Genomic DNA, 110,420 nt, shown 5'->3' with positions numbered 1-110,420 from the left:
CGGCCAGTAACCATAGAGCTGAGGGAGAGTAGAGCGTCTCCCCGGAGGTCCGCAGCGCCTCCTGTCTGTGGCGAAGTGCCGGCCAGTAACCATAGAGCTGAGGGAGTGTAGAGCGTCTCCCCGGAGGTCCGCAGCGCCTCCTGTCTGTGGCGAAGTGCCGGCCAGGAACCATAGAGCTGAGCGGGTGTAGAGCGTTTCTCCTGTTGTTCGCAGCGCCCCCTTTCTGTGGCGGAGTGCCGGCTACTAACCATAGAGCTGTGCGGGTGTAGAGCGTCTCCCCGGAGGTCCGCAGCGCCCCCTGTCTCCGGAGGACGCCGCTCCGTGTTGTGAGCGCAGTGTCAGGCCGGAGGGGGCTCCGTGTTCCCGGGGAGAGATGCGCTGAGTCCCCGAGGCCTCTATGGGCTCCCCGGCACAGTAATCCCCGCACAGCCCGGAGCAGCAGGCGCCATGGAGACCGGTGAGTACCGGGCGCGCCGGGAGGGGGCGGGGATCCGGTCTCCGGTGTGACTAACCCCCGGTGTCTCCCCGCAGAGCTCTACTTCCTGATCGCCCGCTTCCTGCAGTCAGGACCGTGCCGGAGATCCGCACAGGTGAGACCGGAGAACGCCCGAAACGGGTCACCTCGCCCGATCCCCCGGTAACAATCCACCCCCCCCTCCCCTCACATGTCGCCCGAAACGGGTCACCAGTGATCACCCGCAGCCCCCGGATCCGGTCACCTCACCCGCCCTAACTCCCCGACTAGTGAACGCCCGATCCGGGTCACCGAGCAGCCTCTCCCGGCCCCTCCCCCGTCCTCCCGCATCACCCGGCTCCGGTCACACCGGTATCGCCCGCTCCGGGTCATCTCCTGTAACGCCCGGATTTATAGGAAAACCGCTCCAGGTCCCGTATGAAGCCCGGAAAAGCGCCAGTGCCGCTCCCCGGAGCCCGCTCTCCCCGGGTCACCTCTCGTCTCTCCCGGTTCCCGCGGGTCACTTCTAGTCACCCGCCCGTTACTGCCCCGTACATGACGCCCGGTTCCGGGTCACTGCACTTCCGGTAACGGGCGTGTTTTGTGTTGCAGGCGCTGGCGGAGGAGCTGGAGGAGCACCAGGTAACGCCCGGTGTCCGCGGTGTTGGGAGCGGGTTCCGGTACCGGGGTCCCCCTGTTCTCACCGTCTCCCTCTTTCTCTCCGCAGCTGATCCCGGAGCGCCTGGACTGGCAGGGGAGCCGGCACCGCAGGACGTACCCGGACCTGGTGAGCCCGGGGGGCGCGGGGGATTGGGGTCACTCCTCATATTGTCCAGTGTGGAAACCGGGGGTCATGTGAGGGCAGCGCCGCGTGACGTCACCGCCGCCTGGGCCAATAGCGGAGCCGCTTACATGTGGGCGGTATAAGTCGAGGCTCCTGATTGGTCCGCGCCTCCACGTGTCCCGGACCGAGTACTCACGGCCACAGCCCGGGAATAACGGGTGGCCCCGTGTATAGCGCGCACTGCGGAGACAACAGCGGCCACTGTGTGCGCGGGAGCAGACGGCAGAGCTGTCAGGGCTGATCTCCTACACAGCAGGCTCCGGGGACCGGAGAGGGCGGCAGAGCCAGCTACCCCGGTATAACGGCGGAGCCCTCCCGTGACCGCTCAGTACTGACCCTGCAATCAGACGGCTGGCGTTAACACAGAGTAATAGCTTGTAGGCACACAAGCAGATGATGGTATTGATCGGGGTGATGGGTATGAAACAGCGGAGCAGCTCCGTGCAGCCATCACTGCATCACAACACAAACACAGACGCTGCGCAGATGGCGGCCATAATGGTAGACCTGAAGAATAACACTGCTGACCACTGAGCCACCACACTGCTGACCACTGAGCCACCGCGCTGTCCTATATACACCACAGTGCTGACCACTGAGCCATCGCACTGTCCTATATACACCACAGTGCTGACCACTGAGCGACCGCTTTGTCCTATGTACACCACAGTGCTGACCACTGAGCCACCACACTGTCCTATGTACACCACAGTGCTGACCACTGAGCCACCGCGCTGTCCTATATACACCACAGTGCTGACCACTGAGCCACCGAGCTGTCCTATATACACCAGTGCTGACCACTGAGCCACCGAGCTGTCCTATATACACCACAGTGCTGACCACTGAGCCACCGCGCTGTCCTATATACACCACAGTGCTGACCACTGAGCCACCGAGCTGTCCTATATACACCAGTGCTGACCACTGAGCCACCGCGCTGTCCTATATACACCACAGTGCTGACCACTGAGCCACCGCGCTGTCCTATATACACCACAGTGCTGACCACTGAGCCACCGCGCTGTCCTATGTACACCACAGTGCTGACCACTGAGCCACCGCGCTGTCCTATGTACACCACAGTGCTGACCACTGAGCCACCACGCTGTCCTATGTACACCACAGTGCTGACCACTGAGCCACCGCGCTGTCCTATGTACACCACAGTGCTGACCACTGAGCCACCGCGCTGTCCTATGTAAACCACAGTGCTGACCACTGAGCCACCGCTCTGTCCTATGTACACCACAGTGCTGACCACTGAGCCACCGCGCTGTCCTATGTACACCACAGTGCTGACCACTGAGCCACCGTGCCGCCCTATGTACACCACTGAGCCACTGCGCCGTCCTATGTACACCACAGTGCTGACCACTGAGCCACCGTGCCGCCCTATGTACACCACTGGGCTGACCACTGAGTTGCCCTGTATATACCAAAGTGCTGCTTTATATACCCCAGTGCTGACCACTGAGCCACCGCGCCGCTCTATGTACACCACAGTGCTGACCACTGAGCCACCGCACTGCTCTAGCTACACCACAGTGCTGACCACTGAGCCACCGCGCCGCTCTAGCTGCACCACAGTGCCGGCCACCGCGCCGCTCTAGCTGCACCACAGTGCCGGCCACCGCGCCGCTCTAGCTGCACCACAGTGCCGGCCACCGCGCCGCTCTAGCTGCACCACAGTGCCGGCCACCGCGCCGCTCTAGCTGCACCACAGTGCCGGCCACCGCGCCGCTCTAGCTGCACCACAGTGCCGGCCACCGCGCCGCTCTAGCTGCACCACAGTGCCGGCCACCGCGCCGCTCTAGCTGCACCACAGTGCCGGCCACCGCGCCGCTCTAGCTGCACCACAGTGCCGGCCACCGCGCCGCTCTAGCTGCACCACAGTGCCGGCCACCGCGCCGCTCTAGCTGCACCACAGTGCCGGCCACCGCGCCGCTCTAGCTGCACCACAGTGCCGGCCACCGCGCCGCTCTAGCTGCACCACAGTGCCGGCCACCGCGCCGCTCTAGCTGCACCACAGTGCCGGCCACCGCGCCGCTCTAGCTGCACCACAGTGCCGGCCACCGCGCCGCTCTAGCTGCACCACAGTGCCGGCCACCGCGCCGCTCTAGCTGCACCACAGTGCCGGCCACCGCGCCGCTCTAGCTGCACCACAGTGCCGGCCACCGCGCCGCTCTAGCTGCACCACAGTGCCGGCCACCGCGCCGCTCTAGCTGCACCACAGTGCCGGCCACCGCGCCGCTCTAGCTGCACCACAGTGCCGGCCACCGCGCCGCTCTAGCTGCACCACAGTGCCGGCCACCGCGCCGCTCTAGCTGCACCACAGTGCCGGCCACCGCGCCGCTCTAGCTGCACCACAGTGCCGGCCACCGCGCCGCTCTAGCTGCACCACAGTGCCGGCCACCGCGCCGCTCTAGCTGCACCACAGTGCCGGCCACCGCGCCGCTCTAGCTGCACCACAGTGCCGGCCACCGCGCCGCTCTAGCTGCACCACAGTGCCGGCCACCGCGCCGCTCTAGCTGCACCACAGTGCCGGCCACCGCGCCGCTCTAGCTGCACCACAGTGCCGGCCACCGCGCCGCTCTAGCTGCACCACAGTGCCGGCCACCGCGCCGCTCTAGCTGCACCACAGTGCCGGCCACCGCGCCGCTCTAGCTGCACCACAGTGCCGGCCACCGCGCCGCTCTAGCTGCACCACAGTGCCGGCCACCGCGCCGCTCTAGCTGCACCACAGTGCCGGCCACCGCGCCGCTCTAGCTGCACCACAGTGCCGGCCACCGCGCCGCTCTAGCTGCACCACAGTGCCGGCCACCGCGCCGCTCTAGCTGCACCACAGTGCCGGCCACCGCGCCGCTCTAGCTGCACCACAGTGCCGGCCACCGCGCCGCTCTAGCTGCACCACAGTGCCGGCCACCGCGCCGCTCTAGCTGCACCACAGTGCCGGCCACCGCGCCGCTCTAGCTGCACCACAGTGCCGGCCACCGCGCCGCTCTAGCTGCACCACAGTGCCTCCCTTTGATGTTCTGCAGTCACATGACCCGGCCTCCGTTTGCTTTATGAGAGTGATAGTGATACTTTTTCTCCATGATCTGTGCTTGTCTCCACCCTGGGGTCTCACGTTACGTCACTGCTGTAATGATCTGCCACTCGGCATAGATTCCCGCCGGTTCCATTATTCTGACTCCGCTCTCGTTACTTCCAGGTGGCCTCCAACTCTCATATTCCTCCGAACTACCTGCTGCAGATCTGTGAGCGCATAGGACCGATCCTCGACCAGGAAATCCCCCAGAGTGTACCCGGGGTGTGCAGCCTCCTGGGGGTGGGGAAGCAATCGCTCCTACGAAGGGCCAAAGGTAAAGCAGGGTCAGTGACGGGGGTCAGTGACGGAGGCCCGGGGTGTCAGGGACAGGGGTCAGTGACGGAGTTCCGGGGTGTCGGTGACGGGGGTCAGTGACGGGGGTCAGTGACGGAGTTCCGGGGGGTCAGTGACGGGGGTCAGTGACGGAGTTCCGGGGTGTCGGGACGGGGGTCAGTGACGGAGGCCCGGGTTGTCGCTGACGGGGGTCAGTGACGGAGGCCCAGGGTGTCAGGGACGGGGGTCAGTGACGGAGGCCCAGGGTGTCAGGGACGGGGGTCAGTGACGGAGGCCCGGGGTGCCGGTGACGGGGGTCAGTGACGGAGTTCCGGGGTGTCGGTGACGGGGGTCAGTGACGGAGGCCCGGGGTGTCAGGGACGGGGGTCAGTGACGGAGGCCCGGGGTGCCAGTGACAGGGGTCAGTGACGGAGGCCTGGGGTGTCAGGGACCGGGGTCAATGACAGAGGCCCGGGGTGTCAGAGACGGGAGTCAATGACAGAGGCCCGGGGTGTCAGGGACGGGGGTCAATGACAGTGGCCCGGGGTGTCAGGGACGGGGGGCAGGGACGGGGGTCAGTGACGGAGGCCCGGGGTGTCGCTGACGGGGGTCAGTGACGGAGGCCCAGGGTGTCAGGGACGGGGGTCAGTGATGGAGGCCCGGGGTGCCGGTGACGGGGGTCAGTGACGGAGTTCCGGGGTGTCGGTGACGGGGGTCAGTGACGGAGGCCCGGGGTGTCAGGGACGGGGGTCAGTGACGGAGGCCCGGGGTGCCAGTGACAGGGGTCAGTGACGGAGGCCTGGGGTGTCAGGGACCGGGGTCAATGACGGAGGCCTGGGGTGTCAGGGACCGGGGTCAATGACAGAGGCCCGGGGTGTCAGAGACGGGAGTCAATGACAGAGGCCCGGGGTGTCAGGGACGGGTGTCAATGACAGTGGCCCGGGGTGTCAGGGACAGGGGTCAATGACAGAGGCCCGGGGTGTCAGGGACGGGGGGCAGGGACGGGGGTCAATGAGGGAGGCCCGGGGTGTCAGGGACAGGGGTCAATGACAGAGGCCCGGGGTGTCAGGGACAGGGGGCAGCGACGGAGGCCCGGGGTGTCAGGGACGGGGGTCAATGACGGAGGCCCGGGGTGTCAGGGACGGGGGTCAATGACGGAGGCCCGGGGTGTCAGGGACGGGGGCTGATGATTACTGAGGTCACTCTGTTACTTTCCCTCAGAATTTAGGAATTCCTCATGGAAACCCTCAGGCTACGCGGCTCTGCACCGGGGGCGGCCTCCAGAACTCCCCGTCAGCTGCAGCCGGCCGCTCAGTGTCGGTAAGTCCCGGGTCCAGTAATGAATGTGAATGCGGCTCAGTGCAATCTTCTTATTTAGGCTGTGTACCCACTATGCATTTTTCAAGCATTTTTGCTTCTTGGTAATCCGTGCCCCATGATCCCCAATGAAAATCGGCATGTTTGTGCCCATGCTGCGGAATTTCCTTGTGGAAAAATCCGCAGCATGTCCATTATTTGTGCGTTTCTGCATGCGTATTTGAGGTCCCAATGCATTTGAAAAACGCAAGTCAAATCCGCATGTAAGAACGCTGCAAAAACGCGTGGAAAATCCGCAAGCGTTTTTGACTGCCAAGAACATGCAGAAACGCTGCGGAAATTTTCTGCTTCATTTCTGCATCGTGGGCACATAGCCTAAGTGAAGAGGAATCTAGGACTTCTTGCTGTCTGTGACTGTGACAAGTATTAGGGCAGGAGGGATATACGCAGCAGTGGACCTGATGTGCCCGTCCTGTTTACTCTGGACACACTGGCTGCACGCTGTTCTGCAGATTCCTGGCTCATTCTTAATAGTAAATCTGCCTGGCGGTTCCTATTCACTGACAGCAAGCGTCACATTACACACAATAAGAGCAGTGATCTGATTGGTTGATGGGTTTCTGAGGTTTTTCACGTTTTTCCTCTTTAATGTGCAGTAAGAGTGGCGTCTTCGCGGGCGCTGATCGGCTGCAGCCGCTTCCAGTCCGTCTTCCCATGCGCCTCCTACCAGCACATGAAGATGCACAAGAGGATCCTAGGTCACCTGTCGTCCGTGTACTGCGTGGCGTTCGATCGCAGTGGGAGGCGGATTTTTACCGTGAGTTTTCCGCTGTGCACTGCGCCGCCTCTCTGCTCCTCCTCCTCTCTGTGCTCCGCCTCCTCCTCCTCTCTGTGCGCCTCCTCCTCCTCCTCCTCTCTGTGCGCCTCCTCCTCCTCCTCCTCTCTGTGCGCCTCCTCCTCCTCCTCTCTGTGCGCCTCTTCCTCCTCCTCTCTGTTTAGCCTCCTCCTCCTCTCTGTGCGCCTCCTCCTCCTCCTCCTCTCTGTTTAGCCTCCTCCTCCTCTCTGTGCGCCTCCTCCTCCTCCTCCTCTCTGTGCGCCTCCTCCTCCTCTCTGTGCGCCTCCTCCTCCTCCTCCTCTCTGTGCTCCTCTCTGTGCGCCGCCTCTTCCTCCTCCTCTCTGTGCGCCGCCTCTTCCTCCTCCTCTCTGTGCGCCGCCTCTTCCTCCTCCTCCTCTCTGTGCGCCGCCTCCTCCTCCTCCTCCTTTCTGTGCGCCGCCTCTTCCTCCTCCTCCTCTCTGTGCGCCGCCTCTTCCTCCTCCTCCTCTCTGTGCGCCGCCTCTTCCTCCTCCTCCTCTCTGTGCGCCGCCTCTTCCTCCTCCTCCTCTCTGTGCGCCTCCTGCTCCTCCTCCTGCTCCTCCTCCTCTCTGTGCGCCTCCTGCTCCTCCTCCTCTCTGTGCGCCTCCTGCTCCTCCTCCTCTCTGTGCGCCTCCTGCTCCTCCTCCTCTCTGTGCGCCTCCTGCTCCTCCTCCACTCTGTGCGCCTCCTGCTCCTCCTCCACTCTGTGCGCCTCCTGCTCCTCCTCCACTCTGTGCGCCTCCTGCTCCTCCTCCACTCTGTGCGCCTCCTGCTCCTCCTCCACTCTGTGCGCCTCCTGCTCCTCCTCCACTCTGTGCGCCTCCTGCTCCTCCTCCACTCTGTGCGCCTCCTGCTCCTCCTCCACTCTGTGCGCCTCCTGCTCCTCCTCCACTCTGTGCGCCTCCTGCTCCTCCACTCTGTGCGCCTCTTCCTCCTCCTCTCTGTTTAGCCTCCTCCTCCTCTCTGTGCGCCTCCTCCTCCTCCTCCTCTCTGTGCGCCTCCTCCTCCTCTCTGTGCGCCTCCTCCTCCTCTCTGTGCTCCTCTCTGTGCGCCGCCTCTTCCTCCTCCTCTCTGTGCGCCGCCTCTTCCTCCTCCTCTCTGTGCGCCGCCTCTTCCTCCTCCTCCTCTCTGTGCGCCGCCTCCTCCTCCTCCTCCTCTCTGTGCGCCGCCTCTTCCTCCTCCTCCTCTCTGTGCGCCGCCTCTTCCTCCTCCTCCTCTCTGTGCGCCGCCTCTTCCTCCTCCTCCTCTCTGTGCGCCTCCTGCTCCTCCTCCTGCTCCTCCTCCTCTCTGTGCGCCTCCTGCTCCTCCTCCTCTCTGTGCGCCTCCTGCTCCTCCTCCTCTCTGTGCGCCTCCTGCTCCTCCTCCTCTCTGTGCGCCTCCTGCTCCTCCTCCACTCTGTGCGCCTCCTGCTCCTCCTCCACTCTGTGCGCCTCCTGCTCCTCCTCCACTCTGTGCGCCTCCTGCTCCTCCTCCACTCTGTGCGCCTCCTGCTCCTCCTCCACTCTGTGCGCCTCCTGCTCCTCCTCCACTCTGTGCGCCTCCTGCTCCTCCTCCACTCTGTGCGCCTCCTGCTCCTCCTCCACTCTGTGCGCCTCCTGCTCCTCCTCCACTCTGTGCGCCTCCTGCTCCTCCTCCACTCTGTGCGCCTCCTGCTCCTCCTCCACTCTGTGCGCCTCCTGCTCCTCCTCCACTCTGTGCGCCTCCTGCTCCTCCTCCACTCTGTGCGCCTCCTGCTCCTCCTCCACTCTGTGCGCCTCCTGCTCCTCCTCCACTCTGTGTGCCTCCTGCTCCTCCTCCTCTCTGTGCGCCTTCTCCTCATCTTTGTTCCTCCTCCTCCTCCTCCTCTCTTTGTTCCTCCTCCTCTCTTTGTTCCTCCTCCTCTCTTTGTTCCTCCTCCTCTCTTTGTTCCTCCTCCTCTCTTTGTTCCTCCTCCTCTCTTTGTTCCTCCTCCTCTCTTTGTTCCTCCTCCTCTCTTTGTTCCTCCTCCTCTCTTTGTTCCTCCTCCTCTCTTTGTTCCTCCTCCTCTCTTTGTTCCTCCTCCTCTCTTTGTTCCTCCTCCTCTCTTTGTTCCTCCTCCTCTCTTTGTTCCTCCTCCTCTCTTTGTTCCTCCTCCTCTCTTTGTTCCTCCTCCTCTCTTTGTTCCTCCTCCTCTCTTTGTTCCTCCTCCTCTTCCTACTCTCTGCGCCTCCTCCTCTTCCTACTCTCTGCGCTTCCTCCTCTCTCTGCGCCTCCTCCTCTTCCTCCTCTCTGTGCGCCTCCTCCTCTTCCTCCTCTCTGTGCCCCTCCTCCTCTTCCCCGTGCGCCTCCTCCTCTTCCTCCTCTCTGTGCGCCTCCTCCTCTTCCTCCTCTCTGTGCGCCTCCTCTTCCTCCTCCTCTCTGTGCGCCTCCTCTTCCTCCTCCTCTTCCTCCTCCTCTCTGTGCGCCTCTTCCTCCTCCTCTCTGTGCGCCTCTTCCTCCTCCTCCTCCTCCTCTCTGTGCGCCTCTTCCTCCTCCTCCTCCTCCTCCTCCTCCTCCTCCTCTCTGTGCGCCTCTTCCTCCTCCTCCTCCTCCTCCTCCTCTCTGTGCGCCTCTTCCTCCTCCTCCTCCTCCTCTCTGTGCGCCGCCTCTTCCTCCTCTTCCTCCTCCTCCTCCTCTCTGTGCGCCGCCTCTTCCTCCTCCTCCTGTCTGTGCGCCGCCTCTTCCTCCTCCTCCTCTCTGTGCGCCGCCTCTTCCTCCTCCTCTTCCTCCTCTCTGTGCGCCTCCTCCTCTTCCTCCTCTCTGTGCGCCTCCTCCTCTTCCTCCTCTCTGTGCGCCTCCTCCTCTTCCTCCTCTCTGTGCGCCTCCTCCTCTTCCTCCTCTCTGTGCGCCTCCTCCTCTTCCTCCTCTCTGTGCGCCTCCTCCTCTTCCTCCTCTCTGTGCGCCGCCTCCTCCTCTGTGTGCCTCCTCCTCCTCCTCTCTGTGCACCTCCTCCTCCTCTTCCTCCTCTCTGTGCGCCTCCTCCTCTTCCTCCTCTCTGTGCGCCTCCTCCTCCTCCTCTTCCTCCTCTGTGCGCCTCCTCCTCTTCCTCCTCTCTGTGCGCCTCCTGCTCCTCTTCCTCCTCTCTGTGCGCCTCCTCCTCCTCTTCCTCCTCTCTGTGCGCCTCCTCCTCCTCTTCCTCCTCTCTGTGCGCCTCCTCCTCCTCTTCCTCCTCTCTGTGCGCCTCCTCCTCCTCTTCCTCCTCTCTGTGCGCCTCCTCCTCCTCTTCCTCCTCTCTGTGCGCCTCCTCCTCCTCTTCCTCCTCTCTGTGCGCCTCCTCCTCCTCTTCCTCCTCTCTGTGCACCTCCTCCTCCTCTCTGTGCGCCGCCTCCTCCTCTCTGTGCGCCGCCTCCTCCTCTCTGTGCGCCGCCTCCTCCTCTCTGTGCGCCGCCTCCTCCTCTCTGTGCGCCGCCTCCTCCTCTCTGTGCGCCGCCTCCTCCTCTCTGTGCGCCGCCTCCTCCTCTTCCTCCTCTCTGTGCGCCTCCTCCTCTTCCTCCTCTCTGTGCGCCGCCTCCTCCTCCTCCTCTCTGTGCGCCGCCGCCTCCTCCTCCTCTCTGTGCGCCGCCGCCTCCTCCTCCTCTCTGTGCGCCGCCGCCTCCTCCTCCTCTCTGTGCGCCGCCGCCTCCTCCTCCTCTCTGTGCGCCGCCGCCTCCTCCTCCTCTCTGTGCGCCGCCGCCTCCTCCTCCTCTCTGTGCGCCGCCTCCTCCTCCTCCTCTCTGTGCGCCTCCTCCTCCTCCTCTCTGTGCGCCTCCTCCTCCTCCTCTGTGCTCCTCCTCCTCTCTGTGCGCCGCCGCCGCCTCCTCCTCCTCTCTGTGCGCCGCCGCCTCCTCCTCCTCCCCTCTGTGCGCCGCCACCGCCTCCTCCTCCTCTCTGTGCGCCGCCTCCTCCTCCTCTCTGTGCGCCGCCTCCTCCTCCTCTCTGTGCGCCGCCTCCTCCTCCTCTCTGTGCGCCGCCTCCTCCTCCTCTCTGTGCGCCGCCGCCTCCTCTCTGTGCGCCTCCTCCTCCTCTCTGTGCGCCTCCTCCTCCTCTCTGTGCGCCTCCTCCTCCTCTCTGTGCGCCTCCTCCTCCTCTCTGTGCGCCTCCTCCTCTCTGTGCGCCTCCTCCTCCTCTGTGCTCCTCCGCCTCCTGCTCCTCCTCCTCTCTGTGCGCCGCCTCCTCCTCCTCTCTGTGCGCCTCCTCCTCCTCCTCCCCTCTGTGCTCCTCCTCCTCCCCTCTGGGCGCCGCCTCCTCCTCCTCCCCTCTGGGCGCCTCCTCCTCCTCTCTGTGCGCCTCCTCCTCCTCCTCTCTGTGCGCCGCCGCCTCCTCCTCCTCTCTGTGCACCTCGTCCCCTCTGTGCGCCTCCTCCTCCTCCTCTCTGTGCGCCTCCTCTCTTGTGCCGCCGCCCTCTCCTCTCTCTGTGCCTCCTCTCTTGTGCCGCCGCCCTCTCCTCTCTGTGCTCCTCCGCCTCCTGCTCCTCCTCCTCCACTCTGTGCTCCGCCTCCTCCTCCTCCACTCTGTGCTCCGCCTCCTCCTCCACTCTGTGCTCCGCCTCCTCCTCCTCCACTCTGTGCTCCGCCTCCTCCTCCTCCACTCTGTGCTCCGCCTCCTCCTCCTCCACTCTGTGCTCCGCCTCCTCCTCCTCCACTCTGTGCTCCGCCTCCTCCTCTCTGTGCTCCGCCTCCTCCTCCTCCACTCTGTGCTCCGCCTCCTCCTCCTCCTCTCTGTGCTCCTCCTCCTCCTCTCTGTGCTCCTCCTCCGCCTCCTCCTCTCTGTGCTCCTCCTCCGCCTCCTCCACTCTGTGCTCCGCCTCCTCCTCCTCCACTCTGTGCTCCGTCTCCTCCTCCTCCACTCTGTGCTCCGCCTCCTCCTCCTCCACTCTGTGCTCCGCCTCCTCCTCCTCCACTCTGTGCTCCGCCTCCTCCTCCTCCACTCTGTGCTCCGCCTCCTCCTCCTCCACTCTGTGCTCCGCCTCCTCCTCCTCCACTCTGTGCTCCTCCTCCTCCTCTCTGTGCTCCTCCTCCGCCTCCTCCTCTCTGTGCTCCGCCTCCTCCTCCACTCTGTGCTCCGCCTCCTCCTCCTCCACTCTGTGCTCCGCCTCCTCCTCCTCTCTGTGCTCCGCCTCCTCCTCCTCTCTGTGCTCCGCCTCCTCCTCCTCTCTGTGCTCCGCCTCCTCCTCCTCCACTCTGTGCTCCGCCTCCTCCTCCTCCTCTCTGTGCTCCGCCTCCTCCTCCTCTCTGTGCTCCGCCTCCTCCTCCTCCGCCTCCTCCTCTCTGTGCTCCTCCTCCGCCTCCTCCTCTCTGTGCTCCTCCTCCGCCTCCTCCTCTCTGTGCTCCTCCTCCTCCTCTCTGTGCTCCGCCGCCTCCTCCTCCTCCTCTCTGTGCTCCGCCGCCTCCTCCTCCTCCTCTCTGTGCTCCGCCTCCTCCTCCTCCTCTCTGTGCTCCGCCGCCTCCTCCTCTCTGTGCTCCGCCTCCTCCTCCTCCTCTCTGTGCTCCGCCTCCTCCTCCTCCTCTCTGTGCTCCGCCTCCTCCTCCTCCTCCTCTCTGTCCTCCTCCTCCTCCTCCTCTCTGTGCTCCTCCTCCTCTCTGTGCGCCGCCCCTTCTCTGCTCCGTGGCTTCTGGACAGTTTCTTTTGGTTTTTCAGGGTTCTGACGACTGTTTAGTGAAGATCTGGGCCACGGATGACGGGCGACTCCTGGCCACGCTGCGCGGACACTCCGCCGAGATATCAGACATGGCCGTCAACTACGAAAACACTCTGATCGCGGCCGGCAGCTGTGACAAGGTGGTGCGAGTCTGGTGTCTGCGCACCTGCGCCCCGGTGGCCGTGCTGCAGGGTCACACGGCGTTCATCACCTCCATACAGGTAAGAGGGCGATGCCATGACTGCCGTCACAGGAGACATCACCCAGACCCCACCACCGTCCCCAGCCTCCGCACGCCCGGGCTGAGCACGTATAGGGGCGCCCTGATTACAGGCGGCTGCAGCGCCCCCCTCTGACACATCTTCATATTTTTTATGCAGTTTTGTCCGTCAACGAAAGGTAAAACCCGATACCTGACATCCACCGGTGCGGACGGGGCCATCTGCTTCTGGCAGTGGAACGTGGACTCCATGACGTTCGGGTAAGATGGCGGCTCATTCTTACCGTCTGTTATACATGTGCGATGCTCTGCAGCAGCGCGGTGCAATGCACAGAATAAAGGGCCGGTGTCCTGCTTCTGTGACTAAAGCTTCATCATTGTGTAAGGTGTTGGGGGCACATTAAAGGGGCTGTCTCGTGATTAGGAGCTCCCCGACCTCCCGCAGGGGCTGAGCCGCTGACCCCGGCTGGGAGAGTATAATGAAGGAAAAATATTCCTGTTGATTGATCACGGGCAAGGAATGGAAACACAGTCTGTCCGCGCTCGCGTCCATCCAGTGACCTGTGCTAGGAATGTAATGTATTGTTCTGTCTCCGCAGCGATCGGCCCCTGAAGTTTGCAGAACGCTCCAGACCGGGCGTCCAGATCTCCTGCTCCTCCTTCAGCTCAGGTACTCGCCATCTCGCATGACTGTGTCACAGTGAGTGTGTAATACGCTCGCTCGCCAGCCCCTGAGTATGTGTGCCGCCCAGCCGCCCTCTCCTCTGTTGTGCCGCCCGCTCGCCGCCCTCTCCTCTCTTGTGCCGCCCGCTCGCCGCCCTCTCCTCTCTTGTGCCGCCCGCTCGCCGCCCTCTCCTCTCTTGTGCCGCCCGCTCGCCGCCCTCTCCTCTCTTGTGCCGCCCGCTCGCCGCCCTCTCCTCTCTTGTGCCGCCCGCTCGCCGCCCTCTCCTCTCTTGTGCCGCCTGCTCGCCGCCCTCTCCTCTCTTGTGCCGCCTGCTCGCCGCCCTCTCCTCTCTTGTGCCGCCCTCTCCTCTCTTGTGCCGCCGCCCTCTCCTCTCTTGTGCCGCCGCCTTCTCCTCTCTTGTGCCGTCTTCCCGCCACCCTCTCCTCTCTTGTGCCACCCTCTCCTCTCTTGTGCCGTCTTCCCGCCGCCCTCTCCTCTCTTGTGCCGCCGCCCTCTCCTCTCTTGTGCCGCCGCCCTCTCCTCTCTTGTGCCGTCGTGCCGCCGCCCTCTCCTCTCTTGTGCCGTTGCCCTCTCCTCTTGTGCCTTCGTGCCGCCGCCCTCTCCTCTCTTGTGCCGTCGTGCCGCCGCCCTCTCCTCTCTTGTGCCGCCCGCCCGCCGCCCTCTCCTCTCTTGTGCCGCCCTCTCTTGTGCCGCCCGCCCGCCGCCCTCTCTTGTGCCGCCCGCCCGCCGCCCTCTCTTGTGCCGCCCGCCCGCCGCCCTCTCTTGTGCCGCCGCCCTCTCTTGTGCCGCCGCCCTCTCTTGTGCCGCCGCCCTCTCTTGTGCCGCCCTCTCTTGTGCCGCCCACCCGCCGCCCTCTCTTGTGCCGCCCACCCGCCGCCCTCTCTTGTGCCGCCCACCCGCCGCCCTCTCTTGTGCCGCCCACCCGCCGCCCTCTCTTGTGCCGCCCACCCGCCGCCCTCTCTTGTGCCGCCCACCCGCCGCCCTCTCTTGTGCCGCCCACCCGCCGCCCTCTCTTGTCTGTCGCTCGCTCAGCGTCTCTTCTCCCTCTCTAGGTGGGATGTTCATTGTCACCGGCAGCTCGGATCACGTTATCAGAGTCTATTACTTGGGCTCCGATGAGCCGGAGAAGATCGCGGAGCTGGAGGCCCATCTGGTAAGATCGGTGTTTCCTCAACTCCTTCCCTCATTCGCTGCTTGGAACGTTCCTGTTGCTCTTTCTTCCTGGAGTTTTCTGTACTTGTAGTTTATTATCTTCAGTCCTTCCTGTAATCATCTCTTCACGTACTCCCTAGTGATGAGGCAGAAGTGCAGTGTAAAGCATGGCGGAGCTGCCTTTTCCATTTTTTTTAAGAGTAATAAACTAAGTGAAATGAGACCATAGTTATTTCTTGTCTTACTTTATAGCATAATTTTCCCTTTTGGTGTTTTCCTGACCCCGGCGTCCTCATCATGACTCTGCTCTTCTTTACATTTCAGGATAAGGTGATCGCTGTTCAGTTCTGTAATAATGGAGACCGGTAAGTGACATCCGAGATCCCAAATGTATAAAGTGCCTGCCTTTCTTCTTAACCAATGCACAATTTCCTCCAGAGCTGCGCTCACTAGTCCTGTCTATACAGCGACTCCACAGTGTACGGAGATTAGAGGGGTTGTCCGGCAGCTTGGTTATTGTATTGTCAGCTCTTCGCCGGCCTGATAGACTTTGTTTTCCTTCCTCGCTGATCCTTGTACCTCTGCTTGCTGTTGGTGTAGTGGATGCTTTCATGGTGTGAGCAGACCAGACCCACCCTCTCCCCGTCGGGCTCGCTCAGCATTATTGCTCTGAAACTGCATGAAGCAATGAAGCTGTGGGAGCAGGATGGGGGTCATGGGGGGGATTCATTCTGTGCACATAAGAAATGGCTCATCCCATTTACTGGCAGCAAGCAGAGTTCTTGAAGATGGTGAGGTTGTAACACATCGTCTATTAGAAGCTTCTCTGCGATGTTTGATACAGTGATCAGGTCTCTCCACACAGGGACCCTCCTGTATTATCGGGTAGGGTGGATCAGGTGCTGCCGTCATACAATGGATGTCTGTGTGGTGACCGTGCAGCCGCGACCCTGGGGTGATGCTCCGCTCTCTCTGGGAGGAGGGTCCCTGACTTTGTGCTAGCTGCGCAGCACCTCCTCTCTGCAGCGCCCGGTGTCCTGCGCACCGCCTCCTCTCTGCAGCGCTCCGCTGTGATGAGGGGGACAGCGTCCCTCCCAGTTGCAGGTTTTGAGCATTTTCCGTTCTCTTGTAGTTTGAGCTTCGTCAGCGGCAGCAGAGATGGCACCGCCCGGATCTGGCAATATCAGCAGCAGGAATGGAGGATGATTGTGCTGGACATGAACACCAGGATGGCCGGGTAAGAGGTGCACAGCTCACGAGCGGCTATCGCGGACGGCGCAGGGGCCGCAGCTCACGAGCGGCTATCGCGGACGGCGCAGGGGCCGCAGCTCACGAGCGGCTATCGCGGACGGCGCAGGGGCCGCAGCTCACGAGCGGCTATCGCGGACGGCGCAGGGGCCGCAGCTCACGAGCGGCTATCGCGGACGGCGCAGGGGCCGCAGCTCACGAGCGGCTATCGCGGACGGCGCAGGGGCCGCAGCTCACGAGCGGCTATCGCGTAGGGCGCAGGGGCCGCAGCTCACGAGCGGCTATCGCAGGGGCCGCAGCTCACGAGCGGCTATCGCGGACGGCGCAGGGGCCGCAGCTCACGAGCGGCTATCGCGGACGGCGCAGGGGCCGCAGCTCACGAGCGGCTATCGCGTAGGGCGCAGGGGCCGCAGCTCACGAGCGGCTATCGCAGGGGCCGCAGCTCACGAGCGGCTATCGCGGATGGCGCAGGGGCCTCAGCTCACGAGCGGCTATCGCGGACGGCGCAGGGGCCGCAGCTCACGAGCGGCTATCGCGGACGGCGCAGGGGCCGCAGCTCACGAGCGGCTATCGCGGACGGCGCAGGGGCCGCAGCTCATCAGTCTGCACATTGCATTTACAGGAGCAGCGTGTCCAACCCGGAGGATAAAGGGACCAAGCTGAAGGTGACCATGGTGGCCTGGGACCGCTCCGATACCACCGTCATCACCGCCGTCAACAACTTCCTATTAAAAGTGTGGCATTCGCACAGCGGCCAGCTGCTCCACATCTTATGTGTGAGTAGCAGCTTCAGTCATACATCAGTCAGGGGTCCCTAGAGCCGCGGATCATGGAGGGCCCCAGAGGGCAGACTCCCATAGATCACAATGTGCTTCCAGATCCCAGCGATGAGTTGGAAATAGATCTTAATCCTATGATGAAAACTTCTGGAATTTTCCAGTTATCCGTTCTTCACTCTGTTCAGGACCTCTGCTTGCGGTCAGTGAATTGCACCTTTTCTGCTTACGCTCAGTGTCTCACAGCTGATTCCCGTAGACTTTCCTCTGTGAGTTGTCTGGGATCCCCAGGTTCTGATTTACGCTGGTACACTGTAACGCCCTCTCAGCTGTGTGAGAAGGATCCGGTCGGGAGCAGTTATCGGTTCTTCTAATGTAAACGATTCATTTTTCTTTTTTTTTTGCTGACAGCAAGCAGGGGTCTTAATGTTGTTGCGCTGTATCCTGATGTCACTGCCTCGTTTCTGCAGGGTCACGACGATGAGGTCTTCGTTCTGGAAGCTCACCCCTTCGACTCCAGGATCCTCATCTCCGCTGGTCACGATGGGAATATTTTTGTCTGGGATCTGGAGAAAGGAACGAAGATCCGGAATTATTTTAACATGGTGAGAAGTGGCTGCGGGGGACGGAGAGTCGTGTGTACAGGGTCACCCCGCTCGCTCACCTGCCCCTGATGATTGATAGTTTGGGCCGGTGGGACGCAGTGCGCTCTCCGATGCGGAGGGCAGAGACGGCTTTGCCTCTGCAGCATCAGAGGAGCACAGAGCGGCTGGAGGTACATGCATCCAGCCGGCTTCAGAGCAGCGCTCTCAAGAGCTTTCCTAGGAGTCCAGCCACCTCTGATACACTGCAGAAGTGGCCGGTAATCTAGGCAAATCTTTCTGAGGTTTTTTTTAATGAAAGTAAATTGCAAAGTTTTTTTTTTTTTTTTTTTTTGTTAAAATTGCAAAATGTTTATAATCTAGGAAAATTAAATGAAATGTTCAACTATCCCATAGACCAGGGGTGGGGAACCTATTTTTTCTTCCATGGGCCATTTGGATATGTATACCATCCTTCAGGGGCCGTACAAAATTATGAACTTGAAAATTACGTTGCTGTATCTGGTCAAACATTTAATTAACTCCCCCCTAATGTGACGGCTGGAGCTGATCCTCTCTGGTGAGGAGTGATGTTGGGTGGGATGGATGATGTTGCTACTTTTAAATGCATCTCCAGATTTGCGTCGGTCTGGAGCGCAGGCGACTGTTTGTAAAAGTCTCTCAGCAGTAAGTTGTACCGGAAACAGATGTATATTACACTGCACGTCTCCTCACGGCTCACCTTACATTTATAGATCTCAAGCAGTGGGAGATCTGCAGTCTACATCACATAGGAGACGCCGAGACTGCTGTGTATACATCACGTAGGAGACGTCGAGACTGCTGTGTATACATCACGTAGGAGACGCCGAGACTGCTGTGTATACATCACGTAGGAGACGCCGAGACTGCTGTGTATACATCACGTAGGAGACGCCGAGACTGCTGTGTATACATCACGTAGGAGACGCCGAGACTGCTGTGTATACATCACGTAGGAGACGCCGAGACTGCTGTGTATACATCACGTAGGAGACGCCGAGACTGCTGTGTATACATCACGTAGGAGACGCCGAGACTGCTGTGTATACATCACGTAGGAGACGCCGAGACTGCTGTGTATACATCACGTAGGAGACGCCGAGACTGCTGTGTATACATCACGTAGGAGACGCCGAGACTGCTGTGTATACATCACGTAGGAGACGCCGAGACTGCTGTGTATACATCACGTAGGAGACGCCGAGACTGCTGTGTATACATCACGTAGGAGACGCCGAGACTGCTGTGTATACATCACAATCACAAGAGACGCTGGGGCTGCTGCTGTCTTTTTTTTGTGGAACGGGAGAGCATAGCGCACTAACTCCGCCCGCAAAGTAGATCCTATCATGACATAATCTTTCATTGCACGCGGCGTAGTGGACTCTACCCAGTGGCCGGAGAAAAGGTCATCATGGGCCATAAACGGCCCCAGGGATTGAGGTTCCCCACCCCTGCCATAGACTGTCTGTATTAGTCACCATGTGTCAGATCACTGCTTGCTGTCAGTGAATACGTGCACCGTGCAGTCCTCGCACTGCTCTTGGATCGCTGCCGGGTGTTGTAATGCTCTCCTGTGTTTCAGATCGAGGGTCAGGGACACGGGGCCGTGTTTGACTGCAAGTTCTCTCCTGACGGGCAGCACTTCGCCTGCACCGACTCCCATGGTCACCTCTTATTGTTCGGGTTTGGGTGCAGTAAAACTTATGAGAAGGTGAGTGACGCTCAGATGCATCTATGGGGGAGAGCGCAAAAACCCACCACTGTCTGTTTAACTCTTTCCCGTGTCCGTATGTCTGCTGACTGCCGTTTTCCCTGCAGATCCCTGAACAGATGTTCTTCCACACCGACTTCCGCCCCCTGATACGAGACGCCAATAACTACGTCCTGGATGAGCAGACCCAGCAGGCGCCGCACCTCATGCCCCCGCCATTTCTGGTGGATGTAGATGGAAATCCGCATCCTACCCGCTACCAGCGCCTTGTACCTGGAAGGGAGAACTGCAAAGATGAGCAGCTGATCCCACAGCTCGGATACATATCGAATGGTAAGGACCCTTGTGCTCGGCCTTGGTGAGGCGTGAATACTGGGGTTCACATACTTATTAATGTCACATATGCAGTGACCTCTGTGCTACAGACGCTGTGAAGATGCCTCATGTTATAGGGTTAATGACCCTCTCGGCCGCCCTCCTGCCGGACACCGCTCCTGTCTCACCCTGCTGTACATGTACGGAGAGCACTCAGGAGCTGTGGCCGCCCCACATGGCAGATGCCGGGTGATTACATAGCCGGCCGCCATCGCTGCTGTGGAACTAGTTAAATTCCATTGTCAATCTCTGACTGCTGCATTTTAATAGCACTGGCGCTCGCTGGTGCCCCCTGACCCCTTGCTGAATATCCCCGTGTTAGTGCTCCGCTATAGGCCGAGACCACGATTTGCACCATACGCTGCAATACTCTGGCATTACATGATACAAGCGATCAAATCCTAAGGGGACTAAGAAGTAAAGTAAAAAAAAAAAAAAGTTTTAAAAGAATATTAAAAAGTTTACATTTCTCCCCTTTCCCCAATTTTAAATGAAAACTAAAAACACAAAAATTTTATCACCAAATCTATAAAAGTTCAGTCTGTAAAATTATTTGAACTGCAGATTTGCTCGGCACAACAAACGCGAACCAACCTCCTGAAGACTTCTCCAACCCGGTCAGTGATTCTCGGCGTTTACTGTGCTATTCCCCAATCTCCCCCATCTCCTGCCCCCCGACGCGCTCCTCTCCCCCCTCCTCTACTCCCCCCCCCCTCGATCTCCTGCCCCCCGCCGCGCTCCTCTCCCCTCCCCCAGCCGGGCTCCTGTCCCCCGATGCGCTCCTCTCCCCTCCCCCAGACGGGCTCCTGTCCCCCGACGGGCTCCTCTCCCCTCCCCCAGACGGGCTCCTGTCCCCCGACGCGCTCCTCTCCCCTCCCCCAGACGGGCTCCTGTCCCCTAGTGTCTGCGCAGATCAGCCGTAGTCAGTGTTTCTCCAGTGTCCCCTCCATCCCGGGGGCCATATCGGGGCTTTCACAGCCCACGCGCACTTGTTGCAGGGGAGATCCTGACCGCCGCACACATGGCCGGTTGTCACAATCATCCGAGCGCTCCGATGCTGCTGGATAAGACCCTCCTCTACCTCTGCAGCGTTGCAGCGCACGCAGTTCTGGCCGGCAATGCCACGATCCTGCTGGCCTGAACTGTCAATCAAAGAGGAACCTCCGCCCCCCCCCCTCCCCCAATAATCAGAACGCGTTGGGGCAGTGCGCTCCTGACATCACGAGAAAATCCTTCCATTTACTAATCTGTCCCCCGATCAGGTAATGGAGACGTGGTGGAGCAGGTGATCGGGCAGCAGACGGCCAGTCACGAGGAAAGCATCCTGGACGGTCTCATCCGAGAGCTGCAGAGGAACCAGGACCGGAGGCTGACGGAGGACGAGCGGCCCGGGGACAATCCCCCGTACGTCAGAGCCGACTCCAGCAGCGGATGTGAGTGACGACTGTATCTGATCACATACAATGTCTGCAGGGGGCTCTGGTGATCGGTGGGGGCCAAGTGTTGGACCCCCTCCCATCTGATACTGATGACCCATGCTACTTCACACCGCTGTTCTCATCCTCCGTATTCAGTGAAGTCCATGCATTCCACGACCAGTACCTTACTGGTCACTCGTATCGCCATTGTTACTGGCAATTGTATTAACTTACTGACTTCACCTTCTTCTTTATTCCAGTTGTGAGGAGTCAAAGTCTGGATCTGTCATCAGCACCTAATGTCGGCCTCCTGCGCAGTGGACAGATCGAAGGAGTCCGCCAAATGCACGACAACGCCCCGAGGAGCCAGATGGCGACCGAGCGAGATCTGATCGCATGGAGGAGGAGGGTGGTGGTGAACGAGCTACATCCGGGCGTCAGCAGGTGATAGAAGGGGGTAGTACTAATGTGGGCTCACCAGCGACAAAAAGTGAAACTCGTATATTATATAGAGTCATTACACACAGAGGGATCTATTATATAGAGTCATTACACACAGAGGGATCTATTATATAGAGTCATTACACACAGAGGGATCTATTATATAGAGTCATTACACACAGGGATCTATTATATAGACTCATTACACACAGAGTGATCTATTATATAGAGTCATTACACACAGAGGGATCTATTATATAGAGTCATTACACACAGAGGGATCTATTATATAGAGTCATTACACACAGAGTGATCTATTATATAGAGTCATTACACACAGAGCGATCTATTATATAGTCATTACACACAGAGGGATCTATTATATAGAGTCATTACACACAGAGGGATCTATTATATAGAGTCATTACACACAGAGGGATCTATTATATAGAGTCATTAGACACAGGGATCTATTATATAGACTCATTACACACAGAGTGATCTATTATATAGAGTCATTACACACAGAGGGATCTATTATATAGAGTCATTACACACAGAGGGATCTATTATATAGAGTCATTACACACAGAGTGATCTATTATATAGAGTCATTACACACAGAGCGATCTATTATATAGTCATTACACACAGAGGGATCTATTATATAGTCATTACACACAGAGGGATCTATTATATAGAGTCATTACACACAGAGGGATCTATTATATAGAGTCATTACACACAGAGGGATCTATTATATAGAGTCATTACACACAGAGGGATCTATTATATAGAGTCATTACACACAGAGGGATCTATTATATAGAGTCATTACACACAGAGGGATCTATTATATAGAGTCATTACACACAGAGGGATCTATTAAATAGAGTCATTACACAGAGGGATCTATTATATAGAGTCATTACACGCAGAGCGATCTATTATAGAGTCATTACCCGCAGAGGGATCTATTATAGAGTCATTACACGCAGAGGGATCTATTATATAGAGTCATTACACGCAGAGGGATCTATTGTATAGAGTCATTACACGCAGAGGGATCTATTATATAGAGTCATTACACGCAGAGGGATCTATTATATAGAGTCATTACACGCAGAGGGATCTATTATATAGAATCATTACACACATAGGGATCTATTATATAGTCATTACATACAAAGTGATCTATTGTATAGAGTCATTACACACAGAGTGATCTATTATATAGAGTCATTACACACAGAGGGATCTATTATATAGAGTCATTACACACAGAGGGATCTATTATATAGAGTCATTACACATAGGGATCTATTATATAGAGTCATTACACACAGGGATCTATTATATAGAGTCATTACACACATAGGGATCTATTATATAGTCATTACCCACAGAGGGATCTATTATATAGAGTCATTACCCACAGAGGGATCTATTATATAGAGTCATTACCCACAGAGGAATCTATTATATAGAGTCATTACCCACAGAGGGATCTATTATATAGAGTCATTACCCACAGAGGGATCTATTATATAGAGTCATTACCCACAGAGGGATCTATTATATAGAGTCATTACCCACAGAGGGATCTATTATATAGAGAGATCTATTATATACAGTTATTACACACTGAGGGATCTATTATATAGAGTCATTACACGCAGAGGGATCTATTATATAGAGTCATTACACGCAGAGGGATCTATTATATAGTCATTACACACTGAGGGATCTATTATATAGAGTCCTTACACGCAGAGGGATCTATTATATAGAGTCATTACACACAGAGGGATCTATTATATAGAGTCATTACACGCAGAGGGATCTATTATATAGAGTCATTACACGCAGAGGGATCTATTATATAGTCATTACACACAGGGATCTATTATATAGAGTCATTACACACAGAGGGATCTATTATATAGAGTCATTACCCACAGAGGGATCTATTATATAGAGTCATTACCCACAGAGGGATCTATTATATAGAGTCATTACCCACAGAGGGATCTATTATATAGAGTCATTACCCACAGAGGGATCTATTATATAGAGTCATTACCCACAGAGGGATCTATTATATAGAGTCATTACCCACAGAGGGATCTATTATATAGTCATTACACACAGAGGGATCTATTATATAGAGTCATTACACACAGAGGGATCTATTATATAGAGTCATTACACACAGAGGGATCTATTATATAGAGTCATTACACACAGAGGGATCTATTATATAGAGTCATTACACACAGGGATCTATTATATAGAGTCATTACCCACAGAGGGATCTATTATATAGAGAGATCTATTATATACAGTCATTACACACTGAGGGATCTATTATATAGAGTCATTACACGCAGAGGGATCTATTATATAGTCATTACACGCAGAGGGATCTATTATATAGTCATTACACACTGAGGGATCTATTATATAGAGTCCTTACACGCAGAGGGATCTATTATATAGAGTCATTACACACAGGGACCTATTATATAGAGTCATTACACAGAGGGATCTATTATATAGTCATTACACACAGAGCGATCTATTATATAGAGTCATTACACGCAGAGGGATCTATTATATAGAGTCATTACACGCAGAGGGATCTATTATATAGAGTCATTACACACAGGGATCTATTATATAGAGTCATTACACACAGAGGGATCTATTATATAGAGTCATTACACACAGAGGGATCTATTATATAGAGTCATTACACACAGAGGGATCTATTATATAGAGTCATTACACACAGAGGGATCTATTATATAGAGTCATTACACACAGAGGGATCTATTATATAGAGTCATTACACACAGAGGGATCTATTATATAGAGTCATTACCCACAGAGGGATCTATTATATAGAGTCATTACCCACAGAGGGATCTATTATATAGAGTCATTACCCACAGAGGGATCTATTATATAGAGTCATTACCCACAGAGGGATCTATTATATAGAGTCATTACACACAGAGGGATCTATTATATAGAGTCATTACACACAGAGGGATCTATTATATAGACTCATTACCCACAGAGGGATCTGTTATATAGAGAGATCTATTATATACAGACATTACACACTGAGGGATCTATTATATTGAGTCATTACACACAGAGGGATCTATTATATAGAGTCATTACACAGAGGGATCTATTATATAGAGTCATTACACACAGAGGGATCTATTATATAGAGTCATTACACACAGAGGGATCTATTATATAGTCATTACACACAGAGGGATCTATTATATAGTCATTACACACAGAGGGATCTATTATATAGTCATTACACACAGAGGGATCTATTATATAGAGTCATTACACACAGAGGGATCTATTATATAGAGTCATTACACACAGAGGGATCTATTATATAGAGTCATTACCCACAGAGGGATCTATTATATAGAGTCATTACCCACAGAGGGATCTATTATATAGAGTCATTACCCACAGAGGGATCTATTATGTAGAGTCATTACCCACAGAGGGATCTATTATGTAGAGTCATTACCCACAGAGGGATCTATTATATAGAGTCATTACCCACAGAGGGATCTATTATATAGAGAGATCTATTATATAGAGTCATTACACACTGAGGGATCTATTATATAGAGTCATTACACACTGAAGGATCTATTATATAGAGTCATTACACGCAGAGGGATCTATTATATAGAGTCATTACACGCAGAGGGATCTATTATATAGTCATTACACGCAGAGGGATCTATTATATAGTCATTACACGCAGAGGGATCTATTATATAGTCATTACACACTGAGGGATCTATTATATAGAGTCATTACACGCAGAGGGATCTATTATATAGAGTCATTACACGCAGAGGGATCTATTATATAGAGTCATTACACGCTGAGGGATCTATTATATAGAGTCATTACACGCTGAGGGATCTATTATATAGAGTCATTACACGCTGAGGGATCTATTATATAGAGTCATTACACGCTGAGGGATCTATTATATAGAGTCATTACACGCAGAGGGATCTATTATATAGAGTCATTACACGCAGAGGGATCTATTATATAGAGTCATTACACGCTGAGGGATCTATTATATAGAGTCATTACACGCAGAGGGATCTATTATATAGAGTCATTACACGCAGAGGGATCTATTATATAGAGTCATTACACGCAGAGGGATCTATTATATAGAGTCATTACACGCAGAGGGATCTATTATATAGAGTCATTACACGCAGAGGGATCTATTATATAGAGTCATTACACGCAGAGGGATCTATTATATAGAGTCATTACACGCAGAGGGATCTATATTATAGAGTCATTACACGCAGAGAGATCTATATTATAGAGTCATTACACGCAGAGGGATCTATATTATAGAGTTATTACACGCAGAGGGATCTATTATATAGAGTCATTACACGCAGAGGGATCTATTATATAGAGTCATTACACGCAGAGGGATCTATTATATAGAGTCATTACACGCAGAGGGATCTATTATATAGAGTCATTACACGCAGAGGGATCTATTATATAGAGTCATTACACGCAGAGGGATCTATTATATAGTCATTACACGCAGAGGGATCTATTATATAGTCATTACACGCAGAGGGATCTATTATATAGAGTCATTACACGCAGAGGGATCTATTATATAGAGTCATTACACACAGGGATCTATTATATAGAGTCATTACACACAGGGATCTATTATATAGAGTCATTACACACATAGGGATCTATTATATAGTCATTACCCACAGAGGGATCTATTATATAGAGTCATTACCCACAGAGGGATCTATTATATAGTCATTACCCACAGAGGGATCTATTATATAGAGTCATTACCCACAGAGGGATCTATTATATAGAGTCATTACCCACAGAGGGATCTATTATATAGAGTCATTACCCACAGAGGGATCTATTATATAGAGAGATCTATTATATACAGTTATTACACACTGAGGGATCTATTATATAGAGTCATTACACGCAGAGGGATCTATTATATAGAGTCATTACACGCAGAGGGATCTATTATATAGAGTCATTACACGCAGAGGGATCTATTATATAGAGTCCTTACACGCAGAGGGATCTATTATATAGAGTCATTACACGCAGAGGGATCTATTATATAGAGTCATTACACGCAGAGGGATCTATTATATAGAGTCATTACACGCAGAGGGATCTATTATATAGAGTCATTACACGCAGAGGGATCTATTATATAGAGTCATTACACGCAGAGGGATCTATTATATAGAGTCATTACACACAGAGGGATCTATTATATAGAGTCATTACACACAGAGGGATCTATTATATAGAGTCATTACACACAGAGGGATCTATTATATAGAGTCATTACCCACAGAGGGATCTATTATATAGAGTCATTACCCACAGAGGGATCTATTATATAGTCATTACCCACAGAGGGATCTATTATATAGTCATTACCCACAGAGGGATCTATTATATAGAGTCATTACACACAGAGGGATCTATTATATAGAGTCATTACACACAGAGGGATCTATTATATAGAGTCATTACACACAGAGGGATCTATTATATAGAGTCATTACACACAGAGGGATCTATTATATAGAGTCATTACACACAGAGGGATCTATTATATAGAGTCATTACACACAGAGGGATCTATTATATAGAGTCATTACCCACAGAGGGATCTATTATATAGAGAGATCTATTATATACAGTCATTACACACTGAGGGATCTATTATATAGAGTCATTACACGCAGAGGGATCTATTATATAGTCATTACACGCAGAGGGATCTATTATATAGTCATTACACACTGAGGGATCTATTATATAGAGTCCTTACACGCAGAGGGATCTATTATATAGAGTCATTACACACAGAGCGATCTATTATATAGAGTCATTACACGCAGAGCGATCTATTATATAGTCATTACACGCAGAGGGATCTATTATATAGAGTCATTACACACAGAGGGATCTATTATATAGAGTCATTACACACAGAGGGATCTATTATATAGAGTCATTACACACAGAGTGATCTATTATATAGAGTCATTACACACAGAGGGATCTATTATATAGTCATTACACACAGAGGGATCTATTATATAGAGTCATTACACGCAGAGGGATCTATTATATAGAGTCATTACACGCAGAGGGATCTATTATATAGAGTCATTACACGCTGAGGGATCTATTATATAGAGTCATTACACGCTGAGGGATCTATTATATAGAGTCATTACACGCTGAGGGATCTATTATATAGAGTCATTACACGCAGAGGGATTTATTATATAGAGTCATTACACGCTGAGGGATCTATTATATAGAGTCATTACACGCAGAGGGATCTATTATATAGAGTCATTACACGCAGAGGGATCTATTATATAGAGTCATTACACGCAGAGGGATCTATTATATAGAGTCATTACACGCAGAGGGATCTATTATATAGAGTCATTACACGCAGAGGGATCTATTATATAGAGTCATTACACGCAGAGGGATCTATTATATAGAGTCATTACACGCAGAGGGATCTATTATATAGAGTCATTACACGCAGAGGGATCTATTATATAGTCATTACACGCAGAGGGATCTATTATATAGAGTCATTACACGCAGAGGGATCTATTATATAGAGTCATTACACGCAGAGGGATCTATATTATAGAGTCATTACACGCAGAGGGATCTATATTATAGAGTTATTACACGCAGAGGGATCTATTATATAGAGTCATTACACGCAGAGGGATCTATTATATAGAGTCATTACACGCAGAGGGATCTATTATATAGAGTCATTACACGCAGAGGGATCTATTATATAGAGTCATTACACTCAGAGGGATCTATGATATAGAGTCATTACACGCAGAGGGATCTATTATATAGAGTCATTACACGCAGAGGGATCTATTATATAGAGTCATTACACGCAGAGGGATCTATTATATAGTCATTACACGCAGAGGGATCTATTATATAGTCATTACACGCAGAGGGATCTATTATATAGTCATTACACGCAGAGGGATCTATTATATAGAGTCATTACACGCAGAGGGATCTATTATATAGAGTCATTACACGCAGAGGGATCTATTATATAGTCATTACACGCAGAGGGATCTATTATATAGTCATTACACGCAGAGGGATCTATTATATAGTCATTACACGCAGAGAGATCTATTTCACGTGTTTATTTCTGTTAATGTTGATGATTATGGCTTACAGCCAATGAAAACACACTTTTTGATGATATTCTAATAGTGAGATGCACCTGTATATACATTACTGATCCTGAGTTACATCCTGTATTATACTCCAGAGCTGCACTCACTATTCTGCTGGTGCAGTCACTGTGTACATACATTACATTACTGATCCTGAGTTACATCCTGTATTATACTCCAGAGCTGCACTCACTATTCTGCTGGTGCAGTCACTGTGTACATACATTACTGATCCTGAGTTACATCCTGTATTATACTCCAGAGCTGCACTCACTATTCTGCTGGTGCAGTCACTGTGTACATACATTACTGATCCTGAGTTACATCCTGTATTATACTCCAGAGCTGCACTCACTATTCTGCTGGTGCAGTCACTGTGTACATACATTACTGATCCTGAGTTACATCCTGTATTATACTCCAGAGCTGCACTCACTATTCTGCTGGTGCAGTCACTGTGTACATACATTACATTACTGATCCTGAGTTACATCCTGTATTATACTCCAGAGCTGCACTTACTATTCTGCTGGTGCAGTCACTGTGTACATACATTACATTACTGATCCTGAGTTACATCCTGTATTATACTCCAGAGCTGCACTCACTATTCTGCTGGTGCAGTCACTGTGTACATACATTACATTACTGATCCTGAGTTACATCCTGTATTATACTCCAGAGCAGCACTCACTATTCTGCTGTTGCAGTCACTGTGTACATACATTACATTACTGATCCTGAGTTACATCCTGTATTATACTCCAGAGCTGCACTCACTATTCTGCTGGTGCAGTCACTGTGTACATACATTACATTACTGATCCTGAGTTACCTCCTGTATTATACTCCAGAGCTGCACTCACTATTCTGCTGGTGCAGTCACTGTGTACATACATTACATTACTGATCCTGAGTTACATCCTGTATTATACTCCAGAGCTGCACTCACTATTCTGCTGGTGCAGTCACTGTGTACATACATTACATTACTGATCCTGAGTTACATCCTGTATTATACTCCCGAGCTGCACTCACTATTCTGCTGGTGCAGTCACTGTGTACATACATTACATTACTGATCCTGAGTTACCTCCTGTATTATACTCCAGAGTTGCACTCACTATTCTGCTGGTGCAGTCACTGTGTACATACATTACATTACTGATCCTGAGTTACATCCTGTATTATACTCCAGAGCTGCACTCACTATTCTGCTGGTGCAGTCACTGTGTACATACATTACATTACTGATCCTGAGTTACATCCTGTATTATACTCCAGAGTTGCACTCACTATTCTGCTGGTGCAGTCACTGTGTACATACATTACATTACTGATCCTGAGTTACATCCTGTATTATACTCCAGAGCTGCACTCACTATTCTGCTGGTGCAGTCACTGTGTACATACATTACATTACTGATCCTGAGTTACATCCTGTATTATACTCCAGAGCTGCACTCACTATTCTGCTGGTGCAGTCACTGTGTACATTCATTACATTACTGATCCTGAGTTACATCCTGTATTATACTCCAGAGCAGCACTCACTATTCTGCTGGTGCAGTCACTGTGTACATACATTACTGATCCTGAGTTACCTCCTGTATTATACTCCAGAGCTGCACTCACTATTCTGCTGGTGCAGTCACTGTGTACATACATTACATTACTGATCCTGAGTTACATCCTGTATTATACCCCAGAGCTGCGCTCACTATTCTGCTGGTGCAGTCACTGTGTACATACATTACATTACTGATCCTGAGTTACATCCTGTATTATACTCCAGAGCTGCACTCATTATTCTGCTGGTGCAGTCACTGTGTACATACATTACATTACTGATCCTGAGTTACATCCTGTATTATACCCCAGAGCTGCGCTCACTATTCTGCTGGTGCAGTCACTGTGTACATACATTACATTACTGATCCTGAGTTACATCCTGTATTATACTCCAGAGCTGCACTCACTATTCTGCTGGTGCAGTCACTGTGTACATACATTACATTACTGATCCTGAGTTACATCCTGTATTATACTCCAGAGCTGCACTCACTATTCTGCTGGTGCAGTCACTGTGTACATACATTACATTACTGATCCTGAGTTACATCCTGTATTATACTCCAGAGTTGCACTCACTATTCTGCTGGTGCAGTCACTGTGTACATACATTACATTACTGATCCTGAGTTACATCCTGTATTATACTCCAGAGCTGCACTCACTATTCTGCTGGTGCAGTCACTGTGTACATACATTACATTACTGATCCTGAGTTACATCCTGTATTATACTCCAGAGCTGCACTCACTATTCTGCTGGTGCAGTCACTGTGTACATACATTACATTACTGATCCTGAGTTACATCCTGTATTATACTCCAGAGCTGCACTCACTATTCTGCTGGTGCAGTCACTGTGTACATACATTACATTACTGATCCTGAGTTACATCCTGTATTATACTCCAGAGCTGCACTCACTATTCTGCTGGTGCAGTCACTGTGTACATACATTACATTACTGATCCTGAGTTACATCCTGTATTATACTCCAGAGCTGCACTCACTATTCTGCTGGTGCAGTCACTGTGTACATACATTACATTACTGATCCTGAGTTACATCCTGTATTATACTCCAGAGCTGCACTCACTATTCTGCTGGTGCAGTCACTGTGTACATTCATTACATTACTGATCCTGAGTTACATCCTGTATTATACTCCAGAGCAGCACTCACTATTCTGCTGGTGCAGTCACTGTGTACATACATTACTGATCCTGAGTTACCTCCTGTATTATACTCCAGAGCTGCACTCACTATTCTGCTGGTGCAGTCACTGTGTACATACATTACATTACTGATCCTGAGTTACATCCTGTATTATACCCCAGAGCTGCGCTCACTATTCTGCTGGTGCAGTCACTGTGTACATACATTACATTACTGATCCTGAGTTACATCCTGTATTATACTCCAGAGCTGCACTCATTATTCTGCTGGTGCAGTCACTGTGTACATACATTACATTACTGATCCTGAGTTACATCCTGTATTATACCCCAGAGCTGCGCTCACTATTCTGCTGGTGCAGTCACTGTGTACATACATTACATTACTGATCCTGAGTTACCTCCTGTATTATACTCCAGAGCTGCACTCACTATTCTGCTGGTGCAGTCACTGTGTACATACATTACATTACTGATCCTGAGTTACATCCTGGTTTATACTCCAGAGCTGCACTCACTATTCTGCTGGTGCAGTCACTGTGTACATACATTACATTACTGATCCTGAGTTACATCCTGTATTATACTCCAGAGCTGCACTCACTATTCTGCTGGTGCAGTCACTGTGTACATACATTACATTACTGATCCTGAGTTACATCCTGTATTATACTCCAGAGCTGCACTCACTATTCTGCTGGTGCAGTCACTGTGTACATACATTACATTACTGATCCTGAGTTACATCCTGTATTATACTCCAGAGCTGCACTCACTATTCTGCTGGTGCAGTCACTGTGTACATTCATTACATTACTGATCCTGAGTTACATCCTGTATTATACTCCAGAGCAGCACTCACTATTCTGCTGGTGCAGTCACTGTGTACATTATTATTATTATTATTTATTATTATAGCGCCATTTATTCCATGGCGCTTTACATGTGATAGGGATATACATAACAAAAGCATTTACATAATCTTAAAACGAGTCAGCGACTGGTACAGGAGTAGCGAGGACCCTGCCCGCGAGGGCTCACAGTCTACGAGGGATGGGTGAGGATACAGTAGGTGAGGGTAGAGCTGGTCGTGCAGTGGTGTTTACTGCAGGTTGTAGGCTTGTCGGAAGAGGTGGGTCTTCAGGTTCCTTTTGAAGGTTTCCACGGTAGGCGAGAGTCTGATATGTTGGGGTAGAGCGTTCCAGAGTAGGGGGGAAGCACGGGAGAAATCTTGTATACGAGTGTGGGAGGAGGAGATAAGAGGGGAGTAGAGCAGGAGATCTTGTGAGGATCGGAGGTTGCGTGCAGGTAAGTACCGGGAGACTAGGTCACAGATGTATGGGGGAGACAGGTTGTGAATGGCTTTGTATGCCATGGTTAGAGTTTTGAACTGAATTCTCTGGGCAATGGGGAGCCAGTGAAGGGATTGACAGAGAGGAGAGGCCGGGGAATAGCGGGGGGACAGGTGGATTAGTCGAGCAGCAGAGTTTAGGATAGATTGGAGAGGTGCAAGAGTGTTGGAAGGGATGCCACGGAGCAGGAGGTTGCAGTAGTCGAGGCGGGATATGATGAGGGCATGCACTAGTGTTTTTGCAGAGTCTTTGCTGAGGAATGCACGGATCCGGGAGATATTTTTGAGTTGGAGTCGGCAGGAGGTGGAAAGGGCTTGAATATGTGGCTTGAAGGAGAGATCAGAGTCCAGGGTTACCCCAAGGCAGCGAGCTTGTGGGACTGGGGAGAGTGAACAGCCATTGACGTTGATGGATAGGTCGGATGGGGGATGTGAATGAGAGGGTGGAAAGATGATGAACTCTGTTTTATCCATGTTGAGTTTTAGAAACCTGTCGGAGAAGAAGGATGAGATGGCGGACAGACATTGTGGGATTCTGGTTAGTAGGGAGGAGATATCGGGTCCAGAGAGGTAGATCTGTGTGTCGTCAGCATAGAGGTGATACTGAAAGCCGTGAGACTCTATGAGCTGTCCCAGGCCGAAGGTGTAGATGGAGAAGAGCAGGGGTCCTAGAACTGAACCTTGGGGGACACCGACAGATAGGGGGCGAGATGAGGAGGTGGTGCGTGAGTGGGAGACACTGAATGTCCTGTCTGTTAAGTATGAGGAGATCCAAGATAGAGCCAAGTCCGTGATGCCAAGAGATGAGAGAATCTGGAGTAAGAGGGAATGGTCCACTGTGTCAAAGGCAGATGACAGGTCCAGAAGGAGGAGGATGGAGTAGTGTCGCTTGGATTTGGCGTTTAGTAGGTCGTTTGTGACTTTGGTCAGGGCAGTTTCAGTCGAGTGATGCGGTCGGAAGCCAGATTGTAGACGGTCGAAGAGGGAGCAGGAGGAGAGGTGGGAGGACAGTTCAAGGTGGACATGTTGTTCTAGAAGTTTTGAGGCAAAGGGGAGAAGTGATATGGGGCGGTAGCTGGTCAGAGAGGAAGGGTCAAGGGAGGGCTTTTTGAGGATGGGTGTGATTGCGGCATGTTTGAAACATGAGGGGAAGACTCCGGTTGTTAGTGATAGATTGAAGAGGTGGGTTAGGGTTGGGATGAAGACTGAGGTGAGGTTAGTGATGAGGTGGGACGGGATTGGGTCAAGTTCGCAGGTGGTGAGGTGTGATTTGGAGAGTAAAGAGGAGACTTGACCTTCTGTAATGGTGGAGAAGTGGGGTTTGGAGGAGGATGGTTGAGTAGATATGAGGAGGGGTTGTGTGGACTTTAGGCCAAAGTTTTGTCTGATGGTGTCAATCTTCTGTTTGAAGAATGAGGTAAAGTCGTCGGCTGAGATGAGAGAAGAGGGAGGAGGTGCTGGGGGACGAAGGAGAGAGTTGAAAGTGTTAAATAGCTGTTTAGGGTTGTGAGATAGGGAGGATATGAGAGATGAGAAGTAGGTTTGTTTTGCTGTAGTGAGCGCGGACTTGAAATTAGTGAGGGATTGCTTGAATGCGATGAAGTGCTCGATGGAGTGAGACCTTTTCCATCTCCGCTCCGCAATCCTGGAGGCCCGGCGCAGTTCTTTGGTAAGTTTAGTGTGCCAGGGTTGCCTGTTGAATGTGCGAGGTGTGGTGTGTGTGAGAGGGGCGATTGAGTCTAGAGCTGCAGCTATTGTGGTGTTATATGACGCAGCAGCAACGTCTGCATCGTGCAAGGAATTTATGTCTGTGAGAGGAAGGAGGGATTCAGAGAGAGAGTGTAGGTCAAGGTGTTTGAGATTTCTGCGAGGGTGTGTGAGTTTGTGGAGTGGGGATTGTGCACCCGGAGAGGAGAGGGTAGAGAATGTGAGGAGGTTATGGTCAGAGAGAGGGAGTGGTGAGTTAGAGAGGTTAGATAGGGAACAGAGGCGGGTGAAGATGAGGTCCAGTGTGTGGCCATCTTTTGTGGGTGGGTGTGGAAGACCATTGAGTGAGTCCGAAGGAGGAGGTGAGGGATAGGAGCTTAGAGACAGACGAGTGGGGAGTGTCAATGGGGATGTTGAAGTCACCCATTATGATAGTGGGGATGTCAGTGGAAAGGAAGTGAAGCAGCCAGGTAGTGAAATGGTCTAAGAAGGTGGTGGCTTGCCCTGGGGGTCGGTAAACGACGGCCAGTTGGAGGTTGGAGGGGGAATAGATGCGCACACAGTGCACCTCAAAAGAGGGGAGTGTAACGGAGGGTGGCAGTGGGATTTTGGTGAAAGCGCAGAGTTCCGATAGGAGGAAACCTACGCCTCCACCATGTTTGCCATTGGGGCGGGGGGTGTGGGAAAGGTGGAATCCGCCATATGAAAGGGCAGCTGGGGAGGCTGTGTCAGAGGGGGTGAGCCAGGTTTCAGTGATGGCGAGGAAGGAGAGTTTGTTTGTAATGAAAAGATCGTGGATGAAGGAAAGTTTGTTGCAGACAGAGCGAGCGTTCCATAGAGCTCCTGTTAGTATAGCTGAGGAGGTGGGTATTAGTTGGATGGGTATGAGGTTAGAAGGGTTGCAACAGTTTGAGGAAGGTCGTGGATAGGAGGTAGAAGTGACTGTGGGGATATGGCGAGGAGGACCAGGATTTGGAGAGATATCTCCAGCAGTGAGGAGGAGCAGAGAAAGTGTTAGCAGGTGGGAGCAAGAGAGAGCATGAGGTGGCTGTCTGTGTTTGGAGATCCAGGATTGAATGCTGAGGAATAATTTGGAGGAGGAGGTGAGATGAATGGGGAGGATAGAGGGAGAGATGAAGAGTTTCTTACTTGGTGTAGGGATTTGAGGGGTTATTAGAAAGTGGAGGACTCTAGAGGAAAAAGTGAGAGCTAACAGAAACATAGTTAAAAGAGACTAAGTGGTCAAAGTGTGGGTTACCTGACTCCTGCCCTGACTAACTGCCTCTGAAATAACTGCCACTTATCTCTGAAGCCACTTTGCACAAGAAGACGCGTGCACACCCCAGCACGCGTGCACCCCTTAAAGAGAGTCTACATTACATTACTGATCCTGAGTTACATCCTGTATTATACTCCAGAGCTGCACTCACTATTCTGCTGGTGCAGTCACTGTGTACATACATTACATTACTGATCCTGAGTTACATCCTGTATTATACTCCAGAGCTGCACTCATTATTCTGCTGGTGCAGTCACTGTGTACATACATTACATTACTGATCCTGAGTTACATCCTGTATTATACCCCAGAGCTGCACTCACTATTCTGCTGGTGCAGTCACTGTGTACATACATTACATTACTGATCCTGAGTTACATCCTGTATTATACCCCAGAGCTGCACTCACTATTCTGCTGGTGCAGTCACTGTGTACATACATTACATTACTGATCCTGAGTTACATCCTGTATTATACTCCAGAGCTGCACTCACTATTCTGCTGGTGCAGTCACTGTGTACATACATTACATTACTGATCCTGAGTTACATCCTGTATTATACTCCAGAGCTGCACTCACTATTCTGCTGGTGCAGTCACTGTATACATACATTACATTACTGATCCTGTACTGATCCTGAGTTACATCCTGTATTATACTCCAGAGCTGCACTCACTATTCTGCTGGTGCAGTCACTGTGTACATACATTACATTACTGATCCTGAGTTACATCCTGTATTATACTCCCGAGCTGCACTCACTATTCTGCTGGTGCAGTCACTGTGTACATACATTACATTACTGATCCTGAGTTACATCCTGTATTATACTCCAGAGCTGCACTCACTATTCTGCTGGTGCAGTCACTGTGTACATACATTACATTACTGATCCTGAGTTACATCCTGTATTATACCCCAGAGCTGCACTCACTATTCTGCTGGTGCAGTCACTGTGTACATACATTACATTACTGATCCTGAGTTACATCCTGTATTATACTCCAGAGCTGCACTCACTATTCTGCTGGTGCAGTCACTGTGTACATACATTACATTACTGATCCTGTATTCTCCAGAGCTGTGCTCCCTATTCTTCTGGGTCACTGTGCACATATTGTGTCCTGTGTTGCAGAGTGCAGGAGGAGTGTCGCTCTGCTAAGGGTGACATGGAGGTTCATCTTTACACTACAGAGAAGAGAAGGAAGCCGCCTCACCCAGTGCAGCGGGTACGCGGGTGGTGTGGCGGGGGTGGGATCGCCTCGTACCTGCAGAGCTGCTCATCGTCTCCTGTGCTCTTCCTTCCAGAGTGAGTATCAGGTGTGCAGCGGCCGCTCCCTGCGGAGGGTCCAGAAGAAGCGCCCGCACGCCTACCAGACTCGATCCAACATGGAGCAGGATTCCCAGGCCAGCACTGCTACAACCAACGGGGAGGATTCCCAGAGCTCTGCGGAGGTATCTGGAGGGGTGAGCAGGACCGGGGCAGGGCGGTGTCCGCACATAAATGAGCAAAGCTTCACCATTGTGGAATGAAAGCTGCAGATTAGGTTTTATGATGCAATTCCTTGTTGTTTTCTGCTTACGCCGCTGAGGTTTGTTACAGTGTGTCAGCCGGCTGCTTCCCTCCTTATGGTCTCTCTGACATTTTTGCTTTCTTTCCTCTTGTAGGATGAGGAGTCGCGTCCGTCCAGTGATGGCTCCGACGGGGAAGTGGCCGCACCGTGGCAAACGGAGAGCTCCTCCAGGTACTCTCATTAGTCCCTGCTATAGCGGGATGATAGTGGTGGTAGTGGGCAGCAGAAATATAGTTAGGAGGGGGAGAATGTCGCCCCTCGTCATGTATGTTGCCCACTGTGATGTATCTCGGCCGTTGTGGGGAGGGGCGGACGTCACTCGCTGTGATGTATCTCCTTTCGCCCATTGTGGGGAGGGGCGGACGTCGCCCACCATGATGTTTCTCGTCTGTTGTGGGGAGGGGCGGACGTCACCCACCATGATGTATCTTGCCCGTTGTGGGGAGGGGCGGACGTCGCCCACCATGATGTATCTTGCCCGTTGTGGGGAGGGGCGGACGTCGCCCACCATGATGTATCTTGCCCATTGTGGGGAGGGGTGGACGTCGCCCACACTGATGTATCTTGCCCGTTGTGGGGAGGGGTGGACGTCGCCCACCATGATGTTTCTCGCACATTGTGGGGAGGGGCAGACGTCACTCGCTGTCATGTATCTCGCCTGTTGTGGGGAGGAGCGGATGTCACCCACCATGATGCATCTTGCCCGTTGTGGGGCGAGGTGGACGTCGCCCACCATGAAGTATCTCGCCTGTTGTGGGGAGGGGCGGATGTCACTCGCTGTCATGCATCTTGCCTGTTGTGGGGAGGGGTGGACGTCGCCCACCATGATGTTTCTCGTCTGTTGTGGGGAGGGTCGGACGTCGCTCACCATGATGTATCTTGCCCATTGTGGGGAGGGGTGGACATCGCCCACCATGATGTATCTTGCCCGTTGTGGGGTGGGGCGGACGTCACCCACCATGATGTTTCTCACCCATTGTGGGGAGGGGAGGACGTCGCCCGCTGTGATGTTACTCGCCCGCTGTGATACTCGTCTCACCACCGTCCTCTCCTGCAGCGACACCTCCAGCGAGTACTCGGACTGGACGGCGGACGCCGGGATTAATCTTCAGCCTCCGAAGAGACAGACGCGGCAGACGACGCGGAGACTGTGCAGCAGCTCTGAGGACGAGAACAAGGAGGAGGATCGGCAGCGGAAGCGCAAGCAAACCCGGAGAAGAGTGCTCACAGTGGGTGTTCATTAGACCGAGTATATCCTGCCGGGGGACCGCACGGCCATCACTGAGGCGCCTGTAGCGGTCACCCATCTTTCCCAGGCTCCTGAGCGGCAGATCAGTGGGGGTCTTCTTGCTGATGACTAGTAGTATGGGGGTCTCTCCAATGACTTTTCTTCTCTGAATCTCCTCAGAAGCAGAGCGAGTTCCTGGCTATGGAGGGGGAGCCGAGTGAGGAGTGGATCCCGCCCCAGTGGATCCTGGATACCATCCCGCGGCGATCTCCTTTTGTCCCTCAGATGGGAGACGAGGTCTGTGGGATTTCTGTCACTTCTCAGAGGCTGATTATGATTCTGCAGTGTTTTTAGCAGTGGTGGAACTATAAGCCCCAGCATTCCCCAATAGTGTACAGCTCTCCTGGCCTGCTGGGAGTTGTAGTTTAGAGGTATGTGGTCCCGCAGGACAGGAGAGGATATAGTGGCGCATATAGTCTGATCCTCCGATACCTGCTGAGACTCGCACACGGTCCGCAGAGCTTCACACTGCCTTTCCCCCATGCTTTACACTGCAAATCTGTCTTATTCATTAGGAAATAATCCTTTAAACCCCAGCTGAGCGGATGTTGCTGATTATTTGCTGTGATTTCTGGTTGTATTGGCCGCCCTTCTAGCGGCAGCGTCTCTGGACGTTATATGGGGGTTTGGGGTTTTTCAGTTTTGTGATTTCTCCACTTTGTTGCCGGTTTTCTTCTTTCATCTTTGTCTTTTCTCTTGTGCTTCTCCCGTGCAGGTCATCTATTTCAGGCAGGGACATGAAGCGTACGTGCGCGCCGTGAAGAAGGCGAAAATCTACAGCGTCAACATGCAGAAGCAGCCGTGGAACAAGACGGAGCTGCGGGTAACTGTATTAGAGCGCTGTGCCAACACCGGAGCCTTGTGACCAGCAGGGGGCGCTGCTGCCTCAGATGAGGACAAGGTTCTCTGCAGCCCCCTGGTGGACCGCCGCCGCTCCCCTGGTGGATCCCCATCCATCTCACCCCACCAACCCCGCCGCTCCCCTGGTGCATCCTCCCGCCGCCGCTCCCCTGGTGCATCCTCCCGCCGCCGCTCCCCTGGTGCATCCTCCCGCCGCCGCTCCCCTGGTGCATCCTCCCGCCGCCGCTCCCCTGGTGCATCCTCCCGCCGCCGCTCCCCTGGTGCATCCTCCCGCCGCCGCTCCCCTGGTGCATCCTCCCGCCGCCGCTCCCCTGGTGCATCCTCCCGCCGCCGCTCCCCTGGTGCATCCTCCCGCCGCCGCTCCCCTGGTGCATCCTCCCGCCGCCGCTCCCCTGGTGCATCCTCCCGCCGCCGCTCCCCTGGTGCATCCTCCCGCCGCCGCTCCCCTGGTGCATCCTCCCGCCGCCGCCGCTCCCCTGGTGCATCCTCCCGCCGCTCCCCTGGTGCATCCTCCCGCTGCCGCTCCCCCTGATGGATCCCACCCGCATTCTCCTGGTGGATCCCCCTCCATGTTCCCCCAGTGGATCCTGGTTTCCTCTTTTGCCCTTTGTGTGCGGCTCCTGAGACATTACTTCGTGGCCGGAGTGAGGTGCAGGGACCGTTCTGGTAATGTGTTAGGGAATTGCACTGCAAGCGATTCCCAAATATATTGAGGATCCAGCCAAGGTGATCATTGATGATCCAGACGACCCTAATGTCCGATAAACCCAGCACAGTCAGCCGCCATCTCCCTGATTCTTCTCACTTCCTTCCCCAGGAACAGGAAATCTTGAAAGTTGTGGGGATCAAATACGAGGTGGGGCCCCCCACACTGTGCTGCCTGAAGCTAGCCTTCCTGGACCCCACGTCCGGCCAGATGAGCGGAGAGTCGTTTTCACTCAAGTAAGTGACACGATTCCCGATACTCGGTGGCGGACCCCAGAGTAGAGATTGTTGGGGTCATTTGTGGTGGCGATAAACTGGTAAAGCACATGCCTTGCACTGCATCTATGCTCCCTTAGGACACCCATGTTGTCAGTGCCGGCAGGGGCCATCTGTGTATCGCCGCCCTACACTGATGATGGGGTAGGGGGATTATGATGATTGTTCGGGGGGGGATTTATGACTCGGTGGTTTATCTGCGGTGCCTCCTCCTAGATATCACGATATGCCCGATGTCATTGACTTCCTCATCCTCCATCAGTTCTACAAGGAAGCGAAGGAACGAAACTGGCAGATCGGTGGGTGACGCGCTTTGTGTGTTGTGGGTTCTGGTGTCTGTGGTCCCCACTGCTGTTAGGATTCATCCGCTAACCTCCTTTGTTCTGCAGACGATCGCTTCCGCAGCATCATCGACGACGCCTGGTGGTTTGGAACGGTGGAGAGTCAACAGCCCTTCCAGATGGAATACCCCGACAGTCTGTTCCAGTGCTACAGCGTGCAGTAAGTCTGTCCGGGACTGTGCGGCCGGGAGGGTGCCGCCGAGGAGGCAGGCGCTGCCGGGAGGGTGAAGCCTAAGGAGGGAAGCGCTGCCAGGAGTGTGCCGCCCGAGGAGGCAGGCGCCGCCGGGAATGTGCCGCCTGAGGGGGCAGGCGCTGCCGCTTGTCCACATGTATTTCAATGTGGCATTTTTTCTTTTTTTTTTCAGTTGGGACAACAACGAAAAGGAGAACATGAGCCCATGGGACATGGAGCCGATCCCTGAAGACAGTACGTTCGCTGTATACGATAAGTGAATGGCAGTACATGAGTGAGTGTGTGAGTGCACGGTGACCTGGTGAGTGCGTGTACGGTGGAGGCCGGGGGTCTGTAGGACATTTGCTATGTAGCCATCTGGTGATCTCCGCTCCGCAGTATCTCTTCCAGACGAGGTTGGCGCCGGTGTCCCTGTCACCGCGGACGAGCTGAACGCTCTGCAGTATAAACCGCAGGAAGGAGAGTGGGGAGTGAAGTCCCGAGACGAAGTGTGTGAGCGGGTGATCCGGGGTATCGACCAGCTGCTCGCCCTCGGTGCGTGTCCTCTATACCTCCCTGTATGTAGAATGGTGCACCGGAAGGACACTAACCATTATTTACTCCACGGCAGAGTTCAGCAGCCCGTTCAGCGCTCCCGTAGACCTCCGCGCCTATCCGCTCTACTGCACCGTGGTCGCCTGCCCAACCGACCTGAGCACCGTGAGGAAGAGGCTGGAGAGTCGCTTCTACAGGTGAGGGATTACAGCCCACGTGCCTGCGCTCTCCGGGATGGGGGTCCGCATGTTTGCTCTCTCTGGGAGGGGGGTCCGCATGCCTGCGCTCTCTGGGATGGGGGTCCGCATGCCTGCGCTCTCCGGGAGGGGGGTCCGCATGCCTGCGCTCTCCGGGAGGGGGGTCAGCATGCCTGCGCTCTCCAGGAGGGGGGGGGTCAGCATGCCTGCGCTCTCCAGGAGGGGGGGGCTCAGCATGCCTGCGCTCTCCAGGAGGGGGGGGGGTCAGCATGCCTGCGCTCTCCAGGAGGGGGGGGGTCAGCATGCCTGCGCTCTCCAGGAGGGGGGGGGTCAGCATGCCTGCGCTCTCCAGGAGGGGGGGTCAGCATGCCTGCGCTCTCCAGGAGGGGGGGGGGGTCAGCATGCCTGCGCTCTCCAGGAGGGGGGGGTCAGCATGCCTGCGCTCTCCAGGAGGGGGGGGGGTCAGCATGCCTGCGCTCTCCAGGAGGGGGGGGGTCAGCATGCCTGCGCTCTCCAGGAGGGGGGGGGTCAGCATGCCTGCGCTCTCCAGGAGGGGGGGGGTCAGCATGCCTGCGCTCTCCAGGAGGGGGGGGTCAGCATGCCTGCGCTCTCCAGGAGGGGGGGGGGTCAGCATGCCTGCGCTCTCCAGGAGGGGGGGGGGGTCAGCATGCCTGCGCTCTGGGGGGGCTGGTTGTAGCCTGATGGGAATAAAGCCTCATGGTCTGTTTGCATTAAACCTTTCTCAGTACCGCACCATCTGTTTGCTGACGGTGATAAACTTGTTGTCTTGTCCTATTTCTTGCTATGTAATTTCTACATTTAATCTTGTAAAGCTCTGATACTTCTCACTGCTGAGGGTTTGATCCAGTGACGTCCTCTGTTTCCTTGTCTTCAGGCTCATTGCTCTTATCTGCACTGATTCTCTGTGACAAACCTTCAGCTGTGAATAGTTCTTTGCTTATACACAGGAAACTGACTGCTAGCAGAGGCCTCCAAAGTGATGGTGAAGTCTGAGGCCTCCTTTACATGCAGGGAGGGGGATGGCGGCAGGTTCTCTGCTGTGCACAGATATGGAGGTCACTGGCCGTCCCCGGTGCTGCTAATCAGGGAACGTCACAGATTTTCTCACCTTCCGTTTCTTTGCGTCCATCTCACAGGAGAATCTCTGCTCTGATGTGGGAAGTGCGATACATCGAGCACAACGCCCGGACCTTCAACGAGCCGAACTCCCCCATTGTAAAAGCCGCCAAGATAGTGACGGACGTCCTGCTGCGATACATCAGGTGCGTGCGCTACAATACGTCGGGTGCGCGCGATGCCGTGGGTCGGGTGCGCGCGCTGCACCTCCGCTTGGTGCCGTGTCGCCCCTGTGATGACCCTTCATCGCTTCCCTTCCATTCACAGAGATGACGACTGTGCAGACATCTTGGAGATTTACAAGGAGGTGAAGTGTGAGGTTGTCAGTGAGGCGGAGGAGGAGGCGGAGGTGAGCACTGTCTGTTAGTGTCCCTGTGTGTCTGCTGCTCGCACACGTGAGCTCACATTTTATTTCCTGTCCAGCAAAGTGCAGCGGCCGATGTGGAGTCAGACGGCCCCGGGACGTCCACAGGGCGAGCAGTGAGTACAACACAGCTCAGTATATCGCTCACCATAGAAGACCCTTTATACTAACCCCGGTGTACTCCACCAGATCACACGCCGAACTAAGAGGGATCTGCTGAGATCTAATCCGGATTCATGGAAGGATAAGTGCAAGGAGCTGCTGCACCTGATCTACGAGCGGGAGGACTCCGAGCCCTTCAGACAGCCGGTCAATAGTGTTTCCTATCCTGTACGTGTCGACAGCATGATGGTGGGGGATGTGTCAGGGGGTCTGTGTCCTGGACCAACAATAGAGCCATAAATCATATACTGAACCCAATATGGCCAGGCTGTACTGGACCCAGTATACCGCCATAAACCAGGCTGTACCGCACCCAGTATGCAGCCATAGACCAGGCTGTGCCGTACCCAGTATACCGCCATAGACCAGGCTGTGCCGTACCCAGTATACCGCCATAGACCAGGCTGTGCCGTACCCAGTATATGGCCATAGACCAGGCTGTACCGTACCCAGTATACCGCCATAGACCAGGCTGTACTGTACCCAGTATATTGCCATAGACCAGGCTGTACCGCACCCAGTATATGGCTATAGACCAGGCTGTACCGTACCCAGTATACCGCCATAGACCAGGCTGTACCGCACCCAGTATATGGCCATAGACCAGGCTGTACCGTACCCAGTATACCGCCATAGACCAGGCTGTACCGCACCCAGTATATGGCCATAGACCAGGCTGTACCGTACCCAGTATGCGGCCATAGACCAGGCTGTACCGCACCCAGTATATTGCCATAGACCAGGCTGTACCGCACCCAGTATATGGCTATAGACCAGGCTGTACTGCACCCAGTATGCGGCCATAGACCAGGCTGTACCGCACCCAGTATATTGCCATAGACCAGGCTGTACCGCACCCAGTATATTGCCATAGACCAGGCTGTACTGAACCCAGTATATGGCCATAGACCAGGCTGTACCGCACCCAGTATATGGCCATGGACCAGGCTGTACCGCACCCAGTATATGGCCATGGACCAGGCTGTACCGCACCCAGTATATGGCCATGGACCAGGCTGTACAGCACCAAGTATATGGCCATAGACCAGGTTGTACCAGACCCAGTATACGGCCATAGCCCAGGCTGTACCGGACCCAGTATACCGCAATAGCCCAGGCTATGCCGGACCCAGTATATGGCCATAGATGGGGGGGGGGGGGGAGAGTACTGGACCCAGTATACGGCCATAGACCAGGCTGTACCGCACCAAGTATATGGCCATAGCCCAGGCTGTACTGGACCCAGTATACCGCAATAGCCCAGGCTATGCCGGACCCAGTATATGGCCATAGATTGGTGGGGGGGGGGAGGGTACTGGACCCAGTATACGGCCATAGGGGGGGAGGGTACTGGACCCAGTATATGGCCATAGGGGGGGAGGGTACTGGACCCAGTATACGGCCATAGACCGGGTTGTACCAGACTTCATCTGCTGCAATATGTTATGTTTCGCCGAGCTTCCTCCCGTGGTCGCTCGTGTTCTGGTCGTTTGTTTCCTTCATTTTTCTGTATCTTACAATTTCCTCGTCATTTCAGGATTACCAGGACATCATTGATAGTCCTATGGATTTCAGCACCATCAAAGCCAAACTGGAGGCGGCAGATTACAGCGATCCCCTGGAGCTTGGACAGGACGTCCGACTCGTTTTTAGTAACTCCAAAGCTTACACCCCAAACAAGAAATCCCGGGTGAGATACATAATATGGTGATGTTACCCGCGGTCTGAGGTGGGCATCTGGGGTGAGGGTGGGCATGTGCAATATGGGGTAGGGTGTGGAGGATGTTTGGAGCGGCCGTCGAGTGGCTGCAGGTCCTGGTAACACCAGCAAGTTATCCACTATGGACACTGAGTAACTTATGGTCTTGGGATTAACCCTTTCCGTGGAGGGTGTACTTATGACCTGCCATGTCTGTGGCACAGGATGACGTGGATTTCGGACCCTTAGGGGTCATCTTTCCTCACTCTGGGCCATTCTCTCTCGCCTGTAGATTTACAGTATGACTCTCCGGTTATCTGCTCTGTGTGAATCCTACATCAAGGACATAATCTCCGACTACAAGCTCGCCATGCAGCTGCAGCAGCGGAAGAGGCAGCGCTACAGAAAGAGGATCCGCAGCAGCAGCTCGTCCGCCTCCAGCAGCGTCGCCAGGTACCAGCGACTTTCATCACATGGCGTCGGATACGTCAGACGCTGAATTTCTACAATAAGCTTTTCTTTTCTAGTCCAAAAGTGAAACCCCGGAGGATGCCACAGAGGGTCCTGCAGGGCGTGGTGCCTCTCCGACATCTGCGGAGCAGCTCGTCATCGTCTTCTTCCTCCTCCTCATCTTCCTCTTCCTCATCCTCCTCTGAAAGTAAGGCTCAATCATTGAGAATGGTGATTCATGTGTACAAATTCTGTGTTTTGTATATGGACACATGGCTGCGATAACCCGTGAGGTGCTGTCTGGTCCGTCACGTGTCTGTGTGCCGCACATCACTGAGCGGCTGCTGTAACGCCAAGCTGTGAGCACACAGTCATACGCTGCACATAAATACACCCGTAATAATACTGCTATGGTACAGATAGTAAAATACACAGGACTATACACACTCATACTTTACCTTCTTCTGGACCGTCCATAGGCCCCGGGCGGTCCGCGTTATACTAATAGGTTACTACAAGGAAGAGCAGCAGCTCGGATGTCAGACACAGCCAGGCTCCCCATAACGAAGGCAGAGACGGTTTATTACCACCTCTGCTTTCACGATCATTATATACACAGCACTAAACAAGCGCTACGTATACAGGATGGAAAGCAGTAATGGCGCTTCCTTCTCCGGACTCAGCAGTCATGTGATCACAAGGGGGCTGCGGTGTCCTGGGACGCACCATCAGCTCTGCTATGCAGCCAGGAGGCTGAACTATCACCGTACGGCCATGTGCACACCACGTCTTTATGCTAAAGGCGAAGGCACTGCAGGGAAAAGCCGGCGTTTTTTGCCGTTGGTTTTGTGGCGGCGCCTGCGTCTTCTCCTCATGCTTTCACTTTACAAAGCAGACGGCTTCAAAGCGAAGCCGCCTGGAAAATGAACATGCTGCTTCTCGTAACCTCTTTATGGTTTCCAAATCCTGAAGTGGTTAAAAACGGCAACAAAGGACCGAAAACTTGCACAGCAATGCCATTTTTACATCGCGGTGCATTATATTCACTTTTGGAGTTTTTTTTACTGGTGGATTCCAGATGGTATATTCGTTCCTTTAACTGGGGCTTAAAAAAAAAAAAAACCAGACCCAGTTACAGGGGAAATCGGATTTAGAAAAAAAAAAGTATTTAAATACTGAAATGCCCCCAAATGTCTTTTATGACCTTATAAGGGGGCTAATCTGTGAAATAAATGAAAAGTAAATAAATCAGGAAAAAATGTAAAAAAAAGCCAAAGCCAATACAAATCACTGTTACTATCCCCACCCCCATGTCAGAAAAAAAAGCAAGAAAATAATGAATGAAAAATGAATTGATTGTTTAAATGAAAAAATGTTTACATCTTTCAAACTCCGGGAGCCGAGTGCGCAGAACGGCGGGCTCGGGAGCCGAGTGCGCAGAGCGGCGGGCTCGGGAGCCGAGTGCGCAGAGCGGCGGGCTCGGGAGCCGAGTGCGCAGAGCGGCGGGCTCGGGAGCCGAGTGCGCAGAGCGGCGGTCACGGGAGCCGAGTGCTCAGAGCGGCGGGCTCGGGAGCCGAGTGCTCAGAGCGGCGGGCTCGGGAGCCGAGTGCTCAGAGCGGCGGGCTCGGGAGCCGAGTGCTCAGAGCGGCGGGCTCGGGAGCCGAGTGCGCAGAGCGGCGGGCTCGGGAGCCGAGTGCGCAGAGCGGCGGGCTCGGGAGCCGAGTGCGCAGAGCGGCGGGCTCGGGAGCCGAGTGCGCAGAGCGGCGGGCTCGGGAGCCGAGTGCTCAGAGCGGCGGTCACGGGAGCCGAGTGCTCAGAGCGGCGGGCTCGGGAGCCGAGTGCTCAGAGCGGCGGGCTCGGGAGCCGAGTGCTCAGAGCGGCGGGCTCGGGAGCCGAGTGCTCAGAGCGGCGGGCTCGGGAGCCGAGTGCGCAGAGCGGCGGTCACGGGAGCGAGTGCGCAGAGCGGCAGTCACGGGAGCCGAGTGCGCAGAGCGGTGGGCTCGGGAGCGAGTGCGCAGAGCGGCGGTCACGGGAGCGAGTGCACAGAGCGGCGGGCTCGGGAGTGGCGGTCACGGGAGCGAGTGCACAGAGCGGTGGGCTCGGGAGCGAGTGCGCAGAGCGGCAGTCACGGGAGCCGAGTGCGCAGAGCGGTGGGCTCGGGAGCGAGTGCGCAGAGCGGCAGTCACGGGAGCCGAGTGCGCAGAGCGGCGGGCTCGGGAGTGGCGGTCACGGGAGCGAGTGCACAGAGCGGGTGCAGGAGCTGAGCCTTCACAATCTTAGAGAATCCTGATTCCAGGTGACTTTTACTGCACAATTAACACCATGAAATCAAAACCCCAATAAACGGCAGAATTGCAGGTTTTTATTTTTTGCAATTTCACCTCGTTTGGAATTTTCTTTCCAATACATTATAGAGTAAAATCAAAGGCGTCAATCAGAAGTACAATCATCCCACAAAAAAAAGGGATTAAACCGCATGTATAAGAAAAATGAAAATGTTACTTGTTAATGGCGGCACACGATACATCCCGCACATCCACGTACATAATCCACCGACCGTATATGGCCTCATTCAGATTGTTTTGTTCTAGTGTCAGATTCTCCGCTGGATCCGGGACATGTCTCTGCTGCGGAGGAGCAGGAGGAGGAGATGGATGAACTACCGTCGTCCTTGCGACCAGATTCCCCGAACAAGAGTGACACTGAAGAGGAAACTGCCAGCAGCTCCAAGGCCAAATCCTCCCTGCTGACAGGTGAGTCCCGGACAGGCTGCCGCTATGTAGGGGTCACCTGAGGGCCCTTGTCTTTTTGCCGAGTCCCAGCAGTCGGGCCCCTCTGATGTTTTGGAGATTCACAATGTTCATGTTCCTTTCCAGCCGAGCACACCAACGGACCACTGACAAACGGCGATGGGAACGACTTGCCAAAACCGCGGAGAAAACTGCTGAGCTCCTCTGAAGACGAAAGCCAAGGAGAAGACGAGGATAAAGCGGAGAAAGCGGAGGAGGTGGATAAAGCACCGCCATCACCCTCTGCCAGCTGCCACTCCAAACTGAGCCGAAGTACAAAGAGCGGGACTGAGTCGGAGGGCAGCTCAGATGCCGACTCCTCCGACAGATCCGACCAGGACTATGTGGACGGAGACCACGATTACACCAAAGTATGCCGGACAAAGCTGAAGAGGAAGCGAGGCGGCACGGTCAGCGACCACAAGCCCAAAGGGAAGGGACGGGGCCGGGGAAGAGGCAGAGGACGGGGCCGACCCAAAAGCTATCCCCTAAGAGGTGTAGACAATAAAAAGGGGAGAGGTCGGGGTAGAGGAAGGGGAACGCCAAAAAAGGACCCTCCCCATAGCCCGACCTTAAAAAACGCCCACTCGTCAGACGAGGACATCGAAGACAATGACGAGGATGATGACGATGAAGAGAGCGACTACATGGAGCAAGAGAGGAAAAAGCCGCGGATCAACACCCGGAACCAGGGCCGGAGAACGGTCCTATACAACGATGACGACTCCGACAACGAGCCCGACGGCCTGGTGCAGATCGACGACCCGCTGAACCTCGGGACTTCCCGGTCCGGAAGAGTGAGGAAGATGACGGAGAAGGCCCGGGTCAGCCACTTGATGGGCTGGAACGGCTGACGGCGGCTGCCTCGTCGTGGACCCCGTTCCCACATAGCCTTTCTGGGCGAACTCTTCTACTTGGTGCTCTTTTTGATGCTGTTGTCAAAGTATCTACGCCCCGTCCCATTTAAAGGGCCAGCCTTATTCATGAGGTCTTGAGACTATTTACAGACACCTAAAATCCAACACTACAGATTTGGGGGGTGCGGCGCACTGTGCCTCGCGGACTCAACCTTTTATTTTCCTCCGATCGCGGCGGCGACTTTTGTGTGTATTATAGAACTCAGCACCTTTTTATAGAGATTTTATAGGGTTTTGTGACTTTACTCTTAAAGTACAGAAGCTCCTATTTTTTTGCACAAGACTCCAACCCTGACGGCAGCTCCTAAATGTTTACAGGTTCTCATTCTTTGTCTCCCCGGTGGGGGCGGGGGCGTCACCATTCACAAAACTTCCAATGCCAAATGTATTAGCGCCCGTGCTGTGTCCGGCTCTCGTAGTTCTGTGCCTTTGTACATATGATTTTTGCCATCGCAGTGTTGCACCCGGTGGATACAGGAAGCTCCGTCACCGTTTATTTTTTATTTTTTTGCTTTTGTAACTTTTGCGTTGGAAGTTTGAAACTACCTCCGACGTGTCGGGTGCCGGTGTGAAAAGACGGGGACGGAGAATGAAGTCGCGCCAGCAGCGAGGGATCTCACAGGAGGCAACACCCGGCTGTATAGGGAGGTCTCTGCCTTTTTTGCACTCCGGAGCGGCTTGTCCAGGAGATTTGTGATTTGTTGCATTAAGTGGATATTTATTTTTGGGGGGTTTTAGGGCGGCTGAGCCTGGTGCTCCTTCCTGTGGCTCCTAGTCGTCTCTTTCGGTGCTGCCCGGGGTCATGAGGATCTGTTCCTCCCAGTGACTCCATTCGGGTTGGATCAGCACCAGTATCACATTGGGGAAACGGAGCTGCGCCATTATCATTTCGCCACGCAGCCTGATCCGTATGTTACCATAGCCACAATGAACCCCCTCAGGTGGATGTTTAGGGTCCAATAGTTACCGGTTGCACCTGTAATCCGCTCCCAGATTACTCTGTTCCCCTTCTACACTGGGTCCACGTCTTTGAGATCGCCACCGCCATCTTGAACATTTTCTCCTGGTGCTTAATAAGAGTTTTTGTTCTTTGCTGGGCGTGTAAGGGGTCCCAATCCTTCCTCCACCTGGAGAGCGACTCGCTGTGTGTCAGGCACTCTGTGTCACCCACCAGAATCTCCTCCGATTCCAGCAGCTTTGGATGTGACCGGAGTAGAATGAGGTTCCCGCTGTTAGAGCGACGATGGAATCTTCTTGGCAGAGAAGTAGTTAAAACCACTGGTGACCTACAAGTGCCCACCTTGTGCCGGCGCGGTGCACGTACCGGGGTCATGGGCTCTTGGGGTCGACACAACTGCGAGGTGTCAGGTTTTATGTTGATGACACCCAATGATTGTGTGATGATTCTCATTAGCCGGGTATTCGTCCTGGATGTCGGGTGGTCCGTAGTGTTGTGTGATATGGGCCAGACACCGGCAAGGGAGACGGACTGGAGCGACTCTTCTGTTGTGGTCACAGGTCGCACCCGGCGTTCCCTGCGTCGTGTAATGTTACTTTTATTTGTGCCAATGGGTTCAATGCCCGAAGCCCCATATCTCATACATTGGTGGGGACCCCCTGGGACAGTGTCTGATATCAGGGTGCTAGTTTCTCTTACATTGGTGGGGACCCCCTGGGGCAGTGTCTGATATCAGGGTGCTAGTTTCTCTTGCATTAGTGGGGACCCCCTGGGGCAGTGTCTATCAGGGTACTAGTTTCTCTTGCATTAGTGGGGACCCCCTGGGGCAGTGTCTGATATTAGGATGCTAGTTTCTCTTGCATTAGTGGGGACCCCCTGGGGCAGTGTCTGATATTAGGATGCTAGTTTCTCTTACATTGTTGGGGACCCCCTGGGGCAGTGTCTGATATCAGGGTGCTAGTTTCTCTTACACTGGTGGAGACCCCCTGGGGCAGTGTCTGATATCAGGGTGCTAGTTTCTCTTACACTGGTGGAGACCCCCTGGGGCAGTGTCTGATATCAGGGTGCTAGTTTCTCTTACACTGGTGGAGACCCCCTGGGGCAGTGTCTGATATTAGGATGCTAGTTTCTCTTACACTGGTGGAGACCCCCTGGGGCAGTGTCTGATATTAGGATGCTAGTTTCTCTTACACTGGTGGAGACCCCCTGGGGCAGTGTCTGATATTAGGATGCTAGTTTCTCTTACACTGGTGGAGACCCCCTGGGGCAGTGTCTGATATTAGGATGCTAGTTTCTCTTACACTGGTGGAGACCCCCTGGGGCAGTGTCTGATATCAGGGTGCTAGTTTCTCTTACACTGGTGGAGACCCCCTGGGGCAGTGTCTGATATTAGGATGCTAGTTTCTCTTACACTGGTGGAGACCCCCTGGGGCAGTGTCTGATATCAGGGTGCTAGTTTCTCTTACACTGGTGGAGACCCCCTGGGGCAGTGTCTGATATCAGGGTGCTAGTTTCTCTTACACTGGTGGAGACCCCCTGGGGCAGTGTCTGATATCAGGGTGCTAGTTTCTCTTGCATTGGTGGGGACCCCCTGGGGCAGTGTCTGTCGGGGGCTAGTTAACCTTTTTCCACCCCCATCATTTAGCTGTTCCTCATAACAAAGCAATAATGGTCAGTGCCCCCGCGCTGCGGAGCCCCGCGCTGTGACGGTGGACACATGTTTTCCTTGCTCCTCTAACAAAATGATAAAGATCAAAACTATAAACCCCCGAAACACACAATGGGGGCGCCACGTAAGAATGTGACTGTATATACAGAAATAATCACAGGAAGTTCAGTCCTCTGTATAGTAGATTGTTTCGCCATGTTGCACTAATGGCTAGCCTCTGCTGTACAGGCAACTGCCTCTCCATCCTGCACTGATGTGTATTTTCTGTTGTACAGGGGACTGCCTCTCTGTGCTGCACTGATGTGTATTCTCTACTGTACAGGAGAATGTCTTTCCATGCTGCATTGATGTGTATTCTCTGTTGTACAGTAGACTGCCTTTCCGTGCTACGCTGATGTGTATTCTCTGCTGTACAGTATACTGCCTCTCCATGCTGCACTGATGTGTATTCTCTGCTGTACAGTATACTGCCTCTCCATGCTGCACTGATGTGTATTCTCTGCTGTGCAGGAGACTGCCTTTCTGTGCTGCTATAATCTGTATTTTCTGCTGTACAGGAGACTTTTTTTTCTGTGCTGCAAAGATGTGTTTCCTCTGCAGTACAGGAGACTGTCTTGGACCACAGACATGGAAAAGCAAACAAATGGGATAAAGGCACAGGAAGGCTGGAGATGGTGGTATGTACTGAGTGCGGTGGGGGCATTGCTCGCCCCATTCTCTGCTGCACCCCCTCCAGCAGCGTCTGCGCCCCAGAGAGCGGATGATCTGCTGTTAGATGATTTTGTGGCTGCGACGTACAGAGGTTCACGGTTAGATCCGACGAGGCGTCGGTGAAGATCGACGGCTTGTGGCGACTTCACTATAGAGCGAAGTCATGGGATTCGTTTGGGGACGTTATAATGGGGCTGGCGCTGTTAGGTTTGGGGAGGGGGGGTCTCCTTTTTGTGACCACAGTTTTGTGCACTCGCACTGCCCCCCACGCTCCACGCTCACCTCTGACCCCTGTCTAGTACAGGCGTTGCCATCCTTTTGGACCTTTTGCTTCGTCCCTACTTCGGGGGGGTGGGGGGCAGTTTTTGGGGAGGGTGGGGTCTCTTCTGTACGTCTCGCTGTCTCAGGTTCTTACCAATAATTCAGGGATTTTTTTTTTATGGCCGCGTCGGCCGCACCAAATGTTCTATTTATATGCAACGAGCGCTAGTTGTTTTGTATTGTAAAGAACATTGTACATTTGTAAAGTCTCGTTTTTTTTTGTTTTTTTTTTCTGAGAAATGTAGGAATTTACTAGAAAAGGAGGAAAAACTCATCCAAAAAGTACAAAAACTTCACAACTGTGACCTGTAATATTCCGGTTCTGTTCTCATCGGTCGTCCGATCTGTAGATCCGATGCTGGGAGAGAAGAATCCTGAAAATACAGAGGGAAAAATACAACTTTTTCTTATTTTTGTTGGTCATGTTCACACTTCCCCTCCGCACCAGTCAGTTTCTCGTGTAACGTACACTCCTCGTGGTTTTAGTAGATGGGGAGTCGCTCCCGGAAAGAATTTGCCAGTTTTCGGCTGAATTGGTGACCTCTCGTCTTATTTCCTAGATTTCCTCTATTTTTTTAATGTTTCTGTTCGTGATTTATTTATTTGTCTTTTTTAAATTAAAGTTTTCCATAAAAAAAAATAAAAAAAAAACACAGTGTGATAAATAAGGGGGCATTCTGCTGACAGACGGGGGGACCACGGAGAGGACGACAGACGGACCTCAATCATGGGGTTTACAGATGACCTTGGGGGGCGCGGAGTCTTGTATTAGTGGTTCGGGCTGAACGCCAATTCTTAAATCGGGCAACAAAATGAATCTATGGGAGGTTGACATTTTGGGGGGGGGCAGTTTCCTAATCTTACATAGGACCGTTTGTCTGTAACCAGTCCTTACATTCCTGCTGGATGGGGGGGTGCTCTGTGAAACCCGGAAGTCTCCCCTGCTCGTCTCCTCTCGCAGCACACGGATGGAGAGACTCGGCGTCTGTATCTTTTTACCCCTTATATCACACCTGCTCTTATAGGAGGAAAAAAAAAAAAATTGCAGCTGCATCTCCCTCCTGTCCCCCTTTCCTGTCCTCTCTTCCCCCATGATATTTTTGGAATCCATTATTAGGTATGGATAATGACGCCTCATTTCACATTCCTGCCCTATTAGAGAAAATAGATGGTCGTTTTTGGGGCGGCATTTGAAAAAAAAAAACAGTTCTTAGTATTATGACCCTTAGTAATCACCTCACACTGATCAGAGATCTAATAGGTGAATCTGTATATAAAACAGGAAATGTGTCCGGCCTCAGACTGTTCTCGTTGTCCCTAGCAGCCTATCAGAGCTCAGCTTTCACTTTACCTCAGCAGCTTTGATGCTGGGAGCAGCACTCCTGGGTGCTGTAGGGCGATCTGTGTTGGACGTCGAGGTGAACGGATGATGATGAATATGGTGCGTCCATATCGTTATAAAAAAAAAAAACTGATATTTCAAGGCGACCAACACACAGATGAACAGAATTCACCGTTTCCGAGCACGTTGGCAAAAAAAAAACCTAAGAACTTCAAAAAATCCCGAGTTGCCCGTTTTCAAGAGAATTTGGTTACCGCATTCTGAATTTTTTTCAGTGTTTTCGACCATTGCGTCAGTCGTAAAAAGCAAAACCTGCAAAAAAGAATGTAAAATTCTCTCAGACGCCACATCGGGGTGTAGGGTTTAAAATGAACGTAAAGTGCTGCCGTAACTGACGTCGATTCCTCCACAATTATGGACAAAGCGTTTGAAATCAACCGTCGCATGGTGTTTTTCGACTTTTAGGTATTGGAACAAGCAAGCCTAAATTTATTTTACGGCTTGATGGACATTTGCCATGGCATGGCTATAAAGACTTAGAACGCTTACTGTGAGGGAAAAAAAATACATATACATGTATATACAGTATATACGTTTCCAAAAAAATGGAGACAGCACTCTTTTAGGCAAAAATAGAAAATTTAATAGCCCAATTGGGGCAAATGGTGACCTTTCGGCTCAGAGCTTGCATCTCACTATCTCACTAAATTAGAATATCATCAAAAAGTTAATTTATTTCAGTTCTTCATTACGAAAAGTAAAACTCCTATATTATATAGAGTCATTACAAACAGAGGGATCTATTATATAGAGTCATTACACACAGAGGGATCTATTATATAGAGTCATTACACACAGAGGGATCTATTATATAGAGTCATTACACACAGAGGGATCTATTATATAGAGTCATTACACACAGAGGGATCTATTATATAGAGTCATTACACACAGAGGGATCTATTATATAGAGTCATTACACACAGAGCGATCTATTATATAGAGTCATTACACACAGAGGGATCTATTATATAGAGTCATTACACACAGAGCGATCTATTATATAGAGTCATTACACACAGAGGGATCTATTATATAGAGTCATTACACACAGAGGGATCTATTATATAGTCATTACACACAGAGGGATCTATTATATAGAGTCATTACACACAGAGTGATCTATTTCACGTGTTTATTTCTGTTAATGTTGATGATTACGGCTTACAGCCAATGAAAAACACAAAAGTCATTAACTCAGTAAATTAGAAATAACAAAAAAAACACCTGCAAAGGCTTCCTTAGCGTTTAAAAAGGTCCCTTAGTCTGTTTCAGTAGGCTCCACAATCATGGGGAAGACTGCTGACTTGACAGATGTCCATAAGGCAGTCATTGACACACTCCACAAGGTCCCAGAGATCCAATTTCCAGTACGTCCCCATGACAGCACCATAGGAGGAGTAATCCCATATCCTCTGTAGGGACAGGAAGCACACGATGTTAAAAGCCCTCCCACCCCCAACCTCCTCAGTGATTTTCCTGTCCCTACACAGGACAGGGAGTACAGAAGGAGTGCTGGTGCAGGAGAGCACTGGTGTGACATTAGGTTGTACCTCACACGGGGATCGGGGGGGGGGGGGGCGCGGCACTCTCCTCGCCGCCAAGCGGGTCCTGGGCCGACATTCCCTGTCGGGAGTCCCTCAGCCCTCCGGTGTGCTGGCACCTCCGGGTGCCGCTTCCCCATCGCTGGGGCTCTCAGCGTCCTGCTCTGGGCGGTGTCCGGCTTCAGGACCACCTGGCGTCGAAACCGGAAGTTTGGAGATGACGACTTGCGGTCACGCGGGAAATTCAAAACGCGGTTCGACCAGGGAGCAGGAGAAAATGACAGGACGACCAGGTAAGGTATAAGAAGGGGGGCTGGGGAGCATCAAAGGCAGGCTTACAGCTTTGGCACCCCTGGCAGTACAATGGCAGATAGGTCACACCCTGATACCCTCCCTGGATCGCCCCACAGTCATGTAAGTCTATCATTACCTTTCATATGGTTAATGGAACTTGCTCTTACCAGGCCCTCCATATTTTTCATAGGATATCTCTGGGCAGTTACCACCTCCTTCTGAGAAAAAGAAGGATGCAGGGAAAAAGGCCACAGTAAAATCCAAGAGGTGCCTGGATTGTAACATCAGACTTCCCGACTCGTACAAAACGTCTGTGCTGAATGTAGACCCTCCATGCTAAAGGAGGAGCACGGGGCTTTATTAAATGAGATGTGTAGCATAATCAAGAAGTTCAGGCTTCTATTACGTCTCTGCAGCCCCCAGGTTCAGGAGTCCAGGATGTCCAGGGACCCAAAAGACCCAGAGAAGATATAGCACCATCTTCTGAGGGTGAAATCGACCCATCTGGCGACTGACAACAGTGAGACCATTTGTCCACCTCTGGGCGGGGAACGAAAAAAATATATGTTCCGCTCAGATGGTATGGATATTCTTCTACGAGCTGTCCGAAACACGATGCAGGTAGAAGAGACTGAGAAGAGCAGTAACATTCAGGATAAGATGTTTGGTGGTCTTAGAATCCAGAGATCCATGATTTTCCCTGTTAATGCTCATGTGAAGGATAGGATACTGGAGGAATAGGAAGATGCAGAGAAGAGACTCTATACCACGAGACTTCCACGCCCGACTATCTTTTGACCCAGAGGACACCAATGTGTCGGACGCTATTCCTAAGATTGACGTCCCAGTGGCCAAGGTGGTCAAGAAAACCTCTATCCCCTTTGAAGATTCATCAGGACTTAAAGATCCTACGGATCGGAAGGCGGATGGACTTTTGATAAAAGCCTGGGAAGCTTCGGTGGCAATTATTAAGTCTAATGTCGCTGCTACATCTATTTCCAGATCCATGAGAGTCTGGCTAGAAGAGCTAGAGGGTCACCTACGGGATGGCACCCCGAGGGAATCTCTCCTTCAATCATTGCCCCTATTAAAATTGGCAACGAATTTTATCAGTCAGATTTGCGGCCAGAAATAAGACGCTTTCCAACTCAGCCCGTAGAGCTGTTTGGTTAAAGACATGGTCCGGGGATACAGCTTCTAAGAACAAACTGTGCTCCATCCATTTTCATGGCTCAGAGTATTCGGACCAGTGTTAGACGACATTCTAGAAAAAGCGTCCGATAAAAAGAAGGGCTTCCCTGAGGAGAAAAAGGAGCAGCCCTTTCGCAAACCTTTCCCCTCCCGTAAATATAGCACTCAGAAAAAAATGGGGGTCCACGAGCTGGAGTTTTAATAAGGGGAACAAAGATGAGAAATACCAGCCCAGTACTAGCTCCCTTCCAAACTGCAATGATTATGTCAGAGTAGGGGGGCGATTAAAGTTTTTCAAAAACAGTTGGCATTGGGTCACTCAAAATCCCTGGATGGTAGCAACTATAGTGCAGGGTTACAGGATAGAGTTTTCTCAAAATCCCCCTCAAAAATTCCACCTCTCTTTCCCATCTACAGGCAGGCATAGAGAAGCTTCTACAACAGATGGTTATTGTTCCAGTTCCAGAACACGACCAACATCGGGGCCATTACTCCTCTCTGTTTTCAGTAAAGAAACAATCAGGGGCGTTCCGTACAATTATCAATCTGGAACTCCTAAACCGATGGGTCCGCTACAAAAAATTCCGCATGGAATCAGTAAGATCAACCATCCCTCTAATAGACGCAGATGCGGTAATGTGCACCCTGGACCTCAGGGATGCATACTACCACCTGCCGATACATTCCTCAAGGCGGCAATATCTGAGGTTTGCACTACCATCAGGCAGTCAGGTTCTACACTACCAGTTCCGATGTCTTCCCTTCGGCCTGTCATCTGCTCCCGAATCTTTACGAAGATCATGGCAGAGGTGGTAGCCTATATCCGACCAGGAATATTACCATCATTCTGTACTTGGACGACTTCCTGGTGGTGGCAGGATCTCCTCTAGGTATGACGCAACATCTGGAATTTGTCCTACGGACATTAACCAGCCTGGGTTGGATTGTGAACAAAGAAAAATCCAATCTTGTCTCAAGTACTTCACGCATCTTCCTGGGAGTCTATCTCGACTCCCGAATGCGAACGTCTTATCTCCCGGAAGACAAGATGCTCTCAATTCCACAAAGGTTTTGTTCTTTTTCAAGAGAGAAGAAACCTTTGATCCGAAAGGCAATGAGTATTTTGGGAATCATGATGTCACCTGCGTCAGATGGAGCCAGTTCCATTCCAGGCCTCTACAGAAATGCATCCTGGAAGTGACAGACGGACATCAGAATTACCTAGACAGGAAGATGTCTTTGTCCAGAGGCACCCAGGACTCTCTACACTGGTGGATGGACCATAGTAATCTACGGAAGGGAGTGCAGTGAATTCTGGAACTTCGTCTTTTAGTGACCACAGACGCAAGTCTCTCAGGATGGGGAGCTCGAGTGGGAGATTCTTATCTTCAAGGAATATGGTCCACAGAGATTCAGACTCGATCATCGAATTTTCGGGAACTACAGGCGATTTGGGAAGCCCTACAGAGAAGCCAGGCGGTCTTGAGAGACAGACATGTGAATATCTTGTTAGACAACATCACGGCAGTCTCTTTCATCAGACATCAGGGCGGACCAAGACATCCACTTCTCCAGTCCCTGGCCACAAGGATATTCTTAGGTATAGAGAAGATAGTGAGCTCCATTTCAGCAGTTCACCTTCGGGGATCCGACAATCAGGAGGCAGATTACCTCAGCAGGCGTCAGATTAAGGCTTCAGAATGGGAACTGAACGAAGAGGTGTTCCAACAACTGACTCACAGATGGGGTCAGCCGCACCTAGACCTTTTTGCATTCAGAACGAATGCAAAGATTACATCTTTCTTCTCTCTCGACCCAGGAGATCATCCTCTGGCAGTGGATGCTCTCTCACAATATTGGGGAGAGGGCATAACATATGCCTTCCCACCTGCTCCTCTAATTCCGAGAATGCTGCGGAAAATTCAGGAAGATCGGGCTACAGTCATAGCAATTGTCCCATTCTGGCCAAGGAGGAGTTGGTTATCCCTTCTACATCATCTAGGGCTGGAAGACCCAATCATTTTACCATTACAGGAAGATCTTCTGACACAAGGTCCACTGTTGCATCGGAATCTTCAACAACTCCAGCTCTCAGCCTGGCTTCTGAAGGGGAGATCCTGAAAAACAAAGGCTTATCCGCCAGAGTGATCCAGACTATGCAGGCTAGTAGAAAACCTGTAACCCAGGCCATATATAAAAAAGTCTGGAGGACCTTTTGTCAGTTCCACAGGATGGTAGACACCTCTCAACCAGACATCCCTGCAATCCTTGATTTCTTGCAGGCGGGATTTGATGCAGGTCTAAAGACCCCGTCACACTTAGCGACGCTGCAACGATCCCGACAATGATACGACCTGTCAGGGATCGTTGCTGCGTCGCTATGTGGTCGCTGGTGAGCTGTCAAACAGGCAGGCTCACCAACGATCAGGGGAGCAGCGACATCGTGGAAAGAATCTTTCCACGATGTCCTGCTCTTGGTTACCAGCCTGCTGAAGCAGGAGCAGGCTGGTAACCATGATAAACATCGGGTTACTAGGGGCACACGCGCACCTAGTAACCCGTTGTTTATCATGGTTACCACTCTGCTACGGTGAGCGGGAGGTTACCGCTCACTTTAGCAGGCTCGTAACCATGATAAACGGGTTACTAGGTGCGCGTGTGCCCCTAGTAACCCGATGTTTATCATGGTTACCAGCCTGATCGCTGTTCCCGCTGGTCACACACAGCGATGTGTGCTGACCAGCGGGAGGGCAACGACCAAAAAATGTTCCAGGACACTTTGCAGCGATCAGCGACCTCACAGCAGGGGCCTGATCGCTGCAAAGAGTCACACAGCGACATCGCTGGTGAGGTCGCTGTTGCGTCACCAAAACCGTGACACAGCAGCGATCTTGCTATGTGAGACGGGGGCTTTAGACCGAGTACCTTGAAGGTGCAGATTGCGGCACTAGGTGCTTTCTTTGACACATCATTGTCCTCGCATCCCTAGATAATCAGATTTGTCAAGGCAATCCAGAGATTTAGGCCTACCCAGAGAATTTCTTTCCCTCCGTGGGATCTGAATCTTGTTCTGAGAGTCCTTTGCAAACCTGCCTTTGGCCCAGTTAATGAATTAGAAATAAAGAACTTGACTCTGAACACAGTCTTCTTTGTGGCAATCACCACGGCTAAACGGTTGGGTGAAATCCAGGCTCTATCTGTTGTCGAGCCTTGTATGCAGATTCGGGATGATTGCATCATTCTCAAGCTGGATCCAAGTTTCTCCCCGAAGGTGGTGTCGTCGATGACCTTAAACCAAGAAGTAGTTCTGCCATCATTCTGTGAATCCGAGGGAGGAAGAGTTCCACCATCTCGATGTCCGCAGAGCAGTGTTGGCCTATTTGGAAGCCACTCGGAACTGGAGATTAGACTCTAATCTTTTTATATAGTTTGGGGGGAAAAATAGAGGCCGGAAGGCTTCAAAACCATCCTTAGCTAGATGGGTCACATTCATGATTAATCTAGTGTATCTTTCAGAAGGACAGCCTCCCCCTGAAATTATCAAAGGCCATTCTACCAGAGCATTTTCCACCGCAGGGGCTATCATTGAACAGATATGTACCGCCGCCACATGGTCAGGACATACTACTTTCTGCAAACACTACAAGCTAGACGTTCTCTCACAGCAGAGATCTGCGTTTGGTAGGAAGGTACTTCATGCAGTTATCCCACCCTAAGCTATGAGTTCTTGGGTATACTCCTATGGTGCTGTCATGGGGATGTACTGGAAAAAAGGAATTAATCTTACTGGTAATGATGCTTCCAGGAGTCCACATGACAGCACCCTTATTTCCCTCCCTATATTGCTACTGTATGTGACTTTAACATATGTCTAAGCAGTCTAAAATGAAATTTTGTTATACCCAGCCAAGGTGGTTCATGGAAAATCACTGAGGAGGTTGGGGGTGGGAGGGCTTTTAACTTCTTGTGCTTCCTGTCCCTACAGAGGATATGGGATTACTCCTCCTATGGTGCTGTCATGTGGACTTCTGGAAACATCATTACCGGTAAGACTAATTCCGGTTTTTCATTTGGAAATCAAGGTCCCAGAGTCTGGAGGAAGAGTGGAGAGGCCACAATCCAAGCTGCTGGAGGTCTAGTGTGAAGTCTCCACCATCAGTGATGGTTTGGGGGCCATGTCATCTGCTGGTGGAGGTCCACTGTGTTTTATCAAGACCAAAGTCAGCGCAGCCGTCTACCAGGACATTTTACAGCCCTTCATGCTTCCCTCTGCCGACAAGCTTTATGGAGATGGAAATGTCATTCTCCAGCAGGACTTGGCCCCTGTCCACACGGCCAAAAGTACCAATACCTGGTTTACACAACAGTATCACTGTGCTTGATTGGCAGCAAACTCGCCTGACCTTAACCCCATAGAGAATCTATTATAGAGAATCTATGGGGTATTGTCAGGAGGAAGATGAGACCCCAGACCCAACAATGCAGACGAGCTGAAGGCGGCTATCAAAGCCACCTGGGCTTCCATAACCCCTCAGCAGAGCCACAGGCTGATCCCTCCATGCCACATTGCCGCATTGATGCAGTAATTGATGCAAAAGGAGCCGCGACCAAGTATTGAGGCATTTACTGAACAGACATTTTGGATTTTAAAAACATTTTTCAAGCTGTTGTTATAAAGTATTCTAATTTACTGAGATAATGACTCTTGTGTTTTCATTGTCTGTAATCCATAATCATCAACATTAACAGAAATAAACCCGTGAAATAGATCCCTCTGTGTGTAATGACTCCATATAATAGATCCCTCTGTGTGTAATGACTCTATATAATAGATCCCCCTGTGTGTAATGACTCTGTATAATAGATCCCTCTGTGTGTAATGACTCTATATAATGACTCTATATAATAGATCCCTCTGTGTGTAATGACTCTATATAATAGATCCCTCTGTGTGTAATGACTCTATATAATAGATCCTTCTGTGTGTAATGACTCTATATAATGACTCTATATAATAGATCCCTCTGTGTGTAATGACTCTATATAATAGATCCCTGTGTGTAATGACTCTAAATAATAGATCCCTCTGTGTGTAATGACTCTATATAATAGATCCCTGTGTGTAATGACTCTAAATAATAGATCACTCTGTGTGTAATGACTCTATATAATGACTCTATATAATAGATCCCTCTGTGTGTAATGACTCTATATAATAGATCCCTCTGTGTGTAATGACTCTATATAATGACTCTATATAATAGATCCCTCTGTGTGTAATGACTCTATATAATAGATCCCTCTGTGTGTAATGACTCTATATAATAGATCCTTCTGTGTGTAATGACTCTATATAATGACTCTATATAATAGATCCCTCTGTGTGTAATGACTCTATATAATAGATCCCTGTGTGTAATGACTCTATATAATAGATCCCTCTGTGTGTAATGACTCTATATAATAGATCCCTGTGTGTAATGACTCTAAATAATAGATCACTCTGTGTGTAATGACTCTATATAATAGATCCCTCTCTGTGTAATGACTCTATATAATAGATCCCTCTGTGTGTAATGACTCTATATAATAGATCCCTCTGCGTGTAATGACTCTATATAATAGATCCCTCTGTGTGTAACGACTCTATATAATAGATCCCTCTGTGTGTAATAACTATATAATAGATCCCTCTGTGTGTAATGACTCTATATAATAGATCCCTCTGTGTGTAATGACTCTATATAATAGATCCCTCTGTGTGTAATGACTCTATATAATAGATCCCTGTGTGTGTAATGACTCTATATAATAGATCCCTCTGTGTGTAATGACTCTATATAATAGATCCCTCTGTGTGTAATGACTCTATATAATCCCTCTGTGTGTAATGACTCTATATAATAGATCCCTCTGTGTGTAATGACTCTATATAATAGATCCCTCTGTGTGTAATGACTCTATATAATAGATCCCTCTGTGTGTAATGACTCTATATAATAGATCCCTCTGTGTGTAATGACTCTATATAATAGATCCCTCTGCGTGTAATGACTCTATATAATAGATCCCTCTGCGTGTAATGACTCTATATAATAGATCCCTCTGCGTGTAATGACTCTATATAATAGATCCCTCTGTGTAATCACTCTATATAATGGATCACTCTGTGTGTAATGACTCTATATAATAGATCCCTCTGCGTGTAATGACTCTATATAATAGATCCCTCTGTGTGTAATGACTCTATATAATAGATCCTTCTGTGTGTAATGACTCTATATAATGACTCTATATAATAGATCCCTCTGTGTGTAATGACTCTATATAATAGATCCCTCTGTGTGTAATGACTCTATATAATAGATCCCTGTGTGTAATGACTCTAAATAATAGATCACTCTGTGTGTAATGACTCTATATAATAGATCCCTCTCTGTGTAATGACTCTATATAATAGATCCCTCTGTGTGTAATGACTCTATATAATAGATCCCTCTGCGTGTAATGACTCTATATAATAGATCCCTCTGTGTGTAACGACTCTATATAATAGATCCCTCTGTGTGTAATAACTATATAATAGATCCCTCTGTGTGTAATGACTCTATATAATAGATCCCTCTGTGTGTAATGACTCTATATAATAGATCCCTCTGTGTGTAATGACTCTATATAATAGATCCCTGTGTGTGTAATGACTCTATATAATAGATCCCTCTGTGTGTAATGACTCTATATAATAGATCCCTCTGTGTGTAATGACTCTATATAATCCCTCTGTGTGTAATGACTCTATATAATAGATCCCTCTGTGTGTAATGACTCTATATAATAGATCCCTCTGTGTGTAATTACTCTATATAATAGATCCCTCTGTGTGTAATGACTCTATATAATAGATCCCTCTGTGTAATGACTCTATATAATAGATCCCTCTGCGTGTAATGACTCTATATAATAGATCCCTCTGCGTGTAATGACTCTATATAATAGATCCCTCTGCGTGTAATGACTCTATATAATAGATCCCTCTGTGTAATCACTCTATATAATGGATCACTCTGTGTGTAATGACTCTATATAATAGATCCCTCTGCGTGTAATGACTCTATATAATAGATCCCTCTGTGTAATCACTCTATATAATGGATCACTCTGTGTGTAATGACTCTATATAATAGATCCCTCTGCGTGTAATGACTCTATATAATAGATCCCTCTGTGTGTAATGACTCTATATAATGGATCACTCTGTGTGTAATGACTCTATATAATAGATCCCTCTGTGTGTAATGACTCTATATAATAGATCCCTCTGTGTGTAATGACTCTATATAATAGATCCCTCTGTGTGTAATGACTCTATATAATGGATCACTCTGTGTGTAATGACTCTATATAATAGATCCCTCTGTGTGTAATGACTCTATATAATAGATCCCTCTGTGTGTAATGACTCTATATAATGGATCACTCTGTGTGTAATGACTCTATATAATAGATCCCTCTGTGTGTAATGACTCTATATAATGGATCACTCTGTGTGTAATGACTCTATATAATGGATCACTCTGTGTGTAATGACTCTATATAATATGAGTTTCACTTTTTGTATTGAAGAACTGAAATTAATTATCCTTTTGATGATATTCTAATTTAGTGAGATGCACCTGTATATATAGCACCATCTGCAGTGTACAATTGCATTTTAACGCAAGCAGTTAACAGTTTCCGCCAACGGAACATGGGGGAAAAAAAAGAGGATTCTCTTTTTTTATATATATATATTTGGGTGTGTTTATTCTACTTGGAAAGCATTCTATAAAAGTTGTCGATGCTGTGTTAAAACTAGGTTGTGTCAAGCGTGTAGTGCGAGGAATAAAAAAAAAAAGGATGACCATGTTGAGGAATACAATGAATGGTATGAAACCCAGGAAGAACTGCGCTCCATAAATCACAAAGGCAGCTCAGATAAAATGGAGATCAACGCCATCACTGAAATGCTTTTTGAGATCGCAGAAGCCCAGCGTTCTTTACGAAAAGTGTATTGGAGATAGGGACAAGCAAAACGTTTCGTGGAATTTTAAAGCGAATCCGTATGAAGAAGATGAAGCTGCTGTCATGAAAAAAGAATGGGAATGAGACTTCATAATGCGAAAAAAAAAAATAACAAAGGTATGGGCAAAGGTGCTGGAAGTAAACCGTTTTTGGTGAACTCACTGAGAGTTATGGCTATTAGCAGACATACAGACTATGTTGAGGAAATGAGAAAAGAAATATGGGCCACGTACTATCATAAAAGTTCCACCGATGATAAACCACAACATGACAACTGCCCACCGGGTGAAGCGGCGTAAAGCCGAAGGTACACTAGCAACCTTCCATCACAATATAATAGCATCACAATGCAAAAATAGCCTATAAATCAGGCGTCAAGACTAGTAGACCCCCCTTAAAGGGTTAATCCCGTCCTGAATGTAGCAGGGCTGCAGCATCCGCTCCATTCATTGTCTATTCATTCTACTCTGTTGTCACCTGTCATTTTCAGACAGCGCGGAGCTCCGCACTCGGCAGCCCCATGTCCAATGAAACACACCGGGGACGAGCATGTGCACCCGGGGACGAGCATGTGCACCCGGGGACGAGCATGTGCACCTCATCTTCAGTGACGACGGGAATAATTTTGGGATTTCTGTGATTGGACTCAAAGCTTTCCCCCTATGGAAAATTGTTTAAATTGTTTCTTTTTTTGATAACCCTTTAAGGGATTGCTTTCTTAGCGATTTCCTCTGACTATGCAGCCTCCCATTCACCCACTGCTGTGCCAGATAAGACATCGAGGTTCTGATTTATCTCGCAGTTTTTGCCATAAAACTGCTTGAAATTATGCTAAACTTTTGAAACTTTGGACATTTTTACACCAATCCGCGCCATCTTCGCCAAGCCCAAAGAGTGGGCAGAGCATAGCCTAGAGGGGCGCAGTGGCTGAATGCAGATGTCAGATTTATAATTTACTTTACAAAAGTAGCATCAATCGTGAGAGTAATGTCAGATCGCCAACCAGCGCACGTGTCTCGCGATGGCGTGCGGCAGCTGAAAGATGCAACAAATTCTTTAAGCGGTGCGCACCTATAGCAACTCAGGAAATAGGTAACACACACTAAAAAATGCAACTGACCCTGTAGGTTCCTGTACAGACTAATGATCCTGACCCTGCAGTCCCTAATGGTCCCTGCGAGAGCAGAGATGGCGCTAACCACACACTAGAGGATGGCAACTCGGACTTAAGCTGCCTAAAAGGCCGTTGAGCGCTTCACGTACTGTCCCTCCTGAAGGACTGGAGAGCAGAGTGTAAATTACCTACAGAAGGGAAAGTGTGCTGAATTAGAAAGAGATCCCAGAGTGAGTAAAACAAACCACAAACTAAAGGATTAAGTATGTACTGTTGGAAAATATGCCTAGTCCCTAATAGGAGAAGATAGGTGCAGGGTAAAGAACATAAACAGCAGAGAGATAAACCCTAGCTGGTCTTTCACTGCCTGGCTTGAACTACAGCAGTATGGCTGGATATCCATATGAGACTATCACCAACAGGAAATACCAGCAGGGGTAAAGTATATAAAGCTGCACCCGAAAGGTGATTGAACAGGCAAATGAAAACACCAGTTAGCCTAAAAAGACAGAAGCAAGCATAACAGAAACTAAACACCTGGAGAAAAGATGTATCTGCTGTGGCTCAGCGAACAGAGAATCCGACCACAAAGCGCAGGCTCAAAGGTTGAAACGAAGACGCATGACAGGCGCATCTCACATCATCGCTCCCTCCAGCAGGACTGACCTAAGGATGGCGAATTGGGGTCTGAATTCTTTCTAAGGGGCCGCAGTTTTTTTACCAGCTCATCTCTGAGCAGCTGCGTCGCGGCCGCCGCGCAGAGCGGCTGATTTCCTTGCAACAATTTCCTCACCAGAAGCTGCGAACAGAAGGTGAACAGTAATGACCATGGGTGTAAACGTTGTAATTGGAGCCGTTATTTAAGAGGCGATGATAAGCGGCTGTTAACGACGCCTCCAGCCCTGCAATTAGCTGGATCCTTCTAATTACACCTTCCCTGAATCGTAAATGAGCAGGAAACTGCAGCGAGGAAGCAAAGTCGTCTGCGCGCGTCCATCATCATGTGATAGAGCCGGAGGAGCTGAGCAGACTGATATATAGCTTTGTGGAAAAAGATCTTCTAGAATTAGTCATTTATGGATGTAAAAATCATTTCGTGGCTGGAGTCCAGTGGGCGGAGTGTTGTCAATAAATCATTGATTAGGACCGCCCACTGGACTCCTAAGGCAAACATCGCCAACGTTTAAGATCACTGAATGGCAAGTTATAAAGAATCTATTCCTACAAGTCTATATATCGATCTCCTCCGGCTCGATCACATAATGTCCACAGATCGGAAGGCACTAGCGTTGAGCGAGTATGTTCTATTAACCCTTTCGCCAAGTATGCTCGGGCCGAGCTCCGAGTATTTACAGCTGCTCGGTGATATGGTTGAATCGCTCCCGTGTGCATGATTTGCAACTGTTTGACAGCTTTATTACATGGGAGGATTGTCTATTCCTCACATGTAATAAAGCTGTCAAACAGTTGCCAATCATGCACAGGGAGCGATTCAACCATATCACCGAGCAGCTGTAAATACTCGGAGCTCGGCCCGAGCATACTCGGACAGAACATGCTCGCTCAGCCCTAGAAGGCACTGTTAACGTGATGCGGTCCCTTTAAACATCAGGATCTTTCCTGCAGCGCCTGATGTGGACGTTATTCCTCCTCCCAGCCTTCTCCGGGCTGAGGTTCTTGCGTCTCGGTGTTTGCTCAGCAGTGACGCACGGCCGGTGATGACTCACGCTTCGTCCTGCCAGGGACCTTGTAGATGATCCGCTCCTTACAGGCGCACAGATATCAGAAAGATGAGATTCATCTGTGCCAGCGTCCGCCCTCTACCTCCAGTCTTATTTCAGGAGTATGTCACCTAAAATCCGCAGTCACCCCCCGAGTCTCACAATTTGTACAGTTTGGCTATGTGCCCACGATGCAGAAATGCTCAGGATTTTTTCCTGTTATTCTTGTAGAATCTGTTCGTGGTAAATCTGGGTGACAATCGATGTGGCGCCATTACAGTCTGGCTAGGCTTTTCTTAGCCCAGACCTCCATGCAGCCACTGTCTGCAGAATCTCTCTCCCCTTTTCATCCAGCGTTCTGTTCTCCACATGTGTCAGTCTCTACTGCAACTCCAGCATTCTATTCATGCAGCGGGTGACTCAGGATGAACAGACATTCATGCGCTTTCCAAATAGCGCAGAGCAAGAAATTGTAGAACGGCGCAATAAATCCTATAAGATTCCATAATCTAGAATCACCCAGTGATTATCCACATGTGAGATCTGATCGGTGTCGCGCCTTCACTTCTGCCCCTTCCGGTCGTCCGCCGCAGTTCGCTTCCATATGTGACGGCAAGTGGAGAACCGCAGGCGAAGGATCATCCAGAACCAACCCCGGCTCTGACGCCGCACGAGATAAGAATAAATGATTAGTGATCGCCGAGCGTAAAAATCCAAAATAATGGAGACATTAGAAATATAATCATCAGAGACACCGCTGCATCTAATCCTGTCTGCTGAGCCTCTGTATCTAATCATCAATATGTGATACTGTCTGCTGAGCCTCAGTATCTAAGCTTATGTGTGATACTGTCTGCTGAGCCTCTGTATCTAATCTTATGTTATACTGTCTGCTGAGCCTCAGTATCTAATCTTGTGTGATACTGTCTGCTGAGCCTCAGTATCTAAGCTTATGTGTGATACCGTCTGCTGAGCCCCTGTATCTAATCTTGTGTGATACTGTCTGCTGAGCCTCAGTATCTAAGCTTATGTGTGATACCGTCTGCTGAGCCTCTGTATCTAATCATCAATATGTGATACTGTCTGCTGTGCCTCAGTATCTAAGCTTGTGTGATACTGTCTGCTGAGCCTCAGTATCTAAGCTTATGTGTGATACCGTCTGCTGAGCCTCAGTATCTAATCTTGTGTTATACTGTCTGCTGAGCCTCAGTATCTAATCATCAATATGTGATACTGTCTGCTGAGCCTCTGTATCTAAGCTTATGTATGATACTGTCTGCTGAGCCCCTGTATCTAATCTTGTGTGATACTGTCTGCTGAGCCTCAGTATCTAAGCTCATGTGTGATACTGTCTACTGAGCCTCAGTATCTAAGCTTATGTGTGATACCGTCTGCTGAGCCTCAGTATCTAATCTTGTGTTATACTGTCTGCTGTGCCTCAGTATCTAAGCTTATGTGTGATACCGTCTGCTGAGCCTCAGTATCTAATCTTGTGTTATACTGTCTGCTGAGCCTCAGTATCTAAGCTCATGTGTGATACCGTCTGCTGAGCCTCTGTATCTAATCTTGTGTGATACTGTCTGCTGAGCCCCTGTATCTAATCATCAATATGTGATACTGTCTGCTGAGCTGTGTATCTAATCATCAATATGTAATATTGTCTGCTGAGCCTCTGTATCTAATTTTGTGTTATACTGTCTGCTGAGCCTCAGTATCTAATCTTGTGTTATACTGTCTGCTGAGCCCCTGTATCTAATCATCAATATGTAATATTGTCTGCTGAGCCTCTGTATCTAATCCTTTTATGTGTGATACTGTCTGCTGAGCCTCTGTATCTAAGCTTATGTGTGATACTGTCTGCTGAGCCCCTGTATCTAATCTTGTGTGATACTGTCTACTGAGCCTCAGTATCTAAGCTTATGTGTGATACCGTCTGCTGAGCCTCAGTATCTAATTTTGTGTTATACTGTCTGCTGAGCCTCAGTATCTAATCTTGTGTTATACTGTCTGCTGAGCCTCAGTATCTAAGCTTATGTGTGATACTGTCTGCTGAGCCCCTGTATCTAATCTTGTGTGATACTGTCTGCTGAGCCTCAGTATCTAAGCTTATGTGTGATACCGTCTGCTGAGCCTCAGTATCTAATCTTGTGTTATACTGTCTGCTGAGCCTCAGTATCTAATCATCAATATGTGATACTGTCTGCTGAGCCTCTGTATCTAAGCTTATGTGTGATACCGTCTGCTGAGCCTCAGTATCTAATTTTGTGTGATACTGTCTGCTGAGCCTCAGTATCTAATCTTGTGTGATACTGTCTGCTGAGCCCCTGTATCTAATCATCAATATGTGATACTGTCTGCTGAGCCTCTGTATCTAATCATCAATATGTAATATTGTCTGCTGAGCCCCTGTATCTAATCTTGTGTGATACTGTCTGCTGAGCCTCAGTATCTAAGCTCATGTGTGATACTGTCTACTGAGCCTCAGTATCTAAGCTTATGTGTGATACCGTCTGCTGAGCCCCTGTATCTAATCTTGTGTGATACTGTCTGCTGAGCCTCAGTATCTAAGCTTATGTGTGATACTGTCTGCTGAGCCTCAGTATCTAATCTTGTGTGGTACTGTCTGCTGAGCCTCTGTATCTAATCTTGTGTGATACTGTCCGCTGAGCCTCTGTATCTAATCTTGTGTGATACTGTCTGCTGAGCCTCTGTATCTAATCTTGTGTAATACTGTCTGCAAAGCTTCTGTATCTAATCTTGTGTGATACTGTCTGCTGAGCCTCTGGATCTAATCTTGTGTGGTACTGTCTGCTGAGCCTCAGTATCTAAGCTTATGTGTGATACTGTCTGCTGAGTCTCTATCTAATCTTGTGTGATACTGTCTGCAAAGCTTCTGTATCTAATCTTGTGTTATACTGTCTGCTGAGCCCCTGGATCTAATCTTGTGTGATACTGTCTGCTGAGCCTCAGTATCTAAGCTTATGTGTGATACTGTCTGCTGAGTCTCTATCTAATCTTGTGTGATACTGTCTGCTGAGCCTCAGTATCTAATCTTGTGTTATACTGTCTGCTGAGCCTCAGTATCTAATCTTGTGTTATACTGTCTGCTGAGCCTCAGTATCTAAGCTTGTGTTATACTGTCTGCTGAGCCTCAGTATCTAAGCTTGTGTGATACTGTCTGCTGAGCCTCAGTATCTAAGCTTATGTGTGATACCGTCTGCTAAGCCCCTGTATCTAATCTTGTGTGATACTGTCTGCTGAGCCTCAGTATCTAAGCTTATGTGTGGAACTGTCTGCTGAGCCTCAGTATCTAAGCTTATGTGTGATACCGTCTGCTGAGCCTCAGTATCTAATCTTGTGTGGTACTGTCTGCTTAGCCTCTGTATCTAATCTTGTGTGATACTGTCTGCTGAGCCTCTGTATCTAATCTTGTGTGATACTGTCTGCTGAGCCTCAGTATCTAATCTTGTGTTATACTGTCTGCTGAGCCTCAGTATCTAAGCTTGTGTGATACTGTCTGCTGAGCCTCAGTATCTAAGCTTATGTGTGATACCGTCTGCTGAGCCCCTGTATCTAATCTTGTGTGATACTGTCTGCTGAGCCTCAGTATCTAAGCTTATGTGTGATACCGTCTGCTGAGCCTCAGTATCTAATCTTGTGTGGTACTGTCTGCTGAGCCTCTGTATCTAATCTTGTGTGGTACTGTCCGCTGAGCCTCTGTATCTAATCTTGTGTAATACTGTCTGCTGAGCCTCTGTATCTAATCTTGTGTGATACTGTCTGCTGAGCCTCTGTATCTAATCTTGTGTAATACTGTCTGCAAAGCTTCTGTATCTAATCTTGTGTGATACTGTCTGCTGAGCCTCTGGATCTAATCTTGTGTGGTACTGTCTGCTGAGCCCCTGTATCTAATCTTGTGTGATACTGTCTGCTGAGCCTCAGTATCTAAGCTTATGTGTGATACTGTCTGCTGAGCCTCAGTATCTAAGCTTATGTGTGATACTGTCTGCTGAGCCTCAGTATCTAAGCTTATGTGCGGTACTGTCTGCTGAGCCTCAGTATCTAAGCTTATGTGCGGTACTGTCTGCTGAGCCTCAGTATCTAAGCTTATGTGTGATACTGTCTGCTGAGCCTCAGTATCTAAGCTTATGTGTGATACTGTCTGCTGAGCCTCAGTATCTAAGCTTATGTGCGATACTGTCTGCTGAGCCTCAGTATCTAAGCTTATGTGCGGTACTGTCTGCTGAGCCTCAGTATCTAAGCTTATGTGCGGTACTGTCTGCTGAGCCTCTGTATCTAAGCTTGTGTTATACTGTCTGCTGAGCCTCTGTATCTAAGCTTGTGTGGTACTGTCTGAGTCCCTTCAGGGCGGGCGATTATTAAATTTTTGCTTCTCACCTCTCCTTTCCTCCTCTCCTTTCCTCTTCTCCTTTCCTCCTCTCCTTTCCTCCTCTCCTTTCCTCCTCTCCTTTCCTCCTCTCCTTTCCTCCTCTTCTTCCTCTTTTTCACTTTCCGTCCCCGCAGCCGTTCTGTTTCTTGCAGACGAGCTGTACTTTTGATTGACACGTCTCCTTTTTTCACGTGACCCGATGCCGTGATTTTCTGGATCAGCGCAATGACAGCGACACTAAGCCAACAACTTTATTTTATATTTTAGAAGGTAAAAAAAATTGTTTTCTGTCATTTATTTTCCGGAGCCCACCATATAATTTGTTCCCTGTGAGTGGAGCCGCATCAGTCATTTTTTTGCGTTGCAGGCCCATATTTTTATTTACACTATTTTGGCTACATACAGTAATGTTCAAAATAATAGCAGTGTGTGCAAAAACATGAGTTCAGCACAAAATCTTTCCACTAGTTTTTATTTCCAGCATTGGGAACATTGCTCACTGTTTTCTAATTCAAAACATGAAGAGAGATGTCTGTAATTTTTAACTACTTTACAGAAAATAACAAAAAATGAACATTGGGCCATTCTAAAAAATAGTGTCTACATTTGTCTTTACAAACTCATAATATGTATCTTTTTTGAGGATTTATCATTCCTATGAATCACTAACCTAATATTTAGTTGTTACCCACAGTTTTTTAGAACTGCGTCACATCTATGTTGCATAGAGTCAACCAACTTCTGGCACCTGTCACCTGTTATTCCAGCCCAGGAGGCTTTGACTACATCCCACAATTTTTTGGCATTTGTTGGCTTTACCTCAGAAAGGGCATTTTTGATGTCACCCCCACAAGTGTTCTATCGGATTAAGGTCCGCGGATTGAGCCTCAGTATCTAAGCTTATGTGTGATACTGTCTGCTGAGCCCCTGTATCTAATCTTGTGTGATACTGTCTGCTGAGCCTCAGTATCTAAGCTCATGTGTGATACCGTCTGCTGAGCCTCTGTATCTAATCTTGTGTGATACTGTCTGCTGAGCCTCAGTATCTAAGCTCATGTGTGATACCGTCTGCTGAGCCTCTGTATCTAATCTTGTGTGATACTGTCTGCTGAGCCTCAGTATCTAATCTTATGTTATACTGTCTGCTGAGCCTCAGTATCTAAGCTTGTGTGATACTGTCTGCTGAGCCTCAGTATCTAAGCTTATGTGTGATACCGTCTGCTGAGCCTCAGTATCTAATCTTGTGTTATACTGTCTGCTGAGCCTCAGTATCTAATCATCAATATGTGATACTGTCTGCTGAGCCTCTGTATCTAATCATCAATATGTAATATTGTCTGCTGAGCCTCTGTATCTAAGCTTATGTGTGATACTGTCTGCTGAGCCCCTGTATCTAATCTTGTGTGATACTGTCTGCTGAGCCTCAGTATCTAAGCTCATGTGTGATACTGTCTACTGAGCCTCAGTATCTAAGCTTATGTGTGATACCGTCTGCTGAGCCTCAGTATCTAATCTTGTGTTATACTGTCTGCTGAGCCTCAGTATCTAAGCTTATGTGTGATACCGTCTGCTGAGCCCCTGTATCTAATCTTGTGTGATACTGTCTGCTGAGCCTCAGTATCTAAGCTTATGTGTGATACCGTCTGCTGAGCCTCAGTATCTAATCTTGTGTGGTACTGTCTGCTGAGCCTCTGTATCTAATCTTGTGTGATACTGTCCGCTGAGCCTCTGTATCTAATCTTGTGTGATACTGTCTGCTGAGCCTCTGGATCTAATCTTGTGTAATACTGTCTGCAAAGCTTCTGTATCTAATCTTGTGTGATACTGTCTGCTGAGCCTCTGGATCTAATCTTGTGTGGTACTGTCTGCTGAGCCTCTGTATCTAATCTTGTGTTATACTGTCTGCTGAGCCTCAGTATCTAAGCTTGTGTGATACTGTCTGCTGAGCCTCAGTATCTAATCTTGTGTTATACTGTCTGCTGAGCCTCAGTATCTAAGCTTGTGTGATACTGTCTGCTGAGCCTCAGTATCTAAGCTTATGTGTGATACCGTCTGCTGAGCCCCTGTATCTAATCTTGTGTGATACTGTCTGCTGAGCCTCAGAATCTAAGCTTATGTGTGGAACTGTCTGCTGAGCCTCAGTATCTAAGCTTATGTGTGATACCGTCTGCTGAGCCTCAGTATCTAATCTTGTGTGGTACTGTCTGCTTAGCCTCTGTATCTAATCTTGTGTGATACTGTCTGCTGAGCCTCTGTATCTAATCTTGTGTGATACTGTCTGCTGAGCCTCAGTATCTAATCTTGTGTTATACTGTCTGCTGAGCCTCAGTATCTAAGCTTGTGTGATACTGTCTGCTGAGCCTCAGTATCTAAGCTTATGTGTGATACCGTCTGCTGAGCCCCTGTATCTAATCTTGTGTGATACTGTCTGCTGAGCCTCAGTATCTAAGCTTATGTGTGATACCGTCTGCTGAGCCTCAGTATCTAATCTTGTGTGGTACTGTCTGCTGAGCCTCTGTATCTAATCTTGTGTGATACTGTCCGCTGAGCCTCTGTATCTAATCTTGTGTGATACTGTCTGCTGAGCCTCTGGATCTAATCTTGTGTGGTACTGTCTGCTGAGCCTCAGTATCTAAGCTTATGTGTGATACTGTCTGCTGAGTCTCTATCTAATCTTGTGTGATACTGTCTGCTGAGCTTCTGTATCTAATCTTGTGTGATACCGTCTGCTGAGCCTCTGTATCTAATCTTGTGTGATACTGTCTGCTGAGCCTCTGTATCTAATCTTGTGTGATACTGTCTGCTGAGCCTCAGTATCTAAGCTTATGTGTGATACTGTCTGCTGAGCCTCAGTATCTAAGCTTATGTGTGATACTGTCTGCTGAGCCTCGGTATCTAAGCTTATGTGCGGTACTGTCTGCTGAGCCTCAGTATCTAAGCTTATGTGTGATACTGTCTGCTGAGCCTCTGTATCTAAGCTTATGTGTGATACTGTCTGCTGAGCCTCTGTATCTAAGCTTATGTGTGATACTGTCTGCTGAGCCTCAGTATCTAAGCTCATGTGTGATACTGTCTACTGAGCCTCAGTATCTAAGCTTATGTGTGATACCGTCTGCTGAGCCTCAGTATCTAATCTTGTGTTATACTGTCTGCTGAGCCTCAGTATCTAAGCTTATGTGTGATACCGTCTGCTGAGCCCCTGTATCTAATCTTGTGTGATACTGTCTGCTGAGCCTCAGTATCTAAGCTTATGTGTGATACCGTCTGCTGAGCCTCAGTATCTAATCTTGTGTGGTACTGTCTGCTGAGCCTCTGTATCTAATCTTGTGTGATACTGTCCGCTGAGCCTCTGTATCTAATCTTGTGTGATACTGTCTGCTGAGCCTCTGGATCTAATCTTGTGTAATACTGTCTGCAAAGCTTCTGTATCTAATCTTGTGTGATACTGTCTGCTGAGCCTCTGGATCTAATCTTGTGTGATACCGTCTGCTGAGCCTCTGTATCTAATCTTGTGTGATACTGTCTGCTGAGCCCCTGTATCTAATCTTGTGTTATACTGTCTGCTGAGCCTCAGTATCTAAGCTTGTGTGATACTGTCTGCTGAGCCTCAGTATCTAATCTTGTGTTATACTGTCTGCTGAGCCTCAGTATCTAAGCTTATGTGTGATACCGTCTGCTGAGCCCCTGTATCTAATCTTGTGTGATACTGTCTGCTGAGCCTCAGTATCTAAGCTTATGTGTGGAACTGTCTGCTGAGCCTCAGTATCTAAGCTTATGTGTGATACCGTCTGCTGAGCCTCAGTATCTAATCTTGTGTGGTACTGTCTGCTTAGCCTCTGTATCTAATCTTGTGTGATACTGTCTGCTGAGCCTCTGTATCTAATCTTGTGTGATACTGTCTGCTGAGCCTCAGTATCTAATCTTGTGTTATACTGTCTGCTGAGCCTCAGTATCTAAGCTTGTGTGATACTGTCTGCTGAGCCTCAGTATCTAAGCTTATGTGTGATACCGTCTGCTGAGCCCCTGTATCTAATCTTGTGTGACACTGTCTGCTGAGCCTCAGTATCTAAGCTTATGTGTGATACCGTCTGCTGAGCCTCAGTATCTAATCTTGTGTGGTACCGTCTGCTGAGCCTCAGTATCTAATCTTGTGTGGTACTGTCTGCTGAGCCTCTGTATCTAATCTTGTGTGATACTGTCCGCTGAGCCTCTGTATCTAATCTTGTGTGATACTGTCTGCTAAGCCTCTGTATCTAATCTTGTGTAATACTGTCTGCAAAGCTTCTGTATCTAATCTTGTGTGATACTGTCTGCTGAGCCTCTGGATCTAATCTTGTGTGGTACTGTCTGCTGAGCCCCTGTATCTAATCTTGTGTGATACTGTCTGCTGAGCCTCAGTATCTAAGCTTATGTGTGATACTGTCTGCTGAGTCTCTATCTAATCTTGTGTGATACTGTCTGCTGAGCTTCTGTATCTAATCTTGTGTGATACCGTCTGCTGAGCCTCTGTATCTAATCTTGTGTGATACTGTCTGCTGAGCCTCTGTATCTAATCTTGTGTGATACTGTCTGCTGAGCCTCAGTATCTAAGCTTATGTGTGATACTGTCTGCTGAGCCTCAGTATCTAAGCTTATGTGTGATACTGTCTGCTGAGCCTCGGTATCTAAGCTTATGTGCGGTACTGTCTGCTGAGCCTCAGTATCTAAGCTTATGTGTGATACTGTCTGCTGAGCCTCTGTATCTAAGCTTATGTGTGATACTGTCTGCTGAGCCTCTGTATCTAAGCTTATGTGTGATACTGTCTGCTGAGCCTCAGTATCTAAGCTTATGTGCGGTACTGTCTGCTGAGCCTCAGTATCTAAGCTTATGTGTGATACTGTCTGCTGAGCCTCTGTATCTAAGCTTGTGTTATACTGTCTGCTGAGCCTCTGTATCTAAGCTTGTGTGGTACTGTCTGAGTCCCTTCAGGGCGGGCGATTATTAAATTTTTGCTTCTCACCTCTCCTTTCCTCCTCTCCTTTCCTCTTCTCCTTTCCTCCTCTCCTCTCCTTTCCTCCTCTCCTTTCCTCCTCTCCTTTCCTCCTCTCCTTTCCTCCTCTTCTTCCTCTTTTTCACTTTCCGTCCCCGCAGCCGTTCTGTTTCTTGCAGACGAGCTGTACTTTTGATTGACACGTCTCCTTTTTTCACGTGACCCGATGCCGTGATTTTCTGGATCAGCGCAATGACAGCGACACTAAGCCAACAACTTTATTTTATATTTTAGAAGGTAAAAAAAATTGTTTTCTGTCATTTATTTTCCGGAGCCCACCATATAATTTGTTCCCTGTGAGTGGAGCCGCATCAGTCATTTTTTTGCGTTGCAGGCCCATATTTTTATTTACACTATTTTGGCTACATACAGTAATGTTCAAAATAATAGCAGTGTGTGCAAAAACATGAGTTCAGCACAAAATCTTTCCACTAGTTTTTATTTCCAGCATTGGGAACATTGCTCACTGTTTTCTAATTCAAAACATGAAGAGAGATGTCTGTAATTTTTAACTACTTTACAGAAAATAACAAAAAATTAACATTGGGCCATTCTAAAAAATAGTGTCTACATTTGTCTTTACAAACTCATAATATGTATCTTTTTTGAGGATTTATCATTCCTATGAATCACTAACCTAATATTTAGTTGTTACCCACAGTTTTTTAGAACTGCGTCACATCTATGTTGCATAGAGTCAACCAACTTCTGGCACCTGTCACCTGTTATTCCAGCCCAGGAGGCTTTGACTACATCCCACAATTTTTTGGCATTTGTTGGCTTTACCTCAGAAAGGGCATTTTTGATGTCACCCCCACAAGTGTTCTATCGGATTAAGGTCCGCGGATTGGGCGGCCACTCCATAATCTCAATTTTGTTGGACTGGAACCAAGATTTTGCTCGTTTACTGGTGTGTTTAGGATCGTTGTCTTTGTGAAACACCCATTTCAAGGGCATCTCCTCTTCAGCGTAAGGCAACATGACCTCTTCAAGTATTTTAATATCTGCAAACTGGTCCATGATCCCTGGTATGCGGTAAATAGGTCCAGCACCACAGTAAGAGAAACATGCCCATATCATGATGCTTCCACCATGCTTCACTGTCTCCAGAGTGTACTGAGGCTGAATGCTGAGTTTGGGGGTCATCTGACGAACGGTCTGTGGTCCTTGGACCCAAAAAGAACAATTTTACTTTCATCCATCCACAAAATGTTTCTCCATTTCTCTTAAGGCCAGTTGATGTGTTCTTTGGCAAATTGTATCCGCTTCAGTACATGTCTTTTTTTTAACAGTTGGACTTTGCAGGAACTTCTTAAGAGATTAGCTTCACACAGGCGTCTTCTAACTGTCACAGTTCTCACAGGTAACTGAAGACTGTCTGTGATCATCCTGGAGCCAATCATTGGCTGAGCCTTTGCCATTCTGGCTATTCTTCCATCCATTTGAATGGTAGTCTTCCGTTTTCTTCCACATCTCTCTGGTTTTGTTTTCCATTTTAAAGCATTGGAGATCATTTTAGCTGAACAGCCGATCATTGTCTGCACTGCTTTATAAGTTTTACCCTCTCCAATCAACTTTTTAATCAAAGTACGAGGTTCTTCTGAACAATGTCTCGAACAACCCATATTTCTCAGGCTTTCAAGGAGAAATGCACGTACAACATGTGCTGGCTTCACCCTTAAATAAGGGCCACCTGATTCCCACCTGTTTCCTCACATAATGATTGACCTCACTAATTGAACTCCACACTGCTATTATTTTGAACTCACCCCGTACAATTAATTATTCAGATACACAAAAACCTGAAGATCATGAATGCGGAGTCTGGGGGTTTTCTTACAATCTACTGCACCAACTGGTAACTTGTTTGACATGTGGTGATATAATCTATATCAATAACAGTGATTAATCTGGTTAGTCATATTGGACTGCTACTACTGTGTTTTGAACACTGCTATACGATGTTTTTATCACTTTATATTTTAGTTTTTGGTGGAAGTGCAGAGAGAAAAAACAGCAAAGCTCGGGAGGCGGGTGGACGCCACCACACACGCGCTTCACTAACTGGTCCTTTTAAATGCTGCTGGCATCTAAGTGGTTAAACAGCAGCATTCAGATCTAGCTCCCGTCCTTGATGTCAGTGGCATCTGCCAGGTGTGGGGCGGGCACCGCTCCATGCTAATGCACAGGGCATGGGAGATACTGTTATAAAGTCCTCCATCAGGAAAGGATTAAACCTCCCGACTCACAATGCAAAATCTGCAGCCCTTTGCCTTATAGGGTGGCTGAGACACTCTCGGGCCCCCAATCACCAGGACCCGGATGTGCCTGATTCCTCTGCACCCTCTCTAGTTTCCCCTCTGAATATCCGGATCTTCTACTCATTGCTCGGGTCGGTGCACCATGTTGGTGCTGAACCTGCAGATCCAGTTCTGTAGCAGCCTTGTCTGATGCATCTGGAAGAATGGAGCGACCTCTGTGCCACAGGGACCACCGGGCAGAACTGGCTGTAGCCTCAAGGCTCGGCTCCCCCAGTATATTCCTTATGTATATTGGACCCGTGGTCTGTACACGTGGTACCGAGACATCATGTACCAGAGGAACATTCAAGGAGCCACTTCTGCAGAGCAGCTCTCCATTATAGGCCACTTTACACGACAACACCGCGAGGACCTGCTGCCAGTTCTGCGCCCCAGGCTCCTGGTGACATTTGATCCCGGACAGGGAGGATGACTGTAAATTACGTGCAGGATTACGTCGTCTCGGCTCCACGTTCACAGGTTAATTTCTTCTGCTTTATCCCTAATCACCTGTTCCAAAAACAAAACATCTCGCCCACAGCGATGAGAGTACCACCCACTTCTGGCATCCACCGCCACCCAGCAAGACACGTGACCAGCAGAGCAAATCATCCCAGAGCCAAGACACCTCAGTCAATATTTGTCAGAAACTTCTCCGCAGCTTCGTTTGACGCAACAGAGGTGGAAGCCCGGAGAAGAATGAGCTCATGGAAAAGCTGAGCGAGCGGCTCCCGCTGTGACACATGTCCGCACCATGAAGGACCGGCTTGAGGAGCTCAAGAACAGAACCAACCCGGATGACCTGCTGGACATCGATGACCACCTGGCCTTTGATAACCCCGTCTTCCAAGATGCTGACACTAATGGGATGGACGTTTTCTTCCAGGAGATCTCCAGCTTGTGTGACGCCCTGAAGAAGCTCAAAGCCTTGGCGGAGACCATTGAGAGCAAGCAAGAAGAGGTTCTGTGCAGCACGACCGAAGCCAAGATCTGTGAGGGCAAGAAGGAGTTAAGCGTCATGAAGAATCTGTTCACCTCTGATGCCAAGACCCTGCAGTCCCAGCTCAGCCTCATGAAGACCAGCCTGGCCCAACATGATAAGACCTGGATGGCGGAGCACCGGATCCGGCAAAGTCAATTCACCGTTATATCCAACCGATTCCGGGAGGTCATGTCCCAACATTACATCAATGAGACCCGCTACGTGGGGAAACTGAAGGAGCAGATCATGCGGCAGGCGGACCTGGCCGGTCTGGACCTCCAGGAGGAGGAGGTCAATGAGCTGATTGGGAGTGCGATGGCTCCGCAGATCGTCGGCAATGACTTGGAGATTCTTAAGGTGAAGCAGCACTTGGCGGTGGCCCAGGAGAGGCACAAGCAGCTGCTGGACCTGGAGGCCCAGATAACGGAGCTGCACTCCCTCTTCATCCAGCTGGACCTGCTGGTGTCAGAGCAGGAGGGCGTCATTAATAACATTGAGTATAACGTCCTGAACACCATGGACTACATCTCACAGTCCAACGAGCAAGTGAAGAAGGCGCTAAAGTACCAGAGACAGTCCCGGATCGCGGCGGCCATATCTGCGGTGCTCGGACTCTGCGCATGCTGTACCTGCCTCTCCTGTATGTTTGGAGCCGTGCGGTAATGTCCTGGGGACGGCGCCATTCTCGTTTCGGAGGATTATAAATTTTACTTAAAGGGATTGTATGGAGCTTATAATAGTGCCGGAGCGTTATAAGAGGAGCGGCTGAAACCAGTCACACGGAGAAGCATCTCTGCATTGGAGACTTGTGATCGTGGGGGGGCAGAGAGGTCTCCACACTTCATGTCACTCATCCTATTGATGAAGATTACAGTCACCCCTCCCCAGTAATGGCTGATAACAGGGAGTAATAGAGTGTAGTCTCCTGTCCTACAGTCACCTCCCCCAGTGATGGCTGATAACAGGGAGTAATAGATTGTAGTCTCCTGTCCTACAGTCACCTCCCCCAGTAATGGCTGATAACAGGGAGTAATAGATTGTAGTCTCCTGTCCTACAGTCGTCTCCCCCAGTAATGGCTGATAACAGGGAGTAATAGACTGCATTGACTTGTACTGCCCAGACTGCCAGGTGTCAGGAGTGGATGGATAATTAGGAAGTAGTCCTGTGTTATTGCTGCTAAAATGATGTTTATGTTCTGTGATATTCTGTGATATTAATCTGTGATATTAAATTCTTGTGATATATTGTGATAATCCATGGTGTTATTTCTCCATCACGTGTGGAGCGGGTGAGGGGCGCACATTGTGGGGGATGCATACCGAGCATAGTGTACACAGGTCACGTGCTGGGCAGCAGGACCATCCTCAAATCTCTTACTGCTGATCTGCTGGGAAGGAAAGCGGAGGCCACATCAACCCTGGGTCTATGATGTGGCCCCTGGGTCTATGATGTGGCCCCTGGGTCTATGATGTAGCCCTTGGAGCTTTGATGTGGCCCCTGGGTCTATGATGTGGCCCTTGGAGCTTTGATGTGGCCCCTGGGTCTATGATGTGGCCCTTGGAGCTTTGATGTGGCCCTTGAAGCTGTGATGTGGCCCCTGGCTCCTCCTTTCCATCAGTGTTCTGTGTAATCGTTCCCTGCTGTCCCCCCTGCACAGATTCTGTGACCCCCAATTCACACACAGATCGGGGGTCTCGGTGTCTCATGTCCCCCATTTGCAGTGATGAATGTACGCGCCATAGTGCTGAGAGTGTCTGTGTCTCCCATAGATAATCATGGAGAATGATGGTGGTGGATTGTTGCAGTGACAGCACTGTGGGGTTGGTAGAGGCTATGGTGGTGACGAGGTGGTAGTAGCGGTGGGGTTGGTAATATCTGTGGCGATGGGTGTAGTAGTGACTGATGGTTAAAATGGCTTGGTAGTGTTAGTGGCTTTGGCGGTGGGGACAGTAGTGGCAGTGAGGGTGGTAGTAGCAATGCTGGGGGTGGTAGTGGTGGTGTCGGTGATGGTGGTGGGGGTGGTAGTGATGGTGGAAGTGACGATTTAGACGGCAGCTGCTGTCATTCTGGATGTATTTTCATTATAATTTATTACATTGTTTCCATCTTTTCTCTATTTTCCGATCTTCGGATATTGATTGTCTCCGATTGTGGGTTGTGATAAAATCGGCACGTTATTACGTGGACAGTGAAGCCGGGAGCGGAGCGTGATGTATACAGGAGGCTGCGTATACTGTGCTGTATATACTGTGTGCTGCCATGTGCAGGTCTAGGTGCTGGATAAACGTCACTACTGTACACACTGTACTATATTGTATATATTATACACCCTATGGAATGCATGTGCTGTATACACTGTATGCGTTATATACAATGTATGATGGATGTTATTACACTCTGGAGGTGTCTGGTTGCGCTGATCTCTCACCGTGGACTTTGCTGCAAATATTTAGAGAGTTAATAAATCAACATAGCAGGTGGGTCCTGGCAGGTGCCGGATTATCAGGATTGTGGGTCCTGGCAAATGCCGGATTATCAGTATCAGATTTATAGGTCCTGGCAGGTGCCAGATTATCAGGATTGTGGGTCCTGACAGGTGCCGGATTATCAGTATCAGATTTATAGGTCCTGGCAGGTGCCAGATTATCAGGATTGTGGGTCCTGACAGGTGCCAGATTATCAGGATTGTGGTCCTGGCAGGTGGCGAGTTATCAGATTTATGGGTCCTGGCAGTTTCCAGATTATCAGATTTATGGGTCCTGGCAGGTGGCGAGTTATCAGATTTATGGGTCCTGGCAGTTTCCAGATTATCAGATTTATGGGTCCTGGCAGGTGGCGAGTTATCAGATTTATGGGTCCTGGCAGGTGCCAGATTATCAGGATTGTGGGTCCTGGCAGGTGGCGAGTTATCAGATTTATGGGTCCTGGCAGGTGCCAGATTATCAGGATTGTGGGTCCTGGCAGGTGGCGAGTTATCAGATTTATGGGTCCTGGCAGGTGCCAGATTATCAGGATTGTGGGTCCTGGCAGGTGGTGGGTTATCAGATTTATGGGTCCTGGCAGGTGCCAGATTATCAGGATTATGGGTCCTGGCAGGTGGTGGGTTATCAGATTTATGGGTCCTGGCAGGTGCCAGATTATCAGGATTATGGGTCCTGGCAGGTGGCGAGTTATCAGATTTATGGGTCCTGGCAGGTGCCAGATTATCAGGATTATGGGTCCTGGCAGGTGGCGAGTTATCAGATTTATGGGTCCTGGCAGGTGCCAGATTATCAGGATTGTGGGTCCTGGCAGGTGGCGAGTTATCAGATTTATGGGTCCTGGCAGGTGCCAGATTATCAGGATTGTGGGTCCTGGCAGGTGGTGGGTTATCAGATTTATGGGTCCTGGCAGGTGCCAGATTATCAGGATTATGGGTCCTGGCAGGTGGTGGGTTATCAGATTTATGGGTCCTGGCAGGTGCCAGATTATCAGGATTATGGGTCCTGGCAGGTGGTGGGTTATCAGATTTATGGGTCCTGGTAGGTGACAGGTTATCAGATTTATGGGTCCTGGCAGGTGCCAGATTATCAGGATTGTGGCTCCTGTTATGTGCTGGATTATCAGGTCTTCTGGATTATTGGATGGCCATTGTTACTCTGTAGAAATCTATTGTTTCATCGCTAGCAAATAAAATGATTTCAGGTGATCAAATAACGACTGGGAGAACCGTCCGTCTCCAGGCAACAGGGTAAATATTTACCTTAGGAGTCGCTTTATGGGATAACGGCGATGACGGAGAATTACATGAAATATAGGTGATAAACCTCCACTGCAGAGCATCACATAGGGGCCCTCAGATCGGCCCCGGGGCCCGGCTCCATACATCATATAGGATATTATGTGATTTGTTCTGGTCTCCGGCAGAAATACCCGGTGTAAGGAGCTGACACATATGTTGCGATATTGTAACCATCTAACCACAATCCTGGACCTGGCCACCAAGATGGTAGAAGAGTGAGATCCCGGCAGATCTCACCAGCGGCCGTGGGAATCTCCCCAGCGTCATGAGAAATCCCCATCTGCACATCCACCAGTTTTCAACCCTTATTACTTTTCCCACGGGGGTCCGTTAGATGTATGACCACATGTTGGTCACTCTCGACTGCATTTGACCAGTACAGAACTGTGCAAAAGTTTTAGGCAGGTGTGGAAACAATGCTGCAAAGTAAAAAAAAAAACGCTTTAAAAAATTGACATTGTTATAGATACATTTTATCAATTTACAGAATGCAAAGTGAATGAACTTCCTAGCGGTCCCGAATCCTGCAAGAGCAGCCCAAATTGTGGGGGATAACCCCTCTGTCCCCGGCGGTCAGGGTTATGTCCCGCATTCAACTCTGTGTACTCAGGACATAGGACTGCAGAAAAACTTTAGAAGTGTGTAAAAAAAAAAAATAAATAATAATAATAATTTTTTTTGCTTCGTGTCACTATTTTCCAAGACCCGTAATGTTTTTATTTTTCCATCAACGGAGCTGTGTGAGGGCTTGTTCTTTGGTGACTGCTTTTATTGATATTGATATGTGGGCTACAAAAAAAGTTTTGATTACTTTTTAGGTCGATGTGGCAGCTGAAAAACCATAATTATGCAGTTTTTATTCTTTTTATCTTTACAATGTTTACCATATGGGTTAATTAAGTTTATATTTTGTTAGATCGGGCTTTTACAGACGCAGCGATATAAAAAATAAAATATATATTTGGTATTTCTTTATTTTTAATGAAGTAAGTGGGGGAGAGAATAACATTTTTTATGTTAATCTGTGCTTCATGTGCCTGGTTACAAATGTGGCCCTGGTGACATTATTTTTGTGCCACATGTGACCACTGCAGCAAATCATTGAGCTCAGCACAGCTGTTGAGCTCCGGGATTGGCGTCAGCGGTCACATGTACTAAAGACATGATGTCACCGCTGCAGCCTGTAGACAAAGACTGGAGCATCAGCAGAGAGCCAGCACTGGAGCAGAGGAAGGGAAGTGATGCTGATTATATTGTTTGAAACACGAGTACGTTGGTGATATGCAGAACGTTGAAAGGAGAAATTGCTTAAAAGAGTTAACTATGAAGACAACTCCTTTTAAGATGCTTCTCTGAACTTTTCCACAACACATTGTGATATTCAAAGTTGTGACATGCGATGGCAGAGAGGAGCGCCGAGGAGACGGCCCGAGGGCAGAGAGGAGCGCCGAGGAGACGGCTCTAGGGCAGAGAGGAGCGCCGAGGAGACGGCCCGAGGGCAGAGAGGAGCGCCGAGGAGACGGCCCGAGGGCAGAGATGAGCGCCGAGGAGACGGCCCGAGGGCAGAGAGGAGCGCCGAGGAGACGGCTCTAGGGCAGAGAGGAGCGCCGAGGAGACGGCCCGAGGGCAGAGAGGAGCGCCGAGGAGACGGCTCTAGGGCAGAGAGGAGCGCCGAGGAGACGGCCCGAGGGCAGAGAGGAGCGCCGAGGAGACGGCTCTAGGGCAGAGAGGAGCGCCGAGGAGACGGCCCGAGGGCAGAGATGAGCGCCGAGGAGACGGCCCGAGGGCAGAGAGGAGCGCCGAGGAGACGGCCCGAGGGCAGAGAGGAGCGCCGAGGAGACGGCCCGAGGGCAGAGAGGAGCGCCGAGGAGACGGCCCGAGGGCAGAGAGGAGCGCCGAGGAGACGGCCCGAGGGCAGAGAGGAGCGCCGAGGAGACGGCCCGAGGGCAGAGAGGAGCGCCGAGGAGACGGCCCGAGGGCAGAGAGGAGCGCCGAGGAGACGGCCCGAGGGCAGAGAGGAGCGCCGAGGAGACGGCCCGAGGGCAGAGAGGAGCGCCGAGGAGACGGCCCGAGGGCAGAGAGGAGCGCCGAGGAGACGGCCCGAGGGCAGAGAGGAGCGCCGAGGAGACGGCCCGAGGGCAGAGAGGAGCGCCGAGGAGACGGCCCGAGGGCAGAGAGGAGCGCCGAGGAGACGGCCCGAGGGCAGAGAGGAGCGCCGAGGAGACGGCCCGAGGGCAGAGAGGAGCGCCGAGGAGACGGCCCGAGGGCAGAGGGGAGCGCCGAGGAGACGACCCGAGGGCAAAGAGGAGCGCCGAGGAGACTGCTCGAGGGCAGAGAGGAGCGCCGAGGAGACGGCCCGAGGGCAGAGAGGAGCGCCGAGGAGACGGCCCGAGGGCAGAGAGGAGCGCCGAGGAGACGGCCCGAGGGCAGAGAGGAGCGCCGAGGAGACGGCCCGAGGGCAGAGAGGAGCGCCGAGGAGACGGCCCGAGGGCAGAGAGGAGCGCCGAGGAGACGGCCCGAGGGCAGAGAGGAGCGCCGAGGAGACGGCCCGAGGGCAGAGAGGAGCGCCGAGGAGACGGCCCGAGGGCAGAGAGGAGCGCCGAGGAGACGGCCCGAGGGCAGAGAGGAGCGCCGAGGAGACGGCCCGAGGGCAGAGATGAGCGCCGAGGAGACGGCCCGAGGGCAGAGATGAGCGCCGAGGAGACGGCCCGAGGGCAAAGATGAGCGCCGAGGAGACGGCCCGGGGGCAGAGAGGAGCGCCGAGGAGACGGCCCGGGGGCAGAGAGGAGCGCCGAGGAGACGGCCCGAGGGCAGAGAGGAGCGCCGAGGAGACGGCCCGAGAGCAGAGAAGAGCGCTGAGAAGACAGCTCTTCCTGGCATTCCCGCCACTTTTTTTGATTAGCCGGAATGGCACGATGTCATCGTTGTTGTATGACACAAACATGACATTGCGCCAGGTTGACTAAGCAGAAGAGCCAGGAGGTAAGGAGATCCGCAGAGCTCCCGGCCAGCAGTAATTGCTGACCTGCTGATGGACCCGGAGTCCTGTGAATTCATTTTCACATCTCTAGACCTCAGCTTATTTCTGTTACTCTCTTCCTGCAATAGAACAGAAAAATAGAAGGGTTTAGCAGTAGTGTGAACATAGCCTTAACCCCTTTAAAGCCCAAGACGTACTAATACGTACAGTACAGACCAAAAGTTTGGACACCCCTTCTCATTTAAAGATTTTTCTGTATTTTCTTGACTATGAAAATTGTACATTCACACTGAAGGCATCAAAACTATGAATTAACACATGTGGAATTATATACTTAGCAAAAAAGTGTGAAACAACTGAAAATATGTCTTATATTCTAGGTTCTTCAAAGTAGCCACCTTTTGCTTTGATGACTGCTTTGCACACTCTTGGCATTCTCTTGATGAGCTTCAAGAGGTAGTCACCGGAAATGGTCTTCCAACAATCTTGAAGGAGTTCCCAGAGATGCTTAGCACTTGTTGGCCCCTTTGCCTTCACTCTGCGGTCCAGCTCACCCCAAACCATCTCGATTGGGTTCAGGTCTGGTGACTGTGGAGGCCAGGTCATCTGGCGTAGCACCCCATCACTCTCCCTCTTGGTCAAATAGCCCTTACACAGCCTGGAGGTGTGTTTGGGGTCATTGTCCTGTTGAAGAATAAATGATAGTCCAACTAAACGCAAACCGGATGGAATAGCATGCCGCTGCAAGATGCTGTGGTAGCCATGCTGGTTCAGCATGCCTTCAATTTTGAATAAATCCCCAACAGTGTCACCAGCAAAGCCCCCCCACACCATCACACCTCCTCCTCCATGCTTCACGGTGGGAACCAGGCATGTAGAGTCCATCCGTTCACCTTTTCTGCGTCGCACAAAGACACGGTGGTTGGAACCAAAGATCTCAAATTTGGACTCATCAGACCAAAGCACAGATTTCCACTGGTCTAATGTCCATTCCTTGTGTTCTTTAGCCCAAGCAAGTCTCTTCTGCTTGCTGCCTGTCCTTAGCAGTGGTTTCCTAGCAGCTATTTTACCATGAAGGCCGGCTGCACAAAGTCTCCTCTTAACAGTTGTTGAAGAGATGTGTCTGCTGCTAGAACTCCGTGTGGCATTGACCTGGTCTCTAATCTGAGCTGCTGTTAACCTGCGATTTCTGAGGCTGGTGACTCGGATAAACTTATACTCAGAAGCAGAGGTGACTCTTGGTCTTCCTTTCCTGGGGCGGTCCTCATGTGAGCTAGTTTGTTTGTAGCGCTTGATGGTTTTTGCAACTGCACTTGGGGACACTTTCAAAGGTTGCCCAATTTTTCGGACTGACTGACCTTCATTTCTTAAAGTAATGATGGCCACTCATTTTTCTTTACTTAGCTGCTTTTTTCTTGCCATAATACAAATTCTAACAGTCTATTCAGTTGGACTATCAGCTGTGTATCCACCAGACTTCTGCACAACACAACTGATGGTCCCAACCCCATTTATAAGGCAAGAAATCCCACTTATTAAACCTGACAGGGCACACCTGTGAAGTGAAAACCATTTCCGGTGACTACCTCTTGAAGCTCATCAAGAGAATGCCAAGAGTGTGCAAAGCAATCATCAAAGCAATAGGTGGCTACTTTGAAGAACCTAGAATATAAGACATATTTTCAGTTGTTTCACACTTTTTTGTTAAGTATATAATTCCACATGTGGTAATTCATAGTTTTGATGCCTTCAGTGTGAATGTACAATTTTCATAGTTATGAAAATACAGAAAATCTTTAAATGAGAAGGTGTGTCCAAACTTTTGGTCTGAACTGTACCTGCACCCTGGGCTTTAAGAGCCTGATATGCATTAGTACGTCTTTGTGATCACGCCCGCACACAGGCTGTGCGGGCGCGATCGTCGCCGGGTGTCAGCTGATTGTCACAGCTGACACCCGGTGCTATGTGCTGGGAGCGGTCCCACACAGCTCCTGGCACATTAACCCCCACAATGCTGCGATCGAAGTCGATCGCAGCATTGAGGGGGGCAAGGGAAGGTGATCGCGGAACTCACCTCTCCTGCTGGCCTCCAGCGCTGTCTGCCGCGGCTTCCCGGATGTTGCCATGACGACCCGATGTCATGACAACATCCGGGTCACCAGACAGCAGGAAGATATTTTGGTCATGCGCTGTGCATGACCAAAGTATCTTCTGCATCTACAGCGCTGACTGCCTGCATAGCACAGGGATGGTGCTCCATCCCTATGCTATGCAGGCGATCAGAATAAAAAAAGTGAAAGTCCCAGAGTGGGACAAAGTATAAAAGTAAAAAAAAGTGTCAACAAGTGAAAAAAAAAAAAAAAATTGTAAAAATATAAATAAATTAAAATAAAAAAAAATCCACCAAAAATAAAAATATAATGTACCCAGCAATAAATATTATTATGAGAAAAAAAAAACAATAAAAGTACACATATTTGGTATCGCCACGTCCGGAACGACCTGACCTATAAAATTGTCCCCCTTCAGTGAACACGGTAAAAAAAAAAAAAAAAAAAGCAAAAAACAATGCTTTATCACCATACCGCCAAGCAAAAAATGGAATAACACGCGATCAAAAAGACGAATATAAATAAAAATGGTACCGCTGAAAACATCATCTTGTCTCGCAAAAAAACAAGCCGCCATACAGCTCCATCAGCCAAAAATAAAAAAGTTATAGCTCTCAGAATAAAGCGATGCAAAAAAATATTTTTTTCTATAAAATATCTTTTATTGTGTAAAAGTGCAAAACATAGAAAAACTATATAAATGTGGTACCGCTGTAAACGTACTGACCCGAAGAATAAAGCTGCCTTATCAATTTTACCACACGCGGAACGGCATAAAAAAAAAAAAAACAGAATTTTTGTTTATTCTGCCTCCCAAAAATCGGAATAGAAAGCGATCAAAAAATGTCACGTGCCTGAAAATGGCACCAATAAAAATGTCAACTCATCCCGCAAAAAACGAGCCATCACATGACTGTCTGCCAAAATCTGGAAAAATTATAGCTCTCAAAATATGGCGATGCAAAAACTAGATTTTACAAAAAAATGCGTCTTTTAGTGTGTGACAGCTGTCAATCATAAAAACCCGATATCATTCTGGTATCTCTGTAATCGCACTGACCCGAAGAATAAAGACGTCTAATCACTTAAACCACACGAGGAATGGCGTAAAAAATAAACTCTCGGTTTAGGGTTGGGGTTAGGGTTGGGTTAAGGTTAGGGTTAGAGTTGGGCTAGCGTTAGGGTTGGGGTTAGGGTTGTGCTAGGGTTAGGATAGGGTTGGGGTTAGGGTTGGGCTAGGGTTGGGGTTGTGGTTAGGGTTGGGCTAGGGTTAGGGTAGGGTTGGGGTTAGGGTTGGGCTAGGGTTGGGGTTAGGGTTGGGTTAAGGTTAGGGTTAGAGTTGGGCTAGCGTTAGGGTTGGGGTTAGGGTTGTGCTAGGGTTAGGATAGGGTTGGGGTTAGGGTTGGGCTAGGGTTGGGGTTGTGGTTAGGGTTGGGCTAGGGTTAGGTTAGGGTTGGGCTAGGGTTGGGGTTAGGGTAGGGTTAGAGTTGGGATTTTTTTTCAAAAGTAAAAAAAAAAAGATGACAATATGGCAGCTAGTGTTGAGCGCAAGTGCTCGCTACTTGAGTTTGGATCGGGTGCTCGGATATGCATTGAGTATCGCTGGTGCTCGAGTCTCCGCCCCATTTGCTTCGCGGCCAAAAAGCCTCGCGGGGATTTCCTGCGATTCATGAGCAATCCCCACATGTTTTTTTGGGGTGTCTAATAACCGTGAAACATGTGGGCGGGGGCTCAAGCTCCCGTGATACATGGTGCATAGCCGAGTACCCGATATCGAGCACTTGCGCTCAAGACTAAAGACAACTTATTCAATATGATGACCTAATGTTATCAAATTCTGTGTCGCACCTCTGGGTTCAAAATGTTCACTATACCCCTTGATAAAATCCTTGAGGGGTGTCGCTTCCAAAATGAGGTCACTTGTGGGGGGTTTCCACTATTTAAGCACATCAGGGGCTCTCCAAAAGCGACATGGCGTCCGCTCTCGATTCCAGCCAATTTTGCGTTCAAAAAGTCACACAGTGCTCCTTCCCTTCTGAACTCTGCCGTGCGCCCAAACACTGTATTTTCCCCACATATGGGGTATTGGCTTACTCAGGAGAAATTGCACAAAAGTTTTTGGGGACCATTTTCTGCTCTTACCCTTGTGAAAATAAAAAATTGGTGCTAAAACATAATTTTTGTTGAAAAAGTTAGATTTTTTTTTATTTTCACGTCTCCATGTTATAAACTTCTGTAAAGGACTTGGGGGTTCAGGGTGTTCACCACACATCTAGATAAGTTCCCTGAAGGGTCTAGTTTCCAAAATGGGGTCACTTGTGGGGAGTTTCCACTGTTTAGGCACATCAGGGGCTCCCCAAACGCAACATGGCATCTGCTAATTATTCAAGCAAATTTTACATTCAAAAAATCAAATGGCGCTCCTTCCCTTCCGAGCCCTGCCGTGCGCCCAAACAGTGTTTTTTCCCCACATATGGGGTATCGGCATGCTCAGGGGAAATTGCACAACAAATTTTGGGGTCCATTTTTCCCTGTTACCCCTGTGAAAATAAAAAAATGGGTCTAAAATAACATTTTTGTGAAAAAAGATAAATGTTAATTTTTTTTCTTCCACATTCCAAAAATTCCTGTGAAGTGCCTGAAGGATTAATAAAGTTCTTGAATGCGGTTTTGAGCACCTTGAGGGGTGCAGTTTTTAGAATGGTGTCACTTTTGGGTATTTTCTGTCATAAAGACCCCTCAAAGTGACTTCAAATGTGATGTGGTCCCTAAAAAAAAATGGTTTTGTTAATTTTGTTGGAAAAATGAGAAATCGCTGGTCAACTTTTAACCCTTATAGCTCCCCAATAAAAAAAAAAATTGGTTCCAAATTTGTGGTGATGTAAAGTAGACATGTGAGAAATGTTATTTATTAACTCTTTTGTGTGACATATCTCTCTGATTTAAGGGCACAAAAATTCAAAGTTTGAAAATTGCAAAATTTTCAAAATTTTCGGCAAATTTCCGTTTTTTTCACAAATAAGCGCAAGTGATATCGAAGAAATGTTACCACTATCATGAAGTACAATATGTCACGAAAAAAAACAATCTCAGAATCAGGGGGATCCGTTGAAGCGTTCCAGAGTAATTACCTCATAAAGTGACAGTGGTCAGAATTGTAAAAATTGGCCCGGTCATTAACGTGCAAATCACCTTGGGTTGTAAAGGGGTTAAAGGGGTTAAAGGGGTTGTCCACCACTTTCTAACATTTTCTTCAGTGGCCAGAGGAGAATGAAATGGTAAATGGGTGTGGTTAAAGGGGTGGCCTACCATTTTGCCGCCACAATCTATCCCTTTTTCTTTGATGGGTGATGGGTTATGCCGGTTGACTCCGCAGGACTGGGGTACAGCCTGTGTGGGGCCAATATCTTTAAAGAGTTAAATCATCTGCACAGAAATGAGGGAGCAGAACAACACTGTGAGAGCCTACGATTGTGCCCGGCGCGGTCACTGCCCCGAGGTCTTACAGCTCATGGGTAAATTAGCCAAAACTAATGGAAAATGATCTGCTGAACAGCCAGCGTCATACAGGACTGCTATAGAGGGGCACGCTCTTGCATATTTTCACCTAAACAATGTTGTACCCTCCAAATAATATGGATCCAGGGTGGCAGTCCAAGATTTTGGCATCCCCATCTCTCCAAATCCTAAACATCCCAAAACTACAAACTAACCTCATAAAAAAATAGTTCTACTTCCTTCTGCCAGCAGGGGGCGAGATCACCCGAATATACAGTACAGGAGAGGTGATACTGCCCCTGCTGGACGTGGAGGGAAGTGCTTTGATGCATCTATGTGGACACAGTATGGCACTATAGGTGTGGTAGTATGGTGCTATTGGGTACTGTGTGGCTTTACATTGGCACATTGTGCAGTACAGTATGGCACCTTTAAGGCAATGTGGCCACTATTTATCCTGTCAATACATGAAATAATTTCTGCTCCAGTGGTTTCCACCCTGGGAGTTGTAGTCCAGCAGATGCCGCACACCATAATCGGGTCATATAGGATTGCGGGCATGTGAACTCGTTTGCTTTTATTGTCTACAAATCTTTAATGGACAGATACAATACAGTAATGTATGTCATAGCCGCGGCCGGAATCATCCGCTATTGTACAGGGAGACGCGTGTCCTCATCCCGCGTCACCAATTATCTTCAATTATCATTAGCGGCACTAGAGGTAAAGAGACGGCGATAAAAGGATCTTTTGTATCATTTTATAAAGAAAAAACTAAATTGTTAAAAAAAAGACATAGGAATGACTGGAGACAATGGATAATACAGATGAGATACACAAGAGGGCGCGATACATTGTTACATGACCGGAATATCAGCCACAAATGTGTCGAGCAGGACTGACAGCGAATGTGAGGACAATCCTAAATACTATGAACCATTAGTATCTGCTGCATGTACAGTACAGACCAAAAGTTTGGACACACCTGCTCATTTAAAGATTTTCTGTATTTTCATTAAAATTGTACATTCACACTGAAGGCATCAAAACTATGAATTAACACATGTGGAATTATATACTTAACAAAAAAGTGTGAAACAACTGAAAATCTATCTACTATATAATTGTCTTATCCCGTCTGTCTGTCTGTCCTGGAAATCCCGCGTCGCTCATTGGTCCGGCAGCGGCCAATCAGCGCCGCAGGATTTCTGAAAAAAGAAGGCGGCCGTTAGCGGCTCATCTGGTGGACGGAGGTCAGCGGCGATGCAGCCGGGAGATGAGCGGCGCTAGCAGCACAACTACCCCGACCGGCGCCGCTGACCTCCATGCGGCTAACGTCGGAAGATCAGCGGCTTGGCCCGCTGATCTCCCGACAGCAAGTGTGAACGGAGGACCGGGGAGCGGCGCCGCCGGTCGGGATGCTTCTGCTGCGAGCAGCCGCTCATTTCTCGGCTTCTCGCAGCAGAAGGAGCCGCACAGGCAGCGCCGCTCCCCGGTCCTCTCTAATACGGAGCCGCACAAGCAGCGCCGCTCCCGGGCCCACACTAATACGACGCTGATTGGTCGCGGTGGCCGTCCGTGACCAATCAGCGAGATGGCCGGCAAATTTAAACGCCGCTCTGCTGATTGGTCGCGGTGGCCGTCCGTGACCAATCAGCGAGATGGGCGGCAAATTTAAACGCCGCTGTGCTGATTGGTCGCGGTGGCCAGCCGAGACCAATCAGCGAGATGGGCGGCCAATCTAAACGCCGCTCTGCTGATTGGTCGCGGTGGCCGGCTACCGCGACCAATCAGCGAGATGGGCGGCAAATTTAAACGCCACTCTGCTGATTGGTTGCGGCCGGCCACCGTGACCAATCAGCGAGATGGGCAGCAAATTTAAACGCCGCTGTGCTGATTGGTCGCGGTGGCCGGCCGCGACCAAACAACGAGATGGGCGGCAAATCTAAACACTGCTCTGCTGATTGGTCGCGGCCGCCGGCGACCACTACCAATCAGCGATTTTGGCGCCAAATTTAAACACCGCTCTGCTGATTGGTCGATTTTATTGCCAAATTTAAACAAGCTCTCCGGTCCTCACTAACACAGTTCGCTGATTGGTCGCGGCCGCCACCTGTGACCAATCACCGATATTGCCGCCAAATTTAAACACCGTTTTGCTGATTAGTCGCGGTTGCCGGCCGCGACCAATCAGCGATTTTGGCGCCAAATTTAAACAACGTTCTGCTGATTGCGCCCGGTCGGCCGCATACATATTCTAGAATACCCGATGCGTTAGAATCGGGCCACCATCTAGTATATATATAATCGTCTTATCCCGTCTGTCTGTCTGTCTGTCCTGGAAATCCCGCGTCACTCATTGGTCCGGCAGCGGCCAATCAGCGCCGCGGGATATCTGAAAAAAGATGGCGGCCGTTAGCGGCTCATCTGCGGGACGGAGCTCAGCGGCGATGCAGCCGGGAGATGACCGGCGCGAGGCGCTCATCTCCCAGCCGGTACCAGCAGAAGGACCTCGACCGCCGGACCCATCTGCGGGACGGAGATGCAGCCGGGAGATGAGCGGCGCGACCAATCAGCACAGCGGTGTTTAAATGTGGAGCCAAGATCGGTGATTGGTCGCGGCCGATATTTAAATTTGGCGCCCAAATCGGTGATTGGTCGCGGGCAGCGTCCGCGACCAATCAGCACAGTAGTGTTTAACTTTTGAGGCAAGATCAGTGATTGGTCGCGGGCCAAGACCGCGACCAATCACCGATTTGTGCGGCACATTTAAATAGCGGCCGCGACCAATTGGATGTCAGCGCCGCTCCCCGGTCCTCCCTTCACACCCTAGGTGCATGGATGTCAGCGGCGCTTCCTGTGCGGATACTTGCGCTACGAGAACCCGGGACATGAGCGGGCGCTCGCAGCAGAAGTATCCCGACCCGCAGCGCCGCTCTCCGGTCCTCCCTTGACACGCTAGCCGCTGATGTCCCCACAGTATCCGCATGGTGTTACAAAGGTCCGGACATTTGTGTTAAAAATCGCTGATTGGTCGCTGGCGCTGCCCGCGACCAATCACCGATCTTGGCGCTACATTTAAATATCGGCCGCAACCAATCACCGATCTTGGCGCCACATTTAAACACCGCTGTGCTGATTGTTTAAATGTGGCGCCAAGATCGGTGATTGGTCGCGGCCGATATTTAAATTTGGCGCCAAAATCGGTGATTGGTCGCGGGCAGCGCCAGCGACCAATCAGCGATTTTTAACACAAATGTCCGGACCTTTGTAACACCATGCGGATACTGTGGGGACATCAGCGGCTACCGGGGAGCGGCGCTGCGGGTTGGGATACTTCTGCTGCGAGCAGTCGCTCATGTCCCGGCTTCTCGCAGCGGAAGTATCCGCACAGGCAGCGGCGCTCCCTGGTCCTCACTAATACGATTCTGCTCCCCGGTCCTCACCAATATGATTCGCTGATTGGTCGCGTCGCGCTCTCCGCCCGCGACCAATCAGTGATCTTGGCGCTAAAGTTAAACACCGCTCTGCTGATTGGTCGCGGCCGCTGCCCGCGACCAATCACCGATTTGGGCGCCAGATTTAAATAGCGGCCGTGACCAATCACCGATCTTGCCGCCACATTTAAACACTGCTGTGCTGATTGGTCGCAGACACCAGCCGCGACCAATCAGCGAGCTTGGCGCCAAATTTAAACAACGCTCTGCTGATTGGTCGCGGACGCCAGATGCGACCAATCAGCGAGATTGGCGCCAAATTTAAACAATGCTCTGCTGATTGGTCGCGGCTGGAGTCTGCGACCAATCAGCGAGCATGGCGCCAAATTTAAACAACGCTCTGCTGATTGGTCGCCGACGCCAGACGCGACCAATCAGCGAGATTGGCGCCAAATTTAAACAGCGCTCTACTGATTGGTCGCGGCAATCGTCCACGACCAATCAGCGAGATTGGCGCCAAATTTAAACAACGCTCTGCTGATTGGTCGCAGATGACAGCCGACCGCGACCAATCAGCGAGATTGGCGCCTAATTTAAACAGAGCTGTGATCTCCCAACGGCAAGTGTGAACGGAGGACCGAGGAGCGGCGCCGCCGGCTGGGATGCTTCTGCTGCGAGCAGCTGCTCATCTCCCAGCTGCTCGCAGCGGAAGTACCCGCACAGGCAGCGCCGCTCCCCGGTCCTCACTAATACGACGCTGATTGGTTGCGGCCGCCGGTCCCGACCAATCATAGATATGGGCGGCAAATTTAAATCCCTCTCTGCTGATTGGTCGTCGCTGCCGTCCGCGACCAATCAGCGAGATTGGCGCCAAATTTAAACAACGCTCTGCTAATTGGTCGCGGTCGCCGCCCGCGAACAATCAGCAGTATTGGCGCCAAATTTAAACCTCGCTCTGCTGATTAGTCGCAACCACCGGCCGTGACCAATCAGCGATATTGGCGCCAAATTTAAACACCGCTTCGCTGATTGGTCGCGGTGGCCGGCCGCGACCAATCAGCGATATTGGCACCATATTTAAACACCGCTCTGCTCATTGGTCGCGGTTACCGGTCACGAATAACCAGCATTATTGGCGACAAATTTAAACACCGCTCTGCTGATTGGTCGCGGCCGTGACCAATCACCATTATTGGTGCCAAATTTAAATACCGCTCTGCTGATGGGTCGCGTTAGCTGGCTTCAACCAATCAGCATTATTGCCGCCAAATTTAAACCCCGCTCTGCTGATTAGTCGCGACCACCGGCCGTGACCAATCTGCGATATAGGCGCCAAATTTTAACACCGCTTTGCTGATTGGTCGCGGTTGCCGGCCTCGACCAATCAGCGATTTTGGCGCCAAATGTAAACACCGCTCTGCTGCTTGCGCCCGGTCGGCCGCATACCTATTCTAGAATACCCGATGCGTTAGAATCCGGCCACCATCTAGTATGTCTTATATTCTAGGTTCTTCAAAGTAGTCACCTTTTGCTTGATGACTGCTTTGCACACTCTTGGCATTCTCTTGATGAGCTTCAAGAGGTAGTCACTGGAAATGGTTTTCACTTCACAGGTGTGCCCTGTCAGGTGTAATAAGTGGAATTTCTTGCCTTATAAATGGGGTTGGGACCATCAGTTGTGTTGTGCAGAAGTCTGGTGGATACACAGCTGATAGTCCTACTGAATAGACTGTTAGAATTTGTATTATGGCAAGAAAAAAGCAGCTAAGTAAAGAAAAACGAGTGGCCATCATTACTTTAAGAAATGAAGGTCAGTCAGTGCGAAAAATTGGGAAAACTTTGAAAGTGTCCCCAAGTGCAGTTGCAAAAACCATCAAGCTCTACAAAGAAACTGGCTCACATGACGACCGCCCCAGGAAAGGAAGACCAAGAGTCACCTCTGCTTCTGAGGATAAGTTTATCCGAGTCACTAGCCTCAGAAATCGCAGGTTAACAGCAGCTCAGATTAGAGACCAGGTCAATGCCACACAGAGTTCTAGCAGCAGACACATCTCTACAACAACTGTTAAGAGGAGACTTTGTGCAGCAGGCCTTCATGGTAAAATAGCTGCTAGGAAACCACTGCTAAGGACAGGCAACAAGCAGAAGAGACTTGTTTGGGCTAAAGAACACAAGGAATGGACATTAGACCAGTGGAAATCTGTGCTTTGGTCTGATGAATCCAAATTTGAGATCTTTGGTTCCAACCACCGTGTCTTTGTGTGACGCAGAAAAGGTGAACGGATGGACTCTACATGCCTGGTTCCCACCGTGAAGCATGGAGGAGGAGGTGTGATGGTGTGGGGGTGCTTTGCTGGTGACACTGTTGGGGATTTATTCAAAATTGAAGGCATACTGAACCAGCATGGCTACCACAGCATCTTGCAGCGGCATGCTATTCCATCCGGTTTGCGTTTAGTTGGACCATCATTTATTTTTCAACCGGACAATGACCCCAAACACACCTCCAGGCTGTGTAAGGGCTATTTGACCAAGAAGGAGAGTGATGGGGGGCTACGCCAGATGACCTGGCCTCCACAGTCACCAGACCTGAACCCAATCGAGATGGTTTGGGGTGAGCTGGACCGCAGAGTGAAGGCAAAAGGGCCAAAAAGTGCTAAGCATCTCTGGGAACTCCTTCAAGATTGTTGGAAGACCATTTCCGGTGACTACCTCTTGAAGCTCATCAAGAGAATGCCAAGAGTGTGCAAAGCAGTCATCAAAGCAAAAGGTGGCTACTTTGAAGAACCTAGAATATAAGACATATTTTCAGTTGTTTCACACTTTTTTGTTAAGTATATAATTCCACATGTGTTAATTCATAGTTTCGATGCCTTCAGTGTGAATGTACAATTTTGATAGTCATGAAAATACAGAAAAATCTTTAAATGAGAAGATGTGTCCAAACTTTTGGTCTGTACTGTACTTAAAGAAGTCCTAACATCACAATTTGTATCCTCTTAATATATTGCAGTCATATTATATAGCACTGTGCACTCCTCTTAATATATTGCAGTCATATTATATAGCACTGTGCACTTACAATTGCTCATTTTGCCTTTCTGCTCAGTTAATTCGTCTCTTTTCCATTAGGTCTATGACATCAGGTGATTAAAAACTAATGAGCTGAATCCATCTAAGCTCTATGTACAAACGAGAAGTCTCTTCTCTCTGCATCAGTAACCAAAAACCTGAGCCGGACTATAAGCTGGTGTACATGAAAAGTGTAAGAGCACATGCACACTGTGGCCATTTCACAGACAAAATCCAAGGAAAAAAAATACTAAGTTGCTCATTTGTTTAATTATTTTATCTTGGGCTGTGTCTGTGAAATGGCCACAGTGTGAACGTGCTCTTACACTTTTCATGTACACCAGCTTATAGTCCGGCTCAGGTTTTTGGTTTTGCTGTAATTTTTTGTACTCTGTACATTGTGGTCTGCAGCTGTTAAGCTTTGTGCCCACGAATCAGGAATAATGTTTTGGATGCAGCGTATTCTCGCTGCTTCCTAATCACACAGGTAAATCCATATGTGTTCGGTGAACCATGTGGATTTACTGCGTCTAAAAACATTCTTCAGGGGAGATTTCTGTAGCAGAGACTGCAACGGCTCGTAACCCCGTGCCGCGGGTGAGTCTACACAGCGTTAAATAGAAGCAAGTGGGCATGGGATTTCTATAAATCCATCCACTGTACTTGTAATGTAGTACGCAGCATTTTGGACGCAGAGCAGATGTGCTGAGTCCAAAACGTTGCTCTTCCTGATGTGCGCACGTAGCCTTACTCTCTAGAGTTGTTACATTCTATAGTTGTTACGCTTTATACTTGCAACTTACTTTATATTTATTAAAAGTAACAACAGAAAAAGTCAAATCAAGAACTGGAGAAGCTGAAAGTTGTTTTTCAATGTAACAGCAGAAAGCTGCAGAGCGCAGGACGTAGTGCTGACACGCAGAACGGCTGGGCAAGGTCAGAGGAGAATGTGTATCCAGAGCGAGCGCCACTTCACGCCCAGGAGTTCAGCCTTGAGCCGATGAGGAAACAGATGGACTTTATATCTACTTGTCCGAGTGATTCCTTATAAATAGTGTTAAAATAAGAGTCATAATGATCAGTGGCTGCTTCTAAATCTATCTATCTATCCATCCATCCATCCATCCATCCATCCATCCCATATCTTTCTATGTACAGTAATATGAAAAAGTTTGGGCACCCCTATTAATCTTAAGTTTAATGTTTTATAAAAATTGGTGTTTTTGCAACAGCTATTTCAGTTTGATATATGTAATAACTGTTGGACACAGTAATGTTTCTGCCTTGAAATGAGGTTTATTGTACTAACAGAAAATGTGCAATCTGCATTCAAACAAAATTTGACAGGTGCATAAGTATGGGCACCCTTATCATTTTCTTGTTTTAAATACTCCTACCTACTTTTTACTGACTTACTAAAGCACTTTTTTTGGTTTTGTAACCTCATTGAGCTTTGAACTTCATAGCCAGGTGTATGCAATCATGAGAAAAGCTACTTAAAGTGGCCACTTGCAAGTTGTTCTCCTGTTTGAATCTCCTCTGAAGAGTGGCATCATGGGCTCCTCAAAACAACTGTCAAATGATCTGAAAACAAAGATTATTCAACATAGTTGTTCAGGGGAAGGATACAAAAAGCTGTCTCAGAGATTTAACCTGGCAGTTTGCACTGTGAGGAACATAGTAAGGAAATGGAAGAACACAGGGACAGTTCTTGTTAAGGCCAGAAGTGGCAGGCCAAGAAAAACATCAGAAAGGCAGAGAAGAAGAATGGTGAGATCAGTCAAGGACAATCCTCAGACCACCTCCAGAGAGCTGCAGCATCAACTTGCTGCAGATGGTGTGACTGTGCATCGGTCAACTATACAACGCACTTTGCACAAGGAGAAGCTGTATGGGAGAGTCATGCGAAAGAAGCCGTTTCTGCAAGCACGCCACAAACAGTCGGCTGAGGTATGCAAAAGCACATTTGGAGAAGCCAATTTCTTTTTGGAAGAAGGTCCTGTGGACTGATGAAACCAAGATTGAGTTGTTTGGTCATACAAAAAGGCGTTATGCATGGCGGCAAAAAAACACAGCATTCCAAGAAAAACACTTGCTACCCACAGTAAAATTTGGTGGAGGTTCCATCATGCTTTGGGGCTGTGTGGCCAATGCCGGCACTGGGAATCTTGTTAAAGTTGAGGGACGCATGGATTCCACTCAGTATCAGCAGATTCTTGACAATAATGTTCAAGAATCAGTGATAAAGTTGAAGTTACGCAGGGGATGGATCTTTCAGCAAGACAATGATCCAAAACACCGCTCCAAATCTACTCAGGCATTCATGCAGAGGAACAATTACAATGTTCTGAAATGGCCATCCCAGTCCCCAGACCTGAATATCATTGAACATCTGTGGGATCATTTGAAGAGGGCTGTCCTTGCTCGGCGACCAGCAAACTTAACTGAACTGGAATTGTTTTGTAAAGAGGAATGGTCAAAAATACCTTCATCCAGGATCTAGGAACTCATTAAAAGCTACAGGAAGCGACTAGAGGCTGTTATTTTTGCAAAAGGAGGATCTACTAAATATTAATGTCACTTTTCTGGTGGGGTGCCCATACTTATGCACCTGTCAAATTTTGTTTGAATGCAGATTGCACATTTTCTGTTAGTACAATGAACCTCATTTCAAGGCAGAAACATTACTGTGTCCAACAGTTATTACATAGATCAAACTGAAATAGCTGTTGCCAAAACACCAATTTTTATAAAACAATAAGCTTAAGATTAATAGGGGTGGCCAAACCTTTTCATATAACTGTATCTATTCTCTATCTCTCTATATCTATCTATCTCTCTACTCTCTATTGTAAGGCAGCGGCCTTAGTGAGCCGGTGACCCAGGCAAGTTAAATCAAACGTCCTTTATTGTCCAAAGACTGCACACATGAAATTGCTCACCTCTGGATCGCAGCCCGGAACAGGTAAATAAAGTCCAGTGCCGCTGGCACTTGCACCCCCGTAAGGTTCTCGGGTGCTATTGTGGTTGCCCACGTGGCTGGCTCTGGATTTTGTTAGCTTCACACAGCGAGGCATAATGTCCACAGCGCCTTCAGCTCTGCTGCATATGACATCCAAACACAAACTGCAGGTCTAAATGAAAACTTGGCCATTGGGCTATTTGTAAGACCCAGACTGGTGGGAAAGATCCGTCCCACTACCATCCTACAGACCTCTCCAAAAATAAGCCCAATACAGGCTTTCTTAAACTGACTTGGTCAAATAACTTGACCCAGTCCACACTTACTTTTATTTAGCATGGTAACCACAGCCATGACTGTAATTACAGTGAACTCCAGCGGTTCAGTATACTTCTAAGCACATTCTGGGGGACACATAACGACCCTCGCATATGACTCCCGTCACTGTCTCAACAACTATGAATCTATGTCTCCATCTTTCTGCCTTGCCTTACTTCTTACTATCACATCATCTTTTTATCTGTCTGTTATGATTTCATCCTCGGGATTGATCTGTACAATTCTCTCTCTCTCTGGGTGCGTACAATATATAATTCATTTCTATTTCTGCGCTGCCCCTCCTGGCAGATGTGACAGATTTGTTCTGGGAGCCGGACGCACAGATTCATATAAGGATCAGATTACTTTTATTGTTGATAATGGCTTTTTCAAGAGACATTTTAAATCCATTTCTTAAACTTCCAGGCAGTTCTAGAGGCGGGCGAGCATTCCTCAGCCGCCTTTATTAAACTGCGCAGCAGGTTGGCAGGCGAGGCGTGAGTCACTGCATGGCGCGGCCTGGGCTGGAGAGATAGCACGATGTGGAGACGGCGCATAATCTGTACGGAGATCGCTGAATATTAAGTTTTAGGCTTAAAAGTGTCACAATTTACATAACCCAATGGAGATGGGTCATTCTTAGTCCTCGATTTATCATCTTCTGCCACATATCACACTTCGTTCCCAATATTTAATTGGAACGTCTCCGGCCCCCGGATGATGCAGTGCGTCAGCTTCTGTAAATTGATACCTCCAGAGTTTATCGTCCCGCAGATCTCCTCACTGATAATAATTAGGATTCTGTAATATTCAGATTATATATTTCCATCGCAAAGAAGACAAATGTAAAATCTATCACTGTGTGTGTGTACAGTCATGGCCAAAAGTTTTGAGAATGACACCAAAATTATATTTTCACATGATCTGCTGGCCTCTGGTTTTTATTAGTGTTTGTCTGATGTTTATATCACATACAGAAATATAATTGCAATCATATTATGAGGACCAATAGGTTATATTGACAGTTAGAATGAGTTAATGCAGCAAGTCAATATTTGCAGTGTTGCCCCTTCTTCTTCAAGACCTCTGTAATTCTCCCTGGCATGCTCTCAATCAACTTCTGGACCAAATCCTGACTGATAGAAGTCCATACTTGCATAATCAATGCTTGCATTTTGCCAGAATTTGTTGGTTTTTGTTTGTCCACCCGTCTCTTGATGATTGACCACAAGTTCTCAATGGGATTAAGATCTGGGGAGTTTCCAGGCCATGGACTCAAAATCTCTATGTTTTGTTCAATGAGCCATTTTGTTATCACCTTTGCTTTATGGCAAGGTGCTCCATCATGCTGGAAAAGGCATTGTTGGGCGCCAAACTGCTCTTGGACGGTTGGGAGAAGTTGCTCTTGGAGGACATTCTGGTACCATTCTTTATTCATGGCTGTGTTTTTAGGCAAGACTGTGAGTGAGCCGATTCCCTTGGCTGAGAAGCAACCCCACACATGAATGGTTTCAGGATGCTTTGCAGTTGGCATGAGACAAGACTGGTGGTAGCGCTCACCTCTTCTTCTCCGAATAAGCTGTTTTCCAGATGTCCCAAACAATCGAAAAGGGGATTCATCAGAGAAAATGACTTTGCCCCTGTCCTCAGCAGTCCACTCCCTGTACCTTTTGCAGAATATCAGTCGGTCACTGATGTTTTTTCTGTAGAGAAGTGGCTTCTTTGCTGCCCTCCTTGAAACCAGCCCTTGCTCAAAGAGTCTCCGCCTCACAGTGCGTGCAGAAGCACTCACACCAGCCTGCTGCCATTCCTGAGCAAGCTCGGCACTGCTGGTAGTCCGATCCCGCAGCTGAAACAGTTTTAAGATACGGTCCTGGCGCTTGCTGGTCTTTCTTGGGCGCCCTGGAGCCTTTTTGACAACAATGGAAGCTCTCTCCTTGAAGTTATTGATGATGCGATAGATTGTTGACTGAGGTGCAATCTTTGTAGCTGCGATACTCTTCCCTGTTAGGCCATTTTTGTGCAGTGCAATGATGGCTGCATGTGTTTCTTTAGAGATAACCATGGTTAACTGAAGAGAAACAATGATACCAAGAACCAGCCTCCTTTTAAAGTGTCCAGTGATGTCATTCTTACTTAATCATGACTGATTGATCGCCAGCCCTGTCCTCATCAACACCCACACCTGTGTTAATGGATCAATCACTAAAACGATGCTAGCTGCTCCTTTTAAGGCAGGACTGCAATGATGTTGAAATGTGTTTTGGGGGTTAAAGTTCATTTTCTGGGCAAATATTGACCTTGCAAGTACAGTAATTGCTGTTAAGCTGATCTCTCGTTGACATTCAGGAGTATATGCAAATTGCCATTACAAAAAATGAAGCAGTAAACTTTGGAAAAATTACTATTTGTCTCATTCTCAATACTTTTGGCCATGACTGTACAGTGGTGTGAAAAAGTGTTTACCCCCTTCCTAATTTCTTATTCTTTTGCATATTTCTCACACTTAAATGTTTCAGATCACAAAACAAATGTAAATATTACACAAAGATAACACAAAATGCAGTTTTTAAATGAAGGTCTTTATTGTTAAGGAAAAAAGAAATCCAAACCTACAGGGCCCTGCGTGAAAAATTGATTGTCCCCTCACCCTTAAAACATAAATTAACTGTGAAGGACCTGCCTGAAAAGTGAAGTAGACCAAAAGATCCTCAAAAGCTAGACATCATGCTGCGATCCAAAGAAATTCAGGAACAAATGAGAAACAAAGTAATTGAGATCTATCAGTCTGGAAAAGGTTATAAAACCATTTCTAAAGCTTTGGGCCTCCACCGAACCACAGGGAGAGCCATTATCCACAAATGGCGAAAACATGGAACAATGGTGAACCTTCCCAGGAGTGGCCGGCCGACCAAAATTACCCCAAGAGCGCAGCGACAACTCATCCAAGAGGTCACAAAAGACCCCACAACAACATCCAAAGAACTGCAGGTCTCACTTGCCTCATTTAAGATCAGTGTTCATGACTCCGCCATAAGAAAGAGACTGGGCAAAAATGGCAGCATGGCAGAGGTCCAAGACTAAAACCACTGCTGAGCAAAAAGAACATAAAGGCTCGTCTCAGTTTTGCCAGAAAACATCTTGATGATCGTCAAGACTTTTGAGAGAATACTCTGTGGACTGACGTGCCAAAAGTTGAACTATTTGGAAGGTGTATGTCCCATTAGACGTAGAAGTAACACAGCATTTCAGAAAAGGAACATCATACCAACAGTAAAATATGGTGGTGGTAGTGTGATGGTCTGGGGCTGTTTTTCTGCTTCAGGACCTGGAAGACTTGCTGTGGTAAATGGAACCATGATTTCTGCTGTCTACCATAAAATCCTGAAGCGAATGTCTGGCCATCTGTTTGTGACCTCAAGCTGAAGCGCACTTGGGTTATACAGCAGGACAGTGATCCAAAACACACCAGCAATTCCACCTCTGAATGGCTTAAGAAAAACAAAACTGGCCTAGTCAAAGTCCTGACTTTAATCCGATTGAGATGCTGTGGCCGGACCTTAAAAAGGCCGTTCATGCTCGGAAATTTTCCAATGTGGCTGAATTACAACAATTTTGCAAAGATGAGCGGCAAAAATTCCTCCAGAGCGTTGTAAAGACTCATTGCCAGTTATTGCAAATGCTTGATTGCAGATGTTGCTACTAAGGGCCCAACCTGTTTGGATTTTTTTTCTTTACTAATAAAGACCTTCATTTAAAGCAGGGGTCTCAAACACGCGGCCCCATCGGCTGCTTCTTGCGGCCCGCAGGCACAGACCCCGTAACGATCGTGTCTCTCTCCAGCCGCCGCCGACATCAGCGCTGTAGTCCAGTGTATTGCCGCGCAGAGACCGGCTCTCTGCACAGCAATACCAGTGTCAGCCGCCGGCCTATCAGAGGCCAGCAGCTGACGTCTGCGTCCCAGCGCAGCGGCATATGACGTCACTGCCATGCGCAGATGTCAGCTGCTGGCCTCTGATAGGCCGGCGGCTGACACTGGTATTGCTGTGCAGAGAGCCGGTCTCTGCGCGGCAATACATTGGACTACAGCGCTGATGTTGGCGGCTGCTGGAGAGAGCCGCGATCGTTACGGGGTCTGTGCCTGCGGGCCACAGGTGCAGAAAGGACGCCGAGGGAACGGAGGACAGGTGAGAATCTTTTTTTTTTCCTCTGTCATGTGAAATACAGCACAGGGGACCCTGACCGCAGTATGGGGGGACGAGGACCCTGACCGCAGTATGGGGGGACGGGGACCCTGACCGCAGTATGGGGGGACGGGGACCCTGACCGCAGTATGGGGGGATGGGAATCCTGACCCCAGTATGGGGGAACCTGGATGGGGGACCATGTCTGTAATATGGGGGACCTGGATGGGGGCACCATGTCTTTAATATGGGGGACCTGGATGGGGGACCATGTCTATAATATGGGGGACCTGGATGGGGGACTATGTCTGCAATATGGGGGACCATGTCTGCAATATGGGGGACTATGTCTGCGGGACCATGTCTGTAATATGGGGGACCATGTCTGTAATATGGGGGACCTGGATGGGGGACCATGTCTGTAATATGGGGGACCTGGATGGGGGCACCATGTCTTTAATATGGGGGACCTGGATGGGGGACCATGTCTATAATATGGGGGACCTGGATGGGGGACTATGTCTGCAATATGGGGGACCATGTCTGCAATATGGGGGACTATGTCTGCGGGACCATGTCTGTAATATGGGGGACCATGTCTGTAATATGGGGGACCTGGATGGGGGACCATGTCTGTAATATGGGGGGCCATGTCTGTAATATATGGGACCTGGATGGGGGACCATGTCTGCAATATGGGGGACCATGTCTGCAATATGGGGGACCATGTCTGCGGGACCATGTCTGTAATATGGGGGACCATGTCTGTAATATGGGGGAACCTGGATGGGGGACCATGTCTGTAATATGGGGGACCATGTCTGTACTATGGGGGAACCTGGATGGGGGGCCATGTCTGTAATATGGGAGACCATGTCTGTAATATGGGGGACCTGGATGGGGGACCATGTCTGCAATATGGGGCACCATGTCTGCAATATGGGGGACCTGGATGGGGGACCATGTCTGCAATATGGGGGACCATGTCTGCAATATGGGGGACCTGGATGGGGGACCATGTCTGCAATATGGGGGACCTGGATGGGGGACCATGTCTGCAATATGGGGGACCATGTCTGCAATATGGGGGACCATGTCTGCAATATGGGGGACCTGGATGGGGGACCATGTCTGCAATATGGGGGACCTGGATGGGAGACCATGTCTGCAATAAGGGGGACCAGGATGGGAGACCATGTCTGCAGTATGGGGAACCTGGAAGGGAGACCATGTCTGCAATATGGGGGACCTGGATGGGAGACCATGTCTGCAGTATGGGGGACCTGGATGGGAGACCATGTCTGCAGTATGGGGGACCTGGATGGGAGACCATGTCTGCAGTATGGGGAACCTGGAAGGGAGACCATGTCTGCAGTATGGGGGACCTGGATGGGAGACCATGTCTGCAGTATGGGGGACTTGGATGGGGGACCTGGATGGGAGACCATGTCTGCAGTATGGGGAACCTGGATGGGAGACCTGGATGGGAGACCATGTCTGCAGTATGGGGGACCTGGAGGGGAGACCATGTCTGCAGTATGGGGGACCTGGAGGGGAGACCATGTCTACAGTATGGGGGACCTCGAGGGGAGACCATGTCTGCAGTATGGGGGACCTGGAGGGGAGACCATGTTTGCAAGATGAAGACCAGTTCAAAAGGTGTATAGAAAATAAAATGGTATCACTAAAAATGTCACTTTGTCATACAAATAATGCGGCCCCCCATATTAAATGTTTTTCCGTGTGCAGCCCATATGCCCAGCTGAGTTTGTGACCCCTGATTTAAAGACTGCATTTTGTGGTTATTTGTGTTATCTTTGTCTAATATTTACATTTGTTTTGTGATCTGAAACATTTAAGTGTGACAAACATGCAAAAGAATAACAAATCACGAAGGGGCAAGCATTTTATATGTATATATACAGTACAGACCAAAAGTTTGGACACACCTTCTCATTTAAAGATTTTTCTGTATTTTCATGACTATGAAAATTGTACATTCACACTGAAGGCATCAAAACTATGAATTAACACATGTGGAATTATATACTTAACAAAAAAGTGTGAAACAACTGAAAATATGTCTTATATTCTAGGTTCTTCAAAGTAGCCACCTTTTGCTTTGATGACTGCTTTGCACACTCTTGTCATTCTCTTGATGAACTTCAAGAGGTAGTCACCCGAAATGGTCTTCTAACAATCTTGAAGGAGTTCCCAGAGATGCTTAGCACTTGTTGGCCCTTTTGCCTTCACTCTGCGGTCCAGCTCACCCCAAACCATCTCGATTGGGTTCAGGTCTGGTGACTGTGGAGGCCAGGTCATCTGGCGTAGCACCCCATCACTCTCCTTCTTGGTCAAATAGCCCTTGCACAGCCTGGAGGTGTGTTTGGGGTCATTGTCCTGTTGGAAAATAAATGATGGTCCAACTAAACGCAAACCGGATGGAATAGCATGCCGCTGCAAGATGCTGTGGTAGCCATGCTGGTTCAGTATGCCTTCAATTTTGAATAAATCCCCAACAGTGTCACCAGCAAAGCACCCCCACACCATCACACCTCCTCCTCCATGCTTCACGGTAGGAACCAGGCATGTAGAGTTCATCCGTTCACCTTTTCTTCGTCACACAAAGACACGGTGGTTGGAACCAAAGATCTCAAATTTGGACTCATCAGACCAAAGCACAGATTTCCACTGGTCTAATGTCCATTCCTTGTGTTCTTTAGCCCAAACAAGTCTCTTCTGCTTGTTGCCTGTCCTTAGCAGTGGTTTCCTAGCAGCTATTTTACCATGAAGGCCTGCTGCACAAAGTCTCCTCTTAACAGTTGTTGAAGAGATGTGTCTGCTGCTAGAACTCTGTGTGGCATTGACCTGGTCTCTAATCTGAGCTGCTGTTAACCTGCGATTTCTGAGGCTGGTAACTCTGATAAACTTATCCTCAGAAGCAGAGGTGACTCTTGGTCTTCCTTTCCTGGGGCGGTCCTCATGTGAGCCAGTTTCTTTGTAGCGCTTGATGGTTTTTGTAACTGCACTTGGGGACACTTTCAAAGTTTGCCCAATTTTTCGGACTCACTGACCTTCATTTCTTAAAGTAATGATGGCCACTCGTTTTTCTTTACTTAGCTGCTTTTTTCTTACCGTAATACAAATTCTAACAGTCTATTCAGTAGGACTATCAGCTGTGTATCCACCAGACTTCTGCACAACACAACTGATGGTCCCAACCCCATTTATAAGGCAAGAAATCCCACTTATTAAACCTGACAGGGCACACCTGTGAAGTGAAGACCATTTCCGGTGACTACCTCTTGAAGCTCATCAAGAGAATGCCAAGAGTGTGCAAAGCAGCCATCAAAGCGAAAGGTGGATACTTTGAAG

General features: G+C 49.7%; 2 protein-coding genes across 3 annotated transcripts; both read left to right on the top strand.

The window, feature by feature from the left end:
• Nucleotides 1-260: 260 nt before the first annotated feature.
• BRWD3 (bromodomain and WD repeat domain containing 3) lies at nt 261-51,545 on the top strand. 2 transcript variants are annotated; one of them, XM_073642136.1, is made up of 40 exons: nt 261-457; nt 532-590; nt 1,067-1,096; nt 1,182-1,241; nt 4,513-4,663; nt 5,884-5,982; nt 6,636-6,796; nt 12,446-12,667; nt 12,827-12,927; nt 13,266-13,336; nt 14,404-14,504; nt 14,828-14,868; nt 15,636-15,740; nt 16,374-16,527; nt 16,998-17,132; nt 18,736-18,864; nt 18,972-19,197; nt 20,502-20,672; nt 20,918-21,101; nt 36,662-36,755; nt 36,835-36,993; nt 37,195-37,271; nt 38,158-38,329; nt 38,509-38,625; nt 39,104-39,211; nt 40,067-40,191; nt 40,447-40,529; nt 40,620-40,731; nt 40,937-40,998; nt 41,143-41,298; nt 41,375-41,495; nt 42,653-42,778; nt 42,900-42,981; nt 43,056-43,112; nt 43,186-43,326; nt 44,696-44,848; nt 45,150-45,310; nt 45,385-45,515; nt 47,899-48,060; nt 48,184-51,545. In XM_073642136.1, the coding sequence occupies exons 1-40, from the start codon at nt 448-450 to the stop codon at nt 48,948-48,950; spliced, it is 5,376 nt and encodes a 1,791-aa protein (XP_073498237.1). In that variant the 5' UTR covers nt 261-447; the 3' UTR covers nt 48,951-51,545. The 2 variants fall into 2 exon arrangements, with proteins under 2 accessions (XP_073498237.1, XP_073498238.1); XM_073642137.1 differs by having other exon boundaries at nt 262-457; nt 36,835-36,981.
• Nucleotides 51,546-80,224: 28,679 nt separating this feature from the next.
• On the top strand, nt 80,225-81,955 carry LOC141155300 (syntaxin-3-like). The gene has a single exon (XM_073642135.1). The coding sequence runs from the start codon at nt 80,474-80,476 to the stop codon at nt 81,362-81,364; it is 891 nt and encodes a 296-aa protein (XP_073498236.1). The 5' UTR covers nt 80,225-80,473; the 3' UTR covers nt 81,365-81,955.
• Nucleotides 81,956-110,420: the final 28,465 nt, after the last annotated feature.

Source organism: Phyllobates terribilis, unplaced genomic scaffold (assembly GCF_046119375.1).
Source record: "Phyllobates terribilis strain yellow unplaced genomic scaffold, ASM4611937v1 Scaffold_7__3_contigs__length_470593459, whole genome shotgun sequence".
NCBI classification, from domain to species: domain Eukaryota; kingdom Metazoa; phylum Chordata; class Amphibia; order Anura; family Dendrobatidae; genus Phyllobates; species Phyllobates terribilis.
The sequence above is the reverse complement of the archived record's forward strand: the minus strand, read 5'-3'. Positions and strand labels throughout refer to the sequence as shown.

Excerpts from the sequence above, each read along its gene's own strand:
- LOC141155300 (XM_073642135.1), top strand. The coding sequence starts at position 80,474 with ATGAAGGACCGGCTTGAGGAGCTCAAGAACAGAACCAACCCGGATGAC.
- BRWD3 (XM_073642136.1), top strand. Across the intron at positions 16,528-16,997 it reads AGCTGCTCCACATCTTATGT|GGTCACGACGATGAGGTCTT; the intron begins GTGAGTAGCAGC and ends TCGTTTCTGCAG. Across the intron at positions 38,330-38,508 it reads CCCGGAGAAGAGTGCTCACA|AAGCAGAGCGAGTTCCTGGC; the intron begins GTGGGTGTTCAT and ends GAATCTCCTCAG.